Consider the following 104,432-nt stretch of genomic DNA (forward strand, 5'->3'; position numbering starts at 1 on the left):
GACTCGCAGCCGGAGGGACGAGGCTGGGTTTCAGCTGTCCTTGCGGTAAATGACAGCACGTAGGGCGCGGATCGGGCACCTGCCTCCTCACACGGACGGGTTAAATACAAATGGCATTGGTATTAATTAATTAGCGCATCCTTTGTAGCCGGTCGTGAGGCGTCTCGCTGACCCCCGAGTCCTCAAAACTGGGAAAGGTGACGGGGGGTATCGGTGTTCTCTGCTGTGATGCTCGCAGAAGAAACGCCTCATTTATCGTCCCCTCGGTCCACAGGCTATCGGGCATCTTGCAGTTTATCAAATTCCACAGCCAAAAAAAAAAAAAAAAAAAAAAAAAAAGTCAGGGCTGATTTGCAGGACTCTTGGTAAGTTAATTTGTTTACTATGGAGCCGTGACTTCAGTGGTCTCTTTGGTATAAAAACTGCTTGTGTGATATTTCTGGTGGCATTGACAACAGATTTGTTAGTCATGGTTATGATTACGGTAATGTGCAAGTCTTCCATTAAATTCTACGTGCTGTAGGTAACATGGTTGAACAGTCACGCATGAAGTCTTGCTTTCTCGATGCTGCTGCTGCAAGGGAGCATTGTTGCTTTGAACTTCCAGTCCGTTTGATCACTTCCTCTTAACTTTTACACTGTAATATAAAAAAATATTTCATCTTTCTGCTGGTCAAATGTAAACCCCAAGTTTTGTGTCAGGTGCACCTCCTTGCAAGCAAGCTTGTGTAATGCGGCACCCTGTGCAGAATGCAAGAGGAGACGGAAGGAAAGATTTTTGGGAAGAGGATGGTCATGTGGTTACAGTGCCTCTGTGTGTGTATGCGTGTCCCCGTGGGAGAAGAACCGAGGAGGGTTATTTACTCCTGTTCTGTGGACATCCTACATGATCCTGGGCAAGTCTCTCAGTCTTCTTCAGTGTTGCTTGCCTTCTCTGTAAAATAGGGCTTATTCTGTGTTACTGCTTCTCAGGCTGTGTGAAGGTACTCAGAAGCCCTTGACAGCACTTTTCAGCCAGGGAGGCACTGTGTAAATGCAAATTACTGTATTGCTGGTTTAAAAAAGCTTTTTAGAAGTTAAAGTTGTATCTTCAGGCAGTTTATTGGAACTGTAGCCAAATGTGTTTTCAGACAGCTCCAAAGCAGACTAAAGAAACTATTTTCTTGAGTAATACTCCCCTGTAAAGAAATCTAGTGTTATTTCTCAAGAAAAGAAGAAGAAATCTCGCATTTGGGTGTTATCAGATGTGTCACTCTTTGTTCTGTCCATGAATATTTAGCCCCAGTCTCTCTGCATGTAACTTGTCAGTAATTATCAGCTGAAGAAACACTTCAGTCCTAGAGCGTTTAAGCTGTAAGTGGTAGATGAAGACATGAAGGAGCTTACCCTGACCATGGCATCAAACTGGCCCACTGAGAGCCCACTGGTGTCTGTGGTGTGGCTTTGCTGTTCCATTTGGTTTTACTTTTATTCTGAGATATAGCAATGATCAATATACTATCAGCTAGGAAGAAGTCTTCCTAGGCAAGAACTGTGTCTCAGATACTGCTCCAGGGCACATTTCTAGCATTAAAAGTAAATAAAAGGGTCCAGGTGATGGCTTTTTTTTTTTCTTTTTTCTTTTTAAAGCTGTGAAAAGAAACTAGATAGAAAAGGACTTGAGTTTGAGACTAACCTCTGATCCGCTTTAATTTATCTTGCAGATACACAGAACATTAACAAAATTCCTTCTTTTTATTACTGGGATTCTGAGAGGATTCTTTATATTTTGATGTGCATTGTTTTCACTCTAGCATACTGAAATCTCATTGGTTTTGTAATATATTTTTTAAAAGGCATTGTTATTTTTCTTAACCACCTTCTGCTTTGATAGAATCTCCGAATAGCTTCTACTCAGAATTGCATTTGAGGTAATGGAAGATACAAAACTCTTTGATTAGCTTGCTTTTTGCAAAGATTTATTTTCAGACAACCTTAAAAAAATTCTTAGAATGTAAATTCTGAGGTCTTTTCATGTTGTGAATTTAATAAACAAGGTACTGTTAGTGGAGTTATGAGCCTTGCTAATAATATGTTACGTTGTTTTTTGAGAGATATAATTCTTGAAAACATACCTCAGAGAGGAAAATTCACAAAAGCTATGTGCAAATAATTTTTTTTTTCTACAACAGATGGAAGAGCTTGATAATCACCACTCCAGGGTGGCTAAAATTAGTTTGAAACAGAAAAGATTATTCCTACAAGTACAGTAGTATAATTTGTACAAAATGAGCTGAATCCTACTAACAGTTACACTTCTGTAAATATAGAGTAATTCCTTTGTCTGGAGTTTTACCTTCTTTATGAAGTGATGTAGAACACCGGGGATTATGATGCTCTTGAATTTGACAAGTTTGTAGCAAAGGTCCGTTCTTCTTGAAACCCAGTGTCAGAATACGGCCCAGAATCGAGCCCCCTGGTCTCATATTCACAATCGCATAATATTCACTCCCTGAGACTCCAGTTCAAAATTTGCTGTAATATGATTGTGGGTAGAGGGTTGCTGAATGACTCAGATGAATGTAGCTCCGAGTAAACAAACATGTAAATCATTTCTGGCTAGAGAGAGAGAAAGGAAAACAGAAGGGAGCAGAGAAAAGCCAGCCTCAAGGATGAGACATTTATAATGACATGATCAGAAAGGATAACCGAGTCCAGCAGGATTCGACCATCAAAAACTGGATTTGCCACAGTCTTTTACCTTTGGTAACGAGAGGAACCTGTATGAAGTGAGTGCCTAAATGCAAGTATTACAAGCAAGCAGAGTTTTCCAGTTGCTTGGGCTGATAGTCGGGTACAAAGGTGAGCAGGCTCGTTTCAAAAGCTGCGTTTGGGCACATTTAAATGGCCCACTGTGAGAGCTGGGAACCAGGTGTGCTGCCTGTCCCAGGGAGGCAGGACGCTGCCAGTGACTGATGGGTAGTCTCTACAATATCCAGTTTGGGAAAAATACAAGCTAGCAAGTGATTCCTGCAAGTTTTTGAACCCAAAATCCTGGCTAGCCATGTGGTGTTGGTATGAGTAGCTGCAGAAGGATCCAGACCCAGCTTGTGGTTCAGATTAAAAAGTACCAGAGCAAAGCAGTGTCTTTGAAACAACTGTAGGCTTCTTGCTAGCTAGGTGAGTCTCTAGCACAAAATCAGAGCACGGCAAAGGCCATTCCCATTTGTTTTTCCTGCCAAGGGAGATGACCAGTAAGCACAAATCACCGCAACAGAGCACCTTGCCAGCCAGGTCCTCTTTTGAACGCCCAGGCCCAGTGCGGTTAAAAGGCATAGGAAGATGGAGCTGTCTCTGTGTGGGGGAGACTGCAGTCACTGGAAAGCTGGGGCAGGATTTTTATCCCTTTCAGCTGCCTGAGCTATTACGCTTCAGTGTGTTTTCAGGGTAAGTTAGGTTAAGTTCCTTCTCGGGGAAGCAGGAAATGTGCTGGCATCCAGGGTTGAAATGAGGAGAGCTGGGGCTGGTCCCCTTCTGCTGCACGAGGATCAGTTCCCCAGAGCTCTGCCTCCTCTTTTGGCCACTTTTACTGTCATGGTAAAGAGAGGATGCTGTGTTGTTGTGTGGAGTTAAGTGTAAAACCTGTGCTCTTCCTGGGATTTCCTGTCTCGGAAAGCATTAAGGAGTCCTTAGAGTGAAGTGTGGCTGTAGGTATGGCATCCTTGCAGTGTTTTCGATGAGATGATGGCTGTGAAGGGGACGAACTGGAGAGTCAAGGTGTATTTCTCCTTGTGTATGAGTAGCAGGTAGACCTCAGTCCTCATTTCTCCATTTTTTATTTTCTTTAGAGTACATCAGGTTTTCTCTAGTGTTGGTCACAGTGGCCACGATAGGAGACTTGACTTAGGCAGCAGGATAATTTTTGCTAATAGGAATTTTGGGTGTTTCTGTTAGATCGTTAGATGTATATTATTATTTATTCCCAGCTCAATCTCTGGGTTCAAGCCAGGAAGCTACTTTGTCCCCCTTCTCTCAGTCTTTCTCCCTCTCCATGTGCAGTGAACATGTTCCAGTGATAACTGAAGCAATTTCCTGGCCCCTCTCACGTGTCCTGAATCCCTTTTGCATCCTTAGAGAGGAATCTGATTCACTGTTTGGGAAAGACTGAGTTAAGCACCTGAATAGAGTCAGGTATGTTTCCTATCATGTCTGCTAATTAAATTGTAATGCTCATTATCACAGGATGCTGTGGAGGGAAAAAGCATAAGCAAGGTTGAAAAAGATGAGACGAGTTCACGACAAACAGAGAGTTGATAGGAAACACGATGGTCAGGATGTAACCTCTGCCTCTCTACACGAATTGCCAGATGCAGGGGGAGTGCAGAAGGGAACAACCAGTGTAAATGCAGCAGGCACAGATTGCTGCCCACCGCCAGAGATAACATCCTGGGATGGAAGGACCATGGGTCTAACCTGTTCCTGTGTTCTCCCAGCACTGACACACGTAGCTTGCTAAAACAGTAATTCACTTTCTTCTCAGTAAAATAACGAGGGAAGAACAGAGCTTATGAAATAGTGTTTATTAGGCATTTTGGTTCCAGAATGATAACCAGAGTAGAGATTTCAGCCTGCTCTCACAGGTATAAATGGATTAACATAGGAAGCTGCAAGAATTTCATTGTGTAAAGCCTTACTGGCAAAGGAGTGTGAGAGGATGGAGCCATTTGGGGCTCGGGGCTCAGGGCTCTGGCTGGGACAAGGAGATGAAATAATTCCACTCTCTCATTCTGTCTTTGTGTCCTGTTCATTCAGGTTTGTGCTGCATTATGAAATGGAGGTGCTGATCTCTTACTTAGCCCGGAGCCGCAGTTAATGGAAATATCTGTATTATGTGTATTGGGGTATTTGAAAGATTCCAGGTTTATAGAATTGCCCTAATGCTCTAAATGGTTCCTAATGGGAACAAGAGGAAACAAGTTTCCTAGGATGTCAGTACCTCACCACTGACTCTTCACCCATTTCTCTTGGGAGGTTGAGTTAGATGCAAGGACATGGTCACTTGAATAAATGGACAAGGGGCTGTGAGTTGGGTCCCCAAGGTACAGCAAGAAAGGCTGCTTCAAAGAGAAGCATCTGCTGCGAGAGAGGGATTTTTAACAGTAGAGGAGAGGTTACATTGGCAAAGGAAGTAAAGCCTGATCTAGGGAAGAGGAAGAGGGCAGGAGAGCACAGAATGTTTGAACAAAAGATGCCGAGTCCCTGCAGCTATAGTGAAAATCCTTTACCCAGATCTTTCTTTTCTGTATAACACCATCAGGGGATCCTCATTTGGGAAGAACAGACTGAGTTTCTGAAGAATCCTAAAAATCTTCCTAAGTTTGCTTCTCCTGCAATACCCTGTTTCTTCATCAAGAAAACAAAGACTAACCTGTCTCTTGGGAAAGTCCGTGAGGGCCGTATCCAGAGTTGACTGTGCCCAGTGGCTCCACTGGGATTGCTGGAGAGAAGGGAGATGCCCAGACAGTTCTCCACCAGCCTCCTGGTTCCTCGTCAGGGACAGCAGCTCCCAGGAGGTCCTGGCTGATGCCCCATTGCTAGCTCCCGCTGTCAGGGGGATGCACAACAGGAGATGGACACAACATGGCCATGTCACTGTTCTGACAGACACAGAGTCCCCCCTGGAGGGGTTCAAGGCCAGGCTGGATGAGGCTTTGAGCAACCTGGGCTGGTGGGAGGTGTCCCTGCCCATGGCCGGGGAGTGGAACTAGATGAGCTTTAAGGTCCCTTCCAACCCAAACCATCCTATGATTTTATGATTCTATGATGTAAGGGGCACAAGCTGAACCCAGGCCAGGGGTGTGCTCTATAGATGGGAAGAGGGGTTCAGGCTTCTCAGAGTCAAGGTCTGAAACAAGTATATGCCTGAAAGTGCACATCTTTGTTTAAGTCTGGAGCTCTGTGTTTATGGAGTGTTAGGGCAAATGTTCTGAGGTTTGTCTGTGGGTTTCTATTGATCTTGAAATCATGCCAAGTTTGAAATGGTGTCTTTCCAGCTCTCCTTACTTCTTCACCATATACAGGGATTGATGCTGGTGTGCACGCATGCACACTCCTAAGATTACATGAAGAGTTGATGACGAGGAGCGATATGTTATTGTCCTGCAACCATAACGTGCGCTTGTGCACACACACAAAATGGCTTCACTTCCACATTATCTCCTGCAGTTTTCCCTGCACCCTGTCTGTAACCTAATCAAACAGGCTGAGCAGCTGGTGAGTGGGCGCCTTGCCTGTCAAAGACAGGGGTATGAATATCAGCAGTCAACGAGCCATCACATTAGCTATTGGCACAAAATGTAATTAGGGAGGGTAGACACCCCTCCCCAAAATAAACCCATTGCTGTCCACAGAAGCCACATGAACCCCTGGTTGATTGAAATAGTTTGGGAAAAGACAGAAGTTGAAGAGTAGCTTGGCTGAAAGTAATATATGCAGGATGCTGCAATGGATGAAAGGAAAAGGTGTTTTGGAAGTCTAATGTCTCTTCTGCGAGGGTTTCTGTCCAATCTCCAGTCAAAAAGAGTTCACCTGCGCTGGCCATACATCTATGGAGTGGGTGAGGTAGCACAAATATTAGCAGATCTTTCTGGGTTGTTGTCTGATTTTGCCAAAGATTTGAATGTACTCATGAATGGAACAAGACAGAAAATGGGGGGTTTCTTCCTAAAAAAAATCTTATAGATTCCCAAAATGTCACTCCAGCCTGCAAACATAACAGCCTCGAAAAGTTTGTAATTATTTATGCAAAATGGAGCATCCAGAAAAGCCAAGAGCCTGTTACTTAAATCACTCAGCAGAGGGCGGGGGAAAGAAAAGGAAATGCTGTGATTCAGGCCTGGCCCAAAGTCTGTTTGGTCTTTCTTGTATAGAAGAAAAATGAGATTTGTCAGAGCTATTAGCTCTGTTTGGTCCCTGCTCAGAGACATTTCCAGTGCAAGGCTAAGCTCAGTTCTCAAAATTCCCAGCTCTTGCCTGGTTGAAGGGAAATGTGGCTTTAGTCAGCCTGTCCTCTTTCACCAGTCCTGTAACTGGCCATGGGCTGAATTGCTGGTGAAATCTGAAGGGACGCTCTGGATCTACGAGGTGAGCACAGAAACAGTGGGACATGGAAATCAGCAACCTGGGCTAGTGGAAGGTGTCCCTGCCTGTGGCAGTGGGGTTGGAACTAGGTGATCTTTAAGGTCCCTTCCAACCCAAACCATTTAGTGATTCTATGACTTTTAGTGAGCTCTGGAGCTGGGCTTTAAGAACAATGTTCTTTTTCAGATGTTCTCGCTGTCCTCTGAATGGCTTATGTTCATTCCCTTTTAAGGCCCAATAGCTGATGGCACCAAAATTCAGGGTGAAGTATTTGGGATGTAATGAAGGAGCAGGGTTGCTGCCATGACCTTCCCATGCACGTTTGGATTAATCTTTCTCTCTTACAGAAATCAACTGGAAACAAAGCTCCCTCCCCTGTGGCACTGACCTCCGCAGAGCAGGCCAGTTCGAGGCTGTTTTATGTGTTCGCTTTTTCAGGATCAGAGTCTTTCTTTCTTTCTTTCCTGCTTCTGCATGCAGAGCTTCCCCTTCATGACCAGAGGTGCTTATGTGGAGCAGGGACACCTGCCTTTGCCAGCGTGGCAGGCGACTTGTGAAGGTGACCTCTTCAGAAGCATCTTTCTGTCTCTCCCAGAATGGGGGCTGACTCAGCCCAGGAGTTTGGGCTTGCGTTCAGGCTCAGCCCTCGGTAAGCACGGAGTTACAAATGGCTGGATAAAAGCCGAGTGCGTTGTTTTGCACTGTGACAGTGTGAGGTGAAGGGACCTAAGATGTTGCTCCAGACAGAGTCACAGAGAAATGATTCCTGCAGTCCTGCTATATAGCCCCTTTTATGGCAGTGCTCTTTTAGAGTCCTTCTCTGCTTGGCTGAAGTCCTTTAGTCACCAAACTTGCAGTGCTGAGGCTGTGGTGCCGTGAGAGAGGATCCTGTGCCTGATTGCTCCTACATTTGAACCAAGATAAGACCACAAACACCCATCAAATCTCCGCTGCTGTCAGATTATTCATGGCAACTACATTGTTAGATGGATTTTATTGTTGTTTATGGACATTTCAGAACCTGATCTAGGTTCTATAAATGCCTCTGGTATTCCTGGATGTTTGGTCAAACACATTTTTTACCAGCCATGGCTTGTAGACTGGTCTCTCACTTTCTGTGGTGCCTGTAGGAGGATGTGGCTCTTCTTGAGCCAGACACTGATGCTTGAGTCTGAGAGCCTGCTCTGTTCAAATGCCCTCCAGTAGTGCTGGCAAGCTGAGTGCTCTTGCACACATTACAGCATGGGATTTCCTCCCTTTTCAAGCGATAACCATGCGTGAGTGGGTACATGCTGGGGCATGCCAGCAGCATGCAGTCACAAAGCGGTGAGGCCTGGTCCATAACGTGTTCCTATGCTTAAATATTGAAGCATTATGAAAAGAATGTAGAGTTCAAAATAAATCAAATTAGGCTTTTAGTTCTTGTTCATTTCTGGAAAATCTGAAGTATGTTAAATGGTATTAACACTGTGCCCGTATTGCAGTTGGTGTTTAAATTGGCTTTGTGGATTGAGCCTCTTAATGTGGAGTTAGGATAGATTAGCAGCATCGTCACCCATTTTACAGACAAGGAAAGTGAAACACAGCAGCACACCCATGATCATGCAAGATCGAGAAGTCAAAGCCAGGTCTGTTGCTTCCTTGATGCCCTGCCACACAAAGCTGTCACTGAGTTCAGTTTATTAATGCAGAAGCAAAAGAAGAGTGTGCTACTAATAATGTGGTTACATGAGGGATGCCAACATGCTGTGTAGATTTTGTGATGGTTGGATTCCTGGTTTAATAATCTTTTATAGCACCAACATATACAATACACCTTTGTGAGTACTAAACGGGGAATCAAGTCATAAGGAACTGAGACTTCAGAGAGGGGGGCACAAAGCCCAGCCCGCTTCCCACAAAGAGATCATAAGCAGCGGTGCAGTTGCACGTGCACACATCGTGCTGCTATGACCAGCTTAACCTCAATATGGAGCATGTCCAGTGCTAAAATGGGACTGGCAGTTGGGAAGAAAGGAACATAAAGTAGGATATTTATGAAATAATTATGAAGCACTCTTAGACAGAGGATCCAAGCAAGAGAGTTTGTAGAAGAAGCTCCTGGAGAAGTTTGTAGAAGAAGTGTGCAGCTTGATTCTGTGCCTCTGTCTTGCTGGATGACGGGAAATGGATCAAGCTGTGGGGCAGAGTTTTTTCTCCATTACATAGGTGTCAATCTTACTGCTGCTAAGGCCAGCCCAAAGCAGGGGTAAATGACTGAATTCTAACCTGCAAATACGAAAAGTGAAGAATATGGGCAGGTCTTCTCTTCAGTGGAACTAGTCTTTTATAGGAAAGATCATTTATAAATATAACTTTATTTCTGCATACAGATATACAAGGTGCCAGGAGATGGTCCTGCAGATTTGTGCTTTATTTTGTCATAAAGCTCCCCTGCTGCACACATCCAAGCCCAGCAAGGCACTGGTGACATTAGGAGAGAGACACACTTCTAAACCGGCACTTGTTCTCTTCTCTTCTTTTTTATTGGGGGTGCTGAATAGGGAAGATAGAGCCCAAAAGTGTGTGACAAGACTTAACTCAAAACATAGCAGGCTTTAGGGGCAGAGAACTGAAGAAGTTCAATAACAGCGTGTGATAGACTACATCGGTGGTACGTGAAACGAGAAGCAAAGCACAGAGAGACTTTGATGTGCTACCAAAGCTTTGCAATACTTCCCTGCTGAGTTAGAGGAGAGTTGGAATTTGGTGAGTCTAGGCAATGGCATCAGCCCAGTGTAACGAAGCAGGAAGGAGTCCAGAATAGTGGCTTCTCTTTTCGGTTTAATCCGTGCAATTAGGAATTGTGTCATTGAAGTCAGCGAGACAAGTGAAACTGCGTAAGCAAAATGAAATTCAGAGTGCGTAAGATGCGTTTGAAACAATTTGTCTCTGCTTTGGCTCAAGTAATGTGAAGGAGGAGCACAGTGAATTAATAACTAATGCTAGAAAGGAAAACTAGAAAAGGAAGTTAAAAGAAAGGAGAGCTCTAAGTATTTTCTTGCACTAAGAGGACATATACAGACTTAATTAGAAGAAGGTTACTTGAAATCTCAAAGCCAGCTATCAGCTTCTCACTTTCTCACAATATTTTGTTACAGCCTACTATAAAAAAGGCATTTAATTAAAACAGATTTATTCATCCAATCATGCAAGCATTACAATGAGACACTGTTTCCAGAATTTGTCTCTTTTTGTTCAACTTAATGGAAAATAATAATATCATGGAAGAGGTATCTCCCATGTCAATAGACACTATTCATGCCTTGTACCTCAGCATTGGTTTGTTCTCTGTCTTTGTCCTGAGCGTAGCAGCCTGCAAACACACAGTGAGATTCTGTCCTGCATTTTATGTGTGTAAAGGGAGGATTTTCCCCAAGACATCTTCAGTTGCAATGCCGTAGTTGCTCGTATTGCTTGCTTAGACCTCTCTCTGCGCCCTGAGGATTTGCAGTCCTATGCTAATGTAATACATAAAGTAGAGTCACCTTGGCTTCACATTTATCAGCTTATGCAAGTGCTAACCTTTTGCTGCACTGCAACAGAAATGTCATTCCTGTTCAGCCTCCAGATGACAAACAAACAGCTTCATTGTCAATAACGGATTTAGGAGGCTGGCTGGCTCAGCGGCTGGTGCAGTAGCTTTGGGAGCGTAGTTCCTGTCAAACACTACACAAACCAGAGTGGGCAATCTTGGGTTTTCCCCCAGGGAGGGATGGTGTTTGTTTGTTTGAGTGGTTTCACCTTTTTCAGGCTTTAAGAAGGGCATACTTGAGGTATGCTGAGTATTTCATGCCAGCTTTCCACTCAGTATCTGTGGCATTATCTGGTGCAGTGTTTGCGCTTGTTTTGGGGCAGCTCGACCTGTAGCATCCTCAGTAGGAATGCAGGATCCCTAGAGCTATCACTGCCCCTCATTTTCTTCTACAGGAGTTGAAGTCCAGAATGAAATTTGGGGAATATATGGATAGCATTTGACTTTTTCAACCTGAAATGTCAGCCAAGTAACATTTGTGGAACCAGTATAGCCAGATACGAGCCCATAGGCACAGCCTGGACCATCCTGCTAAGAATTTACAAGGAGACTCAGTAGCTCACCTGAAATATGTGGGAATTCTTGGACGAGTTCAGCTTCTTTCACCCAGATCCCTCACTCCTGTAGCTCCATGCAAGGAGATGCACGGTATCTTGGCTAACTCTGCAGAGGTTTGGGACTGGTGTTAGTACTAACATGATATGTTGAGAAGCTTTGTTGGCTTCAGAGGGTGTCTCACCGAGTTGGACAGTTTGCTTTTTACCTGACCTAGCACATTCAGAGTGAGCTTGAGTGCTGCCGTCATTAAAAGCACCACAGAAAACTGAAAGCACAAATAGAGGGAAGCTGGGCAGTAATCCTCATAGAAAAAAAAAAAAAGAAAAAAAGAAAAAAAATATTTCAAGGCCCAGAATATACCCTTAGCAAAACATTTTCATTTTGGCAAGAAAAATAAGTCATCCATGACTGAGTGAGGGTGGACTGTTCTGTGACACCTCAGGGATGACAGAAAATCCAGAGGACTGGGAGGAAAAAGAAAGATTTGAGGTAGAAAAGCATCTGCAACTTGGGATCTCTCCAAATTGCATACTCTGAATAAATGCCACTTGGAGCCTCAAGGCCTGGCCTTGGGGCAAGGTGCAAGGACTGTAGTGCCTTATTCCCGTTGCAAGAGCATGTGGGCAGGAGGCAAGCCAGCATCATGGGGACAAAGAGAACAACCGTGACCTGGCTAGTGCAGGGTGTGATGCACAACAGTGTGCCAGGGTCAGCTGGGTCAGCAGCAAGCGGTACCTTTAATTATTTTAAGGTAGGACTTGGAGCAAAAGCAGCGCAGAGGGAAGAGCAGTAGTCACCATGATAATACGGGTAGAGCCCAGGTTTTGTAGCCATCCTCCCCTTCATCATTCATCCTCCCCATGGAAACAGAGAGGCCACCAGTAAGAAAAAAAAAAATATCAGTGTGTTCAACTAACTAATTTCTAACGAACACGAAAGTGCTTGGATTCATCCAGAGGGGACATTTATTAAGCTGACATGTAAGGAATTAGCTGCAGAAGACTTTGAGTGTGTCTTTTAGGAGACAGGAGAAATTCCTGAGTGCACAGGAGTGAACTGAGACATTTCAGAGATGCACCAATTCTCACTGCAGCTGAAACACCCCTCTTGCAAGGAGAAAGACTGACAAAGGAGCGGATGAGTTCCTTGCCCTGGGAACTGTAGGATGAGCGGTGGCAGCAGCATCCCTTGCTCATTGTGGGGAGAAAGGTGGTACTTGTGTGCATGTAGATAGAGCTAAACAGGTGAAAAGCTAACTTCTCCACTACCTAAAATCATGTATGAAAGCTGGAGAACATGTACATGGCTGTTTGGCTCAGCTTCTGCAGGCTGCTGTTCTGCACAGGAGAACAGTATTTGTGGTTGTCAGAGGTGCTTGCTGGTAGTAAGGTCTACACTGCTGTGTTTTGATCAGAAATCAGTAAAGATGGGCCTGAACTGGAGCTCTGAAAGTAGCTCGGGAAGGAAGGAGCCAGATCTGCTGGGCCAAAGGTATGCAGAGAAGAAAGCAAATAGCAAGCAACTGGCCAAAATTGAAAAAAGGTCTTCACTGACAGCAAAATCCAGCTGAAAAAGAGAATGCAAGGGCTCCTCAGAGTGCTGGAGGGCACAGGAAAGTTGGTGCTGAATCTAGCTTCCCACTTGAGAGCTGCGCTGTGCGAAGGTATTTGATGAGCAGGGGCTAAAAATCTTAGAGAAACGGACTGAAGCAGCTCAGGAAAGAGAGCTGTGCCACAAGTACTGTAATGTTAAACAAAAAGATACTTCTGGTCCATCATGGCAGTTCAGAACACGGGGCCTAGGAAATGTAACCTCAGTACGTTAAGAATTTGGTCTTAGTTTATCAGTGTAAAAAATTTATTTATTTATTTATTTATTCATGCATGTGCTAGTTGAAACTAGCTACTAAATACAGAACCATTCCTTTATTTTAGTTACAGAAAGGGACCTGAAAAATGAGAAGGTCTCGAGAAAACTGCGGACCTGAATACTTTCGGTGAAGTAAAATTAAGTCCTGTATGTAATTAAGCCAGTAGGGATGCAGAGTTATTCTAAAGAGTCAAAGAATTAATTTTAAATTAGTGACAACATACTCCCAAGCAAAATCCGGCTCAGGATCTTAATTAATCCCACAGTCCATCTAGGAGCCGCTCAGAATTTGAGGGAAGTCCCAGTTTTCCTTTGCAGTGACACATGTAACATCATGTCTTCCATGGATACTTTTCTTGCAGTCATTTTTGCTATTCTGTTACAAAAACTTGATCCTGGGTAATAACATTTAATGGACAGTGTTCAAGAATGCTAACAGCTAATTAGATGAACAAAAAAATGCGTAAAATAGGATTGTTACTAACTGTAGAGCTCGAAGTTATAGAACTGTAATGGGCATTATGCTCTTCGAAAGTGCAAGTGAAAAAAATCCCCAGGTCTTCACTTAATATCTTTGACAGTTGTTTGTTATAGAAGCTGGGTTTAGCCTTTTGGATCTGTTTTTTAATCAGACACTTTATCTGCTTTATGTGTCTGGAAAGAACAGCGCTGACAGTACCTTGAAAATGAGAGCTGTGCGGTGAGAGAAAGTTATCGAAACTGGGAGGAAACCAAAAAATGAATTCTAAAAACACAATGCATTCCTGTTACAGCAACCAAGACCAGAGCCTCTTGGTGTCTTTACTTGTAGCCACCAGTAATGCCACATACTCTAAAAACCAAATGAGACAAGCAAAGAGAAGGGCAGAACTGAAAAACTACTTATCCAAAGGTGCACCAGAAAGGCAGTGGAGAAATCCCCAGTGTGCCGTGTCACTGGGATGTGGCTGTCAGATAGATCAAACGCTGCTGCTAAAACTCCCAGCTAGAATCCTGATTTCTTTTCAGCCCCAGAGAAGCTCTCAGGCACCTCAAGGATTTTACCTGCCCTTTTTTTTTGGCCACATTTGATGGAGTATACTTTTATAACAGACAGACCCGATTCCGGTGGGGACCACCATACCCTTCACATAACTGACATGAGGAGCCAAAGTCAGAGCAGAGCTGGGGACTAATCTCATTTCCCACACATTAATTCTGCTTGCTTTGCCGTAGACCTGATGATCTGTGAAAAACTCGGCTGACGTGGTTGTGCTGTTCTGCAGTCATCCCAGAGGTCGTCCCCAGCCCTCCTGACAGCTTTGAAGGTTTGTGGAAAGCTAAGCCTCAGCTAGCTAGACAGTGGGGATCTTAGCTGGATACTCATTTCTCCTGTCAATGTCAAAAGACCTGCTCCTCTGGAAATAACTCTCCGAAGGGAGGATTACATTGTGAGTGGTGTGTTCACAGCAGGAGGTAGTTCAGAGTCCAGGATTGGGGTCAGACCGAGCAAGCGAAAGGTGGGAGTGCCTCTCCAGCCTCTAGTTGTTCAAGTAACACATGCCAGGTGAAACAGCATCGGAGCGATCTCTGACATCCGCAGTGGTCCCTCCAGCAGTTTGCAGAGTTATTTAAGTTCTCTGTGTTTCAGTGAACGCCTTGAGTGTAGCTCCCTTTCTGTTCACTTCTTGTACTAATTTTGTTCATGCAGCCCCTTTTAGGTGGGGCAAAATAGCTGAGGGTGTCTTCAAACATCACCAAGCATGGAGGTAGGAAGGATGAATAAAGCAAACTGGTAACTTTCCATCTCCTCTATTGTACAAGGACTGGAATTGCAATCAGCCTTGAAACCTTGATGATCGTGCCCCAGAATTAGCCCCTCACCAAGATGGATGGGACTGTTCAAACCTCTCTGAGCCTTTTGTTCCTTTCTTCAGCTCTCTGCTAACTCCTGTAGCTGTCTAAGCATCAGATACCCACATTTTCAGGTTTTCTGCACAGCCACCATAGATGGAAGCTTTCAGATAAGAAATCAAGAGGAAAAAACAAAACAAAACAAAAAAACAAAAAAAAAAAAAAAGAGGATTTGAGAGAACAGTGCCTGTCAGAAGAGACTAGCAGTGCCTCATCACTGTACATCTCCTGCTCCAGTGCCTTCTTCTAGTGAAAACATCATCAGGGAAAACAGCTGTGCTCTCCTGAAGCCTTACTCTCCTCTACAGTCTTCCACAGGCAGTTCAGCTGTCAGTCAGTGGTTAAGGTGTGAGCCTGCAGTGGAATGAGGTTCTTTGCTGGCCCTAGGCCTCCTGTCAAAAGCTGGTAGTGTCTCCTGCTTTTATTTACTTAGAAAATGGGGGTGATGATTCTTTCTAGTTTGCAGGAACCCCTAACCAGATGTGCTAGTCAGCAAGGACTAGTGGGAGGAGGGCTCTTAGGCCCAGGGCTTTAAAGAAAAAGGAAAGAAATTTGAAAATAACGCCTGTCTGGTAATATACATGATGTTTGCATTTCTGACTATAGACACAGTTGTCTAGTGTGTAACGTATTTTCTCAGCTGATTTTAAGCTCTGCATGGTGATAATAGAGGCATCTTGGAGTAGAGAAGCTTCAGCAGGCATTGGCTATAAGTAGGCACGTATAGAAATGTATTTCTCCTCTGCCAAAAGTGCTATTAAATTGATGGCTGCTTTATCTGATGGAGTCAAAGGGATCCTCTCATGCTACATGTGAACAAAGGTGTATGACATCTAGCTGCCATGATTTAATGGACTTACAAAACTGTCTTCATGGAGAATACCCAGTGATGCTTCTGCACCGTGTTGACTGACTGATAACACCCTTTTTGGTTTTATAAATAGCAGAGCAGGCGATCCTTCAAGTGTGCAGTCATGAGTCAGTGTACAAAATGCCACCGTTGCCCTGACGTGCCCGGTACCAGAGCAGAGCACAGAGACATCCCTTGCTGCATGGACCGTGCTGGGTTTTTTCCCAGCCAGGAAAGGGCTTACAGAGAAGGTGGTGCCATGGCCTGCAGAGAAGGTCTGTCATGCCCAAATCAAGCAGCCATAGTACTGCCAAGTCTGTGGACTCCAAAGCCCCATTTCTCCCCTCTCTGCTCCATACCTCAGGATCTGCAAACTTTGGCTTAAAGTTAACAAGATTTTTAAACCTAGAGAATCCGGGGCACTTTCTGTCTGGTTTCTGCATCAATGAAGTTCACTTAGTGACTCACAGTCTTTACTTCACACCCTAGAGGCTAGAAACTTTTTTTTTTTCCAGAAGAAAATCTGAAATCTCATGTAATTATTGAACTCCCAAAGCTCAGGGCTGAAAATAAACCCCAGCAAATGTGGCTAGACTCCCAAGGATGTGACAAGTATGGCATGACTGTAATCTAGTGTAGTCTAGTTGTGCAGACTGTGAGCAGTGATGGAGAGCACACAACCCTGGGGAAAACCGCTCTCCTGCGGTCAAAAAACTCCTTGATACGCTGCTAAGAGTGATACTGTTTGCCTGGCCTTTGCAATCTCAATCTTAATGCCAAAACAGCTCCTTTCAGAGTCACTTTACAGACAGTGCATTGCTGCTCCATTGGCGGAATCGGTATCTTGTAAGCCATCTGTACTGTAAGAAACAATGCTATCTTGTCAGAGAGATGGTGAGAATAATATCATATGTGTTGTATATCTGCGATTTAGCACCTCTGCGTAGACATCCAGGAAAGACAAGGCACATAAAAAGCACAGCTAAAGGTGCATCAGGAATGCACATGTAGGAAGAAACCGCAAGAAGCCAAGAACAAAGACATTCTGCAGGTAGATGTCAGTTTGGGTAAATTAAGCAATTAGTTGTCATTCTTCTTTGCAGGTTCACTATTCCTTTCAAGTGCAGTAAATCACAATTTTGATGTACGTCTACCGTGATCTGACCTACATTTTATGGAGAAGCCAGGAAAACATAAACCAATTCTGGAAAGCGATGCTGAGGGAGAGCAGAAGAAAACATTAAAATTGTATGTGCATGGAGAGGAGAGGCCACAGCTGCTGCCTTGCAGGGACCACGAATTGTTTCGTGCCTCATTCCTTTGCCAGAAGTATAACTCTCCTGCCTGGCAGAGATAGCCCAGAGATGGCCAAAGGACAGGATGGGGACAGATCTGTGGCACCCCAGTAAATCCCAGCAGATTCCAGACACCGGTTACAAGGACTAGCTGGAAGAGAGCAGAAGCAAAGAGCCTTTACAGAGCCTTGGAGGGGAGAAGGGATCAATATCAAGAGAGGAAAAGAAAACTAGTACGGACAGCCTTGGTAATTACCACTTCAGGGGTGATTTTCATTAACCTGCAAGATCTTTCTCTCAGCAGAGATCAGACAAAAAAGGGGGAAATGAATGTGTGTAAGAAGAGACCTGAGAGGGAGGAGAAAGAGGGAGAAAGGGAGCACAGGACGTCCACTCAAGAGAACCTGGGAGAGAAAAAGTAATGCCCTGAACTGGTCTGTGAATCCAACAGTGAAGACAGACCCAGGGGCAAGGTATTTGTTAACTGCTTTCTTTTTAAATTTTGCAAAACATTAATATTTTAAATAGTTTATTCCTCATTAGCATAATTAAGAATACACAACTCTAAACTCACTGAAAACAGAATTAACAAATTAGCAGGTGCAGAGATTTGGAAGCAAGAGGTTTGGGAAAACAGAGTTTGCAAATGTCGGCATTAAGTAGAGCAGTGAAATCGTGCCAAGCCTTATTTATGGATTTGTGCATTTCCTTTGCATAGGCCCACTCCTCCAGCCAGAGGAATACAGCTCAACTTAAACATGAACCCCCTGCAGTTATACTGTAGCTGAGCCTAAAACTGAGAGCATACAAAACAAATCTCTTCTGAAGAAAAACTGACAAGCCTCACCTCAGGTGTCTGTTGGAATCCGAGGTACCTTGAATGAACACTTAACTGAACAGGGAAGCAAACTGCAAAATTAAATCCAAAAGAAAATGGGAGAAAATTTCAGAATAGTATCTTGAAGAAAGAAAATTAAAAAAAAATAAAAAGCAACATTAAGTTATGCTGCAGACAAGAATTTGGGGAGGAAGAAAAAAGCATCCTACACCCACATGAGTAGTTCCCCTTAGGAACACCAGGGACTGATTTCCAAGATAATGTCCTGCACATTTTTCAGCATGTGTCAGAGAAGCCCCGTGGAATATTTAAAATAAGGTGTTTCCCTAGTAAGGTGGGACATTTCCGTTTTTTATCATTAGTTCTTGTGCAAGCTTTCATGGGACAGAACTACTGACTCCCATCAGGACATGGGCCCCAGGAGAGGGAAGTCACCGCCGTGGGACTGGAACAGGGTGCCAGAAGGCTTCCACTGCAAGATCGTGGGGCAGGACTCTGCAAACTTCAGGCTTGAGCCCAAGGAAGAGAGACTGCAGTATTCCTGTTAGCCACAGTGGCTGCCTGGGAGGTGAGGAGCAGGGGTGGCCAGAGGCAGAGCTCCTGCTTGGTTCTCTCTATACAGACGGCAGCAATAGGGCAGGGGAAGAGCATTTCACATCCCTCTAAAAGGGGATCAGTGACTCAGCTCCCCTGGAGGCAGTCTGACTCCAGATCTCTCCGGCATCGTGCTTGTCTCAGCAGACACCAAAGGATCCGTTACATATACTAAGCTATACATATATGCATGTGTATGTGTATTTCTGGGCAATTCTTGCCAATTATTGCCTGCTGTCATGAAAGGATGAAGCAAGTCACTTCACTTCTCTTTGCTGCAGATTTCCCGTCCGTGCAGTGAGAGGCTGAATGCTGTCTGTCCTTTAAAAAGTACTTTTAGATCTGCGGCTGAAAAGCCGTGTAAGAGACGGGTGTTATTGTTGGTAGCCGAAGAGCACAATATAAGTATGCAGAGATTAAGAAATAACATGGTTACTCTTACAAATCTGTGACCCAAATCTCTGATGTTATAAGAATGATCTGGTAGTTGAATAGGCAAGTTTCATGCTGGAGATATTGTTCAGGAACCTTATTAGGGCATTAACAGAAGCAAATATCTATGTCCTCTGCACTTCTTTACTTACAAGCAGAATAACAGTGTTACTCCTCTTCTGCGCTGCTTTATGTCCATGTAGCATTTTTTTGTGTCTTTTAGATTTGCATGCTTAATTCTCTGGAGAGCAACATTTTTCCATTTTTGAAGTGTTTTTGTCTCCTTCAGCCTTCCTGTGGGTCTTCAAAAACTCCCCAGTTTGCAGTTCTAGGCTCTTCCCTGAGCTATCTTAATGAACTCAGATTCAGCTTTGCTGCTTTATTTTATCTGCAGACTGTTCTGTTTATTATCATTGTCAGAGGAAGCTCCCAAGCTCTGTTTCACTTTATTTCTATGAAGATTTCTCTTTTCTTTTTTTTTCTGTATGGTATTTCCACCTCCCCATAAAATACCCTGCTTTACTGCACAGCCAAGGCAGTCATTTTGTCAAGAGGTCGTCTCAACAGAAGTGGCAGTGAAGGATGCTAGGACCAGGCCTGACTTGTGTGAAAACACGACTGAGATAAACTGTGATTGCGCTACCATTTCAATCTGTAATGCTTAGTCTCCATCATTTTAAAAATGGTACATTCAGCAAGACCTTTTGCTTGCAGAAATGTTTCTCCTTCTCAGCTCTACAGCCATCCAGGTGGCTCAAACTATAGGATTTGCTGGTGAGATGTGCCTGAATCAGCCTGGGTCCAACATGGTGGGGAAGCTGCAGCCACAGGAGACGGGACTGTGCCCTGCATGGGCTGATGCTAGAGGAGGAGAGGTAATCCCCCCACGCCAAGTTGTGCTGCATTCAAATCAGTCACCTGCTCCAAGTACTTCAAATATTTGGATTTTTCTGAATTGTCTTCCTCTGTCTGGAAACGCCTAAGAAATCTTTCTTTATCCTGTGAAGGTTTTATAGAGGAGGGATGTCTGAAAGCTTGTTCCCTTTCCACAGAGCGCAGGCACACAAGCATCACTGCCAGGCACTAGCACCCTCACGGGAGTGGGGCAGCCGCTCCTTGCCCATGGGGAGCTCTCTTTTTGGTCCCTTTTGTGCAGATGACTGCAAAATGCAGGTGGTGTGCTCGCTGTCCTTGGGGCACATATTCCTTGTGTTCCTGTCCCCAGTGTTCTGTAGCTGCAGGGAATTTGGTTTTTAATCCCTTGCTATTTACCATAGTTTGGAAATTAACACGGGGAAGCAGTATTCATGGGTCTTGCACTTTTTCATCTCCAACAGGTGCTGCAGGTGAACATGGTGTTGTCTAAAACAGCCTTTCTTTGCAGTTGGGAAACATTTATGTGAAAACTGGGCCCTTGATTTTTCCCTCTTCCTTCCAAAGAAGCTCCAGTCTGAATGACAAAATTAGGAACAAAACTCAAATGGAGCCAGAGCTAGAGTTACTGCTTCACTGTAACCCTGGTGACTGTCACCGCAGGGGGCTGCAGGTGATGGCTGCTGCGTGTGCTGGGTCTTGATTGTATTTTTACACAAGTACCAGTGAAAATGGTTCCAGCAGAGCTGGTTAAGAAAGGGTGACTGATAACCCCTAATAAATCCACCCATTACTGAGAAGAGAAGCAGAGCCTAAACAGCTGTCACTGGTAGTTGTTTATAGCTTGCTGCAACTGCCTGTTCCTCATCCCAGCAACTGTGCCATAACCTTGTCTTTCCCTTTGCAGCTGGGTGGTTCACTCGCACTTGCAGCCAGGCTGAGGCCGGTCTAACAGTCCCTACTGCCATCAGCTTTCTTAGAGAAGATGTTCACAGATTATCTTGTTGATTGAAGAAATGATTACAACACTCGTTGAGCAAGAGTGGGAACAGGCAAAAAAAAAAAAAAAATCCCTTCTTCAATAGCTACAGCAGCTAGAGATTATAAGCAGCAGGCGCAGAAACAGTGGACACAGAGCACGGAGATGATAATGGTGCCATGCCACATTAGTGCTGCATTAGCAGATAAGACAACTGGGCTTGACAGTATTTCTCATTTCAGTTGACATCTCTTTTCTGTTACTAGATGGTGGAAAATGAATAGATAGCCCATCTCAAAAGAGCAGGGAACAGGGCAATGACGTCAGACAGACAAAATAAGCTTTCTGTTCTGTCCGCATGTGCAAAGATTCCTCCTATGAGTATATTCCAGGACTTGTTTTTGGTTTTTTTTTTAAGCTCCTCACAATGATACATTTTTATTTATTCACACCTGTGTGATGACTGTGTGGAAAGAAGCAGGAAAATTACAAACTGCAAATACTTCTTTATAATAGTAGCTAAAAGCATGTGCTGCAGCCATTCCATCACCAGGATGTCATTTTAGTCATTTTAGTAGCCCAGGCTGATTTTTGTTGAGGTAATACTGAAATATTCCAGAGATGGGTCAATATTCTCCCCTCCCTCTGCCTCCCAAACAGCAATTTTGCAACTGGCTCTAAGCCAGAGGTCTTTTCTGTCCTCCTTTCCATTAAGACATGCTGGAATTGGTGTGTTACTTTCAGAACAGATGAAACCCAATCTGGGCTACCTAGACCCTGCAAAGACAGCCTCTATGATTCTATGACAGAGCTGGAGACAGACAAGGATGTTGCTTGTCCTGAACCCAGGGATGACAGTTGGCCAGTTCTGTTGGCTGCTGAGGCTGCGGGTGAATCGTGAAGGCAAGGAGCAGATGTCCTGTTTATTGTTGCCCAGAGACCAGAGAAAGCACTCTGAAGTCAAACATATTAGCAGCTTTCCTGGAATGCAAGCACAATATTTGTGTGCATGGACCAAATTTACTGTCTGATAAATTCAGACAAGCTGAGTATTAGCTTTCGCTGTCATTTCCCAAGAAAGGGTACTGCTTGCTGTTTGAATGCTCTTGCAGAGTATCAGGCTGAGCAGCCTCATGCCAACTTGCTCACCGGCTGTAATGGACTCTGGTTTAAGCTCAAATATCTAGGGCTTGTCCAGATTAATATGGAATGCTGCAACTTCTGTGCAACTAGACTGAAACTAAGAAAGCTAATGAAGGCTATAACACAAACTAGGCATTTCCTAATGCTCTTTCCTTGGTCACTTTCCCCCTTCAATGATGCCAGTACATCCTGTTCAGGCAAGAGGCCTTAAGAGTCACATGTGATGGAGGAGTAGGGAGCAGAAATATACTGAGCTGAGCCAGGGGAGTACAAACCTTTCTCCTCCATGGCAAAACAAAGTCTTCCAGAGCAGTGTTTTCCCATGCACTATTAAAACCCAGGGCATTACTCATTTGTCTGAATTAAGCAGCCTGCCCACAATACGGAGTGACTGTGTATCTACTGAAATGTTGTTACTGCTTATTTTAAATACTGCTAAAATACACTACAATACACATTTAAGAAGTTGCCCATTGAGGAAAAACTAGCTTATTTAAGTCACAGATGTACGAAACTTAAATGTCTGGCCAACACCTCTTTGAAATACAGTTCTGCTGAAGAGAACATCAAGTTCAGCAAGTGGAGATGGAGAACAGAGAATCATTGGGGGCAAAAGCAAGAAGAATAACTTTTCTGGGTTGCTACAGGTGACCATTGCTAGTGGTGAATCAGTGGTAGCTTACCTCAGCAGCTTCACAGAAAAAAGTCTTCTGAGAACATTCTGGTCCTGTGAAGCAATGGTCTGCTCCTGTCCCCAATGTTGATTCAAGTGCTCAAGCAGTGGGTTTCATAGAGAAACCTAGCAAGAACAGAAAAAAAGTTCATAGTTGGCTTGAAGAGGAAAGCAAGGGGTATCAAACGCCTCATCTTTTTAAATGGTTAGGGTTACGATGTGAGTTCTTCTCTGTGGTCAGGCCAATCTAGATGTGAAAAAGGGCTTGCGTGCTGGCAAACTTGGCAGTTTTGTTTGCAGCTACAGCAGTTAGCTATAACAAATGCAAAAGTATTTTCCTGCAAACTTTGCTTCCTTATATCTTCAGACGAGTATAGTTATAATGGAACTTTCCATCCCTTCAAAATTAAATCTTCCTTTTCCATCCCAAATACCAGCCTTGGCTACCAGCTAGCTGACTTTGATTCTGCAGAGATACGGTGAGGTGAAGCCTTGCATCTACGAAAGTCCCTGCAAAACCCATGGGATGTTTCAGGCCTGTAGAGCTCAGCCTGACACCAAGGACAGTTTCACTGCGTTCTTCTCTTTAGGCTCTTCTGCTCCAGTCACCACTAGATCATGGGAGAGCTCACATGGGAGGTTCACATCGGTTACACGCTGGCTTTTAGCTCTCCCCGTGGGTTTAAGCATATGTGGTGTAGTGTCATGGTTTGCTATTTTTCCTTTGAAATATGTGTGTAGCTGTGCTCCTCTGCTTGTGAAGGCCAAGGTCAAACCAAGTGCTTTGCACATGGAATGGGAAGTGGTAAATTTTGCATTGCTCCTTACCTCCTGGGCAAGTTTGTGGTACAGAGTCATCCTGGCTCTCAGTAGGGCTGTGTCCGGCAGAGAAAACTTATTCATCTAGCAGAGAGTTCAGCTGTGCCAAGATTTCCATCCTCCAGCATTAGGCAGCCTTGTAGATGTCCTGGACTGACATGATTGAGCACCCCAAAGCCAGGAGACTGAGAACTGAGTTTGATTCCTAAGTTTTAGTTAGGACCACTGATTGGTTGGAGAGGAACAGGTGCTTTCTTAAGCCCAACAGTACCTCCAAGCATACTACGTACATGATATCTTTTGTAATGATATTTTTATATATATACATATATATATATATTCTCCCATATGCAGTCGGTCATGACTCATCAATTGATTATACAGCGGAAGAGAATTATACCAAAGAGTTGGCCTTTCCGAATCAAACATATATATCTTTGATAATTGTCACCCTTCCCAGGAAGTTAAGAATTGCAGCTAGTACTTGGGGGAAATTATGGCATTTTGAATTACTGGCAAAGAATTTTCTTTTGGCTTCTGTAGATTTATAATCTGAAGTTTGAGGCTGTCTTCTTTCACAAACATTTCTCGAATTAGAAGGTTACGTGCAGTACCCCCGTGACTATGTATTCTTAACTACACCTGAAGTGATGATGAGTGAAAAACGTTCAAAGAAGAATTTTTCTCTGCATCTGCTAAGGACATATCCTCCAATGTGAATCATGAACGACTGCAGCCTTGCATTTTTATCACACACTCTATTAGTGCTCTCCCTTTCACTCATCTTGGGCAGTGAAACTCAATTACTCATCTTCAATTTTATTAGCTGTCGGTTTCTCATTTTCATGTTGTACTGCAGCCCTGCAAGTTTTGGAAAGCACTTATTCCAGGCAAATGATATATTTTATATAACTTATCAGCTGAATATAAACTTCCTAAGATCGTGGGGCTTTTGCTAAAGGGGATTTACACAGTCATGTACACCAGAAGATCATTGCGTTTTTATAATTTTAAAACACTTCTGAGGCTGTATATTTATTCCAGAGTGGCTCTTTCTGCATTTAAAAGCATCAGGTAAAATTTCTGCTTCTGACCAAAAAGGTGGTGAGTGTGATGCCAAGAAATCATGAGTGAGACTTAGGTCTGCAATCTGGTTCCCACTGAGCTCCATCAAAAAAGCAGTTTTCTGGAACAAGAGGATATCTTTGCAGATGAAAAGGAATTGCAGAGTGTTACAAAGTCAGGTTTTTTTCCTCAGACTGTGGGAGGTATAAGCTCAGTCAGGCATTGTTAGTAAATAAGATCTAGAACACTTAAAAGAAGGATCCAATCACAAATTCAATTGGTCCATTCACTACATGTAATATTATTTACCTAAGTGGCCCTTCTGGACAATTTCATAACTCAGGTTTAAAACCTTTTTAAAGAAGATCAATATGACTGAGCACACAGCTTCTGAGCATGATGAAAGAGTCAGGCTGTTTTAGCAGTTATGGTCTGTGATTTCCAGACCTGAAGTCCAGATTAGAAAAGCAAAATGAGGAAAATACTTTCTGTGAAATACTAAAAAGAAAAAAATAGCCTTGGAGAGAAGGATGGAGTGAAGCAGTGAAGTAAGATCTGTTGCAAGAGATCAGTTCTTTTATTGGGCTGACACAACTAGAAAATACAGGCAGGCTTTCCGGCACATAAACCTTCTGCAGCTCCAAGAGAGAAGATGTAGTGACATTTAAAGCCACACACACAGTTTTGCCAACATGTGTCAGTGTGAACCTCCAGTAGGAGGGAACAACCAGCCGCTCTATTTGCAACTTGGCAGATGGGGTGTTTTGTTGTCTGCTCTAACGTGTGATGTGAGTTGGCTGCTTGCACTGAGTCCCATCAAGCGCGAAAGGTAGCTCTTTATTAATCTCATGTTCAAGATCCAGTATTTGATTTGTTCCTCAGGTAGTCAGATGCTCAGCTCAGCTGGGAGCGATGAGCTCCAATACCTAAATTCAATGCCCCTACAAGTCTCTGCTGCTTCCTTTACCCAGGGATCTCAGCAATCAGGAGCAATGGAGCTTTTCTACTTCTTGATCAGCATCACGAAAAGTCAAATGATGATACAAGCAAATACAAGCCAGGAAGGTTCTATTTCATAATGGGCCTGGTAACTACACAGATGTACACCAGCACTGGCTCCCACCGTTTCGGTTATACTCATCCCATTTCATTACTCCCTTGAGCCAGCAGCATGTGGGAGTGGGTTGTGTCTGTAAAGGGGGGGATGGTTCAACTGCTAACAGATCCTAAAATATTTGTAGTGAAAACTCATTAAATCTTTAGTGGCAAAAGGCAGTGGTGCTGACTCACCTTTGCCTGTCTATCTTCATTAACCACATCTCTAAGTAATGGCTGCTATTAAGTGATGCTCCCCTGCTCTTCTTTCTCCTTGCCCCTCTCCTCGCTGCTTCTTACGTGTCGCTTAGGCTGAGCCCCTTGTCTTTTCCTGTGCTACCACACATCACTCTAAACCTTGTGCAATTTTCATGATGCTCCTCTCCAACAAGAAACATTAGAAAGGAAAGCTAATTTTCGTTCTTTCTGTTGTCTCTTTGCCCTTAGGGCTGAAGTGATCTCTGGTTCACCTGGGCGAGATATATCAGTTGTGACCGAGGGTGGGAGACACGCCGGGGTGCTGAGGACAGTGCAGCATCTGTAGAGAGTGCTGACTGTAGATTTCTTACAGATAGTGACATGTATAAAGCCACTTCTTAGCTTTCAGCAAAAGTAATTTTTTTCAGCCCTCGAATGAAGTAATGCCCTTCCCATGTGATTGTAACACATCCATCCCAAGAGTCCAGTCCAAAAGCAGGCTGTGGGAGATCCCGAGAAACCCACTTGTGGCAGCTGTGATGCCATTTCACTCTTTAGAGTGAAAAAATGTGGCCCTGATGATATGTCTGAACTCAGTGTTGGAAGAGGCAGAGAACTATTTGCAGGGATAGAAAAAAAAAAAAAAACAACCATTTTGTGTTATTAGACAAAGTAATGTGGCTGGAAGCCTTCCTTCCCCAAACCAGACAAGCTGTTTCTGCCAGGTATGGCAGCTTTTCAGGGGCTAAAGCTCTCATTTCTATGCCAGGCGACACAGAAGTGGTGTCAGGCTGAAATGGCTTGAAGGTTTGGACTGATGGTGCAGGGAGAAGGGTGACCCAGCTGGAGAGAGGTGATAGAGTCCAAATTGAGTGGTAAGTCTTCTTTCCTTTATCTTGTGTAGGTTGTTACGTGGTTCTCTTAGTTTTTCTACACCTGTTTGTGCTGCAGGTATCACCAGTGCAATAGCCAGTCATTGGATATTGTCAATGCATCTGCAATCAGGCGCAGACTAGAAAAAAATCTTCCTTGCCCCAGATATTAACTCAAGTAGTAGAAAATGCCTCTCTGTGAAGATAATTCATATGGAAAATGTGCGTTTCTAGTCTCTCTGCACAGTTTCCAAAATTTTAATGTGACTGTGTTTCTATTTTTGTTACCTTTCAAGTACTTAATCGTTTCTTCTTTCTAGGCACCCATGAATTGCCTACCCCTTTTTCTACCTGGATTTCATCAATATTTTTGTCATTTTTTAACTGTTAAGCAGGAGACAGTACTGCTCTGGGACAAAGACGCGGTCTAGGGTCTACCAGCATTGGCTGTTCGTTTCACCAAGAGATGCTGCCTCCAGGAGACTGGTGCTATTGGGAAGTGACAGCCAGAGAGCAGTGATCCTTCAGCTCATTCGTTCCGTCCACACGTTCGACTGATGCTCTGTTAGCCAGTTTTGGAAGAGAAAGACATCAGTTTTGGAAAGTCAGTAATAGTGCTGGATCTCAGGCTGAGGGGCAGCTCAACAGCTGAAGGTTTTGCTGAAATCCTCCATGTAATCCAAGCAGACATAGATTTGTTTTGATACTGCATGCCACCATTTCCAAACCCAGTCAGCAGCGTGTGTTTGTTAGGCTATGCAGATGATGGCACGAGAAGAATCCAGGGCAAATAATTCATTTTGTGAGTCTTTCCTGTCTGGTTTCATTGCAGCTTCTTATGTGCTTCAAGTATTAATAAAACACTTTCTTGGACTGGGGTTGTATTGAGAGATGAGATCTCACTGAGAAATTAAGATAATCTGAAGCTTTCTTTTCTTTCTAAAAAATTGTTGGAAAGGAAAGAGATCCAATTCTGGCATGATGTTTCATAAGGTGACATTTGTTATAACTCATTGCAAATGTTACTCACCATCTACAAAACATTAGATTAAACTGAAGAGCAGTGAAAAATATCCAGTTCCACTTTAGCAGCTGCACTTGTCTCCAGCATCCCTCAGGTTTTTTGGAGCCAACAGATTCCCCCCCTGGAGACCTCCGCACGGTGGCTACTGGCCTCTGCCACCAGTCCCACACAGTCCCACCAGCTGGTGATCTTTCCCAAAGATCTCTTTGGTCCTTACTTGTTCTCAGACCTGTTCTGTGTCCTTTTGTGTCTCATCATTATTTCAGTGGGAACTGGCTGGACCCTGCAGGGATAACATTTTCATAAACAAAATTTGAGAAATGACTTGTGATCTTTATTCCTTGTGAAAATCAGAGTAGTTGGTTAATGTAGATTATTGAGACTTAAAGCCCCTAAGTCACTTGAGATTGTTCCTTAGTTCTAAAAGTTTTAGTGGCATAATATTTCCATAGAAAAGAAGCCAATACATTTACGATGGTTTCTGTTCAGTTCGTAAGTCCTTCTGCCTCTAATGCCGTTGTGCGTGTCTTCAGGTTGAAACATCTATGCAGCATATCTGGAAATGTAACAAACAAAAACTTCTCTCGTATTTGTAAGAAACTAAGAGAGCACATTTTTTGAGATGCCAAACTTGCTGTTAGAGATCTCTGGCTCCCCAGGAAATTCACAGATGTAACTTTGCAGTGTGCTAAAACCACCCACTGTTTTGCAGTGTCAGCTGGGCTGGAGCTCAGATCCACCCACTCCCGCCGCACCGGGCCAGTTACTCTGGAGCTGAAGGCAAAATGAAAATCGGTGTTGCTGAACAGGATTGCCTTATGGCATGCAGCGGGACGGTAAAAACAGAACCCGTGGTGTCTCACTCCCAGTTCAGCACCTCAACCACAAGATCCTCATTATCTCTTTATCAAAAACTCCTCTTTCCCCTGGGTAGGGCACTAAAAAGGAACAAAACTCTGGCTCATTTGCCGCAGGAAACCACTGAGCTTTGGGCAAGGAGACAGAATAAGCCATCCAATAGTTACAGCTGCTGGTGTCCCCTGGTCCTGACCAGATGTGGTTTATTGATGCTAAACGGAGGTAGATAAGCACAGCTCCTTATGTGTGAATTCCTGTCCAGCCCATGTTTCCTACGACTTCGGTCACCTGCTACGCTCTTAGAGCCGTGGGAAGGAACAGTAATTCAATCAGTTTGCTACGTGTGTTCCAGGGCAGGATTTACTTCTCCTTTTCCTAGACCATAAACAACATCTCTGCCTCTGGAGAGCAAGGGTGGTGGCTTCCTACATCAGCCTGTCTTCAGCTCCTATTTATAAACGAGGAGAGTGAGAAAATACATTTTAAACCATGAAAGCTTTAAAAATAAAACAGTGACCTAGTCAAAGACTAAACCTTAGGGAAAAATAAAACCTGTTTTAAGAGATGGAAGCAGAGAAGAAGCGGCAAAAATAATAAAAATAAATCTTATTACTGTAAATAGGAGGGTGAAAATCAGCAGCTCCTATCAGTGACAGTTCAGAGATGCTGAGGACGTGGCTCAGCAGTGAAGGAGGAGGGAAGTGAAAAAAACACTGAGTGGGAAATAAAGCAAAAAATGAGAAATCCACCTATTTGCACATGTGATAGATTATCCATAAACAAGACCATGCTTCTGTCCAGATAGAAGAAATCAATGGCATACTGTTTGAAGGAGATTTAAAAATATCCTGACTGTCTGTCATTCTGTGTACCTCTTCTGAGCAGTAGCCTAACCTTTATTTTTTCAGGTAGCCTTTCAATGTGGGGTTGCTCAGGGGGTGTTACAGTCACTGTGTTAAGAACAAAACAGCTTAAAGAGGGATCGGAAGCTTTTACCGCGATGGACCTTTGGAAATTCGTCCCCTGTGAGGAACAGATAGGAGTTGTTTGTCTGTTCTGTCACTTACACATGCTGCTTCTTCCCCCGCAGGGTGCCTGGTCACTATGAACAATGGCCCAGCTATACTACAAAAAGGTAAACTATTCACCGTACAGAGACCGGATCCCACTACAGATCGTCCGAGCGGAGGCAGAGCTCTCGGTGGAAGAGAAGGCCTACCTCAGCGCTGTGGAGAAGGGGGACTATGCCAGCGTGAAACATGCCTTGCAAGAGGCAGAGATCTACTACAACATCAACATTAACTGTATGGATCCTCTTGGTCGCAGTGCCCTTTTAATAGCCATAGAGAATGAAAATCTGGAGATCATGGAGTTGCTTTTGAACCACAGTGTGTACGTGGGAGACGCTCTGCTGTACGCAATACGGAAAGAGGTGGTGGGAGCTGTGGAGCTGCTGCTGAATTACAGGAAGCCCAGTGGTGAAAAACAGGTTAGTCAAGTGTTCCAGGTCAGTTTTAAGCTATTATCCTGTGTTAGGAAATTGGTACTGCACACAGAGGTGCTGGGCAGGAGTCATAAAACAATGTCCTTAATGTAGGACCACGGCTTTAAATGCCCAGCGTAGCTGTGGGCAGTCCTGTTTGGATGATAATTTTCCAGCCTGAGCAAACGTGTTCTGCCTGATGTAAACACTCAGCGTTTTCAATTTCACTCAGTGTTCTTTTCAGCATTACAGTGTTTGTGAACACACTGATTTACAGGTTGATTTATAGATGCACACTTTGTAAAAGAATTTGGGGCTGTTTGAAATTATGTTACAATCTATAATTATAAACTGTTGCCTTGCTGTTGTACTGACACTAAGCAGAATTGCTTTTCATAAGTAAATCTTGAAAACACACAAGCTTATAAATTTCTGTAAGCAAGCAAGCAGTCTGCTAGGTTTCAGTACTTAGCCATAGTACAGGTGTACCATCTTGCTCTCCGTCTCCAGAGAGCCCTAGGGTCAGAAGTGTTGAGGCAGTGCCTAATGCTACAGCATGAGCTAAGCTGCTATATCTCTGAGCAATGAACAACTATGACTTGTAGCTACAAAGCCATCGGAAAGCTACGTAAGGATCTTTGGAAAAATCACAAAGTCCGAGTCCTGTCGCTTCAAGTGTCGCATATCACACTGGCCCTAACTTTTTTTTTTCTTTTTTGCTTCTTTTCATTTGCAAGTATACTGCCCTAACGAGAATGGTTTGTGTACCTTACTGACCACTGACAATTTCTGCATGTTCACTGCTTAGAAAGGAACATGCAAAACTTGGATAATCCTTATATATCACGCCTTGTTTTGAAGTCTACTTGAACACATCCCTCACTGTGTGAAAGAACAAAATGATTAATACTAGTCAATCATAGAAGAAAATGTTTTCAATGGATAGGCCCCTTAGTACATCATTTTTCAACAGTAATTTTATGTAGCCAAAGCAAACAATAAGGACCAACCCTGACATTATTCAAGAGAGCAGCATTCTGAATACTGTAGCAATGTGATTCTAACCTGTGGTTTAAGTACTAGAGAGCTGAAGAATCTCTTCTATCAGACCTAAAAATTGAACTGTTATTACAGGGTTTTAGTCTGATAAAATCTGAGTAGCAAAATACAGACCATACATGGAGAAAGAGCCGTTTTTCTCTTGGTCTTCTAGAAAGTTTGACCATCCTGTAGGCCAACAGGACAGAAAGTAGAATAGAAGAAAAGTTTTTTCAGTAGCATGAGGAACTGCCAGTATTTATTGCAGGTTAATGACAGGTTTATCCTGAGATGTCATGGAAAGCAAGTGGTGGGATTCACGTGGATTTCTGAAAGATCTCTTGAATACCAAAACTTGTGTCCACTCAAATTCACAGCCTTGCTGGCTTAACTGGACAGAGATAGCTAGAGATGAGGTTGATTTATTGCTGCTGAAATTCAGCTCCAACGTTTGTAGTTCAGTGATACATTTCATAGTAGGTCTGTTTCATTTTTCTTTATCTCTACGTCAGTCTGCAGCTATCTTTCTGTAGCTAGGTTTGTATCTGCTGCAAAGTTTACAACTTGAAGGAGAATGTGCGTGTGGGAGAAGAGATGTGGTGCCAGTTTCAGCTTTATTTACAAGGTTTGTTACAGAACCAGATTTCATCAGTACATTTTAGACTAGGACTGGCTTGATGCAGCATCCAACGTACACACTAGGATTAACTTCCCTGGCTGTGGTTCAGGCTCCTCTGCAGGCTGCAGTAAGTGTTTGGCAGTAGAAGGCTGCAGGACTGGACTTCCATTTCAGCAGTTTCACTGCCTGTTCATGCAGTGATGGTAATTAACATTTATTTCATGCATAGTGATATAATAGTAAATGGAAAGAAGTGCTCAGTTAAGCAAAGTTGGGATAAAGTTGGTTAGCCTGTCAAATCACAAAGCTAATGTAGGAGGGTTTTCTGAACACAAGTTCCTGATGCTAATTCCACCGCAGTATCAACATACATTCAGTAATTATCTTTGCTGGATCCTTTCTCAGAAGGTCCTTTGGGAATCCCATACCTAATTGCTTTCACAAAAAGCACCTGATCAATCAGATTAGCACAGCTTTAACCTAGTCAGCTACTCCTATGTTCTAAAACATATAGAAAACCTGCTTTTTTGGTTGAGTGGTAACATAAATTCACACTTCATGGAATGGTTTCTGTCTGTCTGAGAAATTTGCAAGATAGTGTCACAACACTTTTTATAGATGAGGTTTAGTATAATCTATTCATTAAACGTACACAAGGTTCAGTTTGCCTGAACAAACCTGGCATTGTGCCAGCCTCTTGTGGAGTTGCAGTGACTGTATCTAATCAGCAAAACACCCCAAACAAGGTAGGAATCCACAGCCCCTTACAGACTGGACCTGCAGAGCAGTTTCGCTCACCAGCCCAGTCTCTAAAAGGTGATGTGTCCTGGGTGCTCCACACCAGTCTCTTGAGAGCTACCTGAGGGGAAGAGCTCTGCTTTTCCTCTTGATGATGACCTTTCCAGGGAGAGGAGTAAAAAAACCTTTCAAATGTAAGAAGTGACCTTTGTTGTGTTCCTCATGTAAGAGAATCAAGGTCTCATTCACTGTGGAGGGGACAGGGAGAAATGGATGCTGAGACTGGGTGGCAGAGATGCTTGTGTCCTGTTATTAAGCAAACGCAGGCAGCCATTATTCTGCAAACCTTTGCTAGACTGCTGTTTAAGTGTCATTTACTGAAAATACCATGACAATGGCAGGGGTAAGTCATAGCCAGTAACTATAACAACCCTCTTCTCCCACACTGTAGCCATGCGCGTGAGGGGTGTCTCGGGAAAGGAAGAAATTACTCTGTTTACATGCGGAGCATACGAGAGCCAGGAGCATGAACCACCTCTCTCTAAAGGCTGCTACAAAGCACATGATGTATGAGCGTGCTGAACAGCGATGTGTTCCAGTAGATGTATTTCCTTTTAGGTTTACCTCCAAGCAAGTTTCATGGGCTATTTTAAGAACTCAGCGTTTCTCCTCAAAACTTGTTCTGCCCGGTCCTGGCATCCTACAGCCACGGTTTCGTATACTGCTCTGTGAGTCTCTTGATAAAGCTGGGGAGACAACTTCACCAGTTGCAGCCAGAACAACTCTATGGCTAATACAGCTACAGCTGTTTTGAAAGATATTGTCACCTATGGGAGGTCTTGCATTCAGTGAGAGTCATCATGGTGCAAGCAACTTACTTCTGCTACCATGGGAAGACCATAGAGGTGTGCTGCTGTGCTTCGCTCCCAGCAGAGTAAAGCCCAGGCTTTAACGGACCCTTTCTCTTCTTCAGATCATAGCTAACCTCTCTCAAATATGCCACACCATGCTCTGAGGTGCAATCTCACTTTTTATTTTACTGTCAGTGTGCAGGTGTGCTCCAGAGCGCGATGGAAGATGCCTGCATGCAGAGCATGTGGGGCAACAGCCCTGCCCACCCACCGCAGCGTAGGTCAGACGTGGTCTGGACCGGGCACAGCACTAAGAGCTGAATTCTCAGGGAAATACAGGAAATTTGATTATCCACTCAAAACAGATTAAGTAACAAGAGAGTTTTTTCTAGTTCTGTGATTTTTACAAGTTCACTTATTATTTCCAAATGTTACTTAATTTACTCCAATTAATCCTCCAAGCTTTTTTTCAGACCATAGTTCACTTTGGCCAGTCACTTTGCATTGCTGATTGGTCACTTGAACTGTAGGATCCTTTGTTTTTCCCCAGATAGATGACAGACATTTGGAAAGCAAGCAGCCTCTTCATGAATATTAAGAAGAACAACAAAAACTAATATTCATGGAACCTGGAGGGTATGCAAGCGTTGCTTTTCTTGCAGAGATTTGTAGTCAGTGAATATGTATTACCCAGGAAAGAAAAGCGAGCCTAATCTGGTGCTTTGATGGATATTGTTTGCTTTTCAGGACAGTGAAGAGGCTGATACTGTACTGCAGAGTGGCACAAGAGTAGTATATGTGTACTGCAGACGGCTTGGCATGGCAGTCCGAACTCAGGTCTTCCACAGGATAAGTGTCATCTTATTTCAATAAGACGACAAACCACTGAATAATCATCAGAAGGAACAGGGCTGGGTTAGAAACAGTAAAAATCAGCACGCACAGATGCAGTATTGACTTTGGCGCAGGCTTGTTGAATCAGGTGGCTCATCTCTTTTGGGGTAGGAATATTAAACTGCAAAGTTGTCTGTGCACAGGACAGGTTCCATACATACAATGGCAAAACAAGACTTTTTGTACTATTCTATAGAATGTCTGGCTGGGGCCCTAAGGGGTGGAATTAACAGGGAACTTGAAAGTACTTCTTTCATTTTTTTTGATACAGTACTACTGTAGGAGCAAGGGAATGTATATATGAAGGCTGTTAAACAAATTCTCTTTTGCAGTAAAATCTTCTGTCTCCCAACCTATTCAATCTTTGAGTTTTGGGGGGTTTTTCCTAAAAGTTGTATCAGAAATTTCTTTTACTATACAAACATCAATACAATGGGTTATATTTTCAGCCAGGCTGGAGTCTGCACCTAAACTGCACCAGCAAAGGGAAGGAAATATAGGTCTGGAAATTCACATTTTCCTACATATTTGATTCACCTTCAATTTATCATTAGTAATAGTTGTGTTTCCAGACATTTTGAAGCCTGCTGAAATCAGTACAAATTTTCCCTTTGACTCAAGTGAGGTCTTCAGGAGCATTTCCTTAACAGCTTCTTGTGTGAATTCTGTGAAGTGGTCTCGGTTCTCCGCTAAACACGCATCACAGCTCGCAGGGTAGTGCTTTCAGTTCGCACAGATCTTGCATTATTTTTTGCCTTGCTACAGTGGATGTGTTTGCAGCACACCAGACACGGTCTGTGCTGACTGCTTAGGTCTCCTTCCGTTCTTTAAAAATCAGTCATCTGAATTACTACACGTTCATGGTGCAGCCATAAGCACCTTTACGGGTAGCTGTTTTCTTCACAACAATCAGAGCTGACATCAAATGTTTACATAAGGATGATAGTAGCATCTCTGGTATCTGCCAAAATTAGCAATTTGCTCATGGCAGATGGCTCGAGATTAATCTGGTTCACAGATGGGACTACAAATGCAATTCCTCAATAATGAGAATTAAAGAAAAGGGAGATCAGTATTTATGACTGTGATTCAGTTTGTTTCGATGGTTCAAAGGCCTTCTGAATCGATAAGATCTCAACAGATACCTATCCATATGTCTTCCAAAAGAAGGAGCTTTACAGAAATAAACCTGGAAGAATACTGTTGGGAAGAGGAAACTACAGAGAATAAAAGGCAAGTTTTCAGTCTTAATTGCTAATCCTCAGATACCTGCTGGTAGAAGGTACTTGATAATACTTGATAATAATAGCGAACTTAAAATTTCACCTCAAAAATCCTCTTTCATATGAGCTGATGAGTGAAAATCTGCCTTAATCTTTGTATAAATATAATAGATTAACAGCCTAGAGACAATCTTTTATGAACCAGAAATTCTATGTTGCAGTAAACCATTTTATTCTTGCCCAAATCCAGTAACTTTTTTGATATAATGTGTTTTAGCTTAATTTTCCTACTCATGTAGGGTTCTTCGTCCTGTATGCGGAGTCCAGTGCAAAGTTTAGCTCCTACCGACAGCCCTTGATTTCTGCAGACTTGCTAGATGCACAAGCTCATTGCAGTCAGCCCTGTGCCATCACTGACAGGACTTTTTAAGTCAAAAGAAGGAGATCAGTTGTCAGGTATCTCATTGCATAAAAGCTAGATTCTGCAGGCAATTAGAAAGAGAAGACTTTTGGAAGCAGCTGCTCTTCCTCATGCCCCGGCTGAAGTGTTCCTGTGGATCTGTCTCACCTGCAGGCAAAGTGCACAGAGGTACCCTGCGGCAGGACCAGAGGACCTGGGGTTTGCAGCTGTGAGAAATGTTATCCTGTCTCCAGCAGTGAAAGGCTTATGTTTCTTTTAGAATTGAAAGAGAGACGTGTGGACCTTTCAGCTAAAATTGCTAAGCCTTGCAGCACTAGCTCCTAACCTATAAGCTGAGGATGGACATGGGGAGATCACTCCCATATAGGCTGAACAAAGAAGTCTTGCTTACGTGGTGTGAGCGGATATTCGGGGTGCATGCACTCTCTTTTTCTGGAACATCATGGACAAGGCCAGTGCCAGCAAGCGAGCTTACAAAGGTGTGAAGCACCACAGAGTGATCAAAGCAAGGCCAAAGTGCAAGTGGATCCGTGTCACCCTTCTGCAGTGTTAACCATTGCAAACCAGCAGTATTTGTGTTCTTCCTGGAGTTTAAAAAGTTCTGCTAATTCAGGAAGGGGTTGCTAAACCTGGGCATCTACATCAAGGAAGCCTATACGCACAACCAGTTCTCATGGAGCTCTTGCTGGAGAGCACTGCACCAGCAAGGGTAACAGGCTGATTGGTATGACTCAGTACACATACTGTGCCCTTTGGTATGACTCAAACCAGCCATTCCCATGTTCATATGAGAGGTCTAAAGTGAAAAGGGAAGGCTGAGCCTGGTTAGAAACACTCTGAGCAAGAACAGGTTCTGAATAGAGGCAGTTGGGAAAAACTAGCCACAAGCTCTCAGTATGAAAATATTTGAAAGGCACAGTAAGGAAGAAAGATTGTGTCTGAAAACAGAAAACTAGCTGTTACTGCTCCAAAGCCTAATAGCTCTGCTAGCATCCAAGCTTTTCATTATTTTTATTGATGCAGTAATAATTCACAGCTATAGTTAACATGACTTTGACATTGGTGGCTGCCTTCGAAATGAATTCCATCTAATTAAACTAAACAACAGAGAAATCAAAGACCGCTTCAGTTAATGATTACATTTAACTGGGAATGTGTGTCCTCCCTCCCCACTGCCTTCCTCCCCAAATAATCTTAAATCTATGAGAAAGAGGTGTGAGGCAAAACAAAGAACTCGGGTGATATATCACATAGACCTAATGAGGAGCATCGGCACTAGGGCTTGCAGACGGCGGTGCCAGCTACTAGACATCTGACAGTGGCAAATAAGTCACCGGCTCCTTCTCCTGGGCCAACATAAAGTCTGTTATTAGTTCCTAGGGGAGCTGGTGGGGTCAGGCCAAGAACTGCATCACAGCATGCACAAACATGTCGTGCTTGTAATTTAACATACAGACAGGTGGAGAAGTCGGAAATGTGCTGTTATACAAGATGCTTCCCAGGCAATTATCTTTATTAATTTGTGGGAGAGATCTTAGCACTTGCCTGCATTTGGCACACTGAACAGTGTATTTTCAGTCGGGGTGATGGGTACATCAGATTCAGCTGGGTGGACTGCCTGTAACAAACTATTTGTAGGGGAAAAAGGCTCCTATTTGTGTTCCTACACACGTAAACTTTTGGTCTCTCTATAGATCTGTTAATTAAGGTGTTAAGTTCCAAAAAACTATATTTCATTACCTACCCAGCACCCATGAATGTTTACTCACCACCCTTTGCTCATAAGCCCCAATTACAGCATTAGCTGCTCCCTGACATCACACAACACTCGTGTTTGCCTCTGGTCCGTACGACTTCTGAAACCCAGACGGGGTTTTGACATGGTCATCTGGATCCATCTTCCATGGAAAGCTTCTTTGCGTGGAGAAATTGAACGTGACAAATGACAGGTTCCTCTGAAAGCAAGCTCTGGGATCTCTAAAGAACTGTGGACAGTGTGGTAGGAGTCCCCCAGTCCTTATCCAGCAGTTGAATAGAGCTGTGCTTGGGTTTGCGAAGCAGAATGGCACCTTTCTGCCTTGTTTATCCCTGGGATGGGCAGTCTTCTGGTGGCAACAAGAGGCGGGGGAAATCAAAAAGGCATTCACCGTGAACAATATTCTCCCTGCTCATCTCTGCGTTGTTAACAGCGAGGAAACGCTGTAATCCAAGGTCTGCGCTGCCATTGCCTTGGGAGAATATGTTGGAAAACCGCTGGAGCCTGCAAGAGGCTCAGGGTCATGTGCGTTAATTCATGGCAGTGCGAGAGGCTTGTGTGCCCCGCTTAAATACTCTTCAGGCAGACAGATGATGAGTTAGAGGCAGGCTCTGAAGCATGAGGAGCATGTTATTAGCTAGATGTTTTGAACTACCTAGCATTAGGAATAACAAAGGAAGTCGCCGCCTAAGTGTAGTAAAGGAAGATCACAACCACGCAGGTTTATTCTGATGTGAGACCTGCGCCTGTCTAGATTTTCATTTCTTTGTTATCACAAACTCTGGGGTCTTTTCAGAAGCCACAGTTTCTTCTGGGCTGGTATAGCAACAATGCCAAAAGCACAGCTTAAGAGTCAAAAAGGGGAAAAACGCAACCTCCTGCTTTGTGAGCATCAAGATGTGTTTTGCGCAACATCAGCCAGCACTGGGATGGCACCAGATGCAGTCACTCGCTCCTCTCTATGATGATGTCTTATGATAGAATCTGACTTTTTTTTTTTTCTCTCCAAAGGAATGTGATTGAATAGGAACACAACCCCGCCTCCCTCAAGCAACAAGCCCTCCCTTTTCAGGCCCTGTTAGCAACCTATTACCTCACCTACATTTAATGAAACAGCTCTCATCCGCACACAGTAATAAATTACAGGAAATAGGGACATTTTATGTACAAAGATGACATAAAAGGCTATAGATAGCCTGATTATTAGCCTATATTAGCACATGTTGTCCTTGTTACCACTAAGTCAGAACAGAAAATACAGAGACCAGATAAAATGAATTAAAAAGCTGGACAGCTCTTCCCTCCCTGAATAAATCCTGGAAAATATTAGAAAAAGAGTAGCTATAATAAAATAAAGATTATCTTGAAGACAGAGCCTGCAAATTTCCAGCTAACTGCGGACTGTCTTTTTTTCAGCATGCTTGGGGTCAGGGGAAAGTTTATCCATAAAATGAAAAAATATCTAAGGTGTAGCAACGTTCCAATGCTTTCAGGACTGGATTAAGTAAGCTCTTGAACAAAATTAATTTCCAAACTTAAAAACCACATTAAAAATTCTTAGGGTTTAGTCTTTATTTTTACCCAAGACAGCTGCTCCTACCACAGAGTAACTCTTAAAATGGTAATGAATAAAGGTGAAAAAATGAACAAACACCATTTTATGTTTCCAAATGGGGAAAAAACCACAGCTCCAGACATATATGAACTAGTCTGCCTGTCCAAACTTCAGGAGACAATTCAGTTTACTTTCATGTCAGCAATACTAGACTTAGACCTGAGTTGGTGTCAGAGGGTCTCAGGGAACAGATCTAGCAAGCAGCCAGGGAATCTCTGCATTTTGGTAGATCCATAACACGCTGTGAGCCAGGTTCTGATGTCACGTACACCACCTTTCCTCTAGGAGCTTCATTCATGTCTAGCTTTGTAAGTTTCAAACTTTTGCCCCTTGTTTGTTTTAACTGGACATGGGTCATTATTCAGCCAGCTCCAGGCTATGTATGATAAAACCAAGCTTCATTTGATAATTGGTCATATCATAGAGATAATGTGACATAACAAGTAAGTTGTGACTACAATGAACTCCTCAACCATTCTGACACAGATGAGAAGTCGTAACCAGGAGAGGGTGCACTTGCTCAGGGCACAACACTGCTCCTATTTCTCTAAATAACGGTAAGAATTCACTGGCCCCTCTTCCTGCTGGATTCAGTAGTTCTTCACTGGAGAAAGACACAGGAATTCAGGGCAAAGCAGACCTCAAGACTGCACTTCATTTAAATACAAGAGGTTCAAACACAAGCTAAACCTTTAACAGCATCCCTCTGCGACTTGGAGAATCAACTCCACGCTGACTGCACTCTTTCTTCATTTCATCAAGTGCCTCATCTTATTTCCTCCACCCGCATCAGAAAGGGAGAGTGGCTCAGAGGAGAGAGTGCTCTGTCTGGAATAAGTTCCCTATTTGCAAAATCCTTTCCTTCTCAAGGCTTCTCTCTTTTTTAATCCCCAACAAAAGAGAAGTTACTGTGTAGCATCAGCCACGAATGGTGACATCTTTTGACAATCTTTCTGGCTCTGCTGCATTTCCTAAACACATGGCTGAACACAACAAGCTCTGATGCAGTTCTGCCACTGACAAATGCACTGGGTTTCAGGTTAGCTCTGAAAACTAATCCCTTGAGTTTATCTCCATTTTTAAACACATGGATAAGAAGCCAAATTAAAACTTAAAGAATCTAGAGCAGACGTATCTGTATTTTGCTTTTGATTATTGGTTGCAGAGAAAAAAGTTTGGTCATACAGGTATCACAAACCTAATTTTCACATGATTTCAGTAGTAATGCCTATGTCATGCTATTTTTTATTCCAAAAATACTTATTTCAATGTGAATATGTACCATCTGGTAACCTTGTATCAGCGTTTGGGTTGCTACAAGGCACTAAAAGGTACTTTTTTTTCTCTGTTTTGCAGTATCAGGCTGGGGGGCAGAGACTTTATTTGGCTTTAGAGGCACCTAAGTCACTGTGCAGATTTTAGACCAGAAGGAGCCTTTTCTCCAGCCAGATATTCTGGGACAGCTGTATTGAAATTACTGCAATACTTCAACAACAACAACAGCAGCAGAGCTTGCCCAAAAGCACATCTACAACCACGTGTGCTTCATGCCAGAGTTACAAACTTGTTCATAACCAGTACAAAAGCCCCTAAAGTACATTGCTTTTTTTGTTATCAATTTGTGTTGTTCCTTATATTTCATTATCCAAATTACATTATTTCATTCAATGAATTGCTCTTTAGAGAAAACCCAACCTCCCTAATTAATAGAGATACTGTCATCACTCTGACACAAGATGTCTCTCAAGGCAGCTCTGATTAAGGTACTCAGTTACTGAAACCTGCACCACTGCTTCACCTAAAAATGTATGCCTAAATTTATAGAAGCACATGACATTTTTCTGGTGTCCTACATAAGGAAACAAATGCCCATGGGGTTCTGTCAATTAAAGCATTTGTTTATGGGTTTAGCAGTATTCAACTGGTCATACCAGTCACAGTACGTATTTTTTTTAAGACTCTTTTGCTGGTAACATGGCTGATCTGCAGTCTAGCAACACTGGCTCTGTTTCATTCTCTATTTATAGAGCTGCAGCTAGAAGTACCACAGGACTGCAATTCTGAACAAAATCACAGTCGCTGCTAAAGCTCCTTTGACCGCTGAGCCTTGTGTTAAATTGATGTAGTACAAAATCTTCTAAGAAGGACAGAAATCGGCTGTGCCTGTTACCATGCTTGTAGATGGCATATACACTTCCTCCAGAGGGCTGCATGTGGAAAACCAGACTAGAAATAGGAAATTCTTGCTCAATAAGTTACCCAAGTATCCATTTTTTTAAGTGTTATATTTGACATTTTCCAGTGAGGTTGCCCGAGTTTGTTTTATTTAGTAAAACATTGTTTTGGCAACTGGAAAATGTTTTATAACATATAGTTGTATCAAAAAGTTATGCAAGCTGAAAATAATGCAGATTAACATATTATGCAGTTTGTCATGGTTGTACTTACAATTTATTACACCGGCCCAGGTGAGGTGCTAGCACATGGAATGGAGATGGCTTGAAAATGTGGCAGTTCCACCTGTAACAGGTAAAAGTATTATTAGTCATTTGCAAACAAAAGCAGCAGTGTTCTCAATGCCAGACAGGGTGTGTATTTAGACTGTCTCTGACCCAAGAAGTTCACAATTAGAGATTAACAGAACTAAGAACATGAAGGATTTTGTGGTTAGGCTTTGGTTCACTTTCTAGATATTTTCAGCTCAGGTTTGAAGCACTGAAGGGTTGTCTGAGGAGACTGCAGCTGTGAGGACCAGTAAAGGTGAACACTGAGGAGAGACGTGAACGTGAGACGAGTACCAGACCATAATCAGGAGGAGTGTCAGCATAGAGGGGCAGAAAACTGTAAGATGCAGAGACAGAAACAGGAAAAACCACCCTCAGTCATTAGACAGAGCCAGGCTCTTTCTTCAGAGTTCAAGATTTTGCTCTTGGATGGCAAGTCTTTGCTGCAGAACAGCTTTTTTCATCTAGTTGTCCTTTGTTATATGCATAGGTAGATGCTGTAGAAACGCAATATCTTTGCTTTGAAATCTTCCAGTGTTTAAACCTGAATATTAGCTTCTACAGTCTGTAAAGGGTAAAAGATGAATTCATGTTAGTCTTTTGATTTGGCTGAGGAGCATGCTTTTGAGGTGTATCTCCTTAACCTCCCCATCTACTGCTCTTTGGGTCACATTGCTGAGCAGTCTCAGAGCACTTGACCTGGGTTGCTTTTACACAACACTAAACCGAAGGACATGCTCCAGGGGCACTCAGATATCAGACTAGATTAAGTCCGAAGTAGAACTCCTAAAAGATCTACAAGGCCATCGTGCCTTCAGTGCTAGGTTTTACTTGCTCTGTAGTTCTGCTCCTTGTTCACTGTGCTAGTTACTGACATACGCAGAGATTCTTGCTCTTCCTACCCAGAGCTCCTTTCCAGCAGGGCGCTATTTTCTGGAAAACTTGTTTTTCTGTTCAGAGGAGAGTTTAGCTATACTGAACAGTGCTTTTATGCAAGCTAATCCTCCGTTTTCTTCTCTAGTGAATTAAGCTTGTTCCCTGCCCACCACCGCTCCAGCTTTTTTTAAATAAAGGAGATTTTTCACTCACTGCTGTATCATTCAGAGAAGCAGAGGTACAGTGGTAAGCAGCCTAACTTTATGAGGATTAAGTCTAGAAAGATGGTAACAGGCATTCAGTCACTTGTTGTTAATGGCAGTATTAATTTCTTAAGCGAACATTACCAAGATGAAATACTCCTATGTGAGTAGCAACAATAAGGTTCTGAAGGACTCAGCTTAACAGCTTGTGTCAGGTGATGAGGTTAATGGAAAAGAATTTGTTATTCAGGTCACTTAATGAAAACAACCTTGGAAGAGCTTAGCAGAGCCCTTGGGGTAGAATAATTTATTCCTCTTCTGCCTCCATCACTGTAAGTTAACCCAAGACATAGAAGAAGCAGATCTAAACATGAACTCAACCCATCCGAGTAGCGCAGGAGGAATATCAGCAATTACAACGTGCTGTTGTAATCTCTGCCAGCCCTCCAGTGATTATACAGAGAATACAGCCTGCAGAGCAAAGGCTGGCTTTGCACAGCCCCATCTCTAAAACAAGACAGTTGGTTAAAATGCAGGTTATCAAAACACTGCGCAAGAAGACAAGAAAAATATTCACCACAAGACATATAATTTTTAGCCAATATATGGTCTTTGGATCAGCTAGGTGTAGAAAAGAGAGAAACCGCAGCAGCCACCGGTCGCACTGCTACTGGTCTGTGTTTTGGTGGTTTGTTTTGCTGCTCAGCTATGATCAGAGCTAAGCTCCAGCTCCTGTGATTTGAGGCCTTACACTGATCTGCTCCCAGACCCCAGGGAGCCCCTGTGTCTCTGCACCACCATTTCCCTTCTTATCCCTTCATTAAAAGTGCTGTGAGCTGCCCAGGAAAACACACCTTCCCCACAGCCACTGCCCAAGTGCTAATGAGGGACTGCTCCCTTTTTGGGGTGAGGGCTTGTGATATGAGCCAGAATAAGGGATGAGAGATCACTTGATAGATACCCCGATTTGATCCCAAACCTTGGGACCACCATTTGAGAGCCCTAGATCCCGATTTAGAAAACCTCAGGAGAAGCAGGCAAGATTAGCACTATCCCCACCTGTAATGCTACTCCCTTGTCTGCAAGCGCCTGTTTTCTCATATTCCGAGCAACATGAATACCTCATCTGTGTAGAGCTGAAAATCCTTTTCGCAGCCTTGGGTACAATAACTTCCATGTAGAAAAACAAGATTAAACTTGACAGTAATAGGAGTGATAGAGGGGGAAAGCGTTCTTCCTTTGAGACAGAGGCTCTGAATACAGCAGCCAGTGACTGGCTGAAAAAGGAGGGGAAGAAAGATAAATGCAGTTATTCAAGCATCAGGGCTTAAAAAAAATGCTTCTAAGAGAGAGAAAAAAGAAAAACCTACACCTTTCACTTGACATTTAACAATCTACCTAAACAAGCTAAGCAAAGGAAAAGAAAGTCAAAGACCTTACAAAGAGAGCTGCTTTCAGCTCTTTGTTACTAGATATCTTAAAATACATTTTTCCAACCTTGCTAAGAGACACCAAGCCCTCTACGACCCACAGCAAATCCTCACCAGCATTTTCTCTTCTTCCCCATGAACCACATTTATAGGCTCCCTCCTGGCTGCCCCTGCAGGGACCAGCCTTGTTAGCAAAGCCTCTTTACACCTGTGTGTCTGTAGGCTGCCAGAGATTTAACTCCTCACGCGCTGCATCCAGGGCAGCAGACTTGTATTATTCCCAAAACTACCTCCAACCACCCAGCGAGCTCTGCTCTGGTAAATGACCCTGAATCCCAGTGTGGTGCCGGCCTTTGGGAGAGTGTTGTGTATTCTGAGCAGGCTCTGTCCTGCCGTCGCGGCTGGGTTATGGAGAGGTTTATCAATCAACTACAACCCAGGAGTCTTTAGCTCTTTAGTGCTACAGAGGCACTTAACTCCCAGGGAACTCAGATTGAGCAAACCAGCCTTAGGTGTATCCTACAGAAGGGTTTCTAACTGGTTACTTCATGCTACTTCTTTATCGCTGCTTTACTTTTGGATTTCTACAGCCTGAGTAATGTTTCCTGTCATTAGGACTCTTTGACAATAGTTTCTCTGAAACGCCTTTGACATTTGCAAGGGGAAAGAGGCCTACTGTTCACCAAAACCTGCAATCACCCCTGGAGCAGCGGGATGCCAACTGCCAGGGCCAGAGCGGTGGGCACACGAAGTACAGTATGCTTGAGTAGTGATTAACACACAACAAAGAGAGCTGCCTGCGCTGCAAATGGAAACACACTGCGTGCTGGGGATGTAAGAGCGTTTTGGTCTAATTTTGCACTCTGCATATAGTAATAAGACACAACAGGGTGTGCATTAAGCTCATCTTTTGAGAAGTGCAACAGTAGCTGAATAATGCACACCCTGGAGTGTCTTATTTGTAGTGGACTATGGCTCATTAATTTTACATTTACATTTTTTCAAACCTATTAAAAAAAAACAAAACAAATCTGTTCTGAGGGCAGTTATGTAATGTATCCTTCCACTGAAAAGTATTTTCAAATAAAAACAGTAGGGAAACGGTGAGGAAGAGCTTTGCTCAACTGCAGACCAGTGTTTGGTTTGGTTTGTGCAGGGCCTGCTACCAGCAGGTTCTTGGTCTGCTACTGCAGATACATAATACAAATAATGATAGTTACAGAAATCTACTTAGTGTTCACTCTTTTCCAGACTTTCTTTTTGTGTCATTACCTGGGCCTTTTGGCTTCCTTTTTTTCCAACAAAAGTCCACTGTGTGGTGTATGAACCAATACCCACTTCAGAACAGGTTCACATGTAAAGCACTCAGGTGGGGATGAGACTGACTTTCACATCAGACTGGGAACTCGGTGGTCACCGGTTCCTGCTCTGGAGGCAGACAGGCGCGATTTGGGGGAAGATGGTTTTGCCACTGTAGCAGTGTGTGTGTGTGTGTGTGTGTGTGTGTGTGTGCATGGGTACAACAGGATTTAATGAACAGAGGGTGTTATAAAAACTCTGTTTTGTTATGAAATTACTTCAAAAATATGAAGGAGGGATATCTGATTTCTGCTGCTCCACATGAAATATGACTATGGTTTATCCCTTTACATAGGTTCCAACTTTGATGATGGATACACAGTTTTCAGAATTCACTCCAGATATCACCCCAATAATGCTGGCGGCTCATACCAACAACTATGAAATTATCAAACTGCTTGTCCAAAGACGGGTAACAATTCCACGCCCACACCAGATCAGATGCAACTGTGTGGAATGTGTCTCCAGTTTGGAGGTGGACAGCCTGAGGCATTCCAGGTCAAGGCTGAACATCTACAAAGCCTTAGCCAGCCCTTCGTTGATTGCCTTATCAAGCGAGGACCCCATCTTGACGGCCTTCCGACTGGGCTGGGAGCTGAAGGAGCTCAGCAAAGTGGAAAATGAGTTCAAGGCTGAATATGAAGAGCTTTCACAGCAGTGCAAGCGTTTTGCTAAGGACCTTTTGGATCAAGCGCGGAGTTCCCGAGAACTGGAGATCATTCTCAATCACAGAGATGATCAAAGTGAAGAGCTGGATCCCCAAAAATGTCATGATTTGGCAAAGCTAAAGGTAGCAATAAAGTATCACCAGAAAGAGGTAAGAGTCATCTAAATGTGAAGGTGTGTGAAGGTTTCACGTGTTGGGTAAAATGCTTCATTCCTCTAGTCTCTGTGGGTTTGTTCAGGGTTGCTGGCTGAGAGGCAGCAGGGGTGAGTTTGGACTGAGTGGAGAATCACGTGCAGATGGGTTAGTCACAAACCAGGAGGTTCAGCGCACCTTGGTGACAGTGTGAATCTGATGACAGTTGAGGGCAACACGACTGGGACTTGCTGCAGTGGGTTATGCCTTCTATGGCACAGACACTTTCTGTTTCAAAGCTAGTTGAATCCCATTTCATTGTAACCCATCCCCCTGCAAAGAACAGTGTTCAGGAATTTCCAGGTTTGTTAGTTCCGAAAGCTTTTCCCAGTAGCTGCTTTTATACAGGAACCAAAAGCTGGAAGGGGTTGCCTGGCTCATGAAGGTCTTGACTGCAGGAAATAATACAGCATACAATTCACTTCCTCCAGCCACCAAAGACTTCCTAGCACCCATTCAACACTAACTCATAAGAGCCAGAAAAACAACAGCAGCCAAAGAGAGCAGGAGAGATCCAGAGCACTCTCTCTGTCCCAGGTCTCCATGGTACCAGCAATTTTGTTAGGTGAAAATGTTCACGTCATGCTGCAAGTGGATCACATCATGCAAATACTTCTTCACACCTGAGACACCTCAGGTTGATTCTTGCTCCTTGATTCGTCTGTTTTGGAAACTGAGAAGCAATTCCCAGAAATTCAAACTCTTGCCCGTAGTACCAGAAGGGAAAGACTTACTTCAGCTGAAGGGCACAGAGCCTTTCAGAAGCCCTGCAAATCTAGAGGTTTGTAAGTTGGTTCGATAAAGGCCATGAACCCAAGGAGAAATGCTGACAACAGTTTCATTAGTTGGCTCTGGATTGTCTTTCTCTTTCCAAACCTGGACAGAAATTCGTAGATGATGCATTACTGCTGGCCAGTGATGTTCCAGGTTATCTGAAGGAGGAATTTAGCTTGCTTGGTTGAGGAATTGAATTGCAATTATTACATTCTTCTGTGTCCGGAGGGTGACAGGAGTGTCCGAAAAGCCTGCCACATTACTGTTTTCACTGTCTTCCCCACATCTGACACTTTGGTTTATGCATTGACCCAGATGAGGACAGCCTGATGATACATTCCTCCTCCCGTAATGGCTGCTCATGTCATCCAAGGTAAAATAGTCAAGAAGTGAAAGATGCTGATTTTCCTTTCTTCCCTTTGGTCTGTTATGCCTCCTGAGTACCAGCCCCTTGATACAACAAGCCGGAGCTGAAGCCTGAAGCTTCCTGGGATCTATCCCATGGTCACTTACTGCTCTTGCTGGGCTACTCCAGGGAAGTGTCAGCAAGGCTCCCTGGCTTCATGTCAGGCTGTGGTTTTTACTCTAGCTGACAGGGTTAGGTGACACTGTAAGTGCTTGAGGGACATGAACAAGTAGAGAAGAATTAGTCTGGAGAAGTGTAATGCAGTATATTAGGTCAAATGTTCCTTGAATCTAAGACGGCCAGAAACTCTACTTCTGTTTTTTTACTGGCCTGAGAGCCCCAAAGCTGCAGCCACACACCCCCTCAGCAGCCAGGACACCGCTGGCACTGCCGATCTCGATGTCTTGTCACAGTCCAGACTCACTATTGACACCCAAGCACAAATCTGTGACTACCCCTTATCTCGTGTTGACATTAAGAAGTCTGAAGGAGTTCAGTGTATTTGAAATGTAGTACTGAACTGTCCTGAAGCTCTTTTATCCTAAAGTAACACATTTTTAATCTTTGCTTGCTTGCTTGACAGTTTTCATCTCTATTTTTGTGGCATACCAGACTGAATTCCAAGCATATAGACAAGTTCCATGTTTTGTGACATATTCATGACAATTCCAGCACATAAATGACAGCAAACGAGCATGAGCTCTGTGTTGCCAGCAGGTGGGAGAGAATGAATGAGTCTGGGAAACCAGCACTACTGAAGCCCCTCATCCTACCTGGTTATTCACAAATAACCTGATGCATCCTGCAGGATGGTGTTTGTATGCAAGAAAATATTGCAGTAGTTTTCTTATCATAATAATTAGTTCCATACAAAATGCCAACCAAGATACAAATGTCATTGCCAGCTTCTGAAAAAAACGTGAGTACGAACATTGGTCGGAGAGACACTGAGAAATGCCTTTTAATTGTGATTGAAGAGTATCAGATGGAGAGAATTTTTGTGGAGGACAGAAAGGAAAACAGAGACCAGTTTGGTTTTGTGAAAGACAGTTCTGCAGAGAGAAACAGCAGACTTTTTAAAAGTAGATCATCTTGTTCTGATGAAGCTTTTTATGTCTTAACATTATATGGGATTGGATTGGATTGGATTGGCTTGGATTGGATTGGATTGGATTGGACTGGATGGAGAAGCTTGTTGTATTTTAACATTGACAAAGTTACAAGTCAAATCTTTAGTAGCCTAAGATGAAAATGCAAAGTGGACCTTAGTTATTTTCTGGGGCTGTAAATTGTTACCGCGGTTGTTAGTTCTTTATATTCGGCATAAAGAATGTGCAATCTCACGTTGATTTTAGACTAATTGCTAGACAAATGAAATAAAATGCAAAATTTCCCCCCAAATATGAAATTATTCAATTTTGGCTTAATCAGGCAGATGTGTTCAACTTCAAGATTCCTTCTAGAGAAGTTGTTAAGAGGGCAGGATTTGATAGTTGTGATCGCTGTTTGCGTGGCAGTCACAAAATATTAGAAAAAAACGAGGACAGCTCTAGTACCCTGCGAAACCAAACAAGTTCGATCCAGCACAGACATGTCAGCTCTCTCCAAGTCCACTTTCAAAAATAAATTATTTTCAGAGGATCATGGGAATTCATGGTCTAAGAGACAAGTAGGCTTTTGATGAATGTTCTGTAGTGTATAACGTTTGTCATCATATTATTACTTTTCAATTTCTTTTATTCATGACTAATTCTGGAAGGAGAAAGGTGCTGAAGACTTAATACAAAAAGGCACAGCTCAGCTGTTGAGGATCAATCTTCGCTATACTCTTCTGGCACAAAATTAGCTCTGCGTTTGTTAATTTGCTTGCATTTCTAAGAAAAGATGGGGAAAAGTCATCTCTTAGGATCTTGCCAGTCACGTAAAGCACAGTTGTATGTACAGTGTGCCATGCCTGTATCAGAGAATCAGAGCACAGCCTGAATGCAAATATAATTTTTATGTCCTTCGAGGTTTTTTTTCATTGCCAAAATAAGGTAAAGCAACCATGACGTAGGAGTGAATCAGGTCTAAAAGGGTCTTTCTCCTTGTATTCTGCTAAGCCACGAGAACAGCGATACACATTCAGCCTGTTCCTGCTCTCCTGCTCCCCAGCACAGGTCACTCATATCTTCAAAATGAAGTGAAGCATCACAGCCATGGGGTTTTAGTGCTCTGCAGTTTTCTGGTAATGGTAGTTGCAGATGGCTGTGCAGGTTTAGTTTATAAATCTGTAGGAAACATACACAATGCAAGGCCCTCAGAAAAAAAAAAAATTACCTATGACTATATTGCTGAGCACTTTCACTGAATTAGATCAAAGGAGTGTATGAAATTCCCTCTCAGAAACCTTAACCATAGCCTCTCTTACTGTACTCTAAATCAGCGGCAGGAAAGCAGAGAAGTAGAATTGTTTGCTTTTCTAGTTTAAAACCAGGGACTTTGCTGTTCTCTCTTTAGGATGAAGACTGAAAAGTTTTAGCTCTTTTTTTCCAAGACATTTACATAGACGAGTACCTCCTGAGATACAGTACTGGAGTGACTGAATTATCATTCCTGCCATGCCACATATTTTTTCAGCTGTGTCTTGACTCTTGTCAACTGCGTGGCTGCAGTTAGAAGCACAGCATCATTCTCCAGGGATTATGCATAAACCTGGCAAATTTCTGAGGGCACTTCAGTTAGTGTATAAAAAGAGCTTTTAAAAATATCAGAGACGCATGAAAAATGAAGTGCGAGGTCTGTGAAAATCAAAGCTCATCTACTGCACCTTGTTTACCTATTTTGAAAACCATTCAGGTATCTTGATGGATAGCCACAGATCCTTCTTCACTTGCAGGCAGTGCTAAGTTATTCTCCTGTGGTTTTGTCTGTTTTCTTGCCACACTGCCTGGAGGTATAATGATACAGGGCTGAATATTTGTATTGTGCTCTTTAAAGGCACAATAAAAAGCTAGCTTTTCGGTGAGATTGCACAGCTCACAAGATTAATAAACAGCCTTTTACTTTCAGGTTTCTAGAATGAAATCATACCATGTCATGAAAAGATCTTTATTAGGACTGGATGGGGGAAGCAGAGCTGCTCCTTGTGGAAGCTTTTTTCCTTTCTAGTGACCTGGAACATCCGTATCCCTTACGGCATTAGACGGTGAGGATGGTGCGGTTACGCTACTGCCAGATCTATCCTCCACCACAAACCTGGATGTAAGTTTAGGGATTTCTAAAGCACCGAAGGTCCAAATGTCACCTTTCATTTTCCAACAGCACTCATTCATTCATTCGTTATTGTATGCAGCAAAGTTACCATCTGATGTGTGAACAGTGGCCTGTGCTAAATGAAGCTGGTTTTTCTCTCAGGCTCAATCCCAGCAGGCAGATGCCCACATCACAAAATCTTCCGTGCACGTGGTACTAACTCAGCTGTCATCAGCAGTCTCAGCGGCAGGACTTTGGGGTGGCAGGTGGGGAAATTCATCTGCATTTGTACCCTTAAAACAGTCCTTCCTGGTGGGGCAGGGGAGTGAGTGGTCCATATCTTGGGGCTCCTACTCTATGGGTTTGTGCAGGTCCCAGATCTATTTGTTCAGTTTTGGAAATTAGCACAGAAATTTAACCCGTACAGCTGCATTGTGTTAGAAAAATTAGGACAAGTGGCATTTAAGTGTAACTTCTCTCCAAACTCAGAAGAAGAAATATTCAGAGAGCTGATGGTTCATCAGCTTGACAAAGTGGACTTGAATGTTTATTTGAAGGAACAGTATTATTTGGTATATTATTCACGTAACACCAGAATGTTCTAACTTGATGAAGGTTAGCCACATATTGCAGCTGTCACACAACAGAGCTGCTGAAGACTATCTTCTGACAGCAAAATCGTCTCTGACTAATCTTGCCATGCACAAATTTGAAAAAAAACCAACCCATAAGACCAGTATGTCAGTCAAGGACAAGGACTCTGCTTGTGTCAGTGCAACATGTAGCAGGCAGTAAATGCCTGGATCGTTCTTTAAGTCATTTTTGGTGTCTTGTGCCCCTGACTTAAAAGATCTCTTGGACAAAGACAGGAAATATTTGAAAGCTGGAGGGATTGCCACTGTTTTGAGAATATTCAAGAATGATTTAGTGAGTTCGTCAGTTCCCTTAACTTCATGTATCCCATCAGTCTTCCTGCCAGCAAGAGAAGAGGCTTGGGAAGCCAGAGTCAAAGTACAGGGCATGATTGATTTGCTTTCTATAGACAACAGAAACTGGAAAGGAGAAGTGACACCCTGTGTGTAGTGTAAGCCAAGCTTTCAGTCTGAAGGTCTAGAGTGCCTTTCAGAGTCAGCTTTGCACCAGCAGTGAAGAGCATATCATGTTATTTCATTCTTCACTCTGAACGACACCCTAAAGAATAAACTCTGTGGAAAAAATATTGCTGTGCATTCTCCCTTTTGGATATAGAAGTGGTCACTGTTATTTCTCTGATTTCTGTGAATTTCAGCTTTACTTCTGTCTCCTAGGGAAGAGTGTTATGAAACTATAGAGAAAACCTGAGATTCCACTCCCCTTACCCCTTGTATGTATACATCCCATCCATCATCATCCAGCTGAGCCATTCAGGTGTCTCATGATTGAGAACAGTTACCTCATCGCCCTTCACTCCAAGAAAAGTGAGATGGATAGATGGGTTAATCATAACCCCCCCCAACCCGAGATCTTGTGCAGAATGGCATTTCAAAGCTGTGACTGCAGTTTGTGTGTTCTTATTCTTTCTCTACAAAGCCCGGCTGGCTGAGTAAACATCCTTCAGCAAAGCATATATCCTCCTCAGCCTACGAAGGTGATATTAGTCAGAAGCAGAGGTAGCCTTTAGAGGTTCCCAAGAACATGAGAAGTGTTTACAGTATGCTGCTCTGTTCTTTCCTGGATATTGGAGTAAATTTACTCACTCGGGAGAAGCTAAGGTAGGAAGAAAAAAGAAACCACAATTAAATAGTTTCAGCATAGATATTTCTCAGGTCAGAAAGGAAGCAATGAAAACTATTTTTAGAGCTTTTTATTAACACCAATAGGGTAAAGTAGGTATGTATTTTAAAATACTTGTGAATTACTTTTAAAATTCTCATGTTTGCTTTACTTATCACATATTATTTAATGTAAATGTTAGAAATTCACTAGGGAGAGTAAGCCCAGGCTTTTACTTGAAAGTCAATACCTTCTCCACCTCAGCTAACGCCTGTGAGAGCTCCGGTATTCGTTTGCAAGATCTGTAACTCTTGAAGTGCTGCCTGCAAGAGGACTTAGGAAAATCTGCAAGATTTGTCTCTGAACAGCTTTTAGCCTGAGTGTTTTTTCAGTGCTTCTGTAGGATGTGTCCAATATCCCCTGCTCAGCTCTTGGGAACCAGTTAGTGAATTAACTGACCCTCTCTCTGGGGTTTATCGCTCATATTCAGCACTCGCTTATACTGCAGCACTCTGCCTTTGGGAACCCGGTCTATACCTACTTCATCTTGTAACAGAGCTGTATCCTGGAATGTTTGCTGAAATACATCCTAAAGGAATTTATTTATCAGCTGTAGTCTGCTGTCTGCTCAAATAAATGCTGAAGTTTTGCTTACGTCTGGACTCTTGCGCAGGGTCTGACCCAGATGAACCGTGTGCTGGTGGGGTGTTTGCTAACGGAGGATGGCCTCCAAAAGCACCGTTTATTCAATGCAGAATTTATGCCTGCACTTAAATCCTGCTGACACAGGCCATAAATACAAACCTATAGCTAAACATACATTTCAGCACTCTGAGTAGAGATGGATTTCATTTCAGGCTCAAATACTTTGTTAATTGCTTCTGCCATAGGTGGTACCCAGGATTTGCAAGCCTCTACCTTTGTCCTGGAATACGTGGGACCTCTTCTATTTAAATATTTAAGCCAATCCAACATAAATTTGTGAAAACTATGAATTTTGATGGAACTGTTGCAGGCTTTTAGAGATTATTCAGTCTTTTTGTCCACATTCACATCCCTGGTGAATTTCCAATTGCTACTGCTTCCACCAAGAGATGTGTTATGGGTAGGAGACCTTTAGTTAAGACTCATGTGTCGTCATCACTTAAAATATCTTAAGAATAAATTGGACAAAAATCTGTATAATTTGAGGCCATATGTTCATCTGTGGAAGATCTGGCGTTTGTTTTATTCACCGGTGGAGGGACTGAACAATTTGAGTAGGACCTGGTTTTCCTGAAGGACTCTTCCAGCTCAGGTAGTGAGCTCCTTAACGGCAGGAGTGACTGCCATTTGGCTTTGCATCAGTGCTTCGCTGTTAGTAACAGGCATGTGAGTAGCCGCTGGTTTTTTGATAGGATATTCATCCTATATTTTCCTGAGAAAAAACATATTATCTCTTGGCAGTGCCTGATGAGGAATGTGGAGTTTTAGTCCCTTTTCCCTGAGTTATACAGCCGCCCCTCCAATTTCTTTGTCTCATTTCTTCCTTTTTTTCCTGGTGCAGAAAGCACTTAATTAACAGGATGAACAACCATTAGGTGTTTACCCTCTGCAGCTCACACTTCAGCAGAATGTAAATAACTTTGCAGTCATTAACAAGGTTGAACTTTAAAAAGAAATGTGCTACAAAGAGGATTTTCTTATTCATCTCACTGTTAGCAACACTGCAAACTCCAGGAGGCTGGTATTTCTGATGTAGGATATCTGGTCTCACAGGGCTTACTGGATCCCTGCAGCAGACTTCAAATTAGGCCACAGATAGTTTCTCTCTTCTGTCTTGGGCTAATTTAGAAATGTAGCTCTCTGAGTATTGCCCACCGGAATTTCCTTTAAGAGCAATCAAACTGATACAACAACTGCATTTCCTTTCTTCCTCAGAAGATCCTGTCCCTGGTATGAAATGGAGGCAGAGCGGTTTGTCTGCTGCACTGGAAGCGTGTTGTGCTGCTACTTGGTTCTGAGCAGGAGCATCTGCAGGATTTGGGAGTGCAGGGAGACGATGGATTTTAAAAGTTCATTTGTTTGCATACGCCATTTCATGTTCCTGAAGCCAAAGTCAGAGTAAAGAGGATCACTTCATCGCACAGCGGGATCCATATGCCTGTTGACATCATGCCGGGCGTTACAGCATGTTTGGGCTATTGGACAGTGTGCTTTAGGCGACATTAAGATTTGGCATTGACTGATAAACCCAAGCCTGTGGTAGGACTGACAGCGGAGGAGGTTCCTACATCTTTATGGGAGGAAAGACATTCTAGCTAACTGATTCTGAAAATTCAAGTATGAGAGGCTGTGCTCTCCCCAGCCCATCTGCAGTTGTATTGATGGGGAGAGGGGTGCAGGGGGTAGGCACTTCTGTGCCTGGGTAGGTCACCCCTGCAAGCGACCTGGGATGAAGAGGGGCATAGACCTGCTGCTGCCAGCCCTGCCTGCCCGCACGGTGCTCGCCAGTGACGGAGGGAGACTTCAGAGACATCTCCCTTCAATCTGCTAGGGAGAGGGTGCAAGGCAGCACCTCTGCTTTCTGCTGAGTGGAGAGTGGCAATGGTATCTATCCTTTTCATGACAGAATTGGAGTCACAGAAAATCTACATTCTTTACAGGTCTAGCTAAAATATATACTTACATGAAACACTGGAGTTGTCTGGTTGTCACACAGACTGCAAAGTCTTGCTTAGTTTGTGTGAAAATCTGCCTTTCCAGAGCAAAACAGCTTTAATCGTAGAGGGCAGCAGCACAGAACAATATCCCCAGCCACAAGCCTTGCAGGTATTCACCTGCCGTGTTTCAGATGCTGTGGGATGCAGTGCTGTTGGTGAGATCTAACCCATTGAAATGAGTGCCAGACAGGGGAACTAAAGTTAATTTCATGGCTCCTATGGTACATTTGGCTCTCAGTGGTAACCTCACTGGGAGCTGATGTGGCTGACTGATAGAAGAATTCCATCCTGCTTATTAACACAGGGCTCTGCAGTTACAAATTAGTGCTTCTTCATCTGTGAAGAGCATTCACTACCACCATCCGCAGCAAGAGTACGGAAAAGAACTCCGGCAAACTCCAAACAGAAGAGCCTCTTGGCAGCCTTCACAATAATCAGAATAAACTCAGAGAGATACTGTGCTCAGCCCCTGTGATGTCTATCAGGGAGCTATTTCAGTTGCTCCCTGAGGCATTCACATCTCAGCCCATCTGTGTCTGATCCTAAATTACTTATGACTGTGAGAGATAAGGGATTTCCCCATAGATAAGGGGGGGGGGGGGGGGGGGGGGTAAAACTCCCACCCCTTCAATTACTCTCTCTTTCTCTGTTTGATATTTATATTAATGGCACAGCATGCAGAAAGCATTTAAATCCCAAGAAGTAGAATTTAAGTGGCATAAAAATACCAGTAATGATTAGATATTAAGAAAAAGACACTCTATCCAGCAGCTGCTTTTTTCCCCTTAAAAATTATCCCCTTGGTAGATGATCAGGTGACAATGAGTATGATGAACATTGAAAATGAAATTCTCTAATAGCACAATCCAGCTGCAAGCCAAATGTTACACAAAGACTCTGGCAAGACTGAAAAAAAGAAAGACAGAACATAAAAGACTTTGTATGGCAGTAGTCTCTACCTTCAAAGTGCTTCCCAACCATGACTGAGGTTGCTGATCTCACTTCTTGGAAAGGCAAAGATACTCATCCCCGTTTTCAGAAGCCAGGAGACTGAGTGCCTTGCCCACCGGTGACACAGTGGCCTTGTCCTCACCAGCAGGTACTCTGAGTTGCATCTTAGCCCCTAGTCATTAAGTATCTTCAGCTAACGACAGGTTCTGCTCAACAGGTAATGGAGAAGGAGCTCATTCTTTGGATTACCTCCCCCAGAAATGCATCTATAGGTGCTGTCTGCAGGCAGGGACAATCCCAGCACTACCACAGCCTTCACAGCATTGAATGTTTAGTTCACACGTTAGCTGAATTGCGTATAAATGGCACATTTTGGAAGCATTTCTTGTCATTAATGCAGCTGTCAGAACATTCTCCATCATGTCTGTGGGATGATGTCTTGTGCTGCTGTTTGTAAGAGTGATTGGAGGCTCCAATAATGCAGCAGTCCTTGAAAAAATGCTGGATACTGTGTTTGCTGGGTATTGGAGAAATACACTCTTGGCAAGTCATATGCTCATCCTCTCAAATAGAGAGAGAAGTTCTGGTACAGTACATCTGCCTCTGGTTCTGGACCATCTACGAAATCGGGACAATGTGCAGTTTTTAAAAATTATCACAATCTCTCCTTTTCATTGGGCAGAAACTTTAACTGATACTAACTCCTGTCACATACGGTACGTTCGTGTGAAATGATAAAAGACTGATAGACACATGCACTATTTCCATCTATAGCAAAAAAAGGTGAAAAAATCATATTTGGGACCCTATGTATGTGGAAATTGAATCAGGAAAGGCTTTGGAATAAGTAGCGTTGGAGAAGTCAACTTGCTTTTCCAGATCTCAGTTCTGTCTATTTGCAAAGTAGAAATAAGATTGTTTCCTTAACTTTATGAAGAAATTTGAAATTATGGGTGATAACAAAATTTCCACAATATTATTGCAGTTTCAGGCTACTTCACACCTAAAAGAGCTAAAGCTGAGCTTTTTCGTGCTTTTATATTCTATGTGCTTTGATTTAGCAGTATGGATCCTAGACAATCTTTAATGACTTGAGCATTGAAAATGGTTTAGTCAATGAACTTGATGGTTTAGTCTAGGTCACAACACCTAGAAGCAAAGATGAGGCCAACACTTACAGGAGTACTCAGGAAATCGCTGGTTTCTGTATTTTCAAGTTAACACAAAGTTACTGAAAAGCAATCGGTTCTTTAGGCAGCACACCAAGGGCTTAGCTGACTTCTTCATTCTCATTCAGAATTCCAGTGTTAGTTTCTACACACTGGAAATTTTGTTTTTCAGACAGCTGTAGTCCTTGCACTACTTGAGATCTCAGCTACAGTATTTACTAATTTTAAATCTGTGAGTAATTAGTTGGACTAATACAAGTTAGTAATATCCTACACTGGTAAGTGCTTAGCCTTACCTTTAAAAAAGACAGCGTTCACTGGTTTATCAGGGAGAGTTTCTTTCTGTGGTGGGCTTCAATTTCCCCTAGGCCATTTTGAGTGAGGGTGGGATGGGCTTGCTTGGAAAATTTAATGGCTTTTTCTGTTTCCATTCCCTTTTGCCAAGCTGGTCTTTAAAGCTGCTCTTTCATGATAGGTGAATTTCTCTCCATTTGAAGAACTAACATCAATACAACACAGAAAGCAGATTTTAGAAATGAGCTATTAGGCAGAAAAGAGGCACTTTTAAGATGCTTGCAAGTTGCACAGCAACCAGAGGAACATACAGTCATTTGATTTCTCAAATGACTTTGACTCAAGGGAAAAACAGTTTTATTCTCCCCTTAGAGCTTTCTATCATATGTGATAAAGAGAAAACGTGTTTATACATTTTCTCCCTCGGAAAAAAAAAAAAAAAAAAAAAAAAGTTGTACCTCAATCTCCGAGAAACAGCAGCATCTATTACCATGTAAATTACCGCAGAACACATCTGGTCACAGCTCCTGGTTGTGATCTTAAATGAGAAAATACAGCAGTGTAACCTTCCGTTTCTTCTCGCTTTTAGATGTAACACACTGACCCTTCTGAAAGCATAGATTAAAACCCAACCAACCAAATGACAGTTCATGCTTGATGTGTTTTCGGTTTCTGTAGAATTGTTTCTTGCATCTCTGTCCTCAGACTTGGAATTTTACAGTAACATTTTCTGATCGTTACAAGGAACACATCTCGGCTTTTTCTGGAGATCATCACCATATCAGCCATTGTCCAGTTTCTGCTGCGTGCGTGTGTAGGTTGATTCCAAATCAAATGCGTTTCTGATTTTCTTTTCTGATGCCCTCTGGAGCATGGTGTCACTTGTACGTTAGACTCAGCAGTCATGTTCATCATCGTAACAACATAAACATCCAGCTTCATAAATGCCAGTTATTCCTCTGGGAGATCTTATTTTCAATACTAATTTTGGTCAGTCCACTGGAATTGTGATTCTTTCTGATATAGCTGGATCTGACCACAGATGTAGTTATATTGTTACAGGAGTGTTTATTGATAACTGTGTCCATGCTAGGACAGTTTTTCTGATTTAATTACAGCAAAGCGTAACAGACAACCTCAGAACAATAGTTGAGATTTTTTTTTTTTAATTTGCAGAGCCCAGTGAGAAATCTGAATTTAGTAGATCAGAAGTATAGCTTAATTAAGACGGATTAGAAATCAAATACGTAAAGCAAAACACAGTTGTGTTGGTCTTGCAGACATCTCTAATTAGCTATGGGTCTGAAACGTTTTGAAAACCATGGGGCTGTCCAGGTATAATCAGGAACATCAAGTCTTCTGGCATAGAACAGAAATATTTTGGCTCGAGTGTGAAATTCCAAGCGCTGTTGGTATTAAAAACAGTCTGAAGTAGTTGCAGCTTGAGCATGCCTGGTATGGAGTCGCTGAGATGCAATAAATCCCCAGCATAATGCTATTTTTTACAGAGTGAAAGGAAACTTTCAAGTGTCCCTTTTGGTACTGTGATCAAAGGTTTCTGTTTGCCTCTCTTCAATCTCTTGCATTTTACAACTGCTCTCTTCCTCAGTAGCGAGACACGTTTACAAATGTGCTGTCCTGCTTCCCAGCAGATGTCACCTGGCTGAACTTCCCATTTCTGCACGCTGTCTCATGCCCAGCCCATCCCACACACACATATGCTAGCCTCCTTGCACGAAACCACGTGCAGCACCCCGCACACTTCGGGAGACGTTCTCTCTCCCTCTCTCTCACACACACACTCTCAGAGCTTTACACCTTTTCCCTCCTGTCTCATCTTTTAGTCATTTATTAGAGATACTGACAGTGATTTGTTTGAGACAGTCGAAACCTGAAACATACTGAAACAGAAACACATGGGAAGAGAAAAAGCTCGTAGTAATTTTCGTTGCATCACTTTTGCACAACGCTTCATGTCTGGTGAGTGACTGATCTACGGAAGGATGCTTCCAATAGAAAAGACCTCATGGAAGAAATCTTAAATCCTATGTAGAAAAATAAGAGCGAAATCTCCCTGCTTTCTTCCCTCTGTCTCCAAAATATGCTTTTCCACCCCACAGCCAGCCCCAAACTTAATATGGGGGACTGTGTGGGCTCTAACACATACATGAGGGGGAGTGCACATGAAGCACCAGTCAGTAATAATCTTTTTTTTTTTTTCTCCTCCTCAGTTTGTTGCTCAGCCTAACTGCCAGCAGCTACTAGCAACACTTTGGTACGATGGTTTTCCAGGATGGAGGCGGAAACACTGGGTAGTAAAACTCTTGACCTGTGTCACCATCGGACTGCTATTTCCTTTGCTATCCGTGGCATATCTGATTGCACCGAAGAGCAGGCTGGGACTGTTCATTAAAAAGCCATTTATAAAGTTTATCTGCCACACCGGCTCTTACCTAACCTTCCTCTTCATGCTCCTGCTGGCTTCGCAGCACATCGTCAGGACTGACCTTCACATGCAGGGACCACCTCCCACCATCGTGGAGTGGATGATCCTGCCCTGGGTTCTAGGTAAGTCAGAAACACAAAAACGCCTGAGCCACAGTCGCCTGACTCGCACCCATGGCAACTGTGCGGAGACTCATTCCTGATCTCAGCATCATCAGCGTGTAAAGAGATTTGGCAGCCAGCTTCCGTAACTGCATAAAACAGCTGGGCTCCTTCTGGAACAACAGATCCTGTTGGCCTAGGGCTTCTCTGCTGCTCATACTGCCATCTGACATGCCTTTAGACATGACCCTGAGTAAACTGCAGCACAGACAGCTCTCTCCCGGCTTCCCCCCATGCTCTGTGTGAGGAGCGGGTTAGGAATTAGCTTCTGGGTCATGCTAGTAACAAGCAGCATCACTTCTCGTGCTGGCTGAGTTCTGCTGGCTGGTACATGGCAGGAGGCAGTGCCGAGAGCCTGCCTCCTTCACCTTCTCACTGATATGCTCCTGGAGCCAGCGTGCAGGTACCAGCTCTGATTATTCCTGGGCTCCCAGACTCTTGAATAGCCTACAGGAAGGCAGAAAAATGAAGATAAATCTCACTCTGCCTTATATCTCTGTGCTGATAAACACTGACCTGATCAATATCAAGAGCTCTAATATAAGCAGCGGGAGGAGGAGGAAGTATTTATTGTCAGAATGTTAAATGTCAGGCTCTTATTCCAGTCTGACTTGGGCAACCACAACTGTGAAGAAAAGGAAGTGTGGATGTTCCTGAGGGCAGGACGGATGAGTGAAGTAGTGAGATGGAATAGGAGAAAGTGGATAGAGCCAACGGGAAAAGAGCAGAGAAGGGCACTGCGCCCCCCTTAATTATGTTATCACAGAGGTGGATCCACCATTGCGAATTGGCTTGTCCTTGGCCAGGGGCGGCTCCAACTTGGAGCTGGGGAAGCTTCTAGCAGCTTCTCACAGGAGCCAACCCTCTAGCCATTTCCCCACTACCAAAACCCCACCACACAAACCCAATACAAGACACTTCTCACAAACCTCAACCTCTGGAGCTCTCCTTATGGTTCCTCAGTGCTTCTCACGGGTCCACCTCTGCTCTCCTGGGCCTGCTGGCTCCTCTCCTGGGCTCCAGCTCCTCATTTCTGTGGTGGCTCTGGATCAGGCTGGTTCTGCGCTGAATGAACCTTCATGTTCCCCGTGCCAAACCTAAAATTGCTCATAGAAAAATGAGGAGAGAAAGTAAGACTTGGTTCACAGATCACTTTCCATCATGACCCAGGGCACTTTGCTCCTTGCATGGCTCTACCACAACTTACAAATGGTAACTCAAGCCTCATCCTCTTAATAAATGGATTTATGGCATTGGAATGCATGTGGTGGTAGAAACTTCCGACTAAGCTGAGAAGGTTAAATGTATTTTCTGAGCTTAGGTGATCTCTTCACTTTATCCTTAACTTCATGGTGAAAATTGAGAGGAATGGTAGGCATTTCAGCAAAATTGATTTCCAGCTGAAAGAAGGATAATCCATTAAAAAATCCCTTTCAAAATCACCTCATACAGCTGTCTGCTCTTCTTTTTGAGTTCCTTTGTTTCGGATAAATGGGAATATTGTGGGACTGTTTATTAAATGGAGAAATTAGAACAGTTTCACCAGATTAAAGGTTATTATTTAAGAAATATCTTCCACTATAAAAGGAGAGAGAGAGAGAACAGGCGCACACAGCATTGCTGTAACTATAGTAACCAGCAATGATAACTCACTGTAAATACAGTCTACGAGTTCTTCAACAGCCTCCTCTCCATTGATTTATTTTATTTTATGTTTTTGCATGCATGCAAAGATTTGGAGGCAGCTGTAATAAAATTACCTTCTTGGCCTTGACATTATGCTTACCTGACCATTGACCTGCTGGCTGGCAGCTGAAGAGCTAAGATTGATATCTGGATATTTGCGGCAGTTCATTTCAACACTATCTGTTCTTCAGATTGAACTTTCAGGTCCTAAAACTTGAGTTCTAAGTAGCATTTCAGTGACCACTGCAGTATGCTGTGGTTGGGTATGGGTAGCACTACATTGGTAATGCACCTGGAGGTGTATTTTGTTGGTTTGGTTTTGTTTTCACACGTTTCCAAGTCTTCATTCAATGATAATGTTGTAAACTGGGTAATTCAAAACATCTGGGGGCTCTAAAGACATGCTCAGAAGCATGTATGTGATGAAGGAGCCTCGCTGCCATTTGCTTTTTAATGGGATTTAGGCTTTTAAAAGTACTTAAACAATTCTACAATAAAAGACATATAAGTTACTTAAAATTAGGATTGTACACCAGGGACGTTGAGCAGTCAAGTAATGAACTTCAGAAGCTGCTGCTCACCCCTCCAGCTGCAAGGAGGGATAGTGAAGGTTAGCAGGTGCCAAAAATTATTACCAGAAGGCATTTCAGAGTTGAGATGATGGGCTCTGGCCGTATCCTCAGGAATAAATATTCACCTCGCAAAACCCATAGCCGCGTTTGACGTTAGGTGAGTCATTGCTGAGAGAAGCAATGCCAGGCTGCGGTGCCCTTTTTCATGCTGAGTCCTACCTTTTTTCACAAACAGTCCCTCTGGGCTTTTTGTGCAGCAAGATGCATAAATACGGTGACTGAGCATAGAGAATGAATTAACTTCTTCCTTCTTTGGTGTGATATTTCCAGGTCAGGGAGGAAATGTCCTGGCATGCAGAAGCTGGTACTAGCGTTGCATGTTCTGCAGAGAAAGTCAGGAAAAATCAGTGCTGTCCAACTGAGCAATGAATTACTTACAGCTTTTATGAGAGCAGACAATCTCTACCAAATCTATATTAAATCCCCTCATCGGTGCCAATCTGCTCATACTAGGTATAATTAATATATGTTTCAAGAAGTGTGTATATCTGGAGCCCTGGATAGGAAACCCAGGCCTTTTCCATATCTCTCTAGACTACATTCCCCACAGAGTTGTAAAATGTCTCATAATCAGCAGTATCACACTTTGTAGAAGGCAGGAAGGATGAGCCATTTTTTCCAAGCTGTTAATTTATAATTGTCTCTTATTACATCAGATGTACACAGTGCTTTAATGGCAAATAATACCTCGGCATGACAATAAACTCTTCTTTTTTTTTTTTTCTACAGGTTTTATCTGGGGAGAAATCAAGGAAATGTGGGATGGTGGATTCAATGAGTATGTACATGACTGGTGGAATCTGATGGATTTTGCAATGAACTCCCTCTATCTTGCAACTATCTCCCTTAAAATTGTTGCCTACGTCAAGGTACAGTAACTTGGGAGAGAGAATTTGTAACTTGCTTGTGAGAACTGTAGTACACAGGGTAGAAACTGTCAGAATTACAGATCAAAGAGAACAGTTGCTTTTCAAGCAGTCCAGTTTTGAAAATTCACCTGGAAAGCTTATTCATTTGTTTGGAGAATCATCTTCTTTCTCATCCTGACTCTTTGGTTAAGATCAAAGTAGATTGTTTGGGGATTGGGTAGAAGTATCCCCACTTGCTGTCCGTTTTGTAGCTACTCCATTGCCAAAGATCAATTTTGTTTTCCATACTGACACTGGACCTCTTTCAACAATGCTAGACATAGTTAAAACATGATTTTTAAATAAAACCGTAAAGGAAAGACAAGAATAGGGTTATCTGAAAACATCTACAGCCAAGATTTATAATCTGTAGTCCACGAGCCCCTGTAGGCTACTTACCAGGAGTTTGTGAAAAGTCTACTAAGAACAGCAAGCCTGCTGGTAGGAGGCTTCTGTCTGATATAAGGGAGTCAAATTATCCTCCTCAATATATAGTTTTAAACTATAGGTAAGGAAATGGCAAAGGAGTGTGTTGGAGCTTTAACACCTTGTTGTAGATTCTTCACCGTCATGTTCCATTTATGGCAAGAATGCACATCAGAGCTCATAGTCAAAAATCCTCCTCCGCATTTAGAAACTTCTGCTGCTCCAAGTTGGCGTATGCGCGTGTTTTGAAGCCAGCGGATGGCCTGAAGCACTTCCCTTATGTCTTTCTCTTCAAAGACAAAGACAAGACACAAATGCCTCCTGCAAACTTCCTCATGCAGTGGCTCTCAGTTGGAGCTGCACGCTTGGCCTGATTCTTTTCTTGGTATGAATCAGCAGTAACTTCACTACAGTTAAGGTAACTACCCAGGTGTAAATCAAATAACCGGAGCCTGCTCCTTGGTCACTTAATGCACTTTCTAGTTTTTCTGTGCTACTGTGTCGGTTTTGCCCTGGTAGAAGGGCACTACTTCTTACAGACCAAATAACCAGCACACGTACTTCCCCAAAGCAACCTTGTTTAGTCCTGCCCGAGCACGTACGCAGGCAAAGAGGAAAAGAGGAGAAAATTTCACAAAGCTCATTGACTCCAAAATGGCAAAGCTTTTATAAAAACCTCTGTAGCAAGCAGTCCTGCTGTGGGGCCTTTTTAAAATCCAGAAGGCTGCATAGCAGTGAGTTAGTTTTTCAAAGGGAAAAGCTTTAGGATAGTTGCTGCTCCCTGAAGAGGCAGCTCTGTAACAGCATCAAAGCAGGAACAGTTACGTCTTTTTTTCTCCCAACATTCAGAACCAGCGAGGAAAGTAGAGACTTGAAAGGTTGTTCTTTAAACTGTGAGCAATACAAAAAAAAAAAATGCTGGAAATCGTACAATTCACGAACAAATCTTAAAATGTTAACAATCTTGCTCTTTCTCACATACAAATTGCTAGAAGAACTGTGCATCCACAGATTGATAGAGTCACACACTGAGATTTAAACTCACAGCCAAACCACATGTAAAAGGAAGTACAGCTTTGTTTACGTACTCTGTAAGAACGGCAGAAACTTACAGACTAACTACAAAGACCTATATGCCAGCACACAGAATGCTTACAAGGATATATCTGAGTACAGACCAGACCCACTTCGATTAAAGCTGGCTGATCTAAGGTCCAGTCCTGATGAGGACCAATGTCAGACAATTCTGAGAGGTGCATAAAATCTTATACAGGCGTAGTTCTGAAACAGCACGCTCACACAAGTTCCCTTCTGACCTATGTCACTTAGAGGTTGCAGTATGCTCTGAAACATGAGGATTTATAACGTTGGTAATGGCTTCAAAATCTTTTGTAACTTGACTTGTAAAGGTTTTGTTATTTATAGAACAGCCCCGAGCTGGAAAAGGCTGGTATATAGCCAATATGCCATATTCTAACACTTCTTAGAACCTCAAAGGATTACATGGACATTTAGCTTTCTGCCAAATATCAAAAAAAAATAAATTGCAGACTGACACTAATGTTTTCCATCCTTTTTTTTACGTGGAGTTTTTTTTTTCTTGTTTTGACTGGTTCCAAGACCCATCCCTAATATTGTCCAATATCAATGAAATCTTGAGGTTAATTATAGGGTAAAAATACTTTCCTAATGAGTTTCATTTGCTGCACTGAATTATCATGTAATGTGACTGCCTGGCATAACTTATTTGTACTATTCTGATACACCTCTGCTCTGTTTTATCTTCATCTTCTGAAGCCCAACCCAAACAACTCCAGCCTACCCAGACATCCAGCTTCATTAGATGCTCTGAAATCTTCCATTTCTCTGTTACCTATGATGCTAGGCTGCTCTGAAGAGACCTCTGTTTTCCAAGCAAGGATATACCATTGGTTTATAAAGGGACAAAACATGACCCTAACAAGTTGCTTTAAAAATAGGTGTGAGATGAAGAAGGCTTTTTCCCATTCCTTTACATGCCGTTTATGCCAAACCCGAGCGAGCACGTTGGGCTGCTGTGTCCAGCCAGCATGCAGAAGAGAATTGCACAACTGCACAAATCTGCTCTCCAGGCAAGGGAGGCTTTCTGATCACAACCATCCGCCCCCACTGCTGGATATGGGCAAAAAGTTACCATGTCTGCCTGTTTGTAAACATTTTAAGACTCATCTTCAAATCAAGTTAACAGACGCAGGCCATGATGTTCATGGAATAAGGAACAGTTTGGAAATGTCAGAAGCAATCGGAGGTCATGCTGAAATGCCTTTGTATCATGTCTCAGCGCCTTCATACAGAGGGATAGTTCAAAATATCAACTTGCTTTTAGCTGTGTCCTTGAAAAAACTGTGAGCTTGTGTGTTGGACCTTCAGATTTAAATAGAAAGTCCCTGCAAACTCCACTGTCAGTATGATACTGATACCATTTCCCTTTAAAAGGTACAAAAATTATTTCAGGTGTCCTAAACACGCGGACTACACTATTAGCTCTATTATTCTAAGTACATTTTTACCTTTTTATATATGTTAAATGAGCAGAGACAAATGTTAAAAAGACAATTATTCCTTGATGTTCAAACCTCTTTGATTCCATTCTGTTGTGCCAGCCTCGTTAAGCCAGAGTTGTTAGATTTATACAACCAGCTCTTTTGTGTTACCTGTTTGTATCTGGCTGCACTTCGCTCAGAAAATGCTTCTGCTTTTACAGCTGCATTACGAACCAAGTTAATGTTATAATTGATGCACTCAAATGTATCCAGTGTTTCAGCGGTAATTATGAGCTCTGCTTTAGCAACTCTCCTAAAATTGCCATGACAAATTAACTAATAAGAAAATTAATATGAAGAAAGCATTTTGGTTCTGGGCTGTTGGCACTTTTTTTTGAAATTACTAGGGAAGGAAAGCATCCACTTCTTATGCTCAATAGTACATTGCTATCCTTCTTCCCTCCCTTCTCCCTCCCTCAGATTCTTCCTGGAATGTGCAGTGTTTTGAATGTGCAGTCAGATTTAGGAGGAAAAAGAAAAAAAGGTAATTGGAAATTTCTGACCTGAACCTGCTTTAGGCAGTCTGAACCCCTTTAATCGTTGAAAGAGAAGGAGATTGTGTATGAACCCATGGACCTGAAGAACCCGCAAACAGTGAACTTAAAATTCAAAAGGCCTGTTTTCTAAATTCAGGCTAAGAACAGCCAACACACCAGAAGCATCTAAAGAAAAGCTGGTCTCACAACTCTCCTTATCAGAGGGTCATAATCTAGTAGCGAGAGTTCCTAAGAAGGCATTGTTAAACCTAAGGCTCTGCCTCGATCAAGTCAGCTTCAGTCCTGAATCACAAATGTTAGTCTGACAGTAGCTGAGACTTAAGATTTAAATGTACTTCTTGTGTCTCCAGTACCTGGTGACAGTACATACACGTGAAGCGTTAGTATTAGCAGGGGTGACTTTTCAATTTATCTCAGAGTAACTACAACATAATTCACTTTTATACCCTTGTTATTTCTTTCAGTATAATGGTTCTCGTCCAAGGGAGGAATGGGAAATGTGGCACCCGACTCTCATTGCAGAAGCCCTCTTTGCAATATCCAACATTTTAAGTTCCTTGCGTCTCATATCCCTGTTTACAGCAAATTCACACCTGGGACCCTTGCAGATTTCTCTGGGACGCATGCTGCTAGACATCCTTAAATTCCTTTTTATCTACTGTCTGGTGCTTCTGGCTTTCGCCAATGGACTGAACCAGCTTTATTTTTATTATGAGACCAGTGCCTCGGAGGAACCCAACAACTGCAAGGGGATCCGATGTGAGAAACAGAACAATGCCTTCTCCACGTAAGACATCCTTTTCTTTGTAAGGTTGACTTCCACTGTCTCTTGTCTTGGCTGCCTTTGCATGTTGTCTGTCACTGCACTGAAAACACCTTTATTTGTTCATTTGCAAGTACCAGGTGAGCTGGTTGACTGTGCAGGAAAGGTGTGAGTTAACTGGGGCATACATTCTGCTGAGCTCTGCTGTCAGAAAGACTCAGGTCTGGAAGGGAGGGACAACCATTTCAGTTCTGGACCAAAGAGCCTCTCTACATGATCCTGCAACTCAAATTTTATTATGGTTACATACAGTTTCAATATACTTGAGAAAGCAAGTATCTTTCTGCCATAATAATTGTTTTGTCTGATTCTGGAGGAAAGAAGGGGAAGCTAAGCGAAATGTAGAAAACAAGGGATAAACCTATGAAAAACATATATTAATAAATCACGTGATAGAGCTGCAACAGCAGTCTCACCTAGGCCATTTTTATACATACACGATGCTGCAGGCTTCTCTGATTTCCTTGCAGTGGGGTGAGACTAAAATCCCAGGAAAATCCTTTTTGCTGGAAATGCTGGTACTTTACTGAGATGCTGGCATGGCAATTGCTGTGATGACAGCTGGCAGGGCTGAAAGAGATAGCACATGCTGCAAAATAAAATGAATTGTCTTTCTGATGTATTTGTTTTAATTACTAATAGTGGAAATAATTATAATAATCAGCCCCCGCCCAATTGTTCTTGCTGCTTGCACAGTACTTAAAACACAATGGGGAGAGAAATAAATAAAGCACGGTCTAGAAAAAAGGCCTACACCCTGCAAACAAGCAAAACACAACTGTTGTCCACCACCTTATGCTAAATTAAATAAAACTTGTCATAATGCCCAAAAATCCTCCACCCATCCTCAGCTGAAGGCTTGAGGTCAAGAAAGGATTTGTGAGGTCTTTGCACTGTTATCAAAAGCAGGTGATGGCTGAGGCCACACGACTCTGCTGGAAGAGGAGAGGCTCCAACATTGTCCACGGGCTCCCTCCTTAAAAGAAGTGGGGGATTTTCGTGGGATAGATCCAGCCTTACAAGAGCATCGTGACCTGCTAGACCAGAAGTGCTGCCGTTTTCCACTGCAGAGCAGGAACACCATGGGCTTGATTAATTTTCTGATTAAACCCATCTATGTCTGGAGGAAGTGAATGGAACTGCTCTGTGCTAATAAAAACCAGAATTAAATACTTCAGTCTTTTTTCTATTTTAATTGCTTTGCATGCCCCAGAAATACGTTGTGCTGCCCTTGCAAAGGAATTAAATAACAAATACTGTTTCTTGATCATCATCCACATTGATCCAGCAGCCAGAGGAGAAATGTTTGGCAAGCACAGTGCTTGTTAAGTGGCAACTTCTAGCTCAGGAAGAGTCAAAACCACAGAGCTCAGGACTAGAGCCTGCCTTTCCCTGGAGCTCCGGTGAACAGATGTATTCAGTTCTGCATTCTGGTTTGGACCTGTCTCCATTGCAAACCAGTTGTTTTACAGATTTCGCTGTCAGCAGGTTAGTGGAGAAAACAACAGCAAGATTTGATTAAAGACAATTAGAGCTGCTTTGAGAGGAACCAAAAAAAAAAGAAATCCACAAGTCTCTAAGAAGGTGTAATATCTCGGGAACTAGAAATGATACAGAACCACTTCACAGAAAGTGCGAGGATCAGCTTAAATACAGACCACAATTTCTCCCACCCTAACATTCAGTTTCAACCCCCTGCCAAGGAGAACGTAGCACAGAAAGGAAATTGAGGGGGCTCAGCCTTTATGGCAGAGGTTTGTCTAAAACAAAATCGCAGTGGGAGGGGATCCATTAAGACTGAGGTCTCCTGGCAGGGGACAGAACGCTCTGCAGTTAGTTTTTGTTTGAAACTTGCTTAAGAAATTTATTTAACATGTTCTTAAAAGTTTAAATAGTTGTTATTAACACCCCCAGTACGAGCTGACATTTGGCCCTTGAGCGGATGCACAGCATGGGTGAGTGGCTGAGAAGGAGCAACCTGCAGAACGGAAAATTATAACGTTGGGCTGGGGAGAGCGAGCACGGCTGGGGTGAATTCAAGTCAGAGCTGGCGCTACCTCGAGTTTGCTCATAGTTCATCCCTAATGAAAGAACAAATGTAAAAAGCTTTCAATCAGTCCCCTTTGACGCCTACCCACATTTTTAGGCAGTCACACAATAAGATGTAATTTTGTAAGGGAAGGAGAAGCGGGCCGCCGCTGGTGTTTGTACAGCTTGTTTAAAATGTGACACCTATTTACTGGCGCATTATTTCCTATTACTCCCAAAGGATGAGTTCAATATTTTCTTGGTGAGGAAATTTTCTGCATCGCAAACACAGATCATGGAAAAGTAATATTCCTGTGTGACAGCAATGAGGTGAAGTCATGAATAATTTAAGTTTTTATGCATTAGCCTCACCATCCCTTAAAAAGCAGAGTGTCTACTGCTTCAGCAGACTATTTGAAAATATGTTTATTGAAGAGGGAGAAAAGAGAGAGGAAGAGGAGGAAGGGGCGTAGGAACTCACACCTTACCGCCTGCTGTGTCGTTCTCACTGGAGGGTCCCGCGGATCGCTGGGGCTGTTTCTCCAGGGACTGCGGGAGCTCAGGAGGGTCCCTGGGGCAGAGGGGCCACCTGCTCTCTCTAAGCTGCCGTGGAGCGTGGCGAAGCTTTGAGATTTCTCCTGTTTGCTTAAGATCCAAAACATACTCTGCAGGAGGAGGTAGTCTCTCAATCACAATTTCCAAAATAATTTTTTTTAAAGCTCCTTCTCCGAAGTAGTGTGAGCCCCACCTGAAACACTTGGTGTGAAAAGAGATCATGGTTCTGGCCTGTCGTGAAACACTGAGGAAGGAGTAGCTAAGGCTCACTCCTGTGCAAAGCTGCAGAAATCAGTTGCCATCTTTTTCAAGGGGGACACGTGTCCACATGTAAATACATTGGCTTTAGTCTGGGCCCAAATTATACTCCTGGTTAATGGAGTGAACTCAGAGCAATGCACTGATCACTTCTCAGACTGATTTCAGTTTCATAAGAGGAACCTCTGTCTCCCCTGAGCCTACAGCCTAATCAGCACTTTTACTGCTAGTGGTTAAAATAAGTTGAAAGATAGCTAGCCCTCTGCCATTTATAGTAGAGGAGTGCTTAGCATTCTTGGTTAATCCTTATCACCTTCATTTAAGAAATCTAACAGCCTGACTTTTGGGAGAAAGGATTTTTGCTTCAAAGAGTCTTTATAATTTTGGCGACTGAAAAACATAAGAAACGTCCACAAACTAAACTGAATCCCCGTGTAAAGCATGAGGGCACATGTGGAACAGATGCCCAGAGAAGCCAAGGGAACAGATTCCTGGAACATCAAGTACCGTGGCTGTATTATTTGTATTGATTCTTCTAGTAGGAGCATTTGAAAATATCTGCTGACCTCAGGCCAAAATGGAAACTCTTAAACAAGCATATAAATGTCATTTTTTTCATGATATAAATGCCATATTCTGGAAAGCCAAAACAAAGATGCCCAAACAGAGCAATTATTTAGATTGCTGATTATGTATTTGACGTGATTGCAAAAGGTCACTTGTCCCTGGCCGAAGCACGTAGAGACCTGGGATGATCTCATCAGCTGTAAAGCACAGCAAGGTCAGGTCTAGTTCATCTATGGAAGGAAGACTTCAAAAGATGAGAACCTCTCAAGCCAAATTAATGTGATGACTCCCTTTCATCTGAGTCATTACTGGCCAACTGGTGCAGCATGCTGGGGAGGGCACCGCACCGGGGTGGGTGGGAGCTGTGCATGGACCAGCCCCAGCAACCAGCATTTTCGGCCATGTGAGTTGCTGACAGACGGTGCCTTAGCACATCAGCCTGGTTCGCTCACAGATGAAGTAACGGCAAGCTCTCAGCCTATGTCAGAGCAAAAGGTGCAACTGGATGTGATTTCTCTCGCGTGTCCTACCTCGTGCTGCCTCGTTGTGCACTACTACGGTCGTGTGGTACTTGGGGATGGGTTCCCTGAACATTCCGTCTGCAGGCATGTTAACGATGCAGCCACTGACTGAACAGGACAAGTTATACCTGTAGATAACAGTAGTATCACAGCATGGCCATTTTAATTAGGAGGAATATATTGTGGCTGTTCTTTACATGTGTGTGGAGTGGGGAAGGGAACCTTGGGTTCCTTTAGCTGCTCTGTGGTGTCCCAGGCTTCCAACGTCTATGTGTTCCCTACCTGAACCAGGCATTGTTTTCCATTCCTCAGAGTCAGGTAGCCAAGTAAAAATCTGGTTTTATTTGCAGACTTTTCGAGACCCTCCAGTCACTCTTCTGGTCTGTGTTTGGCCTGCTGAATCTCTACGTCACCAACGTGAAAGCCAGACATGAGTTCACAGAATTTGTTGGGGCCACAATGTTTGGGACCTACAACGTCATCTCCCTCGTTGTGCTGCTGAACATGCTCATAGCCATGATGAACAACTCCTACCAGCTCATTGCTGTAAGTTATCTCATTCTCTCTTTTCTTGCTTTTATTTTTCTCATCTGTTTGGCAGATAGCAAGTGTGTATCTTATCAGATGCTGGAGACTGCTGCCCCCAGTTTTTGACAGCAGATAGTTGGGATTTCTACTCGCTAGCCTGAATCATGCTTGCGGAGGAGGTTTTGCTGTTTGTCATCCTGCTTAGCTGGAAAAGGCTTATCAGCTGCGTTCTGCCCTTGTCTTCTCCTATGCAGTAACCTCACTGATCACCTTGTCATTAGCAGCTGATTTACTTTGTAGCAGAGAAGGTATATAGAGCGAAGCCTTCCCCCTGCTTCCTGATGTTTGGTTTTAACTTGGAGGGGTTGTATTTTTTTTTCCTTTCTCCTATTACTATTTTCTCATTTGAAACAGTGTACTGTCAGGATCCTGGTCCTGTAGTTTCTTATTCCACAGTCTTCCCACTGAAATTAGATCATTTCCACCTGCAACACCACCTGGTCTCCTGGCAGCTGACTGCAGACCTGCAATCTCAGATTCCTGAGTAACCTCAGTGCAGGATGGATCTGAGCTGAGGCAGCTTGGGGCTGCCAGTTGACTGTAGAGCCAGTTTCAGACTCAACTTTATCTTCGTTTGAATGTTCAAAACTGGTCTCTCTACTCCAATCTCATTCTGTGTACGTAAACTGCACATCTGTACAATGACGGTTAAATTTGGCAACAGAATGGAAACTAAAGCAGTGTGGCTCTGTGTTTTAAGGCTCTTCAGGTAAACTACACAGAAACAGTACGGAAGGAAGCTACATCTTGTGTGCACAGTACTGCAGGTAAACCAGTGGGCACTTACTTTCCAGTTCTGACACCTAACATGATAGGTTTAGAAGCAGTGGGGTGATGAAGTGTTACGTCATCTGTGAACAGAAACAGGAGTTAGGAGAGTCATTTGTGTCCTCAGCTGGTCGCTCAGAAGTACAGGCAGAGTAGAGACTTCCTACTCTAATTTGGATGACTCTTGGATTTACTCTAGAGTGTAGAGGATAAAAAAGAGAAAAAAATGCTCTTCCACTATTTCCATTTCTAACTTCCTGGACAGATCTCTGGGTGAGCTCCTTTCCTGGCTAAAGCACATAGAGGAGAGTATTGAGTTGTCTGCTTGAACAAGTTCCACAACTGCTGTGGATCATCTGCTGATTCAAGTGGCTCTTAAATTTAGTTATCCAGTCAAACTGAGCCCAGAGCCAGTCAAATCGGGGATACTTTTGGACATCTGATCTTTATCAAGTTAAAAAGTATGAGAAAAACTGGGCCATTGACCTTCCAAACAAGCAGAAAAGCAGCTTATCACAAAGGCACCCTGCTTTATCAGTCTGGTTCAGTGCTTCAAGTGCTGCCTCTTTATTCAGTGCTGCTCCTCACATTCCAGGGAGACTGGAATAGGGGCAGAAAACAAAGATACTCTCCTTGGCCGTTTTCTCCCATTCCCCTTCCTTTATTGCCGTCAAATAGGCTTGTCACTGACACAAAGCCCAAACCTAAGACGGGCATAAAAATAGCAGTATTTGCTGTTCACTGGGATACAAACCACTCATCATTCTTTTCCCTGAATAATCTGAGTGATGCAATGACAAACTATAAACAATCCCGCATGACTTAGAGACTCATCGTAACAATTAACTGAAGTGAATGGTCCAGAGCGACTTTTGTATTAATGTTTTTGCATATGGAGCAGTTGGGAACAATGAACTGCTCCATCAGAAGGTATGTTTGTGAGAGACCTGAGGGTAGAGGACTGAACTCACCCGCTAACCCAGGCAGAACACGCAGTTTGGCGTACACCACGAGCCCCCTACCCAGAAGAATGACAGTGACAGTGCTACAGGATACGTCTTTGTCACTTCAGCTGTCATACTGCAATTGCTGCAGAGAGCAGTGACACTTCTTGCAAAGGCAAGAGGCGGTCACCTCCAGCCTCTTCTCGTGCAGCCCATGCAGCTTGGTTTTTGAAGCTAATATTTCTGCATGCTCGCAGCATTCTCTCAGGGATGAGTTTTCTTTGTCTCTTCTAAGGGTGAACATCAATTCATCTCTTCCCTGAAGAAAACAACTCATTAATAAATGTTGAGCTTTGCAACTGTGGGTCATTTTTTAACCTCTTGCAATCAGGTCTGCCCCTTTCTGAATCACAGCAGACTGGTTACTGGTCTGGGCGTTTCTTCCTCCTGGTATTTCTATGACATGGAATAGATGAGGAATGGCAGCGTGCCAGGGAGGGAGGAGGGGAAAGGACCTTGCAGTGGGGTGGAGGTCTTCTTCTCAAATACATCACTAGGAAATCTTGTGCCATGTGCAGGACTGCAGAGAAATAAAATGAGCTAGACATCCCAGAGTGCATCTCTGCTTCTTGATTTCCCTGCAGTGGAATGGTCAGGACGTCTTAATTAATTCCTCTCATTAATGAGCCAGTGGCACTGCTGCAATGCAAACAGTCTCCCCTCCTTTCTTCCAGGGACAAATACATTACTGCATTTGTAGCAGTTATTCTTCAGGTTAGCTTCTCTCTGTTGTCTCATATATACGTGAGTTTCTGCTGTGAGGTTAGAAAAATGAGATTCCAAGCTGCTCTTTCTTTGCTCTTCGTTGTATCTCCCCTGTACGGAGGTACAGGCTTGGCAGTTAATTAAGCACTGTAGGCACACAGCATGAAACCATGGGGTATCTGTGGAAGACAGAGCAAGGCAAGCAAAGGGTAAAACCTCCACACAGCTTTGAGTGATTCCTGACTCACGGAAGGAAGGATTTTTCTGCCATAATTTTGTTGTTTTTCTACTAAGCTATTTCAGACTTCAGTAAATACATTTTTCTAGGGGTACCCTGAAGCAGTTTCGATATTGATTTTTTTCATACAGCCCATTTTTCTCTTTCGCCAAGCCATTGTCAAGAGCTGGTTATGGGAGACACTATGTTTCACTGACAAGGCAAACAGAATCCCAAAGCACACCCAAATTTCCATACGCTTTGTGCGGTTTCAGTACGTGAAGATCAGAATGTTCTATACAAGCAGCACAGAATGCAACTGGCTGTTACGCACTGCTGGGTCTCTCATCTCAATACCTTCCCAGACGTGAGAGAAATACCATCACCTGATGAATACAAGAGGAATACGTCACGATGACAAGAGGAAGGACAATGGAACTTACCTGGAAGCAGACAGGTGGCTCCATCATTCCTAAGTGGCAGAAAGTAACAGAGTGGGTGATGAAAACACTTTAAGTCATGGGCTGTTTCTCACAGGATCGCCACTTGGCTGCATCTGAAGTTACACAATCCTTCTGCCAGTTTGTAATTTTTCAAAACAGCGTGATAGCGGGTGTTACTGGGGGTCCTCGGGTGCAGGTACATTCTGGCCTTTCTGGTGCCGTAGGGTGCAGGTACATTTTGCAGGGAATTAGCAATCTATGCGTATTTTCTGAAAGCATGTTCCTTGTGGACACATCCGTGATATTCTGGGATGTCATGCAGGAATTAGTCACTGGAACTGTACCACCAGTTCTGACTCTGCAGCCGCAGGAGCAATGGGAAGCAAGATCGATGGGAGAACAGCAAGTAAGACCCATCTGCAGGAAGGAAACCATAGGGCTGCGAACTCATCACCTGAGCTCCAGGTGAGCTAGAGCGATAAGTGGCACACCACAGCACTGCCGCGCTAGGCATCCCGCTGACATATTAAGGAGGGATGTAAGTACTTACAGCTTTCAGATGTTTTAGGGAAGTACAACGATGCTTAATACCTCAGGGATAGCGTCACACCAAAGTAGGTCTGAGAAAAATTACCTCTAACTGCTGTGCATGAAAGTGAAGGTGTTCCAGCTTCGAGTGTGTGTAATACATGGCGTACAGGCTATGTTTGAATAACAACTTCACTCCAGCAGTATGCATTAAGCTACAGAATTGGTTTGTATATTGTATTTTATATCCTCATGTTGGTTTGTGTGCCTATTATTTCAAGCAGGTTCATCTCAGACAGCTGTTACTGCAAAAGACAGCTGTGTGTTTAATTTTTTTAAGTGTATCTCTGCGAGTAGAATGTACGACCAAATTGAAACATAGCTGCCAGTGTTCAGACTGGAGAAATGAGGGCATTGGACACCAAACTAGGAGTGCAGTTTTAAATAATGGAATGAGATAGAGTGGATTAGCACATATTGTGGAGGACAGGAATGAACACAATAAACATTTTGCATAGCAAAACAAAAGCCATACAGTAAACAGAAACAGTTGGTATGAGCAGCTAAAAATAAGCGATCACTTTCAGGAGATTTTGACTGTAAGTGTAGGGATGTTGTACATGGAATTGTCTACATTTTTGCAGAGTAGAGAGTTTAAAAACTAAAGCACAGAGGAATACAAAGATTTTTCAGCTCCCTATTACATTGTTTCCAAGATGCCTTTGGATTTCCCCCAGGAAGTAGTACCAAACTTTTCTTCATCTACAATGAACAAAAATTCCTCTCGTTTTCTGCGCCAATTGAGCTCCCTCAGCACCACAGCAGTAATTACCTACCCAGTTTAATTCACAGCAGCAGCAGAAATTCTCTTCCCCTCTGTGATCTACAACCCTTAGGACTGTCAAAAAAATGTTGCACCTCCTCTGCTTGCATGACCTGCACAGCTATTAGTTGGTGGTTTTGCTGAGGAAGAATTTTAGGAATCAATAAACTTGGTTCAAGAGACAGAGCTGTACAGTCCCTGCACGTGGCAGGTTTTGGGGTGGTAGCTTGTCCCCCTGTAGAGGTGAGGCCACCTCCAAAGCCTGGACTCACATCCCAGCTATTGTAAAGCATCAGGAAATGTTCCTCTCACAAGCCCCATTTCAGAAGCATCAATTTGAATTTCTTAGGAGAAATTGAGATGTGTTTGTTTTTTAACTCTGTCATCCAGCAGGAAATGAAATTATTATACTCTTCTTGCCAATATGAGCTGGGATTAATGTCTCCTGAAGCTTTTTATGGTGTAGAAAACAACTAGGCTCTAGAAAGGGGATTAAATGGCTTTTCCTTGGTTTGCCAGCTGAACAAAATGTTGCTGTTTGTTCCCCAGTTTTATGGCCCTCAGGGGCTCCAGCTGCCCCACACGCATCCTGCTCATCACTGCCCGCGTGCAGACCCCGTGTTCTGGGTGAAGGTAACGCGCTCAAGGCTTTTCTTCATTCTGCAATGCACCTGTAACTGCCCAGATCTCAATTGCTGCACTCCCAAAACTCATCTGTGTCATCAACAATAATTAATTGAAATCGCAAATTGACCTGAACTTACTCCGTGCCTTTTGTGGCATTCGGACGGGCAGATTTCTGTTGTATCCCCACGGAGCCTGAGATGTGTGAAGAAATGCTGTCCCCTGCTCTCCAGTTCCCTCCTGGGTGGCTGTAGTACATCTTTGGAGGAGTGGGACTGATTCCCAAGGCTGGGTGCTCTCTCTGGAGCTTCTGCCTGGGGCTCCCAACAGATTTTTATCTGAAAGTGAAGGGAAATACGTTGCAGCAGTGGTGTGCGGTGATGCTACCATACAGCGAGGGGTGAAACTAGCCCTGGAGCCGTGCTCTAGACTGTCGGGCAGCTTAACTGCTTTTTGTTAGCAAGCTAAAGTATTCATTTGAAGGTGTAGAACTGTTTGTCTTTTTGCTGGCTTTGCCCTAATTACATATAACCCATGGACGTGAATCAAGTTGTTAATATTCATCTGGTGTTTGCAGAGCCTCTAAATGGAAGCACGCGATGTGCTCTGACTTCATACGCGGCATCTTTCTTCTGCTGTTAGATGAGACAAAGCTAATTCTCCATCCTAGGGCCCAGTCCTGCAAACCCACGCTCACAGGGTCGGCAGGGTCAGAAGGTTAATCCTGTCTGTTGTTTTTAATCTTTGAAAACCCAGATATTTATCTGACCCTGTGTACCGCCAAGGCCAAACCACTCTGGGGTTTATTCAGAGGAGCAGAAACATTACATTTAAGTAAAAAACAAGATGAGCTTGCAATCTGTAGACGACCCCTGGCTGATTTAAGGTATTACAGGTAATTTGCTGTCATTTATACGGGTGGGTTCTGTTTTCTTTGGCGTAGTTAATACACCAGTGCCCCACATGCCAGGTCAATAATTCTCTGCCCGTTCCGTACAAAGCAGCGCAACAAGGTTTGCTCTTGCTACATGACAGAAGTTGAAGTATCCAGATGGAACCACATAGGTTGCAGCCCTCTGCACTATCCCATCTTTTATTTAGGCCTGACAAGCTCAATTAACATTAGCTTGTGCTTCTGCATCGAGGGGACTTCTGTTAAAAAGGCAGAAGAGGAAAAGTGAAGGATAAAGGAAAAATATTACAGAGGAAAAAGCAATGAAAAACTAAAAGGGATTTATCCGGGAAGACCTTTCATCTGATACCGAGCAACGGGAACAGCTATATTAAGAACCCTCTGAAATGTGACTTTTTAGATGTCAGTGCTTCACAGATTCCCTTTCCAGCATGCTGCAGTCCGGCAAATCAGTTGGTGCTGATTATACGGGTGAAGCAGGACACATACAACTCCATCCAATTAAACGGGAAGATGCCTGATAACCTGGATGCTGTGCTGGGGCTCCTCGTGTGCATTTCTGTTCTCCGGGCGGATCCCCCTCAGCTGCAGACCCTGCTCTCAGACCTGGGGAAGCAACAGGGGCTTCGACCCGTGAGCCAGTGCTATCTGCACGGCTCAGGATTCACTTACAGACCTGAGCGATCTCATACGTTTATAATGGTTCCCTTCCTTTTGGCTCAAGGATATATTTAAACAACCGGGATGTTTAGCTAGAATTTTTCATTTTTGAGCAATTTTTCAATTTTTGGCAGCTAAGCTTATGCACTTAAGTGCACTCATGCACTCATGCACTTAAGTGGCTGTGCAAGCAGGCTGACTTCCAGAGGTGTCAGGCACTTGCTTCTCCCCCTGGTGCCATGAGCTCTGCAGACTCGGGAAAAGACACAGTCCTGCTCCATTCCTTTGCTGAGGAAAGGCCATTTATGACCAGTCATAAAAGAGCAAAATACTGAAGCAGTTGGTATGTGAATACTTGTACATAGTTTCATTGCTTAGCTATGGAAGCTTGGGAATGAGTTGGGCTTTGGTTACTTGAGGAGGGGATATCGGGGCTGTGTATACGTGCACATAAAAAGGTTGTAAAGCCTAAGGAGATACAGTGGGGCTCAGAGCTGTGATTCAGGGAAATGCCAGCAACACATGAAAACCGCTCCCAGGGTCAGAGCAGTAATGAATTTACTGTGTTACTACCCTTCTGGTCAGCTCCATGTGACCAGAGATTCTGGTAAACATTTTTGAAGCATAGGAGTCAGTGGCAAAGAACATCAGATGTGCTTTATGATTATTCATAATCAGAGTTCAGATCTCAAAGTTACAAATAGCCCCAAATACCACATTAAAGAAACTGTTAGACCTTTAACTACCTTTGTTGCAGCTGACATCACATTTGAAGCTGAAATCACATCCTTATAATGGCACAGACTGGATCCTGGGATCTGAAATTCATATGTGGATCCAAATGGGATTTTTCTTCTTGGGACTCATTTATCTTGGGAAAAAAAAAAAAAAAGAAACAAGAAATAAGTAAAGAGGAGTACAGAGAGGTACCTGATTCCCCTTTATATCTGGCTCCCACCAGTCTACCAATAAATTTCAAGACATTTCTTCTTCCTTGGAAGACTCAAATCCCAGGCTGACCGGCTATGCAGAAAAAAATGAAAGATAATATTCTGGAAATAGCACGGGTAGAAATGAAGCAAAGTTCCTTTCTTTGCCATAACGGATTCATCACCACTCAAACACTTGGGGTTAGCCATACCTGCTCAGCCCACCATTTCTCTACTGGCATGTGTGAATGACTTGATTTTGACCTGGCTGGAGGCAGTTAACATTATCAGCACAGATGCACCTTATCTCTCTGACTTTCAGATGAAAAGAGGCTCTTATCAGGCAGGGATAGAGAAGAGATGGCAGGAAGAACAAAGCCTTTGTGATATCTTTCTCATTGTTTGTTCATGCTGAGGCTTTTTTAGAGAACTATTTTTCTGCATGACCTTCCTACTGCTCTGATTTATTTGACTATTAAAATAAAAGCTGAACTTTGCTGGAATATGACTGAAGGAAAAAAAAAAAAAAAAGGTGTCAGTTCAAGTAATTTAACTGCACTAAAACCAGCACAATCCCCAGTTCTCTGTGTTTTCTCAAATGTGATATTCCCTGGCCTTCTCATTAGCTTTCTTTGTTTCCATCCAATATGCTGGTGGGAGATGAAAGGTAATTGATATATATATATATATATAACCTAAGTACATTGTGGAATGGAGCGCATTGCAAGCTACAATAAAAAAATGTTAATTAGGAATATACTCTGCACATGGAAGATATAAATAGCAGAGATGCTAAAGCATGCATTTTCCAAGTACAAACAAACTGATCCCCCAGAGCTGGGAAAATCAGCCCACTCTCAGTGTGGGGGGGGTCCATTCTGGGGAAGCGATGGCCAGTGCAACAGCTCATCTAAGAGGTCTGCTGTGGTGTCACTGCGGTGGGCTGACCTTGGCTGGAGTCCACATGCCCATCAAGCCGCTCTATCACTCCCCTCCTCAGCAGGACAGGAGGGGAGAAAGTAAGACGGGAAAAAACCCCTCACAGGTCAAGACAGAGGAAGTTTAATAAAGCAAAAGTGAAGGTTGTGCACGGAAGCAAAGGAAAGCAAAAGATTTGTTCTCTACTTCCCATCAGCAGGCGATATCCAGCCACTTCCCAGGAAGCAGGGCTTCAGTACGCGTAGCGGTTGCTCCAGGAGTAATTTGTCGTAATCACGAATGCCACCCTCCTCCTTTCTCTTTGCTTTTATTGCTGAGCAGACGTCATGTGGTCTGGACTATCCCTCGGGTCGGCTGGGGACAGCTGTCCGGACTCTGTCCCTTCCCAAGATCCTGCCCACGCCAGCCTCTGGTGGGGACAGTGTTGGAGAGATGCCGTGATGCTGTGCAGCGCTGCTCAGCAGTACCCGGAACACCGGTGGGTTACCAACACCCTTCCAGCTCCCAGCACACAGCACAGCGCTATGAAGGCTGCTGTGGGGAAAATTAACTCCATCCCAGGGACCTTGGACACTACAAAACGAAGGAGGCTTTTTCCTGACTTCCTCTTTTGCAGCGTGTTCTTTTATGGGCTCTACCGTGACCGGGATCTTCATCCTGCTTTCAGGTTTTTGAGGCTCACAATCCCATTGATGGTTTATCTGAAATGGCTGCTGTGTCAAAATTTGGATTTTGTTTTTTTTCCTCCCTTGTGCTCTGTTTGATTCCTCACCTAAGGGCCCTGCTGCTTTCTGCCTTTCTCCAGATAAGGATAGCTCTTTTCTGAATGCAAGTTTTTACCTGTATCCTGGCCCAAGAATTCACTTTTCTTGTATCCCAGTGATGGCATTTATTTATGAGTATATTTATTTATTTCTTCAGGACTTGCCTATGCTTCATGAACATCCTTTTCCTTTTCTTTGCTGGAGCCAGAAAACTCCCCGCATCCCCGTGCCGCACGCCCTGCCCTTGCCCGTTTGCCTACGGAGTTTGCTTTGTGTCTCTCCGGGCATGTTTCCCCTCACATCTGGGCGCTCCCGCACTTTGTACGTGCGGGTGTGTGTCTGCCATGGGCTTGTCCTCCCCAGGGCATGGCCACATGCTCCTTCAGAGCCGTGTGTGCTGGCATGGGGCCACTGCAGCTGCCCGGCGTGGGGGCCTGGGTGCTGGTCAGGATTTTGTCGGCTTCACCCAGTGCAGCGCGTGATTCTGTGCTAGACGGTCTTTCCATCTCTTCTCTGGCTGTCTCTTTCTCCGACTGTTCTAATTGCTTTTTGCTAATGCTAGATTGTCCTCCTTTAGTAATTTTTCTTGTCTTATTTTTGAGATTGATCCCATTAAGTTCTTATCCTTCAGTATGTCATCCCCAGCTTTGAAAGCAGAGTCATTTGTTGTCAGCTGCAGCTGAATTACCCATGCGTTAATTGCCTTTGTAGGGCCATGATTTTTCTCACATTTTTTTTTCTTTCTATGACATATTTTTCTGTGAAAAATATTAAGCATCATTCACCTCAAATAGCCTGCCTGGATTTTTGCTGCTTGCATTAAACCCCCCAGCTCCGCTGACGTTATTACCAGTTTGCCCAATGCCCGTTACATTACCAGCTTTGAAAAAACTGCGTAAGAGTTGTCTGTGTCGGGTTCTGTAGAGATTAACTTTCTCCTGACCCTCGTTCTGCAATGCTTTCTGTTCAGGACACACAAGGGAATATTTCTTGTGCTGGCGTGCTTGAAAGCCACTGCTGATATATTTTCTGTGCTGTTTCCTGCTCTGGGTTTAGCAAAGAGCAACAAAGAGGCACCTGAGATAGAAACATACCAAACAGTGTTTAATGACTTCTCCTACACTTTGCAGCACAGCTCATTCCACACCCAAAAAGCACCTTTGAAGTTCCTGTGCCTCTCGGGCAATGAGCCTCCCTTACTCAATAGGCTGCAAATAAAATAAATCAGCGAGCTCCTTTTAAAGGTGAGCACTGCCTCTCCTCCTGCCTTCCTAGGGGAAAGGACTATGGATTGGGCACTTTCTTGTTGGGCTGCTGCTGGCACCTCCTGGGACAGCAGCAGAGAGCAGTCCTGCTACTCCTGACGCAGAAATCACACCGGCTTCTGCCAGCATTGGGAAAGCTTCCCGTGCCTCCTTCCGAGGCACTCGGCCACAGCCCGCTGGGTCCCGAGGGCATCGTCCCAGCCATCGATATCTGCACCTGACAGGCAGCAGCCCAGTTTCCAGCTTAGCCCACTGGCTGCTGCATAATAACCACAAGAAAGGCACACACAGCCCTTTCTGTGCCAGCGCGGAAGACACTAGTTATATGTTATTCTTTCGGAAGGGGCGTGGGGACGTGCATCCCAGGACCACGCTTCCTCCCTCGTGTTAGAGGAAGCCCTCGTGCATCTCTGTGTAGCACAGAGGAGCTTAACTAACTCGTTGTCTTGTGATTGTTTTACAGTGGAAAAGTTGGAAGATCTCAGAGCGCCTGGCTGCCGAGCGTTACCGTCAGCTCAGCGTTAGGTTTGAGCTGAGTGTTCGTACCGGGCTCTCCACCATCCTCACCCAGAGCTAACCACGGTGTGACACCGCGGAGCACAGGGACCTGCCGCAGTCCCTTTCAGCCTGTCAGCCCCAAGCTAATGTCAGCTCAGGACTATCCCGGTGCTTTCAGGGATGCTAATTAAAGAGTCACAAGATCAGGCTGCCGCAGGCTTCCCAGGGGACAGCCCTGTGCTTCAGCTCCTATGTGCTAAGTTAAAAGTGACAGCGCTTTCCTCCATCAGCTTTCCAGCCATAAGAGAGCTGAAATACTAAACCCATGATGAGGCTGAGGAACGCAGAGGCTGCGGCAGTCGTAGGCATCTCATGCAGAGAACTGCAACCGTCTGCCGTTGCGGGGTCTCTGCTGGCTGGGTCAGTCCCAGCTGAGAAGCTGGCCGGTGTTTGGCAAAGTGTGATCGAAACCATATGGCCCAGCAAGGAGATGAGGATGGAAGTCTTTATAGCAAATATTTCACAAAATGTAAACAACAGATTTTGTACACAGAGATAAAGATGGAGATTAATGCTTGAATTATCCCGGATAATTAGTGTAGCAGGTAATTATTTAAAATCTGGCACATCTGTGAATACATCGCTTTGACTGAATTAGAAAATCCTCACAACTGCCACAGTAAGATGGCTTCAGCGATCCCACAGGGAAATCTTTATGGGAGATTAATTCTCATTTCAAATGGCAGAGATTTGCAAGAGGCTTATGTGGCCAATATGACACATCCGCATTGTGATAGTGATACAGTTTTTCTCACAGAGAAGCCGAGTGCTGGTTTCTTTGAGTCGATGTGTTCTTTGAGCTGGAGGGCTCGGCCCTCTTAAGAAGTAGAGCGTTTTATAGCTGAAACGATGAGCGGTGCTTGAAAGAAAATGGTGACAAGAACAAGGGCAAGAGCAACAGAAGCTCAAACAGAGGACAGTGAAATTCAAACTTGGATTTAAATTCCTAAAGCAACAAGGTCACCCTTGCAAAGCTAGTGGATATATTTCGTTACCTTATAATAAATGTTACCAAAAAGTCATCATCTAAGAACACTAAGACAGCACAGGTCTGTGAGCATCCTGCCCTCACTGCACAGCGGGTCTGCTTGAAGCTCCTCGCCGCAGCGGCGCGCTCCCTCTTCTCCTCTCTCTTAAGAAACCCACTTCTACTGCAGCCTCGCAGGGTTGTGTCCGTGCTGGCTGTCCCTGGGAGCGTGCTCCAGCATCCCGTCCGAGGCAAGGGGAGAGCCCTCGGGTTGGCCTCTCACTGTCCTGGTACTCAGGAGCTTGCTTTGAGCATTCACCTGTGCGCAATCCTTGCAACAGCTTTGGTGCAAAGCAGGCTCAGACTTGGGCAGCTCTCAAAAATGCAAATGTTGCCCGGTGGCCTGCCGTCACTGGGAGATGCACCAAAAACCTGGAGCACATCTGGAGGTCCACGGGGCCATGTTCACAACCAACGCAATGACGGATGTACTAGCTGTAGCTCATGCTGTAGCTCATGAGTGCTTCAGGTTTGAATTGGGTATGGAGTGATTGCTGAAGCACGGTACTCTTGGTACTCAACACGGCGAGGAGAGTTAGGAAAGCTGCAGTTTTGTGTGCACATTTCACGGCTTACAGCACTAAAGAGAGCTCTAACCGAGAAAATGGTGGTTTCCTGGCACACAAAGACATTCTCAATAAAATCAAAATGTCTCTTTGCTATATATTTCCAACACAAAACTGCTGCCAGGAGCTCTCATCTGATTTGCTCAGGTTCTCAAAACATCAAGGTGAATAATTGAGACAGGCTGAGTTTGTAAACCCTGGGGAGCTCACAGCAGCAGAAAAGAGAGAAAAGATACTTCGAGCTTTGTACAGAGGGTCTGCCTTTTAGGAGAGGTTACGTGGCTCTTGCTGACTGAGACTGCACAGGAAGAGCACAGCTGGGGCTGAAGCCAGCATCCACCCGCCTCACCCACGGGCACATTGAGACCAACGGGGATTTGTTCAGACCAACCACAAAACTTCCCCCGTGAGAAATTTGCACCAAGTTTCACAGCACTGCCCTGCCCCTGCACTCAGCTCCCAGTAGAGCCCATGCAGTCCCCGTCAGCTCACCTGGCAGAGGATGCCGGTCATTTGTGGTCCTCCTTCTGAAGAGTCTTTCAACTGAAGTTGCCCAGACCAGGAGATGTTCAGGTGGGAAGATGAGGAGGGAGCAGCCAGCCCTGCTCCTGGAGGAGGCTGGGGCAGCTCTGCCTTTACTCTGAGCGGTTCTTAGGCAGGACTTGTCCCAGGGGCTGGCTGTGGAGCTCAGAGCACTAACCCAGAGGCTGGGAAGGAGGAACTGCAGCTGCGTGGCACCAGCTTGTCCTGCTCCCCTCCAGCTCTACTGAGCTTGCTGCAGCCTGCAGGTAGAGAGAAATGAAGAAAAAATGAGCAGGACTTTTTCTTTTTTGGTGGCAATTATTTCTACTGCTGCAAACTGCATTTTTTACGACCTAGAACTTCATTTCCACCAGCATCAGCTTCTAGTGCTTCACGGTGATGCTGCAATTTCCCCGCTTGCAGGGTCTGATAATGTATGAGGCAAAAAGGGGCATGGCAGGCTGCTGCTCTGAGTCTACCTGTGCCCTGAAAACAGCCCTTTGGGTAAGCTGGCAGGGGACTGTCGGGGGCTGATTCAGACCATCTGCAGAGACTAATGTGCTCCTGGGCCACCAAGGCAGTCATTTTACATCGAGAGCTGCACGTAATGTGAATACACCACGAAAATGGAGTTCAGCTGCACCTCCCTGTCAAAATGAGAGCGTATTTTACCCATGTCAGAGCACTGGAGTGCAGCCAGAGAGCCAGTGTAGTAATTTTTTGGGCACGATGTTCAGCCATATTTTATTAAACTCCCTGTCCTGCACTTCACTGCTTGGCTCTGAGAGCTGCAGCCCTGCAGCCCGGCATCCCTCACTCAGAGGGCTGCTTGTGCCAACCTGCCTAAAATCTCAGGAACTTAAAACCCCGCATTGTCCTTTTCTCCTGCCTTGCACGGGTACTTAGCCTAAATCATCGTGGCTTTGGTTTGATCTCATGTTAGATATTGTTAACGTGAATGCGGAACAGCTGAAATGTCACAACCACCAACTCTGCTCCGCGCTGGTAACAATACCCAAATTTGCCATTGCAGTTCAGTGTGCTATCAGGAGCTGTGCTCAGCACCGCTCGGCTTGAAGGCTTCAAACTGTTCCCTCCCTCATCTGTCTAAAGTCAGAATTTCTGCAGAACATACACAACAGTGGCATTTTTAAACTTTTAAATTGGCACAAGACAGCATGAACGCCGTTTGGAAGAGCTGCGGTACCCGAACCCAGGCTGCAGGTAGATGTTTCTGCCCTGAGCTGAAGGGAACGTGCAGCTTGTTACTGGGCAGGACAGTGGCTCCGTGGTGGCTCCACGGACTAGACCACAAAGAGCTGATTTGGGGATCACCGTTTCGCAGTGTGTAAGGTCAGTGTCTCACACAGACTCCTATTCCTTTCCTGGGGACTGTATGGCCCATGTGCCAATCTGTGCAGCTGTAAGATGGTGCTATTAACTTTCCACCTCTGCTTTGTTGGGATGAAAAACACTAGAGTGCAGCCACTGAGCATGGTGATAATATAAATTAAAAAAAAAAAACCCAAACCCAACAGTAAAATGTCTCCTGTTTGGTGTAAGGATAATGCAGAGGCAAGATGTAAAATATGGCAGGCATAAAATGTGTCACTTCCTTCTAAGAGCTGAATTAATAGAAGCTATAAAAACAAAACAAAACAAAAAACACTATGAAAGATCTTTTTCCAGGGGCAACTGTGAGAATTCATTGGATTTGGACATGAGAAACAACAGTTTGTGATAATAAAAGTGCCAGCAAAAGGCAAAATAAGAAATGTGTTTTCTTGCTTCTTTTATTGGCGAACTAATAAGCACAACCTCGAAAGGATGAAGCTGGCCTTTAGTATGCAAAATTCTTTTTGCTGAATACTGCCATCATCTCATTTCTCGGTGGTTGGTATTTTTACAGTCTAGCTACATTTCACGGCGATTTTTTTTTAAGTACACCTCCAGCAAGGGAGATGGAAGAAGCGATGCTGCTTTGCCTGCAGCTGGAGAAGTGCTCACACATCACCTCCTCAGCCGTGGGCATCTCCTCCGGGAAAGCCTGCCTGAAGCTGCTGACAGTCTCCTTCCTTCTCTTGTAGGACCATGCGGATATCGAGTGGAAGTTTGCGCGGACGAAGCTCTGGATGAGTTACTTTGATGAAGGTGCCACTCTGCCCCCGCCTTTTAACATTGTCCCGAGCCCTAAGTCAGTCTGGTACCTTTGCAAGTGGATCCACAATCGGCTGTGCCCGGGCAGCGACTCCGACAACGAACAGAAGAGGCATGAAAACCTCAAAACGTTCACAGTAAGGAGCTGCAGGGTTTTATATTTCATTTTTCATGCTTGTGCGTGTTCAGGATCGCAAGGGCCATGGCTCTGCTGGTGCAGTAGAAGGCTGCTGGATCCTAACTTGCTAAGAGCCATCAGGAGCCCTGAAGCCAGGACGAAACAGGTCTCATGTCTGTGCCTTTCTCTTTCCAGGAGCGGCACGCTGACAACCTGATTCAGAATCAACATTACCAGGTAAACTCTTGAGTATGTAAAGTTTTTACTTGCCGCTGCTTCTTCCTGCTCATTTTCTACTACCTCCATTCTTGCTCACTTCTAGAATGTATTTTGATAAGTGTAGGTCCTCTAAGAGGATTGTGCTTATAATGGATGAAAACATCTCCTCAGAGGTGGGATGGTTTAGTGAATCACTCCTGGCCTTTCACCCGCTCTGGAACAGTGGAAAACCTGCCAGGTATCCATCTGGCTGCTGAAGTCAAAGGTGACATCCCCACTGCCGTCAGAGGGACCAGGCTGTCACACCATCCTGATTCAAACTGTTTCTGCATCATTTTTACGCGCTGTTGAATTGCTCCTCTGCTGCTCTCTTTTGTAAAGCACCCCTAACTCAAACAGCGGTGGGGATTTTCTTTTGTTTTGGACAGCTCAGGAAGGAGGAATGGTTCCTTTGCTGAATGTTGCTGGGTTTGTTTATTCTCAGCCTGCCTGTCATCAAGTACTCATTAAAGCCAACCTACAGAAGGCTGGAACTGCATTAAAATCACCAGCTTCAGTACTTGAATTCAGCGTGATGTATTATGCCAGCATGCTGGAAGGAAAAAAATTCTCCAGAATGTTAGGTGGTAGGTTAGGCGACACTGTCAAAAGCCGTTGGTAATTTGTCTTACTTAAGACATCTCCTGCTTTTTGAAGAGTATCTTTATCTGAAGGTGATGTTTAACATAATTAATCACCTTTGACAACAGCCGTTTGGTACTTTCTGACTTCACAGCACAGTTTACCGGTACCAACAGAAAAAACCCAGTAAAACCTCGCTGCAGAGCCCATCTTTGCTCAGACTTGTTATCCCTAGTTATGAAAAGGGGGGAATGAAGGGAAGGTTTGGAGGGGTCTCTTCTGCATACAGAGCTCAACCTCTGTGTATGTTGGTCGGCACAGATAAATGTACAAGCTCAAAGGACCAGTTTGCTTATGGAAAACCAGCAAGGAGGTACACAAACACAGAGCAAAATGGATCTCATCCTGCCAAAAATCTGGGCAAACAGCCCAGAGGAGAAACGCAGAGGAGGGAGAGGCTGTAGAGAAGGCACCGAGGGTGGGATTCAGTCCCTCCCGCACCATCCACAGCCTTGAAAGGAGTTTCTAACCTGCCGTTAGGGAACGTCCCAGCAGCTGTGGTTTAACACCAAGGTGTATATTGCCCCATGGGGCCCTGGCTGCTCTTCAGGTTTGTTGCCAACGTGCTCTCCTTGGCTTTCAAACACAATAAACAATCTTCAACAGGGAAGCTTAGCCTAGCAGGACACACAGCACATAGGCGAGATTGGTAATCTGGAAAACTTCCAGCACTGAGGGTAAAGGGCTTGAGGACGCTGAAGAACACCAGGGGTTTTTCTGAGTGACATTGATCTATACAAACCAAACACAAAATACCTGCTCCCTGGAGTTAACCACCAAGCGTTCGAGGTGGAAGGTACAGAACCCTTTCCCAAGGCTTGTTTGGTTGAAAATAAAGCGTTCTCTTTCTAACGGTAGATAGCAGAGTCAGGACCGCCGCTGTCGGGAGGAACTCGGTGAAGTGCAGTCAGAGCAGAGTTTGGGCTGAGCCCACAGCGGAATCACTCGTGTTGTTTCCTGTTCCAGGAAGTGATAAGAAATCTTGTGAAACGATACGTCGCAGCAATGATAAGAACTTCCAAAACCAACGAAGGTTTAACTGAAGAGAATTTCAAGGTAATTTATTATTCCTTAATAATAATTTATTCTATTAATTCAAGCAGCCTCTTGCAGAGTTTGCATTACCTTGATAAGAGGATTTGTAACCCGCTGCAGAAATAGGACTGTTCCTGGGGCTGGGAATGGGTATGGTGTGCATGTGGGGTTTGTGTGAGCAGAGAATATTATTGTTTGAGTGTCTCTCCATGTGATCATGTCCCAGATTTTAATACACAATAGGTTATGTAGACAAAAGCGTTGGAAACAGGTAGGAGTGAAGTATCTGATTTGAGTCAATATCACATTCCCAATCCTAACCCAGTCAGAGCCAAAGAATGGGTCTGGGTTAACGGATACGAAGAACACTTACCAACAAAGTTAAAGTTGGGCCTGTCAACTAAACAGCATTTTTTGAAATTTCAGCAGTGTTTCCCCTCTTCTATAATTGTCTTATTTGACTTTTTTTGGGGGGAGTTACGGATGGGGGCCAGTCCCACAAACTTGTCAACAAAGATCGTGTGAGGTCTCCAGTTCTCAGGACTACCACCACATTTCTTTTTGTGTGTGTCAGTAAATAATGAAGATGGTTGTGGTATTCTTGGATGATTTGGTCTCAGCCATTTGCGTAACTCCAAACAGCTCCCCCAAGGGAATGTGATCGTTCTTTCACGTCACAGATAAAGCTGCTGAGTGTAACTCATTTCTCCTCTTACCCTAGGAATTAAAACAGGACATCTCAAGTTTTCGCTATGAAGTTCTCGACCTCTTAGGAAACAGGAAGCCCCAGAGGAGAAGTTATTCTACCAGCAGCACAGAGGTGTCCCAAAAGGATGAAACAAATGAGGATGGCGCTGGAGAAAAACCCAAAGCCAAGAGTGTGTCTTTCAACGTAGCCAACAAAAAAAAGGACTTCAACGTATCTGCTCTAATTAAAACCATGTCTGGGATGAATATGGTGGAAGAGAAGCCAAAAAGCAATGGGATCAGTAAGCGCTCCTTCGTCCGAAATGGAAATAGAGTTCAGAGACTTTCCAGCTCCAAAAAGGAGTCCTTCAAGAGACTGGGCCTGCTCTTCTCCAAGATGAACGGACATGTGCCCGAACCAAGCTCCGAGCCCATGTACACTATTTCAGATGGAATTATTCAGCCACACTACATGTGGAAAGACATTAAATATTCTCAGATTGATAAAGACAAAGAAGAGAATTGTTCCAAAAGTGAAATTAACCTCAATGAGGTGGACTACAGCGGGAACACAAGACTTAGGGGACAGAGCAAGGAGTGCCCTGTGGTTTGTACCAGCTCCCTTCACTGTGCTTCCAGTATTTGTTCCTCTAATTCCAAACTTATAGACTCGTCAGAGGATGTGTTTGATTCATGGGGAGAGGCTTGTGACTTGTTTATGAACCAGTGGAAAGACGGGCAGGAGGATCACGTTACAACACGGCTATAAGTAAAGCTATCTTAACACTTGCTGGAAAACTTTAGCTAATTATTTGTAATTGTTTGCTCTCATTTGATTCAGCATTACTTATTTCCTTTCTGTCCACAGGTGGAAAAAAAGTGTGAAACTACTTATGTTTGCCTATTTTATAGCCATCTGCACCTTTTTTAATTTACTTTTTTTACAGTCACACTCCCAAACTAAAGGTTTCACCATTTATAAGGTCACTATAAACCACAGAAATCCCTTCAGATGCAGTCTTAGTCTTCAAACCCCACTGACTTCAGTCAGGCTGGTGACCTCATAAAGGATTTCTCCAGTGCTCTCACCATCATCCCACTGCCACTGGGTTATCACTGCTGCTACCCAACACCATCGACTCCGCATCCTGCTTAATCTTCCTCATCAACACAACCAGCTGCTGAGCAGGGGCTTAGCAGGAGGCTATTTAAAAACCTTTTTAGAAAGGGTTTCAACTTATAACTGGCTTTTTGTTTTCTTTAAGCAATACAACCTCTGATTCTTTTGGTTGTGTGTGTTTTTTCAGGTTGTTTATTATATTAATATCGTAAATTGTTACTGAATAAGAGCCCTCTTTGATCACCCAGCTAGAACATGTAATGAGTTGCTTATTTACCTAATTCCCATAAGAAATTCCCCCTGTAGGGAGCAGGATGACCTTCCAGTTAGGCTGACAGTGGAAGCCAGCACCTGTGTAGATGAACTGACCCCAAACCAGCTGTGGCTGCTTGAAACTCAAACCTCAGTGTGGTTCCCAGATTTCCAACGGGCTGAACCAAAACCCAGCCCTGAGCCTCGCCCTTACACCCCACCCCTGGAGCCGTACCTGTTTTCTGAAATTCCTAATCCTACTTCCACTGCTGCATTTGCTTTTTCCTGCCTCTCCCACGGATGTCAGGCTTTGGGAAGAGAACCATCCTCCTGGTGTACGGCAAGCGCTAAGAGACAGCATCTCTGGGCCTGGGAGCCGCGTTTCTGAAAAGCGACCCAAGCCAGAGCAGCTCAGACTGCGCCTGGCAGCCTGGAAAGTCTCTGCAGCTCCTTTTCTAAGGCGCAACCAAAAGGACTGCAGCTGGAGATGTTCTCTTATTTCCCCAGCTGTGGTGGTGTCCCTGCTTTTGTCCTAAGGAGCAGCAGAGAGGGGAGAAGACAACCCCATCAAGGGCAAAATGGTTGTATTTTTAACTGATTTTTTTTTTTTTTTTAAAACAATGTGATACTTGAACTTTCTTCTGTGGTGTTGCTAAGAAACACAAATGATTGGCGCACACTTCCCACCGCTGCAGAGCTGTTATTAGTCAGCTGCTTTCTGGGAGGAAGCAAATCCCGACCCAGAGCTGAGAAACGACCTTCCCATATGGCAGAGCATCGCTGCTGCGCTCCTGCGGTCACGCCGAGGGCTCTGGTCCCCGGAGAGGTTACACGAGCTGGAGCATACCCCAAGGGTGGCTGCCAAAAATCACCTCCTCTGGGAGCTGGGCTGTGAACTGCATTTGTAAAAGCATCGTGCTGGAAAATCCGCACCGACCTCTGGCACTGGTCATATTTTACCAGCACGGGGCAGGAGCAGCTCTGGTGGCAGCATGGAGGGGCCGGAGGAGAGGGATTTCTCACCACAGCAGAGGAGATGCGGGGATGGCTGCAGCTGGATGCTCTGCCCGAGTTTTAAACCTGGCTCCCTCCTCTTGTACGGGTCCCTTGGGGCACCTCCAGAGCGTTACCTAAAGGTCGTGAGGGAGCACACCTCCATCCAAGAGAAACGGGAACGATGCAGACAGGTCCTGGAGTTAAGACAGAGTGAAAAGCGTTTTCCTATTGACAGATTGCAGGCTCTTGTATGAATTGCAGGGTTAGCGTTGTCTTTGAAAACTTCTCCTCTTCCTTTACGAAAGGCTGAGCAAAGCGACTTTGGGGCTACACAGGGAGATTTGCAAAACCTGGGGGTCAGCAGCAGCTTGCTGATAATTCCTGAAGAAATCCAGCCCCCCTGTCCTTTAAAAGGCAAATCCCTGGCTAGGCGAGAGCTGCAGTCAAAACCAACTCTCAAAGCAGCTCCCAAGAAAAGCCGAACAGTTCAAGAAACCAAACTGGACAGATGAACATCAGCAAGAGCTGCTACAGGGGGCTGAAGGAAAGGGCTGGCATCATTCTGTGCCTCACCTAACCACCCTGCAGCTTAGGAACTCTGCTGGACCTGGGGCCAGCAAGTCTTTCTGGTATTTCCTGTGTAAGGAGCAAGAATGAAAACAATTCAGGTATGATTACGCAGATTACATCGACTGAGTTGAGGCTGGGGGAGAAGCTACGTTCGTATTCTTGGAGAGCACAAAGGCTTTTACGTTTTCCACGAGAGCATGCACGCTGCTGCCGGTGATGATTATCTTGTGTCACTCACACGCAGCACCACATTAGCGGGTACAAATAACAAAATGAAACGCAATTAACTCTGCAGTGGTGGCCCCCGAAAAATGTGAAAATGACACCGGGCAGCATAAATCCCTTCTGTGCAAACTGTGTGAGTCATGGTCCCCTGCTGTGTCCTGAAAGGGCAGGGGTAGGAACTGCCACTTGGGAAAGGCACAATGGATAACGCACTCTGCAAAAACCTCTCCATAACATAATGCTAAAGGTGAGAGGTACGTCAGATGGCTGCTTGGCTCGGGCTCCCCTGGGATTTGTTTCATGACTCAGATACTTCCTAGTTCCCAGCTATGAGCTGGTTTGAGCTGACTTTGGAATTTGACACACAGATTTGATTTGGCTGTGCTTAATACCTGTGGCCAGGAGTTTGCAAAACTGTCAGATCAGTCCCCGAACAGGCAAAATTCTGTTTGACTGCATCTATGCATCCCCTTTGGTAGCAATAGACTTTATAGCAGCTGGTGAATTATTATTATTATTACTACTCTAAAACAGGAGCTTCAGGGGAGGAAAATTAAAGTGTCTTGTGAAAAATACATTTTACAAGCAAAACCTATTTTTTTTGAACTCGCAGCCACAGTATTTGAGATTTCACTAGCATTTCTCCATTTTGAGTTGCTCAAAAAGCAAACATGTTTCAGTGAAAGTTATTCTTTCCTTCAAGAGAGACGTGAACTACTCCTGTGCTGTCTGTGCAAGCAGCCAGGGGAGCAGCGGATGGGACACCTCGAGCTCCTCCTGTGTGGAGCTCAACTTTTCCTTGGCTGGGGTTGAGACGCACAGCTGCGCTCCAACTGGCACATGCCCGGCCTTTATTCTGGGGGCTTCAGGAACACCCTCATACATATGCAAGGAATTTGGAATTGGGAATAACAGATCTCAACCGCTTGCCCTTTCTTTAGCTTTCTTGCTCTTGAAGTTGCTTTATTTCTCATTTTCACTTGGCTTTTTAAAGCAGCACACCTACAAACGATCACCAATTAAAAATTTAACAAATAATATCCAGGGCTAAGAATATCAAATAGAGCTAGGAGGTGTTTGTACTCAGGTCAGAGATTAAAGAAGTTGTTTCAGAAACAAGAAATTAACTGATATCTCTGCAGACTATTTGAATAATTGCATTTGTATACGATTCACCCCCTGGTACATATGTAAATACTGGAGCAGTTGTGTACGTGGTCCCTGCGGAGGAAGCACGCACAGCGCCAGAGCACGGGAGCAGAGAACAGGGTCTCTGAGGTCTATTCCCAGCTCTGCCACTGACTCACCTGTGACCTTGGGCAAGTCACTTAGCCTAATGCCTCAGTTTCCCCATCTGTAAAATAGGGATAATAATACTTACCTACCTCGCGGGGGGGTTAGTTCATTATTTATAAGCACTTTCAGACCTTCAAATTAAAGGCGCTATATACAGGAAGTAGTTAATATTCGTAGTAGTAGTATGTACTTTTATTTTCTTACAACTAATTCAGGTTAGGATTTAACTCTACGTCTGTTACAATAGTTTTCCACGTAGAAAACTAGCGTGGTTTCCCACTAAGGGAATTTAGGGGACTTCTGCAGTAGACAGGGAGCAGGAGCTGCACACCCTGGAAGCCTGAACTCTCACACCCTTGCTTTTGTGATTTCTGTCTCACCCTGAATGTCACCTTACTGTATTTGTGTTTCATCCTTTTTCCCCTGGTACATGTAACATAATTTTTAGCAGAAACAGCCATTGTAAATATTAAGAGTATTTAAATAAATATATTCATGTATAAATGTAAAACCTTACCTTTTAAAGAGGTTAAAATTGGTCAATGCAACAGACTTCTCAGCATGAGGAGGTTCCACGGGCAGCCCAGCACACAGCAGGATACTGGCGTAGGGCTATAGGAAAATGTCACCAAATGTCATCACCTCCTGAGGATTCACTTTGCACCCCATCACCGGCAAGGGCAGCAAGCCATGGAGGTGACAGGGCGTCACAGGAGGGTGCGCAATGCGCTGGGCAAAGGGAGGCTGCGGCTGGAGCAGAACTGCCCCAAGGAGCGGGGTAAGGCAGCTCCCAGGCACACACCTCGGGCAGCCGAGTGTCCCCAACGCGATGGCTGCTGGAGGAACCTTTCCTGGACAGCAGCAGAGTGTCTCCGGTGTCCCTGCGAGGGGGATCTTTGCTCTGATTTCTCTGTAGGTACAATTTGTTTCCCTTTAGTGCTTACGCGGGATAAAAGTCTTTGGTTTGAGTTACAGGAGCTCTGGGATGTGACGTGCACAGGAAGGGCACCATGAGCATTCCCAGCTCCCTCCCAGGAACACGAGCAGCTACTGGGTATCTGCACTGGCCATCTGGACAGTTACTCATAGTGTAAGCAAGGATCTGACTTACTGCTGGGTCTTCTAGCAGCTAAGCTACGTGAGCACCTGCTGCTCTCACACCGTTAAGTGTACGTCCCGCTTCCCTTGGGACTTCTCAGCTTTGCTTTGGTATTCCTGCTTTCCTTTTCAAAAGGCCAAAATCGCAAAGAAAAGCATATTTCAGTTAACCAGGAAGAGGTGAAATTTGGGTTTAATTTCTGGCTGAGTTCTCCTTCAACCCATTAACCCATCCTGCAGCGTGCCAACGCTTTCCACCGACACGCCCACGAGAAAGCTCGGGGCAGCCTCCAAGGCTCATTGACAAAGAAACAGGATCCCCCTTCCTTGCAATCCCCCAGTCAAAGAGAATGACAAAAAATAAGCAAAACCGTCCAAACCACAAGGGCTGCCTAGAATTAATGAAAGCTGTTACCCAAGTAAAAACTCTCTGGAGCTGTTTTGGGGGCGGTCGCGCTGGAAGGACCTCTTCCTCCTCGCCAGAGGGGCTGCGCGGCCATCCACCCCGCTGGCTGCAGCCTGCCCGGGGGTGCTGGGAGCACCAGGGACTCTCATTAATGTCATGACAAAATTAATTGGAATGGGTGAGACTACAGTGAATAATAAATCAGCTCACTGGAGGAGCATCTAAAATAAAGTGTTTCCAAAATAATCTGTAGTGTTCAGTGAACATGTAATGTGAAACCTAACAGCTATCCCTTACTGGATTATTTTTCTTTTTTTGGAGGAGGCGGGAGCACTCCAGGCTAACCACATTAACATATTTTCTAAACATTTATAATGGAATTCGACTTCATTTTCACACCACTTCTTTCCCCGTTTCAGGCCATTACGCTTTTACAAACAAATCATTTATATATGATTCACATAATTGCCTCCACCCAGAATAATTCCTGCTCTGGAATAAATTCATGACCAACAACAACTGTTTTAAAAAGAGAACATGGTTTATCTGAAAAGTATATTTAAAAGGCAGAAGGGTTTGATCCTTATCTTCCAAATGTGATAGGATTTTATGCTTCAGGGAAACACTTACCTGCTTTGGTTTTTTTTTTTTCCAAGATGTGCAAAACAAAAGAAAAAACTCAACCAAACCAACAGCAGAGAGCCTCTAACCCAGCTCCAACCACCCACCACTCAAAACCCACATCCACCCAACATGAGACCCTTCTCAGTCCAGGGCTCACCAGCTACAGAACAGTGCAGCCCATTCCTCCTGGCCAGCACGTCCTCCTGCAGCATGGCTTATTTTTTTTCCCCCCACTTAAATCATTTCCATCTCAGCAGTAGCTCCAAGGCCAGAAGAACCGACGTGCTTAGAAGAAGCCGTGCTCAGTCGAGGAGCTGGCCTGCGAGCGCGTTTCCGAACAGAACACTGTGACACCTTGAGCCAACAGAGTGAAATGCCTTTTGACTATAGGTAGTTGTTTTCGAGCACGGGGGCACTTTTTGGTCTAAGCTATTTTTTGGGTATTGTACAGTCTTATTTCAAAACTACTGAATGTGTTTCTAAGGTGGGTCTGGGAAGCAGAGGGCTAGGGATCTTCGAGAAGCAAAGGACAGTAGCAGATGCTGAAGTACTCTCTTTTCTACATGGCAAGTCCTACAGACCTGGGCTTACTCTGTAAAGAGCTTTTTTTAGAAATCCAATTTTCATAGCAAATTAAATCTTCATTAAAAAAAGCTATCACAGAAATGGTTTCATACCTGAGCATATTTTGAAAATGCCATTTTACTTCATGGGCTAAAAAAGGTGAGGCTTTTTTTCCTCCTTCTTTATTTTAGTTTTGGTCAAAAACTTGTTGGCCTTTTCCAAGCAAAAGAGCTTTTAGATGTTGTAAGAATTTTGCATATGTACAGACAGAGTGGAGACCTCGGCATTTGCCAGTTGAGTGGTAATGGCCACCCCTAGAGAAACAGGGGGAAAAGAGGAACAGCAAAAAGCAAAAACAAACAGTTTTATGTACTTTTCTACTTGCAACTTTTCTGTCCATAGTGCAGACTCCATGTCATACCCTTGCATAACGTGTAAAAAACAAACTGTACATAATAAATAAAATATTTATTTTATGTGTATTTTTAGCTTAACTGTAAACTGAAAAAAATAAGAAGCATTTAATTTTTTTCCCAAAAATGTAAGCCTATTGAAATTCAAGGTGTTTCTACCTTTTCAGATGTAACATTTCCAGCTGCCTATTGGTAATAAACATTTATGAACAGCAACAAACCTGACATTTTATGGTTTTTCAAAATCACATTCAGCACAGACTTCTCAAGGGCTGGACAAGGAAGTCGGCCACCCAAATATGAGCAAGTGTTCATGGGCAGGGGCTGAACAACACCTGGCTGTGAAAAAAAAACCCAAACCCATTATCTCCTGTCTCCAACAGAACACAGCAAACCACTGGAAGCGTCGGTACATAAAATGCAATTACTCCAGTACAAAAAGTCTAAGTAAGTGTGATTCCATTTTAATTTGCTCCCCAAAAGATACCTTACGAGCAGCACAACCACATCAGCCACTCTGGAATACGCAGCAATATGGCTAAAAGCATCAAAGAGTCACTGAGCAACAACACACAACTGCACTAACGTGATTTGTTCCTGAGAAGCTGTCCTCCAAGCAAATCTCATTTCAAAAGGCTCTTGGTCAAGCCTCCAGTAAAACAAGAGTTTCCTCAAGTTAAGCAATGGCAACGTCCCTTTTCCTTGAACCGCAGATTCCTGCACAAGGGAGACAACACGGACACACACGGGAATAAACAGAGTCCCTGCCAAAAGCTGCAGCCAAGCCCAGGACCACAGCGATCCACAGCCACACAAATTTAAATACTCACATAAAAACAGGCTACTTTTTTTTTTTTTAATAGAAAAGAACATTTTGAAGTTGGATGTGCACGTTCCCACTCACATCAGAAAGTCTGGAAGTTCAAAGTTAAGGCACCCTGAATTCCCAGTTGTGCTTCCTGTGCCAGAAACGGGGACCAAACAGCACCCAAAAGTGACCTTCATCCCCTCTGCTGTCCCTGCAGGGGCGGGCAGATGTGCTGCAGCAGAAAATCCCCAATTTGACAAGGGAGGGAGGTGGGCGGCAGGGGAAGAAGCCTTGCAGTGTATTTTATCTCCTCTTATGTGCACTTCCAGAGAAGTAATACAAATAATCATGCATTCACATCACCACCACAAACATTAAAACAAATATTTTTTGCTTTCAACTATGACAAATATTTTTAAAGTACTGTTTGAACAACAGACAGAAACCACAGTTTTAGATTGGATTGGAAAATGCAAATAGGTTAGGGAACAGGAAAAAAATATAAAGGAGAGGTAGAGGGAGTTAGATGGTCCATTAATTTCATCATTAGAGGATATTTCACTTTCTCTTACAAGACCATTTTCTCTAACACAACGAAGCCAAGCAGTCTTCACAGCTATGAGAACAGAACAACACTTATCCTGGGGTAAACCCCGGCACCCCGAAGCTAGTGGCAAAATGTTCACCTGCTCAAGGGAGGGTAAAAATTAGCATCTGGAATAAAAGCATTGCCACAAACAGCCCAACACATAAAACCACCCTGTCGGGACTGGGGCACGTGCTGCTGTTGCCGCAGACGGCCACCCTCGCAGAGGTGGCTGAGTCGCAGTCGCTGCCGGTGTACGTGCTCTCAGCCTGTGGCTCGTACTGGCTGAAATATTTCATACTTGCCACATCTCAGCTGACTGTGAAATCTGGTGAGCAGCAGGGACGTGGTCATGTGTAGGCGTTTCTAGACACAGGCCTGCCCTGCAAAATTTAATCTCTGATCTTATTTCAAAGCTATAAAGTGCTGGTTCCTCCCTTATGAAAAAAGTGGTTCCTTGGAAGTCTGGGTCTGGATTTATGTGTTGAATGTCTTCCACACTTAATGCAGTCTTTGATGGCGAAATGTTGTAAAAGAGAAAGGGATCCAGCAGCTCTGCAGGGAGAACTGGAAGCTAAGAGTACAACAACACAACTGAGCTAGAAAAACAACTTGCCGGAGGAATGGGTTTGGTGTTATGTGACCGAGGGGACACAGAGCAGAGGAGCAACAGCCGGCAGCAGCCCAGCAGGCTCCTGCTGCTGGCAGGCAGACCCAGCGCGGTTCTTCGCTACAGCATTTACAATAATTATCTGCAATAACAGATGGATTTTACAATTCAAAAGACTTCAGAAAGACTCGTGCCTCTGGCAAACAGCAGTAACGCAGTGGATGTGAAGGCACACGGACTAACGCAGGACCAGCGTTGGCAGGGCTGCGGGGCAGAGGGGGGAGCGGGGCAGTGCCCCCCCAGCCTGACCCCAGCAGGGCACAGCCCTTGGTGCCAGACCCAGGCACCTCCGGGTGCTTTGACTTCACTGTGCAGCGAGCAGGGCTCAGAGAGCAGAGGTGCACTCGGGGGTCTGACCACCTGTGGGCAACCAGCCAGAGCCCAGCCTGCTCCTTCCGAGGGCAGACAGATCCGCAGCAGTTTAGGAAAGGCTGACATACTTAAAAACACAAGAAACTCATACCCCAGAGCACACGAACGTCGGCTGATCGCTGCTGCTTTCATCCTGCGGTTTCGTTAGAGGAGAGGCTGGGCGCTGAGGCTGTTTGTTAGGGCTTACGGAGTCAGAAGTGCTCACATCTGAAGAGAGCACGCTGTGGCTCTGCCAGCTCGCGGATCCTTCCTGCACAGCCTTCAGGTGTTAATTTAATTTGAGCCCCTGCCTTTCATGTATAAAAACATGGTGTGGAAAGGGAGGTGGCAAGCATGATGAGTGCAGACAGCTGCACACTTCTGTTCTCCCTTTTAAAGGCTGAAAACTCATCCAGAAAAAATAAAGCAAAACAAAAAACATATTTCAGGATCAAATCCCTGCTTTAAAGACATTATTATCTAACATGCTTCAAGAAGCCCAATAAAGAAAAAAAAAGAAAAAAAAAAATCAATCTGAAGGAAAATAATTATTCCCAATAGAAATCAATACTCATGGATTTTTCTGTGCTTCTATTTAAAGATAAAATATGCTTATGGCTGCAAGCTGTATCCTGCTACCCCTGTTCACAGCAATTCTGCTGGGCATGAAAAGCCCAGAGCACTGGTCTGGTACAAAATTATACCAGAGCAATAACTGAATGGTGTGCCAAAGTAAACAAGTCTGGATGATCACCAGGCTGACACTGAGTTCCCCACAAAAAAAGACGCTGAGCCCACATCGTGGCACCTGCAGACCACACATAAACACCCCCCACTCCCAACAAACCCCCACAGCTCTGTGTAATTGGGAAGTGAGCTATCTTACAGCCTTGGAGAGCACAACTGTTCTGCAGCAGTTAGCCACTGGAATGTTACCAGTGCAGGGGTGCTGCAGCCAGACCCAGCAGCCTCCAGATGAGCAGACAGCTGAAGTACGAAGCAGATCAGCTGCAGTTTTGGTTTCAGCAGGGCTGTGGCTTTTTTGGCAGCTGTTTTAGTGAAGTCAAACTGTTGTAGTGCAGCACAGCTCTGAAAAGCAGAATTGAAAATAAAGGATCCCAGCATTCACTTAAACTTCTGTCCCATTCTAAGCTCTTTTGCTGTTAATAAAAAGTCATTTCCTGACCTACGTAGAAGCATTCACCAGCCAGCTCCAGGACCTGCTGGCTGCTCCCCACAGCCCCTCCTTGCTCGTTTACAAAGTTAATTCAGAGCTTAAACAACCCTGGCAAAAACACGTCTCAAGTCAGAGAGGTAGCTCTGTCTATCAAATGCATAAATAACTGGTCACCTATTACATAAATTATTATATCAATTAATGTAATTTTCATGTATATCAAAGTGGCCAACATGGCCACCGTAGCCATGGCTAATGCTGAATAATCCAGCTGCTAGAAGGGCACACAAAAACATGGGGAAACTTGACAGTACCAGAATTACCAGTCAGTGCTTGTAATTTTTTTTTAAAAAAGTGACTTCAGGAGACACACTAATACCAGAAGATAAACCACCAACAGTTAGCTGTGGGAACCATTTGTGTAGATGCTATAAAAGCAAGGCTGTCTGGGTGACAGCAGGAGAAAGGAGGCATCATTCACAGCTACAGCCTGAAAGTGGAAGATAGTCACTTCGGTGCTCGACAGCAACTGCCGGGGATCTGACAGATGGCACGCATGACTGAGGTGGAAACACACTTGATGACTCCATCACGGAGACTGTACTTCTTAGGTCTTCCATTTTAAAGTTCATACAATAAGTCACATGCCTGGGGCCTTTTAAGAAATTAGCCTCATGGATGCTTTTTCAGAGAAAGGAAGAAAAATCCCGTGTATCCTCTCCCTTCTCTGAGAAATGCCTGTGCAACTCAGGTGCTCCTCCAGAGGCAGAAATACAAATGCCAAGGTCCAAACTACCACAGATTACTTTGTAAAATCATTTTGTGTGCATGTCTTGTTTTTTTAAAACAGCACAGCAGCTCATAATCAACACAGCTATTCAAGGCTGTTTTCATCACGCTCTTTCTACCTGGCTCCTGCACCTTGGAAGGCCATTATTAACTTGCCATGTTAAATGTACAGCACTTAGAGATTTGAGGAGACAAACCAAAGGCCAGCTTGCAGCCCTCCCAACAGAAGATTGTATTACCATCTGCTCTTAAGGAAGGGAAAAAAAAGTCTCAAGAGTTTTAAGGAAATAGGATCAACACCAAAAGTGCTGCATGAATTTAAGATAAAACTCTAAGGAGCCTCTTTGTCCTACTATGGTTTTGCTTCCATGGTTACTTGAAAGGGACACTGAAGAAAATATACCTTCTCCCCTGCCCCCCCAATTCTGCAGCCAATCCCCTTTTCACCACTTAGCTATGTACAAGGTAAAAAAAATAAATTGCTAAACAGTAGCATGGGCACACAGAGCTGGTTTCAGCTTTGGGCAAAAGGCACTCGTGCCACTGTCTGGAGCTACTGACTCCACCTCCTTGTCCAAAGCAGGCTGGGTTTGAATTTGTATCGATCAAATTCCCTACAAGACTCAGCAGCCACGGCTTTCGGCATCCAGCTCAGAGACACAAATGCTGAAATCACACAAAAGTCAAGAAGATTTGATAAATTTTGGTCTTTGCTGGTTTGTAGGGCCTCTGGCACTGAGCTGGCACAACCCACACTTGTGCCCTTGTCTGTTCCCCCAGGACAGGGCTGTGCCACCACGATGCCTCCAGGCCTGCACACAGGGTCCAGCTCACACCCACTTGTTGTTTTTGCACATACAGTGCACATTTCTGTCTGCACAGGCTCTGCCTTGAGAGTCATTGGAAAGCATGGCAGTTCAGGTGTACAGAATATTCAACGTTTTCTTCCTAAACTTATCAACAAACACACAGCTAGAGCTTTCCACTGCACTTCATTCCCATGCCAAAAGATTTTGCTAATTTCTCCTAGAAGGCTGGAGCAGCCTTATTCGACACCAGATAACATTTCTTCAGTCTAGGCTGTTGGATGACCAATTGTCAAGAACATAACCTGCTGATGATAAACGACCACTCATTTTCTCGTGTTCAGTGATTTTATTTTGTGCTGTCAGTGCAAAATAAACACCAAGACGACCACCATTTGTGCAACAGCTTTCACAAAACAAATCTCACACACTGGCCTTATTATGCAGACTTTCATTACCATAAACACAGCATTATTTTGATAGCCAAAAGGGAAAAATCCACTAGATGACAATGCCATGCCCATATACATCCCTCCTAACAAATGGGTCAACAACAGTTTTGGTTCTAAGTTAGACTAGAGGACAACTTGCTCATCCTTTCACTAACCCTGTCCAAGAATTGCTCAGCAGCATCCTGCACTGGAGTGGCAGCTTTTCCAAGATGAACTCATGTAGAGAGCTGATCTATTCTTCCCCTATTTGATCTCTGACCATGTGACACTCATCTAGGCTAAAGAAGCACCCGAGCTGAACAGGCTGAAGCATTATCACAGCAATGAGCCCAAAAGCCTCTGAGCAACAGTTCTGTTATGAGGCGCTCCTTTCCAGCAGTGACTGTCTGCTGTGTCAGATTTTAATGAGCCAGGCATCTGACCTTTTTGATACCTTTTCCTCATTTAATACCATCCTCCTATTTACTGCCAAGTACATCTACAACTTCGTTACAAAGCTGCTAGGTGAAACTAAGTTTTGCTGTAGATTTTACACACAGTAAGAGACACAGCTAGCAATAACCTGCTATCAAGAGACTACAGAAAAACTTCTCCCAAGTTCAAGTTAGCGTACCTGGGCACAGGCTA

The 104,432-nt window shown here is 43.9% G+C and overlaps 1 protein-coding gene across 1 annotated transcript; it reads left to right on the top strand.

Moving 5' to 3' along the window:
- Positions 1–29,732: 29,732 nt before the first annotated feature.
- On the top strand, positions 29,733–91,371 carry LOC104457442 (short transient receptor potential channel 5). The gene is made up of 10 exons (XM_010084916.1): positions 29,733–30,110; positions 45,927–46,448; positions 60,004–60,340; positions 63,427–63,566; positions 67,575–67,897; positions 72,213–72,408; positions 87,793–87,999; positions 88,176–88,217; positions 89,847–89,936; positions 90,637–91,371. Exons 1-10 carry the CDS (start codon positions 29,733–29,735, stop codon positions 91,369–91,371), a joined length of 2,970 nt encoding a protein of 989 aa, XP_010083218.1.
- Positions 91,372–104,432: the final 13,061 nt, after the last annotated feature.

This window comes from Pterocles gutturalis, unplaced genomic scaffold (genome assembly GCF_000699245.1).
Source record: "Pterocles gutturalis isolate BGI_N339 unplaced genomic scaffold, ASM69924v1 scaffold18970, whole genome shotgun sequence".
NCBI lineage: Eukaryota > Metazoa > Chordata > Aves > Pterocliformes > Pteroclidae > Pterocles > Pterocles gutturalis.

Bases quoted from the DNA above. Each gene is read 5' to 3' on its own strand.
- LOC104457442 (XM_010084916.1), top strand. From the start codon at position 29,733: ATGGCCCAGCTATACTACAAAAAGGTAAACTATTCACCGTACAGAGAC. The intron at 67,898-72,212 runs GTAAGACATCCT...TTTTATTTGCAG, and splicing joins CAGAACAATGCCTTCTCCAC to ACTTTTCGAGACCCTCCAGT. The intron at 89,937-90,636 runs GTAATTTATTAT...CTCTTACCCTAG, and splicing joins TAACTGAAGAGAATTTCAAG to GAATTAAAACAGGACATCTC.